The sequence below is a fragment of the Trachemys scripta genome, chromosome 4, assembly GCF_013100865.1.
Source record: "Trachemys scripta elegans isolate TJP31775 chromosome 4, CAS_Tse_1.0, whole genome shotgun sequence".
NCBI lineage: Eukaryota > Metazoa > Chordata > Testudines > Emydidae > Trachemys > Trachemys scripta.
In genome coordinates, this window is record NC_048301.1 from 79,831,376 (window position 1) to 79,975,554 (window position 144,179).

The 144,179-nt window shown below is 42.4% G+C and overlaps 2 protein-coding genes across 6 annotated transcripts in view; both read left to right on the top strand.

Moving 5' to 3' along the window:
* Nucleotides 1-6,034: 6,034 nt before the first annotated feature.
* Nucleotides 6,035-70,527, top strand: PAMR1 (peptidase domain containing associated with muscle regeneration 1). Of its 4 annotated transcripts, none has more exons than XM_034769685.1 (12): nt 6,035-6,276; nt 20,282-20,458; nt 21,272-21,400; nt 27,988-28,102; nt 33,116-33,333; nt 38,515-38,622; nt 58,261-58,431; nt 62,485-62,697; nt 64,632-64,698; nt 66,455-66,687; nt 67,799-68,091; nt 69,483-70,527. In XM_034769685.1, exons 2-12 carry the CDS (start codon nt 20,287-20,289, stop codon nt 70,017-70,019), a joined length of 2,256 nt encoding a protein of 751 aa, XP_034625576.1. In that variant the 5' UTR covers nt 6,035-6,276; nt 20,282-20,286; the 3' UTR covers nt 70,020-70,527. The 4 variants fall into 4 exon arrangements, with proteins under 4 accessions (XP_034625576.1, XP_034625575.1, XP_034625578.1 ...); XM_034769684.1 differs by having other exon boundaries at nt 6,035-6,271; XM_034769686.1 differs by having other exon boundaries at nt 6,041-6,122.
* A 7,653-nt stretch (nt 70,528-78,180) lies between these two features.
* Nucleotides 78,181-144,179, top strand: part of SLC1A2 (solute carrier family 1 member 2) — a 123,137-nt gene continuing 57,138 nt past the window's right edge. Inside the window, exon 1 of one of the 2 annotated variants that reach the window (XM_034769688.1) lies at nt 78,181-78,655. In XM_034769688.1, the coding sequence (XP_034625579.1) occupies nt 78,639-78,655 (17 nt within the window). In that variant the 5' untranslated portion in view covers nt 78,181-78,638. Of the gene's footprint in view, nt 78,656-129,222; nt 130,783-144,179 lie in introns of those variants that run through there. The other variant, XM_034769690.1, reaches the window with a different exon arrangement.

The following is a 144,179-nucleotide window of genomic DNA, read 5'->3' on the forward strand; positions in this document are numbered from 1 at the left end:
GTGAACAAAACTGAAATAGAAACATGTATCAGCAACTAACAAATTTTGGAGCTGTGATAAAGAAGACATACAGGCACTGTGAAGTTGTGTACAGCTACAAAAACCACTTGAGAAAATGACAACAAATAGTGAATGAACTGCTAGGAGAGACTGAAAACGCTCCATTGGATCCAAGGATGGTTTCTTGGGGATTCTTCCTGAGAATGATTTTGCTAGTCACAGACAGACTTTTTTCTTGGGCAATGTTATATGTCACAATGTAGTGGAAATCAGTGGTATGAATAGATTTCAGAAGTTTCGCACTGTGCCACCACTGAGGAACTGGTTTAAAGATGGAGAAATAACTAGAAGACATTGAAAAAAAAAAAAGTGGGAACCTTGGCAAGATGGAATGATGGGAAATAGACTATTTATTTTATGTACTTCCTCCACTTGTAAAATTGAAGTCCAGCTGGACAAAACAGGGATCTCGGATACTCTTTGTATGCTTATTTCTGCACAGATATGTTGAAAATAATACAAATCAATAACCTCTCTGTCAAGTTGCACACCACTGAATAGCTCGGGGAGCTGCACCTCAGTGACAAAGTTTTTCACTTTGTTTCACATGGGTTTTCAAACCTTTAAAAGGAAGTTGCAGTGATGACTTCTGATCCTTCAGACAGCTACATAAATATTTACTAAAAAAGAAGATATACATATATCTAATAACAGTGAATGTTCACAGCTGTCTTGTTTAGAAATTCCTGTCACTCTCCACAACAGCAAGGGATGCTGGTGTCATTTTACTGCTTTTTCCCAGCTGGAAGTCCAGTCTGCTGGAATATCTTTTTTTTTTCCTGTGTGTGTATAGTGCCCCCAAATATGGGGGCCTGATCCCTGATTGTTGTCACTGGGTGCTACTGCAATAAATAACAATAATGATCATCAATGTCATTTGAGACTGAAGGAATGTAGTTCAGCCCATGAAAGTATGTAACAAGCAGGATGAGTTCTGTTATTTGTCTGAATTTTAGTTCGGTGCTAAGGCCCTAAATTTTCAAAGACTTACTAACATGCATATCTGTAAGAACTCAGTGGGACTATTCACATGCCGAAAGATAAGCACACGCTTAAGTCTTTGCTGGATCAGAGCCTAAAATATCAGTGATAAGTATAGTATAACTACGTAGATGGATAATTTAATTTATGAACTTGAACTTGAGCCCACAGAAGCCAATAGAAAGACTTCCATTGACTTGGGTGAAATTTGAGTCATGACAGAGGGGTGGCTGGGCCAAATTTGATTGAGTGGTGTTGCAACCTGCTGTACTGGGTCACAACACTACTCATGACAGTGGGGTGGCTGGGCCAAATCTGTTGCCCTGGGCAGTTGCCCAGAAATCTATTGCCATATGCAGCTGCCTAGTTTGCCTTTGCCTGCTCGACTGTTGGTACTGTCAGTGGTTGGTTGATTGATAGTTGGGGCTTGGATATTAGTTAGTCTTGTAATTGCCTATCACTTCTCCCACCTTCTTCTCTCACTGCAGGTTGCCATGGTGAAGATCATCATATACTGTATACAAAGGAAGAACACAGAAGGAATCACTAAAAGTAAAATCAAATAAAGCCATGAAATAACATTGAAAGAAACATATGGCTTGTTAGATTCCATTAAGCATTTACATTTGTCTGACCCTGTTTTGCTGGTCATCTGCCCAGAAATATAATTGCAGTCATAAACTTTAAACTGACTCCATTTTCCGAATAAATATGTTAACAAATAAAAACACTATTATTATTGGTATAAGTCCCATCAGGTTGAAGTCAATAATTAATGCCAATTTTATGGTCTCCAGTTCTTTTGGTTACTTCTATTCTGGCTCACGGGCTCTCCTGGATTGCAAGAGGAATATTTCTGTTGCTGAGGATAAGGGTCCTGCTCAGAGATGGGAATAGACTATACAACTGAGTCCAGACAAAGCTCTGCAAACAGCTCTCCCCTTTAGCTGCCTCTGGAGGAATGCTGATAAAATTCTATTGCAGTTCATAAATGCTGGATATTGCATTATGGGCACATATAGTAGAACTTGAAGCTCAAAGGGAAAAGCATGGCCTTAGTTTAATACACTGAGTAACTTATAAAACAGTCATCTGATGTTACAGTAAGGTCTGGGATTTCTTTTAAAGGCTGTCTTTTAAAGGTACACACTTTGTAACCTCTCCATTGAAAGGGTTCCCTCATCCAGCAATAAAATTTTGAGGGGAGGAATAAAACATTAGTGTTAATCTTTCATTGAACTGTTGCTTCTGCTACTCCTAAAGCCTCAGGTTTGATTTTCATTTGAATGTAATTTCCACTCTGAGATATAAACCCACTCCAGCATCTCGACTAATTCATTTTCTTTTACATTCTACCTTGAATGGTTTCTTCAGTGTTGACCGGCGCAAGGTGGGCATGATCATGCTGTCACTGACGCCCATAACAAAACTTTACAGGCTTCAAGTTTTGGCTGCAAGTATTCAAATTCTTTCTTTAGCAGAAAACACTCCCAGTGATTTTAATGGGCATCTTGCCTGAGAGAAAACTGCAGAATCAGGACCAAACTCTGCTGAAAGAGATAGGACAATGGGTCAGTGGTATTGGGGATGAGCAAATCTCAGACTGACATGCTTGGTTTAGGCAAGCGTTCAAATCTTGATCATCTAAATTGCCTTGGACTGCAAGACTGGGGTGGAAGTCACAAAAGAACGGACCCTCTTATGGTATGTCAGCACTCCAGGGCTGACACAGAACAAGTGATTGCAGAGGTACCTGGAAATGGGAACAAAGAAAAAGTTCACTAAGCATTAAAAAAAAAGAAAAAGCTTTGTTCTTCTGGCTCAGCCTGTGAAATGGGCTTAGTTTCAGGTTTGATCTGACTTTATTCAAATCAGTTCACCCATACCCAACAGTCAGTGTTTAGTAGTTAGATTATAGGACGAAGAATCTGGACTCCTGGGTTCTCTTCCTGGCTCTGTCACTCACTCACTGTCGTATTTGGAAGATGTTACTTCATTGCTCTGTTTCCCCAGCTGTAAAATAGTGATAATCCTTATCCACTTCACAGATTGGGATGCACAATGTTTGTAAAGCACTTTTACAATTTTGGATGGAGAGCACTATGGAAATGCAAATTATTTTTAAATTATCCCTTAATCATTAATTAGTCACTTATTAATTATTATTATTTGTAGTACCGAAGCACCTAGATGTCCTCATCATGGACCACTGTGCTAGGTACTGTACAAACACAGAACAAAATGATGGATTATTGATGGGTAGCTACTCTCTAATTTCTGTCATAACACGTTGCCTGCAGTTTTCACACCACCATGCCTGCACGCTCTGTTTTACAATTCAGTTGCAGACTGGCATGCAGTTTTCAAACCCGTACAGTGTATGTGCAGCACCAGGACAGATATAAAGTTTGTAGCCAAGTGCTACAGTGAGATTCCTGAGCAGCACAGCACACAGCGCTCAGAGTTTTCAGCTATTTGCTTTCTGTCAGCAAGAGTTACATACAGCCTGAAATATTTGGCTGCCGTGATCAGCTAGTTCATCCCCTGCCTCTCAATGGAGACATAAGAAGTATATTCAAGAACACTATGTAAGCAGTTTAGAGCCATTGGGTCAAGGGTTCATCTTACATATGGCCCATGTCAATGGGCCATGCACTGGGAGGTCTCTGGGGTCCATGACTGCAGTCAACTCTTTGGATGCTGCGCCAACCACTCTCTGGGGACAGAGGAGGGCTGTTATGGTGGTGGATCCACATGGAGGGTCCCTCCTGCGAGGTGCTAAGCACTCTTGAGTAGTCCTGAGCATCCTCACCTCCCACTAAAGTCAATGGGAGCAAATGGTTCTCAGCCCATCAGAGGAGTGCTAGCACTTTGCAGGATGGAGCCTAGAGTCAGATCCACTGGCCCTGCTCTGCTCTGGCCCACCTCACCCAGAAAATAGTCTTCCATGCTAGGACACAAGGAGCCCCTGCAAAGTTGCTCTCCACATTCTATGCCCCTTAAAATGGAACCACCCCTCGTCTGCTGTGTTCAAGGACTGCCACGGCTCTTACTTGGGCCACAGGAATTGGCTCAAATACAGGAACACTAGTGGGCCCCTCTCAATTCCTTCCATTTGTTATTGGCCCGTGTCCAGTATCTAACTCTACACTTCCCTGTATCCAGCATCCTTTAATGTCCTGGAGTGTTCCCTTGCCCGGTAGCCTGAGCAGGTTTCTATTCAGACCTTTGTGGAACACCCCCTCAGGGAGCTGTAAGCTAACCTGCAGTTTCTCTCTTACCGAGACTGCCTGTGTTACATTCTTTCATCAAGTAACTTATAAAATAGGGGCATAAAAGAAGCTATTCATGTTTCCACAGACACTAGAGCTGTTTTGTTTTGCAAGCCGATAAAAACCTCCAGGTTCTATTCTTTCCAAGATCCTTCAGCTATTTTGAGTGACCTTTGTCTTTTTCTTACACAAAGAGGAGAATGACTAGTTTACTGACTGGAGTGGCAGAGCTGGCAGTCAGGAATCAGGTCTGGTCAGCGACATGGTCCCTATAAGGCTCATGAACCTGGGCTTTTTTAGAGTTTTGCATCTAAAGTATGTCAGATTTCTGATTTCCTACTTCTCTATTGTGAGAGCAGGTGAAGCTTAGTGTTTTCAATCAGGCTGCTCTTGGAGATTTTGGGTTCAAAGTGGGACAAGAAGCCACCGGTGTTGGGAGTTCAAACCGATGAGGATCGAAATTGAGAAAACAATATTTGCATGCGCTTTTGCAAAGTGAAATCAAAAACTGTGTTGCCAACTCCTTAGATTTTATCACAAGTCTACAGCTGCTCTTCCTCCTGCCAGGGGCTGGGGGCAGATGAGGAGCCACCAGCAGGGGAGGATTCTGTGACAGTAAGGAAAATAGTTGGGAGGGATGGATCATGGAGGCATGTTGTTCATGCCACTGGCTACTGCTCTGAGATTCTTGAAGTTGCCCAACCTACCTAGAGACCTTATAGGGAGATGTAGGTGCATGGTAGAGCTGGTCAGAAAAGAGAATTTCCATGCAGCAGGAAATTCCAACATTGAAATTAGCTTTTGTTCTAAATGGGAACAAAAAGTAGAAATTTTCAGTTTGGAACCATCAAAACACTTCATTTTGATAATGTTGAAACATTATACTATAATACAAAGCATTATAAATATAAAATATAATCTAATATTAAAACATAATATAAAAGTTGAACCAAATTAAAATGCAACAAAAAAATTGATGTGTTCCCTTGAAATATTTAGATTTCAACAAAACTACATTTTCCAATGGAAAACTAAGTTTGTCAACCATCCCTAGGGTAGGTGTTCCGAGCCATTCCTTTTGCACTTTGCATTTTATAGCCATAATGGAACAAATCTTTAAATAACCTTATTCATTATTTGATCCCTGCATAAAAATGTGTGTTACAGTAGTGGTGTTGTAGCCATCTTGGTCTCAGGATGTTGGAGAGACAAAGTACATGGGTCCAATATCTTTTACTGGACCAGCTTCTGTTGGTGAAAGAGACAAACTTTCAAGCCTACACAGAGCTCTGCTTCAGGTTATGTTATGACAGAAGCATCCTTGAGCAGCACATTTCACATGGCGAGGATTCCTGGCCACTGATGGGGGTGGTAGGAATGCTCTCCCCATGCACAGAGCATGCCCAGCCTTTCACTAACGTGCATCATTCCACCAGCACACAAACTCCTGCACAATTAAAGGGACCTTGCACTGAGCACCTCCTACTGGGGATACAGGCACCTTCTGCTCATTTACACTAGCTGGTAAGACATACAAAGGATTTTTTTTCCTTTATAATTTCTTCCCTTTGAAGATGAAAAATGCTGTCTAAATGTGGGCATTATTCCCCTTAATGGAGCATATATGGGGTGGAGATCAATAAAGTGGGTTGCTGCTGGAGCCCAGAAAGGGTTAATGCAGCAGTGGAGAGGTTTGGGGTGACGTCGCGCTTCTGGACGCCTGAGAAGTCTCTTGAAGGTAGTTCCCCTCTGGTGATGATGGGAGTGAGCAGAGGTCTGAAATCCGAGATGCCTCGCAGCCTGGACTTGGTGAGGTCCCAGTAAAAGCAGCTCGCCTGCTATCCCTCTCCCTAAGCAGTCACTCCGTTGCATTGGCCTGGGCAGCATGGAGCTAGCCCCCTGGACTCACATAGGACTCGCACTCCTCCAGCTCCTTTTCATCTCCTGCTTGCCAAGAGGTACTGTAAGTAAGCGAGTGCATTCTATACAAGGCTGAATGCTTCCCTTCCCTTTACTGTGGTCAGGGGGCTTTGATCTCTTGCTGCTGTCCTGAGAAGTGGAGAGATCCGAAGGGATGTTAATAATAGAAGGGGCTTATTTATTATTTATTTATTTATTGATTGATTGCTGGCACCAGGGAGAAACATCCAGGATAATTTCCCGAGACATTTAACAGACTTAAAAGGGAAACAACTGGCTGAATTTATTGGCCAGTGGCCATCAAGAGAAGGGGCTGCAATCACTTCATCTACTTAGTGCTTTATTTTCTTAACACTCCGTGCTAAGGAAATAATGATAAAAGGGGCATTTAAGTCTATGATTTGTAAAGTGTAATTTGTTTGTCTTGGCAACAGAGAGACTTTCCTCTCCAGCTCCAACACCAAGAAAAAAAAAAAAAAAAAAAAAAACAAGAGGGAAAGAAGGAAAACAAAAGCCACACATTGTTTCCGACCTGAGCTTAAGTTCTGCCAGTATTAGTGTTGTAAAAGGGAAACCTTGTTAAAGCTGGATGATCTTTTTATAGCAAATTCTGATTCCACTTTCTGCTGAACCAGCATACTCAGTTCCCTCTTGATAAGGTTAACAATGAGCATTTCGATAGAAGCACACATTTACTATGATTATTCCTAAGAATGTGCATTGTTTACACGTGAATGTGGTTCTAGCTACTTATAAACACTGGCTCCTAATGTCAGCTCTTTGTGCTGCTCTGTGAGGAGTGTTACTCGTTAGAAACAAGCAGAGGACTCAGAGATAAGGTGCCTCTAAATCAGTGTTTCTCAACGACCGGTCCGTGGACCAGTGCTGGTCCCTGAGAGATCCCTGACATAGTTTAGGAAGGCAGCATGCTGGTCCCTGGTATCAAAAAGATAGAGAAACACTGCTCACATTTCAGTTGTGAGAGACCCATGATATCGGAATTCCCAGTAAGGTAAGTATCTCTTTAAAAAACTAATGACGGTAAATGTCAAGTAAACACTCCAGTGACCCAGACAATGCAGCTTTCAATAGCTATAAATAAAACAGTATTTATGATAATGGCTCAGGATCCTCCCCAGTCTCGGTGGGGAGAGGGGACATAAACAGAGTGGTTTCCCTCTGTCGCAGGTTTATTCTTGTCTCCCAGGTAGGCCCTGGGTGGAGGATGGGCACTTTCTATGCAGGTCACGTGCTTCCAAAATGTTAACAACCTCCCTCCAAAAGGTTCTGACTCAGTGATATAAGTGAACATTCCCTGGGAAAAATACTCTGCCTCCCACTCCACTAAACCCATTAATTCTTTCCATTGCTCTCCCTCCCAAATGCATCAACCTTTTGTCTCCAACCCTCAGTCCACAACTTATCATGCTTCACTCTCTCCTCTACCTGATGTGTCTCTGCTACCAGCAGCTGTTCCTTACCCTAGCAGCAGTGATGGCAGGTGGGTCCGTCCATCCCACAACCTCTGCTGGTGGCAAAAGAATAACCCCACAGCCTCTAGCTTTGGGGTGGTGGTTCTAGTGGGGAGTAAATCCCCCTTAGGTGTTGGGCTGGGTGGTCAGTGGTGGATGAGTGCCTTTTTGGAACTGGAGGTGGGCAGGTCTCTCCTGACTGCTGAAGGCCTCAGAGGTGGGAGGAGGAGCAGGTCTTTACCAGGCTGATGATGGTGGTGGAATGGGTTTTCCTTGGCTGGTGATTGGAGGAATGGGCCTCCAGGTTCCCTGCTGGTACTAGTTCTTCAGATGCTGGGAAGGTAGACACAAGCATGGCAAGAGGTGAGCTACGGTGGTTATAGGACTCCCTCTCAATGCAGCAGCACCTTGGCCCTATCTCCTCTCCTGCTCCTCCTCTTGCACTGCTATAGCTGGTGGCAGGGAGGAGTGCAGGGACTATGTGGTGATTTCCCCACATACACCTAGAGGATTTGGTGGGGGATGCAAGAAGGGAGTTCCCCATACAGCAGGGTCACTCAGCAAAGATGGACCATTTTAAAGAGCAGAGCAGCCTTCACATTTGGGGGCAGGTTCAGAAACAATGTTTGCCACCTCCCCAGGGAAGTAACCAATTTCTGTCCATGATTATCACACCCTACTGAACAGAGTTTGTGGGGATTTGGGGATAGGGTGGGTTAAAATTAGGGAGTTGGGTTTTGGAATAAACCTGAAGCATAGCTGATTCGTATTTCCTAAAAAGGGTGTGTGTATGCTGAGGTCCTCTAGTCTCTTGCTGCAGAAGGGGACCCCAAATGCATTCAAGATACATCCAGATGCATTCAATCTTAGTGACTGGGTTACCTCAGTTTACGTATTTTTAGACTCTTCACAAGGACAAAGGGCTAGAGACTTTCATTCTAAATGAAAGCTGGGATTATCTTTTATAGGACCCCAAGGGCCAGACCTGGTAACAAGAGGCTTGCAGGATTCCCAGCTCATCAGTGCCCTGTACATTGTCCATCCACCAAACCCACAAGACCCCCACCTTAATACTGCCAGTGTCAGTATTACTTTGGGTGCTGTCTCCTATGTGAGATGGAACCCCAACATTCCGAGTTTCCAGGAGCAGCAGCCATATGGATATATTAGAGGGGGATGGGGGTCAGGGGCCATAGAAGCAATATAGATGCTCTAGTTTAGGGAGCGAACCCCATGTCCATTGTGGAGAGTGGGGTAAATCCCACATCCCCATGGGAACAATTCAGAAGAAATTCTGGGATGGGAACCTCATGGATTTTCCCGATATTTCTGCATGTAATTGCAAGGAACGTTATTTGTAAGTAAACCTGCTGAGGTGCTCAGGATGATGGACAAGAATTCATAATAAAGACTAGAGACTAGTTCAGTCCAAAATCCTTTCTCCAAACACCCACAGATTCTGGGGCTGTTCAGAGATGGATTTGAACTTTGGGGCTTGCCCTTCTCTGTAGAATGGAAAGGATCAACACACTCCACACTTTGGGAAAGTTCAGCTCGATATCCTAATAAAGATCTGAGCTCTGTGGGCTTGGGCTCCATGTGCTGGTGGGCTCTCCCTCCAGCTCAGGAAAGAAACAGTGTCCTGCCCAAGTCCATTTCAGGCCCTTGCCTCTCAGCACAGTTCACTGATCAAACACAAAAACTCAGGAGTAACACCAGACAAAGCAATTCCCCTGCCCAGCGTGGCCTGTAGTCCTCAGAGACCTTTCATCTTTCCTCTCAGTGGTGGAAGGAAGCCACACCTTTCCCTTAAATCATGCTAGCTCATGTAACAGGCAGGTAGCCCTTAACTCTTTCCTGACTGTTTTACCCAGTCACAGGCCCGTCTCAAACAAACTCATGATAGCAAACTAACTACAGCAAGATAATAATGCCAAAACTACACAGGGGAAGCTGAGAGGGGGGCAGGGTTGGGCCAGACTGGCCCAGAGTGCTTTAGAGGCTGAAAGCATCCCGCTCATTCTGGTTTATGGCCTGTATTTTGGCCTGACTGGTCAAAAACCTGCATTGAGGAGGTGGGGTTTGAGGTTTCCAGGGCATGGGGAGGTGTGGGTTGAAGAGGAGGGTGCTCGAGATGGTTGGGATCTGAACAAGGTTTGCTGTGGTCTGTACTTGTAGCATAGCATTCTGGCCAGTGACCCAACCAGCTGCCCTGAAGGGGAAGAGGGAATTTGAGTGGGCTCAGTATAAGGCAATGAAGAAGGGAGAAAGTTCTCAATATGGGGCAATGGTGGGTGTGATAAAAATTGCCTTTGGGGAAAAAAAGGTGCTGTTGAAATATGGGGAGCAAGGAACTGAGAGCTGCCGCTGGGGCAAATATCAACCCCCTAGTGCCTTTCATGGCTGCCTATAAATTAGAGTCCCCAAAATGGCAGTAGAAATACCTGCTGGGATGAGGTGGCCTGTAGAACACTGCAGTATTTATTGTACAATGGGGATTTGTAGGGCTGGTGTTGCCATGTTGGAATTAGAACGTGTACAACATTGACTTTCTTGTGCTCGGAGTTCTGCTGACCACTCATATGGTGTCACGTCAGCAATGAAGATCAAGCACCAGAAAACCCTAGAAATATTCTTGTTATGTGCTGTTTGTGCCATCATACTACCTAGATGGCCAACTTCCAGCCCCAGCACATACCAAGTTACTCTCAGACTTTTTCAAACAACCTCACTTTTGTCAGACTTTTACTTGGCCTTGTTTTTAGTTACATGGAGGTATTTTCAGAGTTGCTTTTTAGGATGGGTCAGGCAAGGCCATTCATATAGTGAAACAAACTTCAAAACCATTTTGAAATTCCTGTTTATGACAGGACAAAGACCTGAAAAGTCATTTGTTCCCCCACTAACAATCTTTCTTTTCCTTTCTACAGAGGAAAAGCTTATGGGAGGTTTTCGTTGTTGTATTCTTGCTAAGAAGCAAAGTTCCTGTGTTTATAAAGGGTACGACTGGCTGGTGCTTATTCTGCAGCCATCCAGGAACTTCACAGTTCTGGGCCACTCAGTACTTCATTGCAGTATTCAGAGCCTCTTGCATCAAAACAGGCCCCACTTCTTGAACTACAGTAGATTCTCCACTACCTGTTATCAGTGTAGAGCAGTGGTTCTCAACCCACCGCCTGTGGGCTGTTTGCAGCCCAATCAGCACACAGCTGCGGCCCATGTGACATCCTGAGGGACATATAGGTAGTATACATATTGTGTGGATGAGGCCCACATAACACAGAGAGTTGCATATGTGGCCCACGATGGTTAAACAGGTTAAGAACCACTGGTGTAGGGCTTATAAAACACAGTTGATCAGACCTGATCCAGCAGCAGGCAGTTGTATTTATTATATAAATACTATATATATATAGTATATATACTAAATAATTTATTCAATACTTTAAAAAATACAGTACTTAAATGGAAAGTATTTTTGTGGGTAGTTTAGTCCACTTCAAATATACTTCTGCATCTGGAACTAAAAATAGCTTCAGCACTTAAAAAAATGACAAAAATATCATTTAATAACACTTACAGCACTTTTTGTCTTTATAAATATTCACTATCTAAGGGGACAATGTTAGCCAGGAATCTAAGCAATGCCTAAAAAAGAATTAAAAGCAGTATCAGCACTTGTCCCTGAATTCCCCTGCCAATTTTTGTGGTTTATGTACAAGCACTTTCTCTTTGTTTTCCTTCCCTCCATTATTTCTGTGTAAATGCCACACAAATAGCAGGGAAAACATGCTAACAGGGGAAACAATGACTCTGAGTCCTCATAAAGTTGCTGTCCAATGCACAAAGTAATCCAACTGAATAGAACAGGAAAATATTTTTCCCGCTCAGCTATCTTAGTTGTTTCCAAGAATTACAAGAAGTACAAACATTTCAGAGAGGAGTATGATCTTTAAAGTTGACATTATTGTCTTCATCCTTACAACATCTGTAGGAAGCTGGGTATTATGAGCATCATTTGTACAATGTGGAAACTGAGGCAAAAAGAGGGTAAAACAAAGACCTTCATTTTCAGCAGCGATTCGTGATTTTGGTTGCCTCACTTTCTGAGTGCCCAACTTGAGATATTTTGAAGGGGCTTGATTTTCAGAGGTGCCGAGCACCAACTACTACGGCTGCAATCCACTGGGGCTGCAGATGTGTAGCACCTTTAAAATCAGGTCCCTAGATCTCTCAAATGGGGCACCCAAAATACAAGGCATCCAAAATTAGTGCTCTGTGGCTATGTTGACATTGCATTCAGCAGTGTGACTGGAACACACACAAACGTACCCAAGCTAGCTTTGATCTAGCTAGTGCAGCAGCAGGGACTAGGCACTTGAGTACATACCTAGGGTCCCAAGAGGGCTTCAGTGATGTACCCAAAATCAATAAGAATTAGTTTTAGGGTCGGTGTTAGAATGCTATTGTTCCTGACTCCCAGGCTTGTGCTCAGACCACTAGACAATGACTGAAATCCTGGGCCTGTTACGGTCAGTGGGAAAGTTTTGCTATTCACTTCAGTGAAGCCAGGATTCTCTCTTGTTTACAGCTGATAAATTATATAGCTGCTGCGTGTGCTCAGAGCTCTCATAGACTTAAATGTCAGTTCAGCCCACAACACCTACAGGATGGGGACCAGAGACTGATTGCAATATTATCAAGAATGAAAGTACAATGGAATTAAAAAATAAAGCACATTTAAAACCAATGAGCACAGACCTGAAAGGGAAAGAAAATGTATCACCACTTGTTGGGTTTCACCTCTGTCAGTGCTATTTTTTTTTTTTTTGTAACGAGAAAAACTCATTTCAAAGGTATTACACTAGGGAACATAGTTTAATGTGAAAAGCTTTTAAAAATTGCTCCTTGAAATTCAGACACAAGCTTTCGCCATACAAGAGAACAGTTGTTAATGAGTTTCATAGAGTAAGAAGAAAATAAAATAAAAAGGGTCATATTTTTCCTGTCTAACATGAATTGGTTATATAAACATCCAAAGGGATGTAAAGGGAGTATATCTGTTCAAGCTTACTCTTAATTATAAAACACTTTCAATTTGCACAGCACAATTGTCAGAATTCTGGACATAATTACTTAACGGGAAAACTCATGTAATTTAGGCCTCCAGATTAGGTGCAGCCCATTATTAAAATAGAAATAACTTGTGATTTGTTTAACATTAATAAAAACAGTTTTTAAAATGGATTTCCATAGTCCCCTGGAGTGTTTGCAACATAAATTTTGCAACAATGTACTAAGGAAACTGAATGTAAGCAAAAGTGAACTTGACCAGTCTTTTATCATTGGCAAAAATAAAGGAAGGTCAAAAAATTACAGCATACAAAAAAAGTCCAAAATAATTTATTTCTGTTGAAGTATTTCATTTGTAATTAATGCTTAATTATTAAGACTGGTAGTGCCCAAACTGTGATTAGTAACATGGATTTTAGTTTTTTTTAAATGTGGGATTAGGTTTTTATAAATTAACTATTTTATCTTGACAACTTCGCCTTATGTCCAGTATATTTGAGGATGTTGCTACCAGAAAAGTGACATCAAGATATTTGCAGGAATGTTTCTTATTAATATTTTAACAATTTAGATCTGGATCCACAAATATATTTTGTCTCATAACCTCCATAGATTTCAATAGGATCTAGGCATTAGCTGTTATCTAGCAATTTCATCCCTAGATCTCAAAGCGTAGACTAGGAATGAGGGCAAGTATCACTATTTAGATTTTACAGCTGGAGAAAGTGAGCCATGAGAAAGCAGAAGTAGCTTGTAGGATTTGAAATTGTAGTAATTCAAACAATAATAAGAATGTGTTTATACTCTCTTCCTTTCTCTTGGGGACCATCTGACTGTTGGATCCAGCAGTGCCATAGGAGTCTCTCTCTTTTTGTGAGTTTTGGACAGCATTAATGTATCATTTTTGTATAAAGAGTATGGGAAGTGGGGCACTGCCCTCTTTTTTCTTTAGTTACTGGGGGGGAAAGTGTGGATGTGTATTTTGAAAATCAGGATTAAATGAACTAACTAGTTTGAGATGAAAAACTGTATATCTCATTCCGAATCCCCCGGAGTCATCCAGTCCCTGACAAACCATGGCTAGTATGGAGCCATTGACCTATGAGGGAAAGTCTCTGTACCCCAGTTTTCCATTCTCTTCTGATATCCAGTCCATGCTAACCTGGATCTGGTTGCAGCTAATAACTTAAAGGTGCAGGCAGGGCCAGTGCTACCATTTAGGCCAACTAGGCGGTTGCCTAGGGCGCCAAGATTTGGGGGTGCCAAAAAGTGGTGCCCCAATTTTTTTTTTTACAGCGGCTGCTGCGCTGGGAGGGGGAGGGAGTCTGAGCCGCCGGCAGGCAGCCCAAGGATTCCCCTGGGTCAGTGCGCCGCCAGCAGCCCAGGAGTTCCCCAGGTCAGCGCGCCGCCGGCAGTGCAGGGGAACCCCTGGATCAGCATGCCACTGGCAGTCTAGGGGAACCCCTGGGTCAGAGCTGCCGCACGGATCCCCGGGCCGGGGGGTGGGGAGCTGCCCCGGGGGGGGTGCCTCAGGGCGGGTTGGGAGCTGCCGTATGGCTCCCCGGGCCTGGGGGGGAGTTGCTGCGGGGGGGGGGGAGAGGCTCAGGGCAGGGGGGGTGCTGTGGGGGGGGGGGCGCGGGAGGGAGGGGGGGGGGGCGGGGAGCTGCCGCAGGGCTGGGGGGGGGCACAAGGTGGAAGTTTTGCCTAGGGCGCGAAACTTCCTTGCACCAGCCCTGGGTGCAGGGTAACATTTTCAAACATGCCTTAGGCTAGGTCTACACTATAATCTTCCACTGGCATGGCTATATTGAGATGAGATTTGATCCCTTACCAACACAGTTGTGCTGGCAAAAGCCCCCAACATAGATGCAATTATACCTCCAGAAGTATAGTTTGTTTTGTTTGATGGGGGGGTGGGGGGAATGTCAAATAAGCTATGCCAGCAAAATCCACAGCTCTGCTGGTATAAATTGCAGACGCCCTCGTATATCTTGCTGGTATAGTATACTGGTACTACCGAAAAAACACACTCTTATATGGGAATGAGAGTGTCCATGGGGAATTTAGTGCTATAACTAACCTTAGCTTATACCCGTATAACTTTCCATGTAGACAAGCCCTTGGTCACTTAGGAGCCTAAATCCCATTGATTTTAAATGGGATTTAGGTGCTTAACACTTGTTGAATGTTTATGTGGAAGGTTTTGTATCTCACTCCCAATGCCCTAGAACCATCCATTTGCCTCCCCCTACAACCTGGAACTAGTCTGGTTGCCCCTGATCTATGACCGGGTTGCCAGTGATCTAGCGGTGAAATGCTGGTGCTTTTTTGGCTCACTCTAACGGTCACTGAAGTCAGTGTCAAGACTTGACGAGAGTGAAATCAGGCCCATATCCCATTGTCAGCCCCCAAGAGCTACATGCTCTCCCAGCCCTCAGACTGAGTAAAGCTGGTGATTTAGATTTGCTCTCTCTCCCATCCACCTCTCCCTTATTTCAGTAAGACCTTATTGTCTGTGCAAACCCTTTTAAACTTTTAAGCTTATTTTTTTTTAAATTTAAAGCAATACCATGAAACTATTTTGTGGTGGGGGGGTGCAGAGTGTGCAAAGAGAGACTGCACCCCTCTCTGGAGAGGTTTCCAGCTCTTCGGAAGGGTGCAGTGAAAGCTAAACTTTGGATGCTTGTGTTTTCATTGAATTGCAAACAATAGTTCTGTCAGCCCCTCAGATGTGAACCTTCCCGAGTAGTAATAAAATAATTTCTTGTGGGACTTTATCACCTCGTTCTCTGAGGTCCTGCAGTTTGGGATAGAATTGCATTTGAGGTTTGGCAAGGAGGCGGATGGGTGAGTCATACGTATGCCCCGACCATCCCAGTGATGGGAAAAACAGACACTCTTCTGTCAAGGCGATGTGATTAATAAACTGTTTCAGTTCCTCTGCCACACTCCATGCTGGGCAGCACAAGCAGGTCGCTCAGTGGGAGGGGGCAGCTGCCTTTTTGGAAAGGTGAAGATGAAATAAGTCTATTTGAAACAAGGAAGAAAAGTATCCTAGGCAGGAAGGAAAGAGAAATGATGTCGGAGGCTGACAGCCAGGGAGCATTCCTCAGGACTTGTCTTGCTGTGGATTCATTTGCAGAGTGCATTGGGTACTAATGAAAGGTTGACAGCCCTGAAGATTAGCCATGGAGCTGCTACAGTGCAAAGGCCCAGATTCATCCCTGGGCCAGTCCTGTGTGATATATGGTATATAAGTGGGAATATGAGTATCATTTTTACAGAGGCGAAAAGAGGTTAAGAACAAAGGCCTGCATTTTCCACAGGACCAGACTCTCCTATTCAGCAATTCAGCTCCCAGAACAAACTAAACTGAACCTCATTCTGCAATAGCCTTGATAGGCACGTCTACAGTGCAGGTGGAGTGAGCCCTCCAGCTCTGGTGCACAGACTTGTATTAGTGGGGCTCATGTTAGTGTGCTGAAAATAGCTGTGTGGATCCTGCGGAGGCTTGGGTTAACCACCCAAGGGGTGAGAGCCTCGAGTGAGTCTTTGGGCTCTCTGATGAGACAGTTCACAAAGGGGTCATTAGTACATAGTGAGCTGGGGATGCCAGGCTGGATCCCTTCATTTCTGCTGGGTACTGAACAACCATCAGATGGTAATGGCCTTATGAACCATAATGCCCCCCAACATTACAGGTGCATTTATGTGCTTACTAATAACCGCGAGTGCAAATAAAAAGGATGCACACATCTAAGTACCTTACTGAACCTGCAGACCAGGTAGATAGACCTGGAAACGTACCCACAATAGCAAAGGCTAGGTTGAAGATCTCTTAAAAATCAGATCCCAGCTCACTACCGCCAAACAGGACTGGACTCGAACCAGTGACTGAGAGGTGAAAAGTTCCACACTACACTGACATGCTCCTAAGTCAACCAGTTACTCCCACCCACTCTCTGACACCTTTCCCCCTGCCATTTGCACTCTTTAATAACATTGCTCTTTCTTGCTCACAGTTTCCATGACCTGGAGCTGGTTTCTTATGTGCAGTTTGTGCCTGGATCTAATGGCCTTTTCTTCCATCATGAAGACCTTATAAATTAGCCCATTGTTTGTTTGCTTGTTCTTGTTTTCATGTTTCAGATAAATATTTTGCATGGGGAGTTTTGCAACTCAGCCTCTTTTTGAGTCACTTCAAGTCTCTGCCTGGACATGTTTCACACTCTCCGGAAATACAGCTGCTGGCTACAAGTCAGACTTGCTCCTTTGAAGGGTGCTTCTATTAAGCAAAGTCAAGCCACTAACTGCCCCACAAATATTTTAGCCATGATTCATAATGGTCAGCTTCTAATTTATTGCATTTAGCTCCACCAATCAATCCCACCTCCCCTCTTCCTTCCTCTCCCCTCAATTATGAAAGTAATGGTGAAGGGTGAGTGGGGGAGTAAACTGAGTCCCAAAAAGGGATGAAGTGACATACTGCCCCCAAAAGCAAGAGGATAGCAGCAGGGGAGCAATTATGCCTCTCTGAGTCACAGTTCCTTCCTGGAGCTCCTGCTGGGGCAGAGTATCTATGTGCTCTTCTAAAGGCTCCATCTAGCCTTCATCAAGACAAAAATGGTCTTTAATATATGTTAGCTGCTCTTTTTATGTCCACTTTAAAGTGTCCAAGCAAAATATCCCTTTCGCCTTTTATTACACAGGGTGAGGAGACATCTGTGTAAAGCAAGCTGGAGTCCAGAGTTACTAAAGACACACTGTCAAATCTTTATGTAGATTAAAAAAAAAAAAGTGTACAAAACCTAAGAACAAGAGATTCCATTATTTTTTTTAAATCCGGAGGAAATGGTTGAAAATGCCAGACACACGAATTCCCCTGCCATGTGTACTCCCCAAACTTTGCAGCCCGGTGTTAGTGCATGAGAACCTGAACGTGAATTAAATTGGTTATAAATCAACGGAAAGCCCATTTCGGTGTCTGCAAGAAGTGAGCAAGCAGCAGACACAGGGAAAAGGAAATCTGATGTTTACAATTCTTTAAGGGCCAGAGTCTGCTAACCCTTACGTATGCTGCTTTACTCTGCAAATAGACCTGTTGATTTCAACATGAGTAAAAAGAGAAGAATCTGGCCTGTGGGTCTGGTCTAGTTGTACCAATGTAATTAAAGCTGTGATTTGATATCAGTTTAGTTAAAAACACTAACAATGTTGTATGTGGATACTCAGATTGATTTAAACCTGGCTTATATCAGTTGCATTGGTAAATTTATCAGCACAATCTAAACTGATATAGATCCCATTTATCGCTATGTACTAGAAATCTTTAAGAAAATGAGATTTCCAGCTTGATTTTGGAAACCGAAGAGATTTACATAAAATTTGTTAAACCTTCCAAATTTCAGGGTATTTGTTCAGGGGTTCAGCTTTCACTAGGAATGAGATGCTTTCTAGGACAGCTAATTGCATTGTTGTTTTTTAATGGTGGATGGTGAGATGTGTTGAATTGGAATGTCAAAAGTTGAGCAGTTTTAATTAGGAGGAAGGTCTTGGCTGAGGGTGAATAGTGGTGAACAGGGACAGGCAAAATCAGATAATTATACCTTTGTAATCAATTTGCTTAGGAATCTGCATAAAATACAGTTCACAGACAATCTATACATCATATATCTGTATCTCTGTACAAGAAAGAGGTATAGTTATGTGTTTAGTGGACCCAATGTGGTCCAGTTGTTTGTCTGCTCATCTGGGAGTTAGGAGACTTGAGTTTAATTCTTGGCTACTGTTTTTGCTCTGGGACCACGGGAAAAGACCCGCCACCTCCTCAGTTGCCCATTTGTAAAATGGGGGTAATGATACGTATCTTTGTAAAGCCCTTTGAGACCTATGGATGAAAAGTGTTATATAAGAATTAAGTATTATTATGATTTTAATACAAGCATATATTATTGGACTGGAAAATTACCAAACAAACCACCACCTCACCAAATGTCAGGAGTTGCTTTTTTGTTGTAGATGGAAAGAAGGTAGGCACCAATCAGGCTTAGAATGCAAACTGACTTTCAACTAACTATGGAGTCCAAACTGTGATGCAGTTTCCAGGAGTTTGTGAGTCCAGAGCAGGGAATAGGCTATGGAATTACACCAGGGATGAATTTTGCCTACAGCGATTTAGCTCTCCAGCTAAATACAAAAATCAAGAAGCTGTAGGTGGTCCCTTTTTGCTGGGCTAACTAACTATTATTAAGAAGAAAGGCAAGCTTCTGAGACTCAGGCTTTATCAGGCCATGGAGAATTGAGTGAGGCAGAACTACCACTGAATCCTACAGAGAGTTAATTCAGACCTCATAATTAAATTATGAGACACACTGAATCAAAAAGGAACTGTGTGAAAAGGAAGCCAGGTAGCATGGATGGGAGTTCCGCTCCTTAATAGCAATGTCTGGTTTGTTGCAATAACAAAGCAATTCTGTCACTCAGAACAAAAGGGAAAGAATATTCTGTGGCCAAAAAGGAAAAAAGAGGGTCTCATTATGTTTCTTTCACATCTCATCTCTCCAGTCTGCTCTCTCACTTCTTATTATCAGGCTCCACGAAAACAGCCATCAGGTCTGTCAACTGGTTAAGAGACATGCTGACAGCATCATGAGCTCATTAGATTCCAATTTGTAGAGTTTAGACAGTATGGTGGAGGAAGGGAGATGGGATCTGTAGAGTTACTGTATTAGTCTGCAGTCACTATCCAAGGTATTTCAAGCTGTGGTTTCTTAGAAGGGCACTGTCAGGATAGATTAAATCTCAAAATGTAGCAGGGAGAGGTAATTAAAAATGATTTAAAAACCCTTATCTAATTAGAAATGTTATCATGAAATGAAATTTCAAACAAACAAAAATCAATGGAAAAAACGGTTTTCTCTTGCAATGAAAGCAGTGCTGTGCTAGTGAAGTGAAACTAGGAAATAAACTGGACTAGAAGCCAGAAGTGAAATTGACCTCTCCATTTGGACTCCCCATTCTCCAAGCTGCATGAATAGCAAAATAAGACACAAAATGGCAGGAAAATTAAAGAGTCCAGCAGATATTTTAAATTGTTTTGGAATAAATAATCTAAATTGGAGATGAGATAGTGAATAAGGCCTGGGATTTTTAAAAAGAGCTTTAAAGTGAAAATGTCCCTTCAAATTGAAGTTTTTCCCCTCTGAATGCAGAAGCAGGGAAGTCTACCAGAGAAAGGAAGGAACATATTTCCTTAATTCTGGGCTCAGTGCCTCTTTGGCTGGCAATGCAGATCTGCCTCTTTGTGTTTTAGCCACCCAAACTCAATTTATATTTTGGCAGGATCAGATATGTTATAACGTGGTTTGTCATTTGTCATGTTGCAGGCCTGGGACAACCTCATGCCATATATGATCTGACTATTAACGGAATAACAATCAGTGAACTGGGTAATTCTCTGCATTTTATGCATTATTTCTTCCCCACCTTACTTTCTGTTTTCAGAATACATGGTGATCAATGAAAACTGCCCTGGAGCTGAATGGAATATCATGTGCCGGGAATGCTGTGAATATGACCAGATCCAGTGTGTCTGCCCGGGCGGGAAAGAAAAAGTGGGCTACACCATTCCCTGCTGCAGGAATGAGGAAAATGAGTGTGACTCCTGTTTAATCCACCCAGGTGTGTTGGTTTGTAACATTGTCCCTTGTACCTCTTGTGCTCTCACGCAGGGTTTGTGGTGAAGTGCCAGCATGTGTAGCCGGTCGTTGTGCACAGAGCCAGATGGGGCACACAGCCCATTTTGGCTGTCTGACTTCATGGATTGCTTTTAGTCTCCTCAGGGATCCATCTGTGCCAGTGCAAGCAGCTCCTGCACCATTGTGAGCTAATGCGTTCAGCATATGGCCTCATGTAGCACCATTGCTGGTCCCACTATGGGCTGAGAGTTTCCAGGGTTCTCTGTGCAAGCCTGGAAGCTCTCCACAAGGTAAAGTCATAACTAGTTTCACACAGGTCATTTCTGGCTGGGGATTTGATTTCCTCAGCCTCCGGATCTGGTTTGTACATTGCATTATTAAATGAGAGGGGAAAGAGGCTGGGGAGTTCGGACTCTTCAGAAAGCAATGGGAAAGCAAAGTTAAAAGTAGAAAGAGGGAGAACCAGCTGAGAACAAATTAGATTTACTTACAACCAGGGATGGAGCCACGGCTGCATTGACATCCAAACTCACACTTCCCTGAACGGTGTTCAGAGCAGGGGGGATGGGATGTAGACATACAGGGCAGCTACCAAGATCAGATCCAGATTTGAGAGCTTGAACTTGGCAAAGTGGGGGACAGATGAGATCCACAGTACTCAGCACCATGAAGATCACAAGGTCATTTGGATTGTGAAACACAAACTAACAGATTCCTCCCCCGCTTTCCTCCCCCCATCCTCTCCCTCCCACACCAGCTGTCTAGATGTCATTCAACAAACTGACTCTGCTTTCAGGCTGCACCATTTTTGAGAACTGCAAGTCCTGCCGCAACGGCTCCTGGGGTGGAACGCTAGACGACTTCTACATCAAAGGGATCTACTGTGCGGAGTGCAGAGCAGGCTGGTACGGAGGGGACTGCATGAGTAAGTGCCCTCAGTGAGATACCCTACAACTGGGCAGGGTGGCACTGGGGATATAGTAGAGGGGATAGAGGAGGGGGTGACTTAATCAGGTCATAGGAATTGCCATGCTATACCAAACCGGTGGTCCAGTTAGTTCAGCATCCTGCCTCTGAGAATGGCCAGTACCAGAGGGTTCAGAGGAGGGTGTAAGAAATCCTGCCGGGAGCGGTTATGTAATAATATGCAGTGCTCAGAGGGATAACTACCTGCTTGCCCTCATCAGTGAGAGGTGGGCTTAGGCTCTGAAGCATGAGTGTTTATAAGCCTTCCAAACTCCTGATGTAGTTTTTTAATCATTAACTATTGTAACTTTGGATGTTCTAATTATCCATGTTATTTCTTTGGATTTAGACAGAAATAAAAGGGGTGCCTAACCAAACACTACAGAGGCACTTGAGGAAGCATAAAGATTTACAAGAACAATTATATTAAATAGCAGCTTCTCCCCACAGCCAGCAAAACTCAGGCCCCAACAAAGCACAAATCTCTCCTCACACAGATCTAACCACCTCCCACAGCAGAAATGCAGTGCCTTGTAACTTACTCTAACGGTCTAAAGACTGGGGCTATTTCAGACCAGGGTGGGGCTATTTCAGGTCTTGTTCCAGAGTATATAAAATAATGGAAAAAAATTTTGTTTGCGTCCTGCTGAGCTCTTGGCCTCAATGTTCTCTTCTGCTAGGGAGTTCCAAAGGCTAATGGTATAAAAAGGTATTTCTTTTTCTCAGTTTTAAATCTGCTGCCTTTCATTTTCATTGCCTATCTCCTTGCCCTTGTATTATGAAAAAGGATGAATAGTAGCCCCTCATGTACCTTCTCTGTTCTAGTCATTATTTTGTACACATTTATCATGTGTCCTCTTATTCATAGCTTCCTAGGCCAGAAGGGACCATTGTGATAATCTAGTCTGACGCCTGCATAGCACAGGCCATAGACTTTCAGTAGATAAAAATAAAAATTCATGGTGTAAGTATCAGTCTTTAAATACCTAAACTGTCTAGATCAGCAAGTTCTAACTTGAGCAGAGTCCATTCAGGCCTCCATTCCTCTGAGGCCGATAAGCTGAGTTTCTCACAGTTTGCAACGTGGGTTTTTTCTGACGACATTTTAAAAACCAGCGACTGTTCTGATCTGTGTTGATACTAAAGATCCCATCACACTTTCCATAAGAGTAGAGATAGGAAAGAACCATTGGGTCCATCGAGTCCTTCCTCCTTCTGCCAGCACAGGTTCTGGCTACACTTTGAGTTGGGGGCATAATTCCCAGCTTAAGGAGACATACCCGTGCTAGCTCTGATCAAGCCATTGTGCTAAAAATAAACTGTAGCCATTTTGGCTCAAGTGGCAGGAGGAACTAGGATGGGTTTCTTGGACTAAAATTTGGCTGGTCAAGGCATGCATGCAATCCATCAGCCAGCCCATACCATATGACAAGGCATCGCATCAAGATGCATTACGGCCCTTGTGTTCACATCTGGAATATTGCATTCATTCTGGGCACTTCGCTAGCAGAAGGGTGTCAATCGACTGAGGGGATACAAAGGAGAGCAACAAATGTGACCTGTCTGCCCGGTGCTGTATCTAAACACTGGAGTGCGCTTTGCTAGTGAACACATTCCTTTTTCCAGCACCGTGAATGGCTGCTTATCCATGTTCTGCACATTTACATGGCTTAGCCTTGAACGAAGATCATCAGTGTGGGGAATAGTTTTGCTAAATGAGCCAAAAAAGTGGGGCCTTTGTGGCTGAACTGGCAGAAACTGCCATTCTAAGGTTTTCTCAGCTGAAATTCACTGCTCACATCTGAATGTTTCTTTTCAGCGATGAGAGCTGACCCTCTGTATGTGGGACACATAATTTTTTCCAATATGGCCTAAATTTTATTCTATGATTGAACATTTAAAATGCACAGGCAGCTGGGGTGCTATACACACTGCAAGCATGATGCTTTAGAGTTTGCATTCTGGAGTGAAAAGACCCTATAGTTACTTAAAATCAGAACAATTTCCATTGGTCAGAGGACTAAAAGCATTGTTTTCAAAAGCAATTGCAGCCTACACTAGGAGAGTGTGGTCCTTTGTCTCCCTCTAGAGGTGGTCCAAATATGAAGTTTATGAGTCTGCTTCTGCTTCTCGCTAGAGGAGTTAGTCTTTTAGTTTAAGGGACAGAATCTCTTGCTTTTAGATCAAAAGGTTCCAGGGTCAAATCTTACTGATGGCCTGAGCAGAATCAGTTCCATAATCACTGTCTGAAAAATATTGAGAGTGGATTGCTATATGAAAAGAAAGACTTTTTTGTAGTTGGCAAAAAAATAAAATAAAAAAAAAATCTTAAAGCTTCATTTTTTGGTCCATCACTTCAGTTTGCAGTCTGTGATTTCCCATTAGAGTTGAGCAAATAATCACTTATAGAATCATTTACTTGTTTAATAGACTTTCCCTTCTTTTTCTGGTGGCGGAATGGCTGGGAGCTGATCTCAGATTACTCATTATTTGACATTTTTTGCAAATTGCCTTGCTGTTTGACACTTAAATGGGGGAAACACGAGCTTTGTTATGTAGTTGTGATTGGTCATGTAAGTCACATGGAGATTTCCCGGCTGTAATCAGGTTTCAGGTGCAAACACTCCAGGTAATCAGGTTTCAGTGTGCAAACTTTACACATGGTGTGAACAAACATATGTGTGAGTTATCGCTATTTCTTGCTTTTAAATACTTGGGAGGTGCTCAGAGACTGTAAGATAACAGAGGCTGTATAAGTGACCGCTAGAGACCTCTGAGTGTATTATTCCTTTTCATATTTAATGCAGTAAAAACTCTTCATGTTTAAATGGAAACGAAGCATTTCCCATCTGCAACAGCAGAACGTCAGAGTCAGAAGGGTTCTTCACTACGGAGTAGGGTGACCAGACAGCAAGTGTGAAAAATCGGGACGGGGTGGGGGGTAATAGGAGCCTATATAAGAAAAAGAGCCAAAAATCGGGACTGTCCCTATAAAATCGGGACATCTGGTCACCCTACTACGGAGTGGAGGCCCATTTTGCTGCAGAGTACTTGGGACCTGTGCATATGTGAATACATGTGGACCAGAGAGATTAAAGGGAGAGAGACGCACCCTTTTCTGTGGTGTAAAATACACTGCAGTACTGCAATCCACTCACCAGATGGTGCCCAGAAGCTCTTAAATGGCTTCTTTTAATGTGTAAAGACAACAGACATTGCAATGGGTTATAAGCTGAATGAGGCAAACTGATTTTTCTTTTCCTTGTGTCATGGTTTGCTGGGTGGAAAGTCACAATATTAAGTAAGAATAAGACAAATGAGGACAAAATTCACTTCAAATGGTGCATAAAGGTACACAGCTGCACTTGAGCCTCTGGGGCCTTCATTTTAACACTGGGCTGTTTTGATGAGGATTTAGACAGGTGTTATCAAACTTTTGTATTGGTGACCCCTTTCACATAGCAAGCCTCTGTGTGCGACCCCCCTTATAAATTAAAAACACTTTTTTACATATTTAACACCATTATAAATGCTGGAGACAAAGCGGGGTTTGGGGTGGAGGCTGACAGATCGTGACTCCCCATGTAATAACCTTGTGACCCCGTGAGGGGTCCCAACCCCCAGCTTGAGAACCCCTGATTTAGAAAGTCTTTATTTGGAGAAAATAAAGGAGAAGGATATGAATTTTTCTCTGGACCCTGACCCTTAAATATTCTTGAGAAGGCGAGTGCACATGTACACACACACACTCCCATTACAGTAAACATATTACTGATGAGATGACTGATTGCTTAAATATGTAGGGCTAAATTAAGCCCATCACTGTGAAGTGTGCCCAAGTGGGGAGAGAACAATTTTGGGTCATTATTCACTTAGAGTCAGAGGCCTTCACTTCTTGATCACCACCATTAAGTCTACCATTACCAGTCCTCCTGAGCCACCCAGGTTCTGTCTGTCTCTCTCGCTCCCTCCACCCCCCAGCAAATTTCTGAATGCCAGTGGATGTAACACTTCTATCATTGTTGCTTTGTCTCCCGTCTTGGCTCCTGATGGAACCCCACACTGATGCTGGGAAACCCAAACAACAGGTGTTGAACTGTGACCAGATGTCTCCTCCCCCAATATGAACTCTCATAATGGAATAGAACTCAAAAGACTCTTGAGTTGTTTTTTCTCTCAGTTCCAGGCCTCAGAGAAGAATCTTTATGTGCCGCTGAAAGCAGCTTTTTTTTTCCAGACAGGAAAGGAACCCTGATGCTGACACTTTTCCAAAGTGGATTATTTTTTTCTGAAAGAAGCCGGATTTGCCAGCATTAGTGGCTGGGGTACAAATTATTCTTGAGAATTTTCCAGGTTTCCCACAGATTTAGAAGGCAAAGAAATAAGATCCCATTTGATCAGAAGGTGATGGAGCTGTTGTTTGCCTGCTGTTTGTCTGGGGGAGGCAGCACAATGTCTGCTAGAGGAGCAGGAGAAAGGGTGAAGATCTGATCTGATCTCGGATGTGCTTCACGCAGAGAAGCAAATCTGAGAATATTCTTTTGGAGGAAGTCTCTGAATGGCTCCTCTTTAGCCTTCAGACCACCTGCTTTGTTGGCCAAACCTACTTCCTTGGCATGGACGTTCAGAAGTTCAGACTGTACTGTTCCAAATAGAAAAGTGCATTTAGTATGCCCTGCACATAAGCATTCTTTTGCTTCCCTTTGTGAAAGGCAGGAGTGCAAAGGAAGCTCAAAAGGCCCTGGTTACAAAAGGGAAGCTTTCTTTGAGGTGATCCAAGAACCTTGTCACGCAATCTGAAGATTTCCCGCCGCTTTGTCTCAGGTTGTTTTTGAGGCAGGAGCCAGTAACAATGCAAGGTCCCTTTCCTTGCTGTGGGAAGGCACATTATCATGTGCACTGTAGCAGATTCTGGCATCCTAGCTGCATCCTAATGGGCCTACAAGAGTGTAGTAATTATTTTAATCTTTTACATGAGGAACCAACTAAACCCCAGTGTAGGATGAAACACTTGTGATGAACTCCTCTGAGCGGGAGTGCTGTTTCATCAGGTTCCACTTAATTGCGGGTAGCTGAGGGTAAACCGACAAAGCATGTTTTATTAGATAGACAATTCTTAACAGGAAACAGGAGCAATTGACCTTCAATTTTCCCATGTCTCTCACCATAGTTCAGACACATAAGGCCTAATTTTCAGAGGCTGACTTCAATGGAAGCTCTGGATGCTCTGCACTTGTGAAAATCAGGTCACTTCCACACTCGCTTGTCCTCCAAAGGGAAGTGTGGCTTATGGCAAATGCCACTTACAGTTACAGTCCCGTCAGTCAAGAGGGAGTGCACTGAGCAGCTCAGGATCCCTGTTTGGGAATGGATCAAACTTATTGATTCTCAGTCAAGGAGCAATGAATGGACTAAGGAGGCTGAAAAGCTTCTGGGAAGTCTCTTGGCCCCTCCTCCACAGCTTAACTACAGTCTGTTAGCCTCTTCCAACAGTTCTCTCTCCTATGCTTGGTCTGCAGCCTACCCATAATCCCCAAGTGCAGGCATGTTATTACCCACAATGCAATTCCTAGCACAGAAGATGCGGTCAGAATCATCCAGCAGTGTATTAACAGAATGCTTAATGAAAATCCTGATAAGCTGTAAGACTCCAGGGAAAGGTGTAGCCAAAAAATTAGGCATCAAAAGATGTGATGTGCATGGTATGTGATAACATAACTCTGTACCTTCACATAAGTAATGTTTATAAAGTTCTTTAGGATCCTTGACAAGGATTCTCTCATTGAAATAGGCATTATTATTCCCATTCTACAAGCGGGGAAATTGAGGTATAATGCAGTTAAGTGACATACTCCAGATGTTTGGTGGCAGAGCTGAAAATAGAACCCAGGATTCCTTACTCCCAGTCCTCTGCGTTAAAAGTGTTCCTTTAACTCCAGGCTGTGGGGAAGAGGAGCAGATCAAGTATGGATTACTGAAATTTAGGTCCAGGATTGGAAAGGGATCCAGTGGTGCTCCAGATGCAGCCGTCCCTCTCAAAACTTTACCGTATCCCACCTACTTTGCCACAGCTCTGCAGGCCTCACTTTGACTAGTTGCTGAGTGGGAGACTGCAAAGGTTAAACGTCTCCCTCTTAACCACATCCACATGTCGGCATGTGAAAAAAGAGGATGAAGGGGACAAGGACTGAGGGAAGGAATCCTTCTGAGGAGGGGTAGGAAGGAACTAGGATTAGGGGAGCCCCACATTTTAGGGTAGGACTTGGGGAGGCCAAATATTGGTGAGTCCAGACCTTAGCTATGATTAATCTGGTGCTGATGTGGAGAGATGATACTATATAAGCTTAAAGGAAGGGTGTTGAATTTCTAGATAATGCTGAAATAATATAGTAGCATAATAATACTAATAATATAGTGGGGCATTTTAGTCATTCAGGAAGTTGCCTCAGATGTTAGTATGTCAAACAAGTCTATTCTGGCCCCTTCTCCCTGAGATGCTGACTGAAGGTTTCTAATGGACTCGCTGTTTTTACTTTTCCTCTTCAGGATGTGGGCAGGTTCTTCGGGCTTCCAAGGGTCAGATTTTGCTGGAGAGCTACCCACTGAATGCACACTGTGAATGGACCATTCATGTTAAACCTGGGTTTATCATCGAATTAAGGTAAGTGGGAGGTGAATTTCAGCAAATTCTGTCTTCTGTATGAAGCAAGGTGGCATGTGTAACAGATGGGAATCACATTTTGATCTACAGTTGGGTCAGACTCTGGTGGCTCTATGGCAAAGAAAGTGCTGCCTCCATCTTAGGAAGGTACTCCATATTTGGCACCTGACCCAGCAGGAGACCTGGGAATCTGCACTACTGGCCATGTTCTGTCTTCAGTTCTTTCTTGGAACACCAGCTGATACCAATGGACGTTTCTAGAGACATCCAGGGCAACATATATCCCTAGGTGCCATTATGGTCAGAGCATCCAATGGTCCAACAGGGAAGCACCAGGCTAGTGTAGAATGGATTCACTGAAGACAAAACTCAGGAGTGTTTTGGGGCAGGGAGAAACAGGCTCAGGTTACTCTGAATTTGTGTGAAAACAATTCACAGTTAGTTAACTGGTGCGGTTCTGAAACCCATTCTCATTAATGTACCTTTCCCCCCCATAGAATCACAGACATTAGAGAGGGAAACTCCCTCAGACAGAGATGGAAAATGCCTCACATGAGGGGATGCCCACCACTTGTTGTAGACTTCAATAGATCACATGGTCAGGAAGTATTTCCTGATATTCAGCCTAAATTTTTCCTTTCTAAATTTCATATAATTACATCAAGTGATGTCCTCTTGAACTACCCTAAATAATTCCTTTCCATCCCTGATGCCTATAAGCTTCCTATATTTGTATCATTAGTTGTTCAGTCAATCTACGTATCTAGCCCTTTTAATCTTCCCCAATGGCTCAGTCTCCTCAGCCCTTCATCAGGGTTTCTTTTCCGGTGCCTGAGAGTCTTCATTTGGTGCAATTAATTTTGTTTTTGAATGTGTGTGGCAAAGAGCTCACACATACAGCAGAAAGCTCGGCAGGGGATCAGATTCAGTCCCCACCAGCAACTACAATAAGAACATGAGTTAAAGGCTTCACATCAATCTTTCACCAGCTTTGGAGACCAGGCAAAGAAACAATGTTAGGTGCACAAACACATTTCTAACCACAGATTTAAAGATAGCTTTAATATTAAATCAGAGGAAGGAAAATCACCCAAGGAGAAAATAAATGTGGGGGTTCTTTTGACATTAACACCAGCCCCTTTATCATGCTCACTACTGTGTAGTTATTAGCAACAATAATTACAAACACTAACAGTGGTGAAACCTCCTCAGAGCAAGTGCAAGTTTCTGTAGGTACCTTCAGGAGTGGCCAGATATAGCAGTGCCTATAACATGGTACTGGGAGTTTGGTATTCAGATGACTGATGCTGCTCTGTACTACTCTTAATGGGACTGAGACACATTTCCTTTGCTTTTACAAGTGCATTGTTGGATTGGGCTGTAGCTCACTCTGTGCAAAAAGCAACAAGATTATAAATGATATTGCTTTACATTTATGTACGAGATTCTTTCATTCCTAAGGATGCCAAAGTGCTTCACAAACGGTGGGCTTGACCCTGCTTTCAATCCTAACAGTGGGGGCAGGATTGGGTCCTATGTTTTACAGCATCAGTGAATGCAGCTATCTCTGGGGTGGAGGATGCCAGCTGACTGGCACAGATCAGCAATGTACAAGAAAGAAAGGAGAAGGCAAACCTCTACACTTGCCAATAGTGCAATGGGATCTTTAATTGCCAGGCAGAGTAGACAGGGTATTTGTTTTTAAGGTGTCATCTGCAAGAGCATTGTAGGGTATGCTGCATGGGAAGCCTGCTAGGAATTAAACCTGCAGCTCTATACTACTCTGTCCCCCCCCTTTCAAGGGGGAGGAGTGATGGTTCTGTGCCTGTGAATGTGTGTTACTACTCAAGCCCTTTGAAATTGTTATCACTACTGCTGCCACAGGGCGCAAGGTATCTGATTTGAATGGACATGTGGCATTACCCTTGTGAGAGCTTCCTTCTAGCTGATTTGATCATCTTTCCATTGTGGCCATTTCCCACACAGTTCAGCAAACTCAATACTAACCCTCTACCTCCCTTGCCACAGAGTCCCACTGTTAGGGTGAAAGTGTCCAGAAGCAGAGTCTGATGAGGGAGCTTCCACTGTTGGGTTTAGGAGACTCAGTACTTTAAACTCCACCAAATCCTTCCATCCTGGTCCTTCTGCCTGTGCCTGGCTCTTTAGACTTACTCCACTTCCACATAAACAAGCAGATTCCCTCTGCCATTGTTACTCTCAGCTCAGAATAGTAATTGTTAGCAAACGGTTTGCGGAGTCAGCATGATTCCTGACAACAGCACTCCATGTTTCCTGGTCTCTACATAGCCCCAGCAAACCCTGTGTGATTGCCACCGGGCAATGCTGGTGATCCTATCTGTGTGAAGCAGAAAGGAAACAAGTGACCCCTAGACACCAGCCAGGCCAGGTTTCTATCCCTTTCATCAGGCCTCTGTTTGTTATCTTCCCAAACATAGCAAGAAAGGTATACAAAAAACCAACACTGACAACAATCTGCTTAAAGGTCTGGACTAGGATCTACCAGCTGGTCCTATTTACCAGCAAATATCCTTCCCCTGCTCCCCTCCCCTGCATTGCTAAGCTCTCCTTTATATTCCAGTTGAGAGTGTGGGCTAGTCAGGAGTGCTGATCAGCTGTGTCAGCTGATTCCCAGCACCTGTCTGGGGGGCTGCTCTCTGGCCTAGGGTCAGCTGCTCCCTATCTCTCTCTTCTCCCCTCCCCCCAGCCAGAGCTTTAAAAGGGCAGATTGCCCTGTTGCAGTGGAGTGTGTGTATATCTTTTTTTTTTTTTTATAAATAAAAAATATAAACTCTCTTAATCTTACAGGACTGAAAATAAATCATCTTCTGACTTGAGATGTGCTATGCTGTCCTAGGAGATTTGGCTGACCAGGCCTGCTTTGATAAATGGTTGCTGTAGTAGTTTGTTTTGTGTGTGCATTTTCTAGCCTCATTTTTCTTTAATTTGTGATTTATCATGCTCCCTCAGCCCATGTCACATCAGGAGATGAGAAACAGCTCTCTAGGTAACGCACAACTCACAATCATTTTCTTTTATGCTGTGACAGAGCTGTATCTTGGAATTGTTCTTTTCCTTTGGAGAGAAGCTCAGCCCCTCCCAAGAGGTGTATTCTGAATGCACCCACTAATAACATCACCTCACTCCTTTTCAGTCTGAGGATCTCCAAGCATTTCATTAACATCAGGGAATTTGGCATTATAATATCCAGGACAGTTAGGAAAATAGCCCCAATTTTACAGGTGAGGAAATTAAGGTTAAATAACTTGCCCATAACTGTGCTTTAGTCAACAATAGACTCCAAGATTTCAAAAGAGTTCAGTTGACTCCAGTGGGAGCAGAGTTAGGACAATGAGAACTTCTGAAAATCCTGTGCCAGGTCTGTCAGCTCCCATCCCTGCACCTTAGCCATGAGGCCTTGCCAGGGCTGGCGCAACCCATTAGGTGACCTAGGTGGTTGCCTAGGATTCTACAATTTGGGAGGCGGTGACTGTGGTGGTATTTTGGCGGTGGGACCTTCCGCCGCCTCTGTGGGGGGCGGCTTTTTGGGGCGGGACCTTCCGCCGCCTAGGGCAGCAGAAAAGCTGGTGGTGCTCCTGGGCCTTGTGCATTTGTATGAATCTATTGCTTCTGTAAGAGCAGATCCCAGGGCTTGATCAGCCAAAGAGAGTTTGTTCTGAGGATGTCATGCTGGTAACTTGATATCTCATGGGTAAGTAACAGAGTGTCAGACAGAACTGGAATTTGGACTCACCAATTGCTCTTGAAGTTTAAGTGAAACTGAGATGAATTAATGTCTGATGTTTATTGAAAGCAGTTGCCATTTTTTTCTCATCCACCTTCCAACAGACCCTTATGAAAACTCTGGGCCATATCTTCCTCTGGTGTAACTTGGTACAGTGCCATTCAACTGCTCATTCAATGGAGCTATGCCGATTTACACCAGCTGAGGTTCAGCTGTTTCTCCAAACACAAAAATAAGTATTGAGTGAAGACAAGTGAGTGTGTATTAATGTTAGTCTGATGGGAGGGGATAGAAGGGCATCAGCCATTTCACATAACATAGGCTTCCTTACTCTCTGAAGCCACTGAGTTCCCAGAAGAGGACAGTCAGGGGAAATCAACTGTAGACTGTAGGAGTATGCTGAGCATCCAAAATGATTGTGCATTTTTCCCTTCTCTTCAGTTAGAAAATGTCAAACTGCCAGAGCATTCAGTCCACCTTTGAAGAGGTAGCATGATAGACTCGGTCTGATCCATTATATCCCTTAAATAAACATGGTCTACAGAGTTGAGAGTTTTCAGGGAGAATGGGAAGATTAAAAGTTACATTTTAAAAATATTCTACTGAGCGGTTAGTGGTATAGTGTTCTCTCAGGCACAGAGCTTGGAATCCTTACCCTGGACAGTGATGTAGAGCACAGCACCTCAGGCAATTGCTTATTCTCTAAAGGCTTTTTTTTATTAGCTCTCTTTGTCTGTTTTTCATTCATATTCAGTTTGAATATTTTGGCTTTGTGCTCTGCTAGCAGCAGCATGTTATACTGTTAACTAGTGAGAGCCTTGCTCCATGGCTGATACAAGAGGATAGATAGCGTTTACTGTAAAAGCCTCCAGATATTACCCTCTCCTTTCTGCATTAACCCTGTCCCTTCCCCCTTACACAAAGGGTGTAAGTACTGGCTATTGACAATCAGTTCCTGTTTTATCTTCTGATCTGAAATAAATTGTGTTTTCTTTTTGTTCCCATTCTCTCTCTTTCTATCTTATTTCTAAGGGACCTATCATCATAGTTTCTAAATGCAGAACACAACAATTTAAGTAACAGTAATAAAGTCCAAAATAGAGTTTAGTTCTCTGCCCCTCCAGGGTATCCAGCTGTTATCCTCTCCTTTAGATGGATGCTGTAGGGGGGCAGTAGCCTCTGAACTGAATTAGAAATACAGTCCAGCCAGGTGAGAGTGACAGTCTGATTTTGATGTCCTTCTGCCTCAGGTTTGCCATGCTGAGCCTGGAGTTTGACTACATGTGCCAGTATGATTATGTGGAGATCCGGGATGGGGACAATATAGATAGCAGGATAATTAAGCGTTTCTGTGGCAATGACAGGCCGCCTCCAATCCGAAGCACTGGGACCTCACTCCATGTTCTCTTCCAGTCTGATGGATCCAAGAACTTTGATGGGTTTCATGCTATCTTTGAAGAAATTACAGGTAAAGGAATCAAAAAAAGCACACGGCACTTTATTCTCATTAATTCAGTCTCACTAATCTTTCTTGCTGTTCTGCTTCATTAAAAACTTTCATGCTGTGTTGCCAACAGCAGTTTATACAGATAGGTATAGTGAAGGTACAAAGTCAACATATGGCTTGCTAAAATGAAGCTCTTCTAAAGTAGACCCCAGCCCCATTATTTGTGCAAAGACTCAACTGATTGAAACAGTTTAGGGCTGAAGTTTCATGGGTTTGTGATGTTTCTTTTTGCACCAAAGAACTGGAAATGAGTGATGAGATGGAAATTTTGTGCACAACTCCTTGCAGTCAGGGAGTTGCTTGAAGTAGTATGTGGAAGCAGAGTAAGCAGTTTAAAATGGTAGAAACCTGTTGCATTTCTGGTGTATTGACCATGTGAAAATGCTTTAATTATTTCTGCTGCTTCACATTTCAGATCAGTAGGGCTTTTTTTTTTTTTTTAAATTGTTTGTACAGGGAAGATGCAGAAAGCTCTTCCCATATAAAAAGCAAACAAAAACATTTCTCTCTCTCCTTCAGTGAATAATGTGATGTGCTAAATGTTTTTAATGAAAGAAGTTGAGTTCCAAAATCCCAATCTATTTATTAAACGCATTAAGCCTGAGTCTGATCTCATTTACATAGGGGTAGCACCTTCCCCTCTGCATTACTCCCTGTCCTTTCTGCCTGCCTGCAAAGGAACACTGGGAATGCGAATAGCTCTGTTTTGCCTTCTGATCTGAAGGCAGCTACATGCCTTGTGTCTTCCTTGTATGGGGCAAGTCTATAAAACCTGTCCATAGAGTTCTTATCAGAGGAGGCCAACCAGTGTGTGCTGGTTTGCCATAGGAAAATCCTACAGGATCTATAACAGCTAACATTAGGATTTCCCAATCCCTCCCTGAAGTAAGACATATGAGACCCCAGACACACATCAGTGTCCCAGATTTAATGGGATCACATGAGCTGTAAATCTAGTTCAAGAAGTTCAATTAGTTCATGTAATCTTTGCAGCTAAAGCACATCTGAGCTCCAAACCTATTGGGGTTCAGCTGTTACTAATAACCCAGGGTGCAGTTAACAATCTGAAATGTGCACACACACAGGACAAATGGCTGCCCCACTTCTGCATTTACTGAACCCACTTGTCTACTTGCTGGTCCCTATAATACAATCATAATCACAGCAGGAACAGTTAGACAATGAGAGCTAGCACTGTGCTAATGAAAGGGCTGATGGAAAGCAAAAGTTGCCTCCACCAAATGAAACCTGGTGTGGGGTATGTTGCATAAGGCTGCCTACACTCCTAGGCCTAACATTTTTGATATGGAGTAGGATGAATTGATTCCATTTTCTCTGCTCAGCATGTACCTCTTAGTATTCTAGCACTGTTCTGCACTTTATTTCCACCCCATTATTAATGGTATTTATTTGAGACTGGGTGGCTGCAAGCATGGTAATCCATGCAGAGCATGATGCAAAGGGGTGAGAGTTTGTCAGGAGGCCTCATTGTGCACTTTATTATGACTCTGTCCTGGCCTGATGAGTAACTGAAGTGAAAAGCTTTTGAAGCTCTCACTATGTCTCTTTATGTGAAGTGTTAACCTGGCCAGCAATACTGTTCAGGGGAAGAATACAATGTACGGGGGAGGGGAAGGGGGAGGGAAGGAGGGAGGGAGCTGAGGGACTGAAAACTCTGGCAGCATGCAGCAAGCTTCAGCATTCAGTCTTCTGAAATCCTTCTCAATGCAAAGCCCCAGGGGGTAGCTGACATCCATGTAATAGGCTGAACAGGGCTCACTAGGTCAATCACCTGCATGATTGTTGAGAACAGGATCAGGTAAACACACTCCAAGGCTGAGCAATGGCCCAAAGGGATACTATGGTATCCGTTGTAGCTTACTGGACTGAAGAAGATAGGAAATGTGGCTCATGCAGTGAGAGCGGAGTTTTTTTATTTACATGTGTCCACCTTTGTAGGGCACTTTGTACTTGGGTCCCCTTTATTCTGGGGACCCTATGTGGGATAGATTTTGCAGAAGTCGGCTCAGAAGTCATGTTCTTCGTGAAACGATGATACTGATTGAACATGGGGAAGTATCGAGTCCAAATGGTCAGAGGAATTTAAATGCAAAATAATCTGCAAAAAGTATGTCCCTAGAGGAAAGACCAGTGGACAGCTAGTTAATAAAAGACACAGCTTAATCAGCTGAACGGCCTGTACTGGAAGCAGGTGTTAACCACCCGAGTGCAGCAACAAACACTGTGTCAGGGATAAAGGGTAATCCAGTCTTTGGTGAGTGGCCAGAAGTGACTAAACTGACCTTAGATGTGAAAGACAGGAGGAGGGAGGAAGATTGAAATAAAGTGAGCGGGATAATTCCCTCTGCTCCTGTGTGTGGTTGTCCTTCTTTAATAATCCCCTTGTGGAAGGTGAGGGATTCCCAGCTGATTTGCTGGCAACTATTACTCGTGAAACATTATAAATGTCAATACGAAATCCCATAAGTAGGGAGAGGAGCTAACTTCTCTTCATATTTATAATAGAGACAAGCTGGGTGGGCTTGATAGAATGTATGTCCACGGAAATAGAAAGGTTCTGGGAATATCCTAGTTATGTGAGTTTATTGGATAAGTTCTATTGAAACAAAATGTAGCTGGAAAGTGGAAGACTTTTTTTTTCCTTGCAAAAACTATTGTGAAAAAAATGTTTTCCAACCATCTCTCCTAACTAGTTATAGATAGTTACATGATACCCATCACATTGGAGAGATAGGGCCAAATCTTAGTCCACCAGAGAAAAACTCCCATTGAGTCCAATGAGATTCAAATTTGGTCCACAGGTCTGTTTGTATGACAGGCCTAGTAGATGCTGTCTTAATGGTTTTCATATGCAGCCAGGAAGGAGTTACAATTCCTCAGGTGAAACCAGAACACAAAAGTGGAGCAAAAATTGGATGTGTGGGTGTTCTGGTGCATTCTGTGTTTTAGATTTTTAAAGGGCACAGTGAACTATGACAGATTAGAAATAATGCTGGATCTGGCTTAATGAGAATCACGACAGTCACCCGTAGCCACTGGGGTCAGTGGATACTGATCCCTGCCATGTGACATGGGACAGGAACTTTTGTAACCTTGTTCCATGTCATATGACTGAAGCCAGGCCATAAAGACTCATTTTTATCAGCTCTTCTGTGTGTCACACCTCCATCATCATAACCTGTATCCATGCTCATTCATTTGACACAAGTGGCTCCACAGAATAAACTGGCAGACAAATAATGGCTTGTGCTATCAAGACAGAAGTGATAAATAAATGTACCATTGGTCCCACTGCATTGACTTCAACTGACAGGAAGATATGCCTTGTCGGTTGCAAAATATCAGTGCTTCCCCGGCTCTTCAGCCTCTTCTCTCTCTTTTTTTTTTCCAAATGCATTTTAGAACAGCAGGAAAGAACAAAACGATCATTTGTAAGCTTTTCAGGAATTTGTTCTCCTCCTCAATCACACTTTGAATACTCCCCCCCCATCTTCATATCCAAGTCTTTAAAGAGACTGTGCAAGGTTTTAGCAGTGGCTTTCACAGGCCAACCTAAATACAAATAGCTTTACATCTGCACATGAAATCTTGTCGGAAATCTGGTTTTGATGTTATGAGTGGAGTTCTGTTTCTCTTTCACCAGCTGGGCCAGAGAGACTTGAAAAGCCTGTTTCAATAAAAAACTTTGCAAAAGAATCAGCTGATTTGACATGTGCCATTCTGGGTTTCATCACATTGAGAGTTTGAATATATTAGTGCCATCTCTGAAACTGATTGTTCTGGTTGAGATTGTGGTCTAAGGGGGCAGCTAGAGCGCTACCGACCCTGCTTTGCTCCATCAGTGATGTTTAGTGGTAGAGTTCATTCCTCCCTTGTGTTAAAGTGGTAATTGGTGTATTGTTGATAGACAGCTGTGATCTAAGTGAATTAGAATTTACTCTTTTTATACTTTTGTAGCAATGATGGACTAGAAGTTCAACAAATAAAGTTATGAGGAACCTTTAGAAAGTCCCCTAAAAGAGCATTTTTATGGCAAATTGGGGTGAACTCTTCAATTTGGATCTAGATGTGAACTTTACAGCTCTGGCCTAACTTGGTATGATGGATCTGAACCAGAACATCAGATTCAAAACTTCGCAGACTTTGGAGATGTTCCTATTTGAATCTGGATCTAAATTTTATGATTTGGGCACTAGTTTCTACCTGATAAGACCTGAGTTCAGGTTGATTTTCTTCTGAAACAGTTGAGAACTACACTACTGCTTGAAGTAGTGCTTGTGTTACATTCCATTAGGATTTTCCTCTGCTATAATAGAGGAAATACAGAACCCTGAGGGCCTAAACTCAGTTCTCTGCAGATAAGTGGAAGAGGAACTGACTTTAAGCAGTTTGTTTTAAAATGTATTTATTTGTAGCTTTAAAGGTGCATTTTTAAAAAGGGAGAGCAGGCATGGTGCCCATACGTGTGTGCAGCACAGTGGCTTTTGCTTTTGTTAGTAAGCCTGGTGCATATGCAAATAATTAGCTATGCATGTGGATACCCATTTATGCTTAAAATTTCTGATCTCTTTATGCCACTTCACTAATTGCTCCTGGGTAATTGTGCCAGGAGGCATCCCAATCGGCTGGTTCCCAACCTGCTTCCTTTGCCAGTTCAAGGTCATCAGAATCCTGATTTAAAAGCTCATAATAGGGGTCAAGAGGACACAGGAACATCAATCATTGCATTTGCATCCAGGACCCAAGATGACAGCTAGATTCCTTTAGGGCAATACTGCTCACAAAGCCCAGGATGAAGTATGTAAGAGATAGAGATAATGTGACCCCTCAGGTGAACCCACTGTAACCCGAAAGCAGTGATAGAAAGATGGGGGACCCAATGGAAGAAGAAAAAGGAAAAACAACCACCAATAAAAGGTTTCACATCCTGAGATCTTCCTTCTAGCAGGGAAGGAAGAAGATTGGAGGGCTCCTTGAATCTACTGAGTACTTCACCCTACATATCTAATTTACCTGGGAGGCCTTTAGAAACTACTGTGATGAGTTCTATAGAAAACCGTAGCTAGCTGGGTAGATAAGAACCTTATGAAAGACTGAATATTCTTGCCTCTTCTTTTGCAGCTTGTTCTTCATCTCCATGTTATCATGATGGAACATGTATTCTTGATAAAGTTGGTGCCTACAGATGTGCTTGTCTGGCAGGCTATACCGGGAATCACTGTGAAAGCTGTGAGTACAGCCATTGTGTGTGTGTGTTTGTGTGTGATCAAATGCTGTCGTGAACTTAGCCAATTGGTAACTGTTTATATATTTATTTATGTGTAGGTTGATTATAGTAATGGAGGATATAGTGAGCTCCCCATAGCTCCATTAAAGGCATAGCACCTGCTTTCTATTAGGATTGCCATTGAAGACTGCAAGGATTTTATATGCATCATATAAAGAGAGTATTTGGAAAGTTTGTGTTGGAAAAAACCGTACATGGGGAGACTTATAAAGGAGCATACTTACTATGAGAGATGTGTATCCAAGCAGCCATTTTCCATCCTATGGGCAGGGTTCCTCTCTTCTACCACCAGCCATTTCAGTAGTGCCCCAGATGCTATTGCTTTAGCAAATGGCAACCTTTTGGGCAGAGATATTCTGCCTGTCCTTACAGGCAACAATAAGGTGGAGCAATAGCAGTCATCACTGACACAGGGATTAGTTGCAGGGCAGATCAAACAAATGGTAGCTTCTGATCCTGTACAGGTGGATGGTCCCAGTTCTGGCTCTTTATTCAAATGGGGGAGCTTTTGTTTCTACCATGCCAAGCGCGTGGTAAAATATCTGGATTCAGGTGAGATCAAGCCATTTTTATCCTGGATGCCTGAGTAAATTATTTTGCCTAATGAAGAATTTAAGGCTGAGGAGGAATAAGAACTGTGCAAGATAACGGCTGTGTCAACTGCATCAGCAATATCTCAGGTCATTAGGCCAGGTGGAATTCCAAGTACACCTCTACCCCGATATAACGCTTCCACGGGAGCCAAAAAAAATCGTACTGCATTATAGGTGAAACCACGTTATATTGAACTTGCTTGATCCGCCGGATTGCGCAGCCACCCCTCCCTGGAGCGCTGCTTTACCGCTTTATATCTGAATTCATGTTATATCGGGTCATGTTATATTGGGGTAGAGGTGTATTTGACTCATGATTGAACTCTGGGGGTATCTGGCTTATGATTGAAACAGTTTACAATGGTAGTGCTGAAAACTACTCCAAATGAAAGCCCACTATGCCATATTTGCCCATCAAGATTTTCATTTTATGGCTGTGTAAGCCATTATAAACCTGTCCTTATGTGATTTCACATCTTTGCTCATGATGAAGATTTCATAAAATTCCTCAGGGCCAAGTTCATCCCCTGGTGTAGCAACCTGAGTGGAGTTGCATCGCTGCAATGGCTTTAGCCCCTTATGTCCCTGGCTGTAAGTGGAGGTGAAGGACAGTAAGATTTTTACAGTTCCATAACTATTTCATTCATATGACTAGCTTCATCTCATCAAACACCAGAGTCAGAGGCAAGAAAGTGAAACTGACTATACGTAAACATGGTATTAACTTGTCTAGTTTCACAGGGCAATACACAGAGCAAACAGAATAAATGGTGGCAAAAACAGAGATACAAACATCCATTTTGGTTTTAGAAATCCAAGTGGTGCTTAGTAATAGGGTTCAGGGAAGAAGCAATTTAAAATACTTTTATAAAATGATTTTTAACTTGACATGACTCCTTTAATTTGATTTAAGAAGGAACAGTACCATTGGATGAAATACTGGGGATTTTATGATGTCTGATGCAGCATGTGGTCCTTTGGCTTCTGTGGAAGAACATTTTTACAGCACACACCTCACACCCTTTCTGTCAAATACAGAAGGCTTGATATTTTTTCCCATGCATGAATTCCAAACATCTGAGTGGGAAAGCATCATGATAAAGTCTCTGTTCAAACTGGCTTCTGAGGAACATTTTTAAAGATCTTTCCTTTATTGTTGCCAAATTGTATCCTAAACTTTGCCAAGAAAGTACATGGGGGAAAAAAGCAGAAAATCAAGTTTGATTATATTTTTCAGAGCAAAGGGACAAACTGAAAAAATATCCATGGCAGTAATACTTTAAAAATGGAGTCAAGTAGTTTCCTAACAGAGTTGTAGTTCCAAGAATTACATGGAGATCGAATCATGCAATGTAGCTTTTCACCAACCAGATCCTGCAAATATGGAGCTGAGGGGGAAGTGTAGGCCAGCTTTAGTTTTACATAGGACATTTAAAGTGAGGTCACCTTTTGAGGTCACCAGAATTGAATAAGCAGTTCTGGAAACCTTGGGTCTGAGTCCCCTTCCAATTTTATTGGAGTAAATGGGCAGTAATCCTGCTGAAGTCAATGGATTTATCTCAGTGTAAAATGGGTATAAGTGAGAGGAAGATTAGTGCCTTTGAATATTAAATTGATGTAACAAAATTAAATTGATGTAACAAAATTTGCAATAGAAGGCAGCCTTGCAAAGATTTTCATGGGGAACAGTTAGAGAAACTAGACCTGCATTCTCTCGAGGAATAGAGACGGAGGGAGCATCTCCGTGAGGCACAGTGAAAGCCATGTAAATGGGACTGAGACAGATTCAGCAGAAGTTAGAATTGTAAAAGGTATATAGTACTGGATCATCTAGACTCTGACCATGCCAATGCAGAATTATTCCGTGTCAAGTCTAGTTTTAAATGCGCTAATATAGAGGGTCATTCCAGACAATAAGGAGAGCTGCTTTAATGGTACAAACTTCATTGAACCATTTTTTTCCTCTAAACTAAATTCTGTCACTGTGATGACATGGCCACCATGTTCAAGCTGCTTCACTGGGACAATATTCAGCCTAATTATTCTGTCAGTTACAATTTGAGATATTAATAAAGTGATTAAAGGCCACAGCTCAGGCTCTCTTCTATCTCATACAGTGGCAGCCAGGAAATTGTCTTATCATTTACAATTAGAGGTATTAATATGGTGGTTTAAAGGCTTCAGCTGAGGGAACTGAGTTGAGGACACATGTTAAAACATCTGATAATGATTCAGTCAAGCATGTTTAAATGGACAAAAAGTGGGTGAGATATTATCTTTTATTGGACCAGCTTCTGTTAGTGAGAGAGACAAGCTTTCGAGCTGACACAGAGCTCTTCTTCAGGTCTATCTAATATCCTGGGATTAACATGACTACAACAAAACTGCATACAAAATGCATGAGAAACTACTAATTGAGACAATTCTGATTCCTCTGTGATGACCCTATTAAAAAGTATCTATCACATGACCTTAAATAACAAAATGCCAATCAGTGGAGCAGTTTAAGTAAGAGTTTCATTACTTTCCCCCCATAAATACAAAAAACACCACTCCCAGAGTCTGCCTACCTTTAAGAATGTTGTTATGATAATCAAGTAAATAGAGAAACCTAACATTACATTAACAATACTTTTTGCCTCATTCTGTCCTCACACTGAGTTCATTGCAACTCCATTGACCTCAACAGAGTTAGCTGTGATTTACACTGGTATAGGTGAAATCAGAATCAAGCTTTTTGTTTGTGCATGTGCATGTGTGTGTGTCTCTCTCTCTTTCAGTAATCATGCGGTCACAGACATTAGAGACAGCAAAGATCTGATCATCTTGTTCATTTCTCTCTTCTCTGGGTTGTTTCCTGCGATAGCCAGGGACAGAATAGTAATAAATCCTTGAGAGAGATAAATTGAAGCAACGGTAAACTGTGTAGAGGTCTGATCCTGTTGCTTCATGCACGGAACTGCCACTCAGAGTCATCATGTTGCTGATGTTTTACAAAGTGATGGATTGTTCTGCAATTGCAGACAGAATTGGTGGAGTCTTTTGAGGACAAACTGTAGAAAGATGGCAGCGCTACTTGAGAGCAACGAGTGAGGTGCTCCCTCCCCCACTCTTTCCGTCCCAGGACTGAGCGTTCTGACTCAGTAGCCCTCCCAGGGTTCACTGGCCCCACAAGCAAGGGACTCTGACCTCTTTCTGCTCTGAAATTTCCTGTTACCTTTGTTTAAAACAAAACCAAGCAAACTTGAGTTCTTGAGCAAATGCAGGGATCTGAGACTGAATGGGGAATTCATTGCTCAGATCCGATTTCCATTTTTCTTCTGTTTCTCAGTCCTGTTTGCCAGGAGCAAGAGATTTGTTCTACATCCTAATGAAGGGCACAGCCAACAGACTCAGCTGTAGCATGCTGTTTCCTCACTACTACTAGAGTTTTCCTTAGCAGTTTTGAGTGGGCCTATGAAAAATTGTTTCAGGCCCCTCCCCACTGCAACTATAATTGATCCCCATCCACTATCATCAGACAAATTAATACGCACAGGCCTGGCTTGAGGATTTGGAGAGGGACAGTAAAGAAAATCATTGAGATTCCCTCATACTTAACTGACTTGTTGTATATAAAAAGGGGAGGAAACTTTATCCTCCGTCCCCCAGCCTCCTGTTGTCAGAGAAGTGGAGCCCAGCTGTCTGTGCTGGGTTTGTGTGGAGGTTATACAAGTCAGCATTTCAATCCTGTGTTTCAAGGGACAAATCTCTAGATAAGGCCAGGATTGAGGGCTTTTTACTGATAGACGATAGGTGTCCACATTTTCAAACTGGACTCCTTATGTGATCAATGCAAATCATCATTGTAACTCAGTACCTCCAAAGGGAGCCACTGCTGTTTTTTCAATTAGCAGGTGCATTATCCTACTGCATGTGCATCATAAGGCCAAGTACATGCCTCATGGTTGTACTTTGGTAGTTCAATGGTAATAAAATGCCTCTGATTCATGGGAAGCCACTATCAACCCTTAGGCTCAGCTCTGAGACAGCCAGGGGCAGTACGCAGCTGTGCCACGCCAGGAGGAGGAGCCCTGAAAAAGAAGGTGACTCTTCAGTCACAATTACTTCCCTGCTCCCTGCACCCATTTCTCCAAGTAGGAAATAATTTACTACAGGTTTTTAATGTGGGTGCAGCTTGCTTCTTCCCTTGCATCAGCTCAGCTCTGCTAGTTGATGCATTGGGGAGGTGAAACCAAGACTCCACCCACTGCCCATCCTCTGTCCTTGCTCACCTGTTTGGGATGAGGACTAGCAAGAATACAAGCCCTGCTCCCTCCCACACAGATAGACTTGGAGGTGTAATAAAGTAAGTGCTAATGGGCTTGTCTTCATTGCACAGTTAACTTGAGTCCCATCCACACACAAAAACACTTCACTTGAATGTGACCGTGCTTTTAAATTAGTTTGGCTGGCCTGTCTGGAGGTATAGGCTAAAACTTGAATTAGCAAAACTCATGTGCTTTTAATATGACCTCTCTGTATGTGGGCACAGGCGTGGGCACAGGCACTGACTTTCCATTGTAATGGGGGGGCTCGACCCCCGGCTTTGCCCCAGGTCCCACTCCACCCCTACCCCACCTCTTCCCACCCCCCCCTCACCTCTTCCCGCCCCGTTCCGCTCCCTCCTCTGAGCACGCCGCATCCTTGCTCCCCCCCCCACCCCCCAGCCTCCTACATGCCATGGAAGGGCGGGCAGGGGGAAGCGCTGATTGGCGGGGCCTGCTGGCAGGCAGGAGGCACTGGAGGAAGGGAGAGGTGCTGATAATGGGACTGCCAGTGGGTGCTCAGCACCCACCATTTTCACAGAGTTGGCACCTATGGACACAGGCTAGGTCCACTGGAGTGCCTGTAGTCCTCCAGTTCCTTCCTATGTGCCCAGAAAGGACAAACAAGTTCACCCACAATTCACTGGGGTGGTGGAGGGGAACAATTCATAGAGCATCTTAGTTTACTGCATCACAAGAACCATGGGATGTGCTCCAAAAAGTCTTAGTGCTACACACAAGTGAGTGCAGTGACAGTGTGGACACAGCAGCTCAATGTTATTGCACACTGTGGGGTCTCCCATTTGAGCTAGGGTAACTTGAGAAGAGTAACTCAACTTGGGTTATTTACTCTTAATTGCAGTGAAGACATACCCAATGTGACTACACAGGCAGGTCTTACTGCTCTGTACATCTCTTCATAGCTACTTAGGATGGGGTCTCAATGCAATTCTATGGTAATACCATAGGCCTTAGTGATGTGGCTAGTATTTCTCAACATTTTGGGAGAAGACCAGTTATGATGGAATAAGGCCCCTTTCCATCATCTTTCTTCTATTGTACTTATCGAACCTCTTATTGGCTTTTATGCCCCTTGCTAGGTATAACTCATTTTGTGTGCCTTAGCCTTTCTGATTTTGTCCCCCCATGCTTGTGTATCTACCATAAAGGACACTGCTTACCTCACTATGCTACTGTTGAGGAGATAGATATGTTTAAGAGGTAGGCATAGAGTTGCTTAGACTACAGAAAACATGCATCCAGAATACTATCATGAAAACCCCATTTTCCTTGATAGTAATGGCTGTAAGGAGAGAGATTTGGTTTTGGGGTTGGAGAAACAGCATGGTGCAGAGGACAGAAATACAGTCTGAGTCTCAGCTCTGACACGGACTCACTGTATGGCCTGGGACAAGTCATGCAATAGTTTTTCCATCAGTGAGAAGATGTTGATAACCTTTGGCTGCCTGGTGGCAGTGGTGGGAGGAGTCATCAACTTATGTAGTTGCAGTGCTTTGAAATTGTAATGGGCTAAGTATTGTTACTGGGAAACAGGTGATGTTTCGAGCAAGCCTGAAGGAAGCAGCACCATTTTTAAATTGTTTCTCCTGGTCCTGTCACCGATTGTTTTTCAATGCCCATTTGACATCCAGCAGGATTAGACCAGATGGAGGTAAAAATGCCTGAGCCCTGTCTATAGCATAGACTCCAGCACTGCTACCACTGGGGACAGTTAGAGCTCTCAGTTCTCCTAGTTTTCGCTTCATTAGGAAAAGATGTACAGTATATTTTAAACTGATTTTAAGGTACCTTGTGGTACAACAGTAGGGGGAGCCTGGGGTTTACTTCAACCTGCTAACCCATGTTAAAACTACAACTTTCTTGTCTTCACTAGAATTTTACCTTGTGCTGGTTACCATGTGTTACCTTTTTCCTAGTGAAGACAAGACCTTTCTGTGAGAGCAGTTCAATCTCTGGCCCAGATTCTATCCTGCATTTTATAGAAGGCACAGCTCAAGGGCATGGGTAAAGGTAGTTTTCACCATCTTTGCACTTTCTGAAGTCTGGGCTAACACAGTCCCCCTTATAAAGCTAATTTATGTCAACTTTTCACAGAGACCTTCAGCCAGAATAGTTGAAGCACAGAACACTCTAGCCACACCCACTCCCATCTCCAACACACCTGGGCCTACCACTATCATGCCCTATGCTAGTGGCTGTAAGGAGGGTTGGCATAAAGTCATTACACTAGATCTATGATCAGGAGAATACCTAGTTGGGGTGTCCTGGTTGCTTTCGGCTCCTTTATGCCACAGGACAAGTGCAAAGGAGCCAAAATGTAGCCAAGAATTTGGGACTCTACTGTCATTTACTCCTTGCTCTCTCTGGAGACTGCCAGTGTGGCTGCTAATTAATACAATTCATAGCTCTTCGGGTACAAATGCACAAACTGAAGTTTGTGGTAGTCTGAGAATCACATTGAACACTTTCCTGGTATGCTGAAGTACTAAGTGTTTCCCTCTGCCTTTCTTCAACGGTTCTTCTCAGAGATTTTGCTACTCTGGGATTCAACCATCTGTGAAGCTGACTGCCCTATGTGCTCCTGTCTGCTACACAGTGGCAGTTCTTCACTGCCTTGCACCTTATGGAACCACTGACCTCTGTGCTAAGTGGATATAAAACACTACCAAATCGGAATGGTAGCATTGTACACCCACTTTGCAGAGGTGTGAATGATGACATAAGCTACAAGGCAGTGGGTAATCACACTCACTTCTTGTTCTCTTTCGGGCTGCCCCCATGCTCCTCCTTGTTTTGTTCACATGCTCAGCAACTGTTTTTTTCAGCCAATCAAAGTACCTTGCTTAGCTGCTTAGCATTCTCCAGCAGGGTGTTGTCTCTGCATTTTATTTCATTCAGCTCTCTTCCTCCCAATACCCTCATACCATCACTTGGTAGTTTTGATCTCATTTTCTTAAACAGGCAAACAGCACAGACCATCATAAGTCTCTTGTTTCTCTTATGCATTCAAGGGCTGAACAGGCCTTTCTGTAGCCCAAACTAACACAGGTCTAGATCATTAAGATGGTATTTTTCTATTTGATCATTATTTTTGTTACATTTAAGACACGTATACAAATATTTTCTTGAAGCATCTGGTTTTTCCTTGCAGGTCACCCATCCAAGTGCTGACCAGGCTTGTCCCTTCTTAATTTGGGCTCTGACAAGTGGAATGGCTTTGGGCCAATTTCATAATTGGATGTAGTGATGAGAATATCATCTTTTATACTACTGTGGTTTTCTTTTTCAGCTGCATGACGGTTGCATTCTCTGCGGTGTGAGAATGTAACATTTACAAAGGGACATATTTTGTAATTTGTTCTATGTATTAATTCTCAATGTGCATAGAGAAGGTGAATGGTGGGGATCATTAGGATTTCAGTTAGCTCAGCATCCTATGAACAAATAGGTCCAATTGTATAATTAAATAGGCCATCTGAATACCGGAAAGGTTGTAACCAGAGACACAGTTTTCTAAGGACTAAGAACAATGCTGATAAAGATCAAGTGGCTAATTGTAAGCAGCAGTCTCCAAATTGCCTCCCGATGAATAAATCACAGTGGGTGACCAAAGCATATTTTCACATGGATACTCTCTCATTCACAGAAGCAGGGAGATGGAAAACATCAGGGGTGTGCTCCAATTGGCTGGAAGAGAATGAAAAGATTTTGGTTTCAGTAGGGATTACATCATAGATTTGTCTAATTATTCCTAGCTGGTGGAACTGTTGCAGAAAAGAAAATTACTTGTGAAGAGGCACAGAGAGCAGGACTGGAAATCCACTGGGTAGAATACCTGTGGATTGATGATCAACTGTTATGATTTCCTTTGGGCTTCATATGAGGAATGATAATTCTTAATGTTTATACAGAGCTTTTTAGCTTCAAAGAAATGTTATAGATGGGTAAACTGAGACTGAAAGGGTTAAGGAACCAATCTAGTTCCCTTCGCCTCTCCCCCCACTTCTGCAGATAATGGGAGTACTGATCACACAGGGTGGAGTTGGACACTGGGAGGTTGCTAGAGTGTGTGCACCCAATGGATTCTGAACAGTCTCTCTCTGTTGGACCTTTGTCTGCACTGAGGTGCTGGGCCTGAGATAGAAGGGAAATGAGGGTAGAGACAGTTGATCCATAACCGTTATTGGTTCGCATTTCTCCAACACAGTCAAAAGTGGAAGCTACAGAAACCTGTTGACCACATGATCATCTGCAGAGGTTCTTTGCAGTCTTGTAGGAAAGGAGTCTTCTGGGGAGTTCCCCAGTGCTTGGCCTTGAAGTGGAGGACAGGATTTGCCACTTAGGGTATGTCTACTCTGCACCTGGGAGCATGCTTCCCAGTGTGGGTGGACAGACACATGCTAGCTAAAGAACCCCCTGGATATGTACTAAGGTGGTTAGCCCAAGCCATCATCTCTTTAGCCCTCCGCTACACTGTTATTTTTCATATGCTAGCTCAAGCAGAGCTAGCACATGTCTGTCTACTCATTTTGGGAAGCACATTTCCAGCTTCAGTGTAGACATACCCTGAATTAATTGGCCGAGGCCTCTGAAAGTGACTGTGCTGGAGCTGAGGTTAGGATTCAGGAATCACCAACCTCTCTCACCATGAATGTAGATACAGTGGATTCTGCTTGATAGCAACCTGGATATTGACAACTTCTGGCTAATAGCAGCATTTAGCTGGGAATCAATACTGTCCCATTGACTTTAATGTTAGTGGGATTTCAATATTGGCAACAGCATGCCACTTATTAACAAAATTTTTTGGAAGAAACGCCCCAGCTGCAGACAGGTTTGCGGGGCTGCAACCCGGGAAGGAAGCAGTGAGACAGAGAGGTTCAGTGCAGCCCCACAGGCACCCAGTGCCCCCTTTCCCCATAGAAAGCCCTAGCGTCTGGGCTGCAGCACCTCTCCCCACTGCTGCGTTGCCCAGAGGCTGGTTTGCAAGACTGCAGCCAGGGAAGGCACGTCCCAGCACTTCCTTCCCTGTCTGGAGCCTCGCAAACCTGCCTTCCAGATAACAGCAACATTTTGCTGGCAACTGAGGGGTTACTAGTAACTGGAACATACTGTACTATGGTGACAGGCACTATATAGCTAGAGGATTTTGGCTGGTATTCATGTGGCAATAATAGTTCAGTAGCAGAGTTCCCTAGTTCTTGGAGATTCGGTCATACAGCTTATTATAAAAAGTGCCACAGTTAACATGAATATTTTTCTAAGAATAGATCCGCCCTGCCTCGCAGCTTCTGTACAGAATGACAGGAGGTCTGCTGCAGTATTTATATCTAGGGTTGGCAGAATTCAATTTCTTTTTTTTTATAATTTCGCTGAATAATATCAATGTCTATTTTTAAACTTTTTTTAAAAATCAAATTAAACTTTCACGTTTGGGGAATCTTATGGTGGGGGGGCTACAATAATGATTTATTGACAGTAGAACTAGAGATTCAAAAAGTTAAAGCTTTATAACTAATGAAACACAAATTATCAACAGCCTATGTCAAAATATGCAAAGTAAATAGCCTTAAGTCAATTGCTAACCATTTCTCAAGGTCATTTTTCTTATTTTGCCTATCTGTAAATTTAGATAACTATTGATGGAAACATTTTTTGCATAGGTTTGTGTGCATACGGTGAAATCTTTCATTGTTGTATGCAGTGATGTATCCATGTAGTGTCCCAGGATATTAGAGAGACAATGTGGGTGAGTGTAAAGGTGCGGGATCACCCCTGCGGCGCCTCCTGCTGGTTGTCTCAGTGAATTAGCCCTCCAGCCATCAGAGCGCCCTCTGCAGGGCCGATGTCCCACTTGTAGCTGGCCCCGTGTCCCTCCCAGACCCCGGTGCCCCTTTACCCTGGGGCTGCCCCCTGGCAATACCCCCACCAGTCTCTATGGGTGTCTCCTCTCTAGGAAACCCCCAACCCTCTAATCCTCACCTTGTCTCAGTCTGGGCTACTGCCAGTCATCACCAAGCCCCCGCTCCCTGGGGCAGACTGCAGTGTAAAAGCCACTCATCATAGGCAAGGGGGTTCAGACCTGCTGCCTTCCTCTGCCTCCCAGTATCTCTATGGGCCTTGGACCAGGCCCTGCAGCCTGGGGGGTTGCCAGTCTGGAGCTCCCCTGCTCCTCTGGGTCTCCCCAGCCCTGCTTCACTCCCAGTACCCTTTCTATAGGCCAGGGGTCGGCAATCTTTCAGAAGCGGTGTGCCGAGTTTTCATTTATTCACTCTAATATAAGGTTTTGCATGCCGGTAATACATTTTAACATTGTTAGAAGGTCTCTCTCTATAAATCTATAATATATAACTAAACTATTGTTGTATGTAAAGTGAAGAAGGTTTATAAAATGTTTAAGAAGCTTCATTTAAAATTAAATTAAAACGCAGAGTCCCCTGGACTGGTGGCCAGGACTCAGGCAGCGTGAGTGCCACTCAAAATCAGACGGCACGTGTGCCATAGGTTGTCTACCCCTGCTATAGGCAGCCAGGCCCTGCTCTCCCCCAGCCTGGAGAGAGACCCTCTGGCTCTCAGCCTTTTTATACAGGCCAGCTGTGGCCTGATTGGGGCGTGGCCCAGCTGCAGCGCTTCCCCAATCAGCCCAGCTTAGCAGCTGTCAGCCACAACCTTCTCCCAGGGCTGACTTTAACCCTTTTTCCGCTGGAGTGGGGGGAGCTGCCCCACTACACACCCTCCCCCTTAAGATCCCGGGGGTGTGTGAGTTCCTATCTCCCCAGCATTCCTCTCAGCTGGCCACGCAGGGAGTCCCTCTCCTTGCACATGCTCTCCAGTGCAAGGCACAGCTTTCCCATGGTAGCCCTTCCAGCTCCCCCATGGGATCCCAGGTTTGTCTGGGGCCTCCCTGCCCCTGACAATCCCCTCTTTTGGGCCCTGATCATCACCACCCCCTCCTTTGGGGTAGTCTTGGACCCAGCCTGGTCCTCTGGCCTCCCCCTCCTTCTCTATACAGCACCAAACACACAAACATATAGCATATGCACACACACAACCACCCGTTTGAGAGGAGGGATAATATCCTCCAAAGCAATTCAGCTTTCAGCAGGCCCTTGCTTCAAGACACAATGCATTGATCAAACACAAAAACTCATGAGTAGCACCAAACAAAGCAATTCTCTTGATCAGTGTGTACTACAGCCCACAGAAACCCTTTCCCCTTCCCTGTCTCAGCTGCAGAAAGATGACACACCCTTTTTTAAATCCCTACCAGATCATGTGGCAGGCAGGTAGCCCTCAATCCTTTCCTGACTGTTTTACAGAGTCACACAATGATTATCACTCAGGAAGGCCACTTAAGTCCTCCCCACCAACAAGAGCCAGGAATTTACAGCCCCCTCCCCCACCTGCGAGTGTAGATTAGGAATAAATGTAGTTGGAATAAATGTTATCAGAACTTTGTTGTTCACATGGAGTTTCAGAACCCAATGAGCAAGAGTAGACAACAAACTTTATGAAAAATATAGATGACAATAAATATCATAAGGATCAGGTCTGAAAATGTAGTTAATTATGGGACTTTGTGAAGTACATCCCAGTGCTCTAGGATAGCTGCTGAGCAGTTCAGTGGAGGCACTGTCGAATCATGTGCTAATCACTCTGGGGCACTGGATCATCTGCGCCTGCAGGGAGCTATCACCTGGAAGAGCTAGTCTGCAACAGTAGCAGTTGTGAGTAGCACATAGATTGATATGAAGATACATTTATTTTACATTGAATCAAGTTTCTCATTTTTCTGAGAGGGTGTGTCCCAAGCTACTCCAGTGTCAGAGGAAGCAGCAGGGTCTGGTGGATAAAGATATGAGGAAACTTGGTTTCTGTTCCTAGCCCTGTCACCAACTCACTGGCTGACTTTGGGCAAGTCACTTAATCACTCTGTGCCTCGGTTTCCCCATCAACATGGGGATGATGATAGCTATACATTTTTGTAAAGGTCTTTGAGATATATGGATGATTAGAGCTAAATATTATTATTCTAACTAACTCTCTTCAGGCAATCATTTTAATAATCTTGCCCTCAAAAGAAAAATTGGAACAGAAAAAATAAAAGGTGATCAAATGAGACCCCCCCCCCAGGCAAAATTCAAACCTATTTTGATTTAACACTCGTTATTTCAGCGGGGTTGGAGGCATCCTGTATCTATAAAGGGCATTGAGCTGCATGAAGTTCATGCAGGTAGAGCTGGGTGGGAATTTTCCATTGGAATGATTTTCTGACAGGAAATTCACTTTCAGCAAATTTGAAAATTTCCCAGTTTTGCAGGAATTTTTTTATTTTATTATTTTATTTTCAGTTGGAAAATGGTTCCCAGATCCATGGCTCCCTCACTCCTCAGTAGCCTGCCTGGAAGGCCACTAGTTAGCCTGGCCTCCCAGGCTCCTGGCTCTCAGAGCAGTCTGCCAAGTGGATTGCCCCAGAGCCAGCCCTTTCTAGTTCCCAGGCTCCCTGAGCTGCCTGACTCTCCACCCAGTGGTCTGTCAGAGCTCTGTGCAGTTCAGGAAGCTTCAGAAACATTTAAAAAACACCAACCAGTGTTTCATTGCGTTTCAGAATGATTTTTTTTAAATTTTGGAATTTCTTGTGGAATGGGAATTCTGGTTTCCTGCCAGATCCATGTGCACATCTCTGAACTCCTGTATATGAATTTCATTCAATATGACAATAGCAAACAATGTTCCAGATGGAGTCTGTAGGCCTCTCTTCAGCTACAGAACAAGTACATCAGAAGCAGCAGCAGCTTCCCCTCCATACTGCCCACTGCCAAGGCACCTCAGTCTTGACCTAAGGGAGTGCACTTAGCAGGGGTGAGAGAGCTTAGTCTCTGCGGCTCATTCAGTTCAATCCTTGGCTTCTCAGCTGAGATTGCCAACACACTCCTTACGCAAAAGCAATCCTGCAAGTTAATAGAAAAACCTTCCCCGAAAGCAGTTAAATAGGCACAACGTGTTGTACACATTCGAACAAAGGTCAGACTGGAAGCAAATCTCTGACTTGGGACTCTGTGACCAGATCAACTTCTTTAGTAGCAGCATCATTAAAAAGCCTACACAAGCAATTTAAAAACAAATAAACAAAAAACATTTATAGGCCCTATTGTGTCAGATTTTAGGAGGATGGACTGGAAATGCAAGCCTTGCATTAGGACCAGTGATGATAAATCAGGTATAATCTGGGCATGCAATTTATTATTGAATAGGAGATGCATTATTTAGATATAATTTATTGTGTTATATATATATATAAATATATGGGGAACTGGGTGGGAGAGCAGAAAAGTGGCATTTGTTTGAACAACAATGAGGCCATGGGACAAGAACAAATGGCACCTCCAGCAGGGAATTGAAGGACACTGAAGGGAGAAAAAGTGCAGTTGATCCAGTTTCTCCCATTGAAGATTATGAGCATGAAAACCATTTCTAAATGACAGATGATTCAGAACTGAGGAATGTCTCCCAAAAGCAACTGAAAAAGGAAGAGGAATCTGCACTGAATTATTTATAATGGAACATCTGACTTTAAAAACATTTGTTCGTTTATTCTAGTTTTTTCTGAATGCAAAAAAAAAAAAAAAAAAAAAAAAATCTGTCCAACAGGGAACAGTTTTAATATATTTCACGAGACAGATATGTTTTTCTTTTTCCAGGATGTATCAGTAGGAGACAAGGGAAGATGCTATTAAATTTTATTACACAGTCCATGAATGTGTTATACAAGCAATTGAGACATCTGTTTTTTTTTTTTTTTGTTAGAGCATCTCTTTAACAACAGTGCAGTCCCAACTGTGTCAGCATTTCTGCTAGAAAGGCCTGCAGCCATCCCACCTTGTGCTTTACTCTTTCAGCTCTCACAAGCTATATAAGTCAGGCAGTGGCTGAGTGCATGCTTACCTTAGGTACTGCAGTGATGAGGATCTGCCTAGGATAGATTTGCTGTGAAATGTCCAAGGAAGACTGCAGGTTGAAAAACAAAGAGAAATTAAAGATAGGAAAGATCTGTTAGATAGTCCAGTCCATTTGCCCACCAGTGCAGGATTGTTCTCTCCAGGGCATTTTTTAGTGTATTGTCTGGTTGAATTTTCAGTTCTCAAATGGCAAATTCTACTGCTTCCATTGGGAGTCTAGTCTACAGTCTAAAAGGAAGGTTTTCTTGATATTCAGTAAGAATTTTCTGATTCCTAATTTCATCCTATCACTCCTAGACACACCCCTTTGTGCTGCCCTTAATAATTTCTAGCCATCCTTGATCTTTTCAGACTTCAGATTATTGTAGGCTATTAGGCATTGCTAAGGTATACGTGCTCAGCCCTGAACCTTTCTTCATGGGCAAATTCCACATAATTTATGTCACTTTTCTTTGAACTCCCTCCAGTTTTTCTATATCTTTCTAGCAGTGAGGTGCCCAGAACAAATGCAGTATCCAAGGCACGGTCATACCAGTGCCATGTGGAGAGGGATTATTTTCAGCTCCAAGACATGATGCATCTGTGTTTAGATAGCCCTAGAGTGCACTGACTTTTGTGTTATGGTTGCATTGAAAACTCATGTTTAATTTGCTGCCCGTTATCATCTTGTGTTCATATTTGCCTCCCAGAACCTCTCTCAGTTACTCCATCTGCTGGGTTGCAGGTGGGTGTTCTCCTCTGTTCTCAGAGAGGAAGGCATCTAGCCTATGCAGCAGAGTCTGAAAGTCCTAGGCAGCCTAAAGCTATTGCTTCAGATGCTTGCAGAGTTGTCTCAATCTGTCATTCCTTCAATGTAAATAAATTGCAGTTGTTTATGGTTATTCTTCTGTTTGAGTCCTTAAAAATCAAGGTTCTGTTGGCTCTGGGTGGGCATAAAAGGTCTGATGGTACTTTTCAGAGAGACTCTGCTTGTGTCTGATCAAAGTTTCCCTACCCCCAACTAGTATGGCCATCACACTGGTGCTGCATCTACATAGCTTGAAAAAGCGCTGCGGGAGGAAATGTTGTAATCTGAAAAGCTTGGCAGTGACTTCCAGGGTATATGAAAGAACAGGAGACATTGCATTGACACCAAGTTGCTCCCTTAGTCTTAGAAGTAGGATAAGAGCCATTGATGCCTGCGCTTGACTCACCGAGAAAGTCCTCCTCCTACAGTTTATCAGACAGGTTTTTCCTTCTTCTGGCCCACTATAGCCATCTAATAGATTCATAGATTCTAGGACTGGAAGGGACCCCGAGAGGTCATCAAGTCCAGTCCCCTGCCCTCATGTAATGCTACATCTGATCAACATGTGAAAGCCGTAATTACTTAAGAATCCCCAAAGGTGTGAAGGTAGAATCACAGGACAATAGAAATCACTTTTTTTCAGAGAGAGGACCTGATCCTCAGCAGCTGGCAGGTTCAGGCTCATCTTGCTTCAGAGTGAGAGTTTGACTTAAAACCAGATCTCCAACAGAGGTCAGCTGCTACAGAGAATTATAAATAGAACCAGGTGCAGATGGCTGGACATGTTGCTGGATTGTATGGCACAGGGTTAGGTATAAATGACATCGACTTTCACAAAGTAGTCCACTATTTTTTTTTAAACTTTTGAGAAATAGCTGCACAGACCACTGTGGGGGTTGGGTGTATCCTGAAAGGAGCTGAGAATGTTGAAAGGCTTTAACAAAATATCTCAGACAAAGAAGACCATCCTAAAATTCAATTGCATGCACTGTACAATCTGAGGGAGCTGAGAATCAATCAGGTTCATGCACCTGACAGGCAGCCATCCAAACAATGAAAGGAAAGAATTAAATGAAGCACACAAGGTGCTAGGATTTCTTTCAGGATCATCAGTGGAGATTTCATTGCAAAAAGTGGCCATGAGGTGAAAAGGATAAGGGCCCAATGGAGCTGTTTAAAATACAGTAGGGGAAAAGGATGAAAAGGAAGAGAAGCTGAAAGGAACAAAACAACAGAGAAACTCAAAAGGGTAAAGGATGCTATAAGGGTAACTTTATTACAACTGCCAGCCCAGTTATTATAGAAGACAATGCAGGACTCAGCTACAATAGTGCAATCTGATGAATGCACCGTGATATAAAATCTTATTAGTTTGATGAGAACAAAAACTAACATACAAAATGATCCAAGGAGAAAACAAAATGATTGACTAATTCTGCGCTTACCAGTGGCAAAGGTGAAAGAACAGGACAGAAGTGAGATAAATGTTTGAAAGACTGTTGTATCAGAAAGGAACAGACACACAGCAGGTAAAAATATAGGTAACAAAAGGAATGTCTTTATTAATAATACTTAGCCATTATATGATGAAAGCACTGTAGAGATATTAGCTAATCCTCACACCATTTCTGTGAGGTAGGTAGTTTTATTATCCTCATCTGGGGGATATAGAAAGCAAAGTAACTTACCAAGACCCCACCATGAGTCTGTTGTCAAGCTAGGATTAGAACGCAGGACTTACAACCCTGTGCTCATTCCTCTTGGTCAGTGTCTTTATTAAAATAGCCTATGCACAAGTGATTTAGCTCATAATTTTGATGTTGGGTGTTGTACCAAGATAATGGAACTGAACTGTTAAAGAGAACCATGAGATGGACAAAGCTAAGAAGGTCACCAGACTGGAAACCAATATAATGAACAGGACTGGAAACTGAAGATCATCATGTAGGTTATCAAGCAAGAAAGATACCCTGAGTCTGTGATATTCTCCCAGAAAAAGTTATAGTACCTGGACGAAGATTCTATCAGAATGGATCCCAAAGATTGGGAAGCACAATTTAAACTGGTTGAAATATACTGTAGAGCTGATATGGGATATTGGTTAGGACTACCAGAGATGCAGCAAGCCCTGTATGGGAGAGGAAGACTAATTCTGAGTGTGTTTCACAGATATTTATAGCGCTTCCCCCTTTTTTTTTTAAAATGTATGGCAGTTGACAAGTCTGTTGTGACTTTATATTTAGAGAGGAAAATTAGGAGCATGATGGAATAAATTAGCATTCCGAGAAAGGTATGAAGAGTGACTGAGAATAGAGATACCACACCTGGGCAGGCAAAATATGTTTAGAGATTTTAAAATACCTAGAAAAAATGCTTGAACAGTATGATGAATACATTCCCCCCCTGCTCTCTTTCCTTTACATATGTAAAGCTATCAACTAGGAACCATAACTGTATAAAAGATTCTTTGCTGAATTTTTAGGGTTATCATTTGGAGTATTCTGGATAAGGATGTATCCAAGTCTAAACTCTGAACCCCCCAAGTTTGGGAGTGTTTGGATTTGGGGTCTTTTCTAGTTACTAAATGTCCAACGGTTTTCTCTCCCAAGGCTCACGGATAGTGGCTCTGAGCCACGTTGCCAAATGATTGCTTGAAGTGTGTAATATTTCTCAAAATGGTCAGAATTCTATGGACCCTTGATGCTTGTGAATGGTGCGACATTCAGACCTGATCTTGCAAACCTTACTCACATAAATAGTCCTTATTTATGTGAGTTTTTGCATAACTTTAGTGAGTTTACTCGCATGTGTCATGAGTAAGGATTACAGGATTGGACCCTGAGAGAGGCTTTGCCATTGACATTGATAGGAACAGGATTTGGCCATCAGTTAATAAGTAACAATATTCCTTACACTTCTAGTTAATGAAATAGTAACACAGTAAAAGAAAAATTCATAACCCTATGAAAGAAGTGTGAAACAGGAAAGATCTATCTGGCACCCATCTGCATTGAGACTACCATCTTCTATGGGCCACAACTGCTCTTATATAACAAGATAACAGGCACCACTGAAACAGGTAAAGCCTTAATCCTGCAGGGCTACACCTGCATGGAGCCCAATTGACTTCAATGGTGCATCTGTTCTCAGCGAATTGTAGAATAGGGCGCAAGATACACAGAAAGAGAGAGACACTGAATCTTGTGTTCTCTATTATGTCCTTAGAGACATTATTCCTCGGTGTGATTAAGCTACCCAGTGTACAAAGGGTGCTGTGACCTGAACGTTTACTATCTGCAATAGTTAAATTTATTGGGATTTTTCAGTATATCCCAATATAGAAAATACTGTAGCAATGGTAAATATAATGTTATGGTAAATGACAAGGTCCATTTTTAAAGGTCGTTGTTGGGCCCCACAAAACACAGCTGTACATGCTTTTAGATGTGAGTGAGAAATATTAAAGAGTACATGAATGCTGAAACAAGAATTTTAAAGAATTTCAATACTGGGGTTTCCAGGTTCTAAATTATATCTAGTATTTCTCTGTTGACTGACAGGGTAATTCATTCAAAACTCCTATTGAGATGGAGGGAGCTTCGAACAGGGACAGTTTCAGCAAATTAAGGCCCCAGTTCTGCAAACACTCAGGCATGTGCTTCCCTTAGCACACATGAGTAATCCCATTGAACTGAATGGTACCACTCCTGCTGAAAGTTAAGTATGTGCATAAGTGTTTGTAGGATCAGGACCTCACTGAATTTTTGAAAGAACTTGCATGTACCTGGTCTTGTAATTTTGACTCCTGTGCCCATTTTTAAGCTATTTTTTTAATGTTCTACATAAAGAATCTTCCTAACACAGTCCTGTTTTTGTAATAAAGTGGATTTTTTTGAAATATCTGAACTGTCAGTGGTGATGTGTAGGACTCCAGGTGCTCCCGCTCATGGTATTGTGGAAGGAGATGACTTTAAATACGGGGCCCAGGTTTACTTCAAGTGCAACGCAGGTTACAACTTAAAAGGCAGCCGTGTTGCCTACTGTCAGCTTGATGGGAGTTGGTCAACACATCATCCTGAATGTGGTAAGGTTGCTTTAAGTTTTGATTCTTATCATGCCTAATCCATTGTATTGTCATTAAAACAAGCTATTGGGATTTAAATATTGGAATGTCCAAATCTCACTTGGAATTGGGCACATCCATGTCTTAACACAATGTTCTTTCATTTCTGTATTTTTAAGACACCGTAGTGGATATTAATTTACTATCTTGGTGCCCAGGCCTGCAATCCTTACTCAAGCAAAGCTCCCATCGTTTCATCTATGTCTAAGCAAAGACTGCTGGGCTTTGACTATGATTGTACAATTTCTAGAACCTGAAATACAAAAGAGGACCATGTGTGTCTTGTGCATTAATGAATAGCTATTTCCAGCACTACTGTGCATCTGATGTTTCTTCTGAAGAGGTTTGTTGCACTCTGTGGCAGTGATTAAGTGGCGTATTGTGGGGAGAACAGGGTAACATAGCAACAGGATAGTCATGCTAGAAAAAGAAAAATACTTTTGGTTAATGTTGCCTTGCTAGTATGAAGGCAAACCTTAGATTTGCCACTGAAGATCCAAATCTTTCTTTTCCACCCCCCTACCCAAACAGTGTCATGTATATATTTCTTCTTCCAGAAAGATGCTTCTGTTTCAGTTGTTTCCCACTGGACAGCTTTTGTTCCCAGATTCCAAAATGCCTTGCACTGGTTCGAGTAGGACTTTCAAAAAGATGCCGAGGAAAACAATGCAAAATATTCTGGGGAATGTTTGGGAACTCCTTTATAAGAGCTCTTGGAGGTCAGCAAGCACAATTAAGGACATCCTTTGGGATGGATAGAAATTCTCCAACTGAAATAAATGTTTTGGAGTTGGGTCTATGACAGTGTGCCTAACATTATGATGACATTGGCTGCACCTCTTTAGTCTATAACTTGGTCTGCCTCTAGCCTTGTCTATTATTGAAGCTATCTATGTTGCAAGAAGCGTGTTCTTCCCAACTGGCTTCTCCTTCTGTTTAATCTGTCAGATAAGTCATAGCCCTATTCTTAACTTCTGTCACAGTCTGACATAGAAATGATAGTGCTCTCACAAAGTCAGCGATATGCAGGGTCAGATAGGAGAAGGCCCTTTTCAAGTGGAGGCAGTTAGCTTACTTGGTTCAGAGAAGTTCAGGTACTTCTGAAATACAAGGGCTATACTAACCACTCGGTGCAACCATGCTGGATGCTACTATGGAAAATAGTGTACAAAAAAAGGCTCTTTGGTGTGATTTCTTTGCATTACTCAACAAGGATAGACTGATGTGGTGTGGTTTCTTCCTGTCCAGAATGACAGGCCAGATGGTAGCCCAGGTCAGTGCCTGTAGGCAGGTCAAGTATTGGTAGGGTAACTATAGACAGGCACATCAGGTATCTTAATTCCCCATCTCCATTTCTGTGACTTTCTGTGAGATCACATGGTAATGGGAATGGCATTGTGAGTCATGACTGTGACGGGTTGGATCACAGAAACCCCCTTGGGAGCTGCCACCTGATGTGCAAAGACTACCTCTGCTCCTGTTTTCCCTGCCAGCTTAGGACTCCAGCACTCTTTCTTGCTGGGCCAGACACTCCCGTCTGCTCCAGCACAGACCCAGGGTCTGAATAACTTGCCCACAAAGCTGCAAGTTTACCCGAAAACAGCTCTCAGAAGTGTGCTTGTCTTTAGCACTCAGATGCCCAACTCCCAATGGGGTCTAAACCCAAATCAATCTGTTTTACACTGCATAAAGCTTATGCAGGGCAAACTCATAAATTGTTTGCCCTCTATAACACTGATAGAGAGATATGCACAGTTGTTTGCTCCCCCAGGTATTAATACATACTCTGAGTAAATTACTAAGTAAAAAGTGATTTTATTAAGTACAGAAAATAGGATTTAAGTGGTCCCAAGTAGTAACAGACAGAACAAAGTAAGTCACCAAGCAAAATAAAATAAAATAAAATGCACAAATCTATGTCTAATCAAACTGAATACAGATAATCTCACCCTCAGAGATGCTTCAGTAAGCTTTTTCTCAGACTGGACACCTTCCAGGCCTGGGCACAATTCTTTCCCCTGGTACAGCTCTTGTTGCAGCTCAGGTGATAGCTAGAGGATTCTTCATGATGGCTCCTCTCCCCTCTGTTCTCTTCCACCCCTTTACATATCTTTTGCATAAGGCGGGAACCCTTTTTCCCTCTGGGTTCTCCCCCACACACACTGGAAAAGCACCAGGTTAAAGATGGATTCCAGTTCAGGTGACATGATCACATGTCACTGCAAGACTTCATTACTCACTTGCCAGCACACACATATACAGGAAGACTAACAGGTAAACACAGCCATCTGCAGACAATGGTCCTGGTTAATGGGAGTCCTCAAGATTCCAAACCACCATTAATGGCCCACACTTTGCATAATTACAATAGGCCCTCAGAGTTATAGTTCATATTTTTAGTTTTAGATACAAGAGTGGTACATTTCTACAAATAGGATGATCACACTCAGTACATTATAAGCTTTGTAATAATACCTTACAAGAGACCTTTTGCACGAAGCATATTCCAGTTACATTATATTCAATTCTTATTATGTTTTTATAAAACCATATAGACTGCACAATGTCACAATGACCACTAGCAATGTACCAGCCACAAGGTGTGTGAAGGCAATGAAATTAATCTGTGATACGTGAACAGGAGTAAAGCAAGGGGGAGAATGATGGAACTAAACTAAAAGCAGGCACAGAGCTTCCTTCCTCTTCCTCTCCCTCTCTGAGTGTCAGGGAGCTCAGCTTCACCTCTTCCTGCCTCTTCAATATGGTTCTGATTTGGCAAAGCACTTACGCATGTGCTTAACTTTAAGCAGGTGATCAAGTCCATCTCTAATCAGCACGGCACTCAGGCATATGCTTAACTTCAATCACGTGCTTAAGTCCCATTTATGTTAATGTAAAAAGAACATGCTTAAGCACTGTGCAGAATAGGGATGGATTTAAGCATGTGATTAAGGCTAGTCATATGGTTAAGTGCTTTGTTGAGTCAGAAAGTATCTGGCAAAATGAAGACTTATGCCCAGTTCAGGAAAACAGATGGGAGTTGCATTGACCCCCATCTATGATGCAAAAAAATACACATTAATTTCAGCCTCATAAGAAAAGCAGTGGGGGAAAAGTCAATGATTGCCAATGGACAATATTAATAGGAAATATTCTTTTTATTACAGAGCTTTTAAATGGGTAACACAAACAGCAGAAAGCTGAAAAAAATAAAGAGTAGGGGAAAATATCACTTTAAGGAACATTTTCAACTAGCTGTAAGCCACAAAAAAGCAATAAAGGGTAGGAGAAAAACAAAATAAATAAAGTGAAAAGAAAAATGGGGAGGGGCTTGAGGAAGAAAAGAAAAAAAGTTTTTTTATAGACAGAACCTAATGTGAATAAGAACGTTTTCATGTTTGTTCTTTATTTCAGAGAAAATCAGTGTTCTTTATATTTCAGTATTTCCCTGCATTGTTAAGATCTCTATGTTAAGGCTAAAAAAAGAGAAGGAGAAAAGAAAAGAAACTGAATATAAACAAAAGTGAACCGAAGTAATCTAGTTTCATTATTCAAACCTAGTGAAATGTGGAAAGTAAATAAAATAGGAAAAATGGTGCAAAAGACCCTGATCCTGCAAAGTTTTATGTATATGCTTAATTTTATGCACTGTAAGTAGTCCTGTAGAAGCCAATGGAACAACTCACTGTGTGTAAAGTTAAGCTTATGCCTAACGTTTTATAGGACTGAGGCCTAAATTAGATTTTTAAAATTGTTTTCGGTTTAAAGCCTTTCAGCTTTTAAAAAAACCTACGGTGCTGTTAGCAGTATGGCTATTAGTTCTAGGCTAAGACTTCTACATTGACATTGTCCCTTTAGTATTTGTTGCTGACTAGTCCTGGCATCACATTTAGTTTAAAAAAATAATTGTAAATTAAGTATAATTTGTGTAGCATTGTCTGCGTGAAATGTCAAATGATCAGGGGCTCACAATTAATTCTCTGTGAAAAATGTTTACTTTTTTTTTCTTGTTAGTTCTACAAGAAAAAAACTGCTCAGACCCTGGTGGCCCATTCAATGGCTACAGAAGAGTGGTGGAAGACACTGGGCTAATGACCGGACGCTATGCAAAAATCGGCACAGTCATTGCTTTCTTTTGTAACAACTCATATGTTCTTAGTGGTAATGAGCAGAGAACCTGCCAAGACAATGGAGAGTGGTCAGGGAAACAACCAATCTGCATAAAAGGTAGTTTTCAGTCTCTTTGCTACAGCTCATAAAAACTGATATGTTTTACCTGGAGTTTGTTTTGTATATTATTTTCTGGTTAAACTATCTGTTTTCTAAATACCTTCAATAAAAGTGTGTGAAATGGCTCAATCAGATTGGCACGTGATACTGAAGCTGATAGTCTGCCAACTCTCTCTGGATGCTGAACTCAGCCAGGGAAAATGCTAGTGATTCCAGCAGAAGTTTCTTCCTTTAAGAAAGTATAGGAATTTATCTCATTTCCCCCAATACCTTTATTTTCCCTACCCCCATATTGGGATCAGATATGGGTAGGGTCAGTGAATCAAAGAAGACCACCGGGGAACTGGAAAATGAAGAAAGGTCTATTGTGTATAAGGAATTATTAGCCTTGCTTTCACAAGGTCCAGTTTGCAATCAGGCTTAGTCAACAGAACTCCTTACAATAGTAAGGGTTTGCAAGATCAGGCTTTCAGTCTGCAGCCTTTCAAGACTTGGTTCAGCAATCCATCTGCATTCAGCAAAGCACTTAAGCATGTGTTTAAGTGCTCTGCTGATTCAGGGTCTAATAGATGTGTGATGGGAACCACGACAAGAGGAAGGAATTTGTATTGGGAACTGTCTAAACTTTTCCCCAAAGAGAGAGAATTTTGTAATACATATTTACAGATTTTTGTTAAACAAAATGAAATATTATAAGGACAAGTATTTATCCTTTTGGGGTTTTTTTTCTGTATTTTAAGGTTTAAACAGCCTCGCCGCACATTGTGTTAAGTGCTCCATTGATAGAAAGTACCTTTTCCCTCTAACCCTTTTGATCAATGTTAACAATTACCCAAGATTTAACATATGTTATTAATCAAAAATGCAACTAAGTACTGTAGAATGCCACAATGTTTGACTTCTCAAACATACAGATGAACCTCATCCAACAGGAATCCCTCAGTCCATCCACTTTACTTGGCACAATCAGCTGAATTATTAAGGACCCATCAAATATCTATTTTCCCCCCAAAATAATTATAATATACATAATTTAAAGTCCTGGGATTCCCCCTTCTGTTATCTTAGGCAAATTTGAGCCAACTTGTTATGCTCGTTCGAATTAGGCTCCTCTCAGAAGGGTGTACAAGCTGACAGGTTGGCAGCTATCTGTAACATCCTACTATTTTCTTGCCAGGTGCCCAATCATCTGGATTATCCATGTATGCCTAGGCAGATGGCGATTATATAGTTTAATTCAGTTTTGACAAAAGTTCACTCAGATTGCAAATAATCAGCTGTGGTCTTTTAATTATTGCTCAAAAACACTGGTGGTCATTTCTCTCTCTATGGCTAAAACTATTATACCTGCCTAAGGCAGAAGAAACGCAGATATTACAAGGATGGGTGCCTGGAAAATGAGATAGATAGATAGAGCAACAGAAAAAGTATTTTTAGGGGCAGAGAAAAAGTTGGGATCCTCAACTAGTCTTTTGTGGTATATCACATTCCCGGTAGACATTGAAAAGAGTTTGAGAGAGAGAGAGAGAGATCAACTCTTTTTAATGTCTACCGGGAATGTAATATACCACAAGAGACTAGCTGAGGATCCTAGCTTTTTCTTTCTATCTGTCTATCACTATTTATTTAGGCAGGTTTAACAGGTTTACAAATCCTTGCCATGTATATATCCGAGACAAAACAATGATCATTCCAACAGTGAGCATTTGTTTAGAGAAACGTACAGTAACATAATCATCAGATCTCTCTATAACAGAGCCAACAGGGGTGTTACCGCATATATTTGAATGCATATAACTATATCTACTTATTGCCTCTTCTCTTAATCCAGTCCATTGTTGCTAGTGACAGGAAAGGTGGGCAGGTATCTGAACCATAACATTTGAGCTCTGAACATGGAAAAGGATTGTGCAACATTGTATTTTTTCTAGCCTGCAGAGAGCCAAAGATCTCTGACCTGGTGAGACAGAAAGTGCTTCCAATGCAGGTTCAGTCAAGGTGAGATTGTAATGCCTCAATTTTAAGAACGTTTGTCGTTTATTCCCCCTACGGGATGCAGCCAGAATTAGGGTTGTGAGCTTTGCAACAGCCAGCAGGGGTTCCCCAGAGACTCCTTGGGGCTAGTGATGGTGTTTTGCAATTGGGACTGTGGGGTCTTACTGAAGAAACTGGGGGCAAAGGGGGAAGGCATCCTAGGGTGGTCTATTGCAGTAGGCACCATCACTCAAAGAGATGCTATATGATGTGGTAGGAAGTTGGGCTGGATAGGGATGGGAAAGCTTAGTCAGAAAAAAATCAGAGCCTGCCCTGTACTTCTGCTCATTTCTCAAAAAGAACCCAGCCCAAATCTGTCTGGGGATTCTGCCATGTTCAGAGTAACTTTTTTATAATCATTATTATTTTTTGGTTTTGTGCCACTCTGCACTGCTGATCTTGTATGTTTTTAGAGGCAGTGCAAACATCACCAATATCTTCAGTCTCCCTCCCACACACACACACCTCTAAAAGATTCACACTGCTTAAGACACATGCCACCAAGAAACATATCTGGCCCCTATCACCATAGTATCTGGGCATCTCACACTCATTAATTGAATTTGTCTCCCCATGCAGGAGGAAAGTATTATCCTCATTTGTACAGTTGGGGAACTGAAGCAGAGAAAGTGATTTATCTGCTGTTACACAGAAAGTTGGCAGCTGAATAGGGATCTGAACATAGGCGTCAGAAGTCCTAACCTAGTGCCCTATCAACTGGACCATCCTTCCTATTCAGACTTCTTCTTGTTTAAAAAAAATAAATTGACTTTACTGCCACTGCTCTCAGCCTTAGTATCTTGGCTTTGAGGAGTGTCACATGTAATCCACATACATAAGACAAGCATATATCCCTTATGGTCCCAGAGAGACAGCTTAAGTACGATGAGAAAAATCTATTCCCCAGGCATTTCTGGCTGGACTGGCTGCAACAGGAATCTCACAGGAAACTCATTTCCTGTCCATTTTTGCAGATTTCAATAGGTTTCCCCACAAGCAATCAGACCTTCATGTACTTCCAAGTGCTTTCTCACAAAGATCATGTAATTCTCATGAATGAAGGATTTAAAATATTAGCTTTGTAAAGTTCATAGTACACATTCAGAATGGTTAATTTCATTTTGAGAGCACATTTAAACTTTAAAAATAGGTCCCATATTTCGTCAAATCAGTGCAATTCCTAAACTAAAATTTAGTGATTGGTGCAATTATATATTCTCTCTGGTATGGTAATTATCTCTCTTATTTGCTAAATCAAGCTACTTTATCAACATGGTTTAGTCTGAATCTTTTCCCAATACTGCCTATTATAATGCACTAGAGAAAAAGAATGAGTCTAAACTCCTCTCTAGTGAAAATTAATTATAGTGACACCCAGTTCTAGTATAATTTTTCCATTTAAAAAATGCAGCATCACGTCTTTCGCAAATGGTGATAACATGAACTATTATCCACAAAATATTCCTATGTGACTGGAGACACTCCAGAAAAAGTAAACTAAAAAAACAAAAACAACCCCTCCCCCCCATCTATATAAAGGCTGAGCTGCAAAAGGGGAATTCTGCTAAACTGTGTTGGAGAGTTTTTTGCCTTGTGCTTCCAGCAAATAAGCAAAGCCCGTATGTTTTAAATGGTACTTAGCGCAGCTGGTGATAAAGCAATGATCATGATCTTTTTTGTCATATTATTATTTCCCCGTGTTTCTTGTGTGGTGAAAAAGGGAGACGCCTTTGCATCAACTCTACTCTTCTGCATTCAGCAAACAGAAGCTCGAAATATATCCAACCAAGAAGCCAACGCTGCCCTTTGGAGATCTGCCTCCAGGGTACCAGCATTTGCACACTCAGCTTCAGTATGACTGCATTTCTCCCTTCTACCGCCGCCTGGGAAGCAGCAGGAGGACCTGTCTGAAGACAGGAAAATGGAGCGGGCGGGCTCCCTCATGCATTCCAAGTGAGTTGTTAAGAAGAAAAGAAGTGCACATCTCCTTGGGGGGACATGTATTCATCTTAGATAATTGGAGATTCCTAACAATGTAGGCTGCCTGTGCTCCCAGCTGGGCGAGAAGGCGCAATGACGCTGGGAAGATAGATGACTCTTTCTACTCCTCAGTGGAACTTCTGTTGATGACACCAAGCAAGGAGTCAAGCTTTCAGTTTTGTAATTTGCCAGCAGGCTTTCTAATCATCTAGCAAAGCAACAGACATAACCAAGTTTGCCTATGATTTGGAAACATTTTCCTATTATTCACATTTTCCTGTCCCACTTAGAGCAAATTCCATTTTTCACTTGTCTCTGTGCTTTGTCAGATAATTTACAGATATATCAGACCAAAAGCAATAAAGTGGAACCAGTGAACTTTTAAGAGGCTACTCCCTTTACTCGGTCCTGCTGAGGATGGGCCTATTTTGCAAAGTTCAGAACTGCGTACAAATTAGTTCAGAGTTAGGGGCTAAGCAAATCTGGGGATTTGGGAGAGCCCATTATTGGCATAGGGCCAACTGTGAAGTTCAGATCCAAACAAACGTTCAGAGGGCTTTGGAACTGGGGCTTTGGTTTGGGCTCATCTCAAGTATCTAGAAATATTTTTTTCAGTCTTCAGTTGCATAAAGCCCATTTCTATGAGATGACCCATTTCTGGTCGATTCTTGTGTGGTTGCTTAAGATGGGTTTTAGGGTGGAATTTTCACATAACTGTGGTGTCGTTCTGATTCTTTCATATCTTTATGTCGTTATGTTGTTATAGGGCAGTCTTACAAAATTGTAATGGAAAGTTACTAGTTCAGATGCAAAATCTACCTTCCCACCTTTTACCAGAAATTCCAATGAGAATGAATAAAACTAATAATATTTTATTCACCCTTTAAACATAAAAATTCTCAAGGTGTTTGTGAGTGAGTAGAATGTTGCAAGGCTGATCCAGGGGTGAATTGGTAAACATTTTCCTCGTGCTAATAATGAAGTTTAGTACCCTAAGGTGCACCATAGTTGGGAATCAGGAAGTGGAGACATTCAGATTCTTGAGGGAAAAGAATCAGCTCATCCTGGGTTCATATTTTTACAGTCTGTGGAAAAACGGAAAACATCACTCTTCAAAAGACTTCGTCTATCAGATGGCCCTGGCAAGCAGCCATCTATCGGAAAGCCAATGGGGTAAAGGAGATCAGCCTCCGGAAGGGGGCGTGGATCCTGATCTGCAGTGGGGCCCTGGTGAACGAGCGCACCGTGGTGGTGGCAGCTCACTGTGTCACTGACTTGGGGAAGATCACTGTCCTCAAGACAGCGGAACTCAAAGTGGTCTTGGGGAAATTCTACAGGGACGACGACCGAAATGAGAAGACCATCCAGAACTTACGGGTGAGTAAGGCATTCAGATGGGAGTGGAGAAATGCTGACAGAGATACAGACCCGGACCACCCTTGTGGTCCATCTTGAATGAAGAGAAAAAAGCCCATTCTTAGGAATATGTATTATATATATTTACATACTTTTGTTTTGACATTCCTGGAGCCTGAAGTCCCATGTTCATTGACAGAACTGTTGGGGGGGGGGGGGGGGAGAGAGAGGCTCAGCAGCACTGCAAGCTTCCCTGAACATCATCCCACTAACATCCCTCACTCCTGACAAACAGAGATGAATAGACTAGTTCAGCTTGTTGAGCCCATTAAACCATTGGCCTCTTGGCTGAGATTGCCAAAAAAAGAGATGCCAACCGGTGATTATGTTTTTGGGGAGGGAGACACATGTCCACTGATCCTGATCTGTGACCATCAACTCATTATACATTTCAGCCCCAGATCTGAATAACTCCAAACTTTGGGAAAGTTTGGATCTGACTCCAGATCCATAGATAACAGTTCAGGCCTACTTCTCATCAAAGTAATTTGATGAGTTAATTGATTTTCCAAACTAATCTGGGCAGACTAATGGTTTCATATCAAAATCAGGAGAAACTCAGCAGTTTTAAATGTGTTTTTCTTTTTGAGTTTTGAGTTCATTAATATGTTCTCTCCAATAAAATACAGTTGTTTTGTTTTTTATTTTATATTCAACTTTCTGCTTCATTTTGGTACCTAACCACACCTTCCTCTGCCCCTCCAGAGTATTTTACTATTCTTGATAGGAATGTCTTTCTCTATTCTGCTCCTGTTACCTGGAGTTTTCTTCTGACAGCATCTTATCAGCCCAGTAAGGGATAAAGGATTAGGCTCTAAAGTTATATATTGCATAATGCATTAACTATTTCTTTTGTGGTGAGTTATTGGAAGAAACTCAGTAAGATATATTTTAGTTCAGCTGTAGGACACTGTTTCATTTCGGCAGACTGAAATGGACATGCAGTCAGTCATTGTCCACTAAAGGACTAGGCAAAGTTTTCTCAATAAAAGGTGAAGCTACTTGAAATATATTTTCCTCTTCCCTCTTCCAATTTCATTGCAACTGTAAAATGGGCCCATTGTTGTTGAAAAATTGATTGCCTTTCATGATTTCTTTCTTTTTACTGTCAGTAAAAATTGATTTGATCCCAAGCAAAAGTTGTCTCTGAAACACCACATTTGAGTATTTTGCATGTTTTTGATTTGAAAGAGGATTTGACCGAGTTGCACGGACAAGGCACCTTTGAGTGGTGCGAAATCATCTGAAACGAAATGTGAAAATATCATGGAAAAGTTGTCACTGATTTCCCATTCTTCTATTGTCCATCATTATTAATCCTGTAATTTTTCCCCTCTCTGGTTCCTTCCTAGATTTCTGCCATCCTAGTGAATCCAAACTATGACCCCATATTGCTTGATTCCGACATGGCCATTGTAAAACTCCTGGACAAAGCCAAAATCAGCAGCCATGTTCAACCCATTTGCCTGGCATCTGCTCATGATTTGGACCCATCCACAGAGGATTTAAAAATAGTGATTACTGGCTGGAAGATACTCGCTGACATTAAGGATCCCAGCTACAAGAATGATACAATCCGCATGGGAGCTGTTCAGATGGTGGACTCGCTGTTGTGCGAGCAGCAATATGAGGATAATGGAATCCAGGTCATCATCACTGACAGCATGTTCTGTGCCAGGCAGCACCCCACTGCCTTTTCTAACATCTGCCCTGCTGAGACTGGAGGCATTGCAGCCATAACTTTGCCAGGAAAAGCGTCTCCTGAGCAAAAATGGCACCTGATGGGATTAGTGAGCTGGGGTTACGATAAAACTTGCAGCCTAGAACTCTACACTGGCTATACCAAAGCAATTCCATTCAAGGACTGGATTGAGAAGAACATGAAATAAAACGCTGGGTCTGGACATGGCGTTTTATAAGTTTCGTAGTTTCTCTCACAATCTCTACTGCTTTAGGCTTCTCTTCCCACCGATGAGCCACATTTGGGTTACAGTTAAGGCAGATGCCCTGACAATTTGTCATAGGCTCCGCTGTTCAGTGAGGCCACTTTACTTACAGGCTCTCTCTGTGTGAGGGGTTTCAACATATCTCAGCCTGACGGTTTCCCTGCGTGTGAAGATGGTGCTTGGCTCCTGAGTCTGACACCCATAAGCAGGACAATTGGTAACGGCTGAATTCAGTCTGTGGTATATAGTCAGCCGGATAAATGGATCTGTGTGCATTTCACAAAGGAGCATAGGTTTGAGAGAATTTGGAGGTTGGAAAGAGTAGCCTGAAGTAATTACTATGGATGAGCCTGTTATGGTGTATTCTCTGTATTGCCATAGTACGATGTATTCTTTCCCCCTCCTAAGTACTGTGCACATTAAACGAAGGTTTGTTTTTTAACCTATTTAACCATGTCTGATATCACCTTTATTCAGAGTCCCTGTCTCCTTTTTTATGTCCTACTGTCAGTGGTTGGGCCTCTCCGCTTAGCGGTTATGCAGAAGGGGAACCCAGTCCCTCCCTCTCCACTCTGTTCCAACTCAAGATCCCTCTTGAGCATAAGGCAGGAGTCCACTACTGGCAGTCTGGCTAATGCCTCCCCTGGGCCTCCTCAGCAGGGTAGGGATTCTTGGCTCTGTGCAGCAGACCTCCCCTGGGAAAGCCCTCCTGGCATTGTTCCTTTGCAGCAGCAAGGGCAGGTTTGTCTTGCTCCACCTACCATCCTGCTGTGCTGAAGACGGGCTGGCTCCAGGGTTTTGGCCGTCCCAAGCAGCCAAACAAACAAACAAACAAAAAAAGCCATGATCGCGATCTGCAGCAGCAATTTGGCAGGACGTCCTTCGCTCCGAGCAGGAGTGAGGGACCGTCCGCCGAATTGCCGCCGAACAGCTGGACGTGCTGCCCCTCTCCAAAGTGGCTGCCCCAAGCATCTGCTTGGTAAGCTGGTGCCTGGAGCCGGCCCTGGCTGAAGAGACTCCCTTCCACGTCCCTCCTCCATGGGGCAGTGGGGTTTCCCAAGCCCAGAATTGTTCCTGCACCCTTAACTCTCCAGTGTGGGGTTTGTCTACCGCATCACTACTGCCAAGAGGTATTTTCTGCCTGTGGATGCATGTGCATTGCTCTCACTGGGTGCTGTTTGTGCACATTGAAAGGCAAAATTGGCACAAAACCTCAGGTTTAAGGTGTAAACAATTGACAGCTTTTTGGAATACATCCAGCTCTGTTATTGGTCTACACAGAAACACTATGATTAAACACAGTTGTAAAGTCCTCGTCATGTATTAAAAACCTGAAAGATATTTTCAGAAGCTTTCTCGGGGGGCATATCCAAGATCTCGTAAGGCCTAAGGGAGTGGATCTCTTTAACACATTCTGATTTGATTTACGATCAGTGAAGCCCTTCACTGAATCCTGCAAAGTTAGAGTGACGGTCATGATAAACTAACTAGTCTATTTCCAGCTCTGACTTCTAGGATTCCATGAAAACCTTGGTTAGACAGGATTAGCACTCAATGGTTTCTCTGCATTTACAGATTTGAAAATTATTAAAATGATGGCAATTACTGCTGCAGATAGGACTATGTAGTTTATTTTGCTTTCAGTGGCAGAGAGACTCAATGTGTTATCTTTTGGGTAGTGTTATTTTTATTGGCAATATGAGTAGACAAATGCATTGCCAAAGTTCAAAAGTTTAAGGAATATGGCCACAGCAATTGACTTCTCATGTTGCATTTTTCCGTTCCAGTTCAATTCCTAGGCCGCCATCTGCCAGCGGACTATGCTTGGCTGACATGCTGCATGGCAAGAAAAAAAAGTCTTAATTAAATTTGAAAAATCAGGTCTATTTCATCCCTCCTGTGGAAGGAACTATTTGCCAGTGAATGTATGGGATTTCCTACTCTTACTGTAGAGGTTAAATGTAATTAGGTGACAGTTTTGTGGAGAGGACTGTCCTGCAGTAGGTCAATGGTAGCATTGTGTGTTTCTTCCTAAGGCTATTGACAAAGAGTGAACTAAGAACATGACAAAGGAAGATACTTGTATCTTGGAACATGTCCTATCCAGTGAGGGCTCTTTCATGGCTGAAAGAAAGGGGAAGATGAATCTCTCTATCCTTAATAGTAAGAGTCGCTCACTCCCAAAGCAGAAATAAAGAAGGACCAGGCCTGATTTTCCTCTCACTGACACCAGCGTAACACCAATGTAACTGCACTGCCTTCAGCAGTTATTGAGGACTTAAACCAATGTGAGTGAGAGGAGAATAAGACCCCAAATTCCTTCTTTTTCTGGATATAAACAATGCCCAAATAAAACCTTCTCAGCGTTCTGGAGTCCAAGCAGCACTGCAAAATCTCACTGTGAGTTAAGTCCAGCCTCAACTTCTCCTCTTCTCCCTTTTATACCTATCAGCTGGGCCTAGTAGCATTATGATCCCAAGCCATATCCACTCCTCAGCCACTTATCTTCTCCCTGACTAGTTCCAATCTCTCACAGACCAGACAGGGAAAATTGAAAGGTTGGGCTTTGGCTATATCTGAGTGACCATAACCCAGCTTTCCACTGGCTACCCAAGAGTCAGATGGGTAAGAGCGTACGTACGCCATCATACAAGTAGAGGGATTCAGCTGAAGGAATTACAGAAATGAACTTCAGAATAAGTAAAAATAATTACACCTGTTACATACATCAGAACTCAATTTCCCTTCATTTTGCAAAGTCCCTGAATCTGTTCTGAGAGGACACGGACATGAAAACTCCAACCCAGGCTGAGAGTTTGGCAGATTCCAGGTCAAGAATTGTAATCCATTTTGGTCCACACACATACAGAGTCATCTTCATACACCCGCACGGTTGTGTGTTCAGATGTGTGCTTGTATAATTCCTCATACATACGTGCACATATATACACACATCCTGATTTATATTCATAGAAATTACAGATGGAAAAGCCCTGATAGGTCAGCTAGTCCATCCTGGCTCAAAGGCCAATGAAGGGCTGTTCCCGTCAGCATTTACCAGTACTTTCTGAGTCTAGTTTTAAATATCTTGAGGGAGGAGGTTACTGCGAGTTCCCGTGAGAGACTTTTTCAACAAGACTTCAACTTCTGCTTGACCCTGTGGTTGTGATGTCACAGGAAGTTAGTAGTTGAAATGATCAAGCTGTCACAGCTCTGGTATTCTGACCTCATGTAGTCAAACCCAATGGTGTGGCCTGAGCAAAATGTTAATTAAACACAGAGTTCAGATAATTAACAACAACAACAACAAAATTCTGAAAAACAAGCTGGTATCACACACAACTCTTTTTTTTCACCAGGACCTATTTTTAAAACATTAAACTGGCTCAAACGTCCCTCTTTAAGCAGGTGAGAAGCTATGCCATCTGCTAAAGGAAGGCTGTGAAATAGCACAACAGGGATAGCAATGCATGTGCACCAGAGAGAACGTCTATGAATTTTTAAAAGTACATAAAGAAATCCCTATTAAAAGCTAATCTCTACCCTCTCTCTCACTCCACTGGAGTGACTGGTTCATCTCTCTGGCTTCTATTCATAAGTCTTTTGGGCAAAATCTGATCTAAAGGTTGGCATATGCCTACCATTTTAGAATGGTAAAAGGAGTGGGTGTTCATGGTAGAAGATGGTAATGCGCAGAGTGAACATCTGAAGTTAACTATAGGAGCCAAGAAAAGGGAGCCAAATTCATTCCTGGTGTAATTTTGTTTATTTCAATAGAATTACCTAGTGATTAATTTGATCCTTGGGCCCTTAAATCTGCATTTAATGGCTATAGCCATCTTAGGCACCTGAATGTTCACTTGAGACACCTACAAGCAGATTTAGTCAGACATAAGTGCTTATATTTGAATACTATGTGAGGCAGTGATGTCCAAACTTCTTGCATTTGTGGCACACAAGGCGCTAAATCAGGACCTTCCAGGGTGATTGTGTTAAGAAGGAAATTTGCATATGAATCTGCAAGGATAGTGTGTCCTCTGAGCTGCACCCTGCAATTTTTAAACAGAAGGATTGGAACCAGTTCCATCCAGGGAGGAAGGGAAATCAAGATAGGCATCTGTTTGCTCTGCCTGAGCCCATGGGAGCACCTAGCAAGTGATGGCTCCTGTCCTTGACACAGAAAAGGTGGAAAAAGATGAAACCCTGAGAACCAACCGCCATATAACTCCCTGATTCCCTGCCATGCTTGAGGTCTGCTCTAACTTGTGCCAGCTGGCTATGGTCCCCATGGCAACATACACCAGCTGGGGATAGATGAAGCACAGCACACTCCCTCCCCCTTGCCTTTGCCTCTGCACCATGAACTGTGGAGTGGGAGGCATAAGAGCCAATTATGCTGACTCTATGGCTGCTGGGGACAATTAGACTCTGGGGTAATCTCCAGTACTTGTGGGTGATGTCTGCCCCTTTGTACTGCCTAATCCGTGCAAAGGGGGAATGAACCAGGGCAGAAAATCTACCCATAGTATTACATTGTGACTCCTTAATCTTAGTGAAAGACTATGTTGGTCCTTCAGGCTAAAAAAGTTGGACACCCCTGAATTAACAGGGCAATGCCAAGATCAGCAGCCAGATCCTTAGCTGCTGTTTGTCACTCCATAATGAAGCAACTCTGATTGACATCAGTTTAGCATCTGTCACAATATATTATATGTGGAGCTGGTAGCACTGCCTATAGTTAAGGTTGCCCAGTGCTTTCCATTATAAGATGCTGTTTTCAGTTGCTTATAACTTTGCCAAAATGTAACTGTTCAGCTTGAAATTTTCCACCCCTGGTTTCTGCTTCAGGCTGAATGTTTTGGGAAAGTTTCAGCAAAACTGGTCAGCAATTTCCAAGAATGAGAGTAGGGGAAAATACATTGTTTTGCTTATTTTAAAAATATTCTTACACCTGTTTGCTTGAGAAGTTCTAGCATCAACATGCTTGAGATCAGAGGCTTAAAATTTGGCAGAGAGAGAGGGGGTCACCCTGATGTCAGGGATGTGCCTTTTGTTGTCCCCATGTTAATTTCCCCTAATTTGGCCAAGTTATAAGCCTCTGGGAAAAAAATCTCAGTTTGCATAAGCTCAGTAGAGACTTCCTACAGCGTCACTGCTAAGAACTCCAAAGATTCCATTTGCATTGAGCATGTGCCAGCCCAGGACTGAGCTGGACTTTCCTTGCAGTTGCTGTCTGCAGCTGTTGCTGCGATGCCAGGCACAGGAACCAAGAATAGGTGGACTGTCTCTCCTGTATTTCCAGTGGTCCTCCTGGTGATGCCCAGGCAACATGGAGGAGAAGGAATAGTATGTCTGACTGACATGGAGAATGGTGAGGCAGGCAGGAGCAAGAGGTTGGAGGAGTTGGATGGGAGCAGAGGACGAAGGAGACAGGAACTAGGGTGGAATGGTGGATAGAAGCAGAAGGGAAGGGGCGCAAGAGTTTGGGGGGGGTGGATAAGATCAGATGGGGGTAGAAGCCATGGGGTGAGGATGGATAGAAGAGGAGGAGAAGGACAGGAGTTGGGGCATGATGGGGTAGATGGAAGCAGAGGGGGAGGGATGCAGGAACTAGGGGTGATGTGGTGGATAGGAGCAGGGAGGAAGGAACTAGTGAGTGGATAGAAGGACAGGGGACTGGAGCCAGGAGGCCGGGGTAGAATATGAGCAGAGGAGGTGGATAGAAAGAGAAGGGAAGGGGACAGGAGCTGGATCAGGGACAGACAGGAGAAAAGGGGGTGGGAACAGAAGTTTGAGGAGGACTAGACAGAAGTGTCTATAACAACTATAGCACACTCCCCTCCAGAATCTGGAATTGAATGTAGGAGTCTTGAATCTTTACAATCCTTTGCTGACAGCAAATATTGGCAAAACACACTAGCACAGTGTATGCCTCAACCCCCTCAAGTGCCTAGTCCACACATCGGATAACAACCTACCATTGCTACCATTTAAAATGACCAGTTATATTGTATTGTGGTAACAAAAAACACCAGCTTTCTGATTCAATGGCACTGGTGCATGTATGTATGCAGCTTTCTTTCTTCGTCATAGATAACTATTTAAATATGATTTGCCCTATTCTGTTCACTTCTTCTGAAGTATCTGGCACCTGCCACTGTTGGAAGACAGGCTACTGGGCTAGATAGACCAGACCATTGGTCTAACCCAGTATGGCCATTCTTATGGTTTTATGAACACCTATCATGATTAGAGGTTTGTTTATTTTTATAATTCCAGCAGGAGGGCAAAGTCAGAGGCTCTAGAGTCACTGGCAGAATTAGTCGCTGTGGTGTTGCAATCTGTGTTCTTGCTGCTTCTCCCCATTTCATTGTTTCTAGGAGCTCGAACCCAGGGATTAGGCTCCTGCATATTTAGCTATTTCTTTTTAATTTAACTAAACGAAACCACTTAAAATTGACTAACCGCGGGACAATTCACCTTTCTGCTAGCTTCATTGTCTCCTTCCAGAAGTACTAATTTACCCTCATCTCCAACAGAGGTCAGCAGAGCCCCATTGGAGAGATTTATTCACTGTATTCATACTTTATTATTGCAAAGATTCCCTTCATATGCATCTGAAAGCACACCACATACAAACGGCCATCACCAAAGCACACATTTGCCTCTCATTACTGGTTTCTAAAAAGCTAAGCAGTTTCTTGTGAGTCTTCTCGCTAGTGAGTCTTCATATGCCGAAGGCAGATCTGATCCCTGTTTATCTAATCTATCCGTTGACCTGACCTGTTCCGTTATTGACATGATTTTGCGCCACTTTCCCCTTGTTCTGGCAACTTGAGAGGCAAATCAGGAATGAAAGAAACGTAGATTCTGCTATCGTTACTCAAGTGAATATTTCCCTTAACTTCCACAGGTCTATTCCTGCGCGTAAGGAGTCCTCCTGGGGGGGAGGGGGAAGGGTTGCAGAATAAGGCCCTGACTAAGTAAAAAGTCAAGGACCCCATTCCAGTTGAAGATATGTAGAAGAAACTGACACGTTATTACCGGGGGCGCAGGGAGATACACATGTAGATCACCCGTATGAGGAATTTTCCCCCGGCCTTTTGATTAACACTCTGTAAGGCTCTTCATTAATAGTAATGCAAATTAATATTTAAAGTCAGGTAATTTATTCCGGCATCAAAAGAAGAAATGCAGGAAAAGGCTTCTCCGGCATTAACCCTAACTGCTGACTTGCTTCTAATTTCTCTGCTGTGTGTTTTTCTTTTCTCTCTCTCCCACCCCCCTCTACTTATACAGTAGTGTGACCCTTCCCCGCCCCTCCCTTGGAGTCCCAATCCGATTGTTAATCAGGTTTAAAGGACATGAACGTGACAGTAGTCTATCTACCGGGGGAAATTAACTCTTTGCCTTCATGCCTTTCCGTGCCCTTTCCCCAGTGCGATCTTTCTCCCCCCTCCCCCTTGTTTTCTCCTTATAATTCGGTGTGATTTACCTGCTGCAGAAATGTGTCTCACACTCACCCCGTTTGCCAAAAGGCTAACATTTGCTCTAATTTGCTCGAATAGACTTCCAGTTATGCTTCGAGAGCTGCCACAGCAGGACCCAGTAACACCCCCCCCCCCTTCCCCCGGTTCCTAACCGGAAAATCCAATCACCACCCCCCCAAAGGCAAAGCCACGGAAACAAAGAGAAGAAGCTAACGACGAGACTGGGAAGGGTCCTCGTTAGGGACCGACTGAGATTTATAGCTGCTGAGCTCGCAAAGCGGCACGAACAATGCAAAGGGAAACGAGAGTGTGTGTTTGCGCCTGTTCAGACGCGTCCTTTGTGGTTCTAATCTAATCTCCTGCGTTTAACCTCACCGCTGTAGATTTAAAATCCACTGGCAAAGAGGGGGGCAGGTAATGAAAACCAAGCAAGGCTGAATCGCTGCACTAACTCAGCCGCTGAAATCACTGTCATTCCTCTGGATCCATGCATTCCCTCGGTGGGATTTTTCTTCTTCTTTAAATAAGTGGCTGGGGGGATTTATAGGGGTAACAGCAGCTTGTGATGTCAGCCCTTGCCTAAAATAGAGAAGGATAGACTGCAAATCCACAGCTAGAAGGCTAAAACCTTCCAATCCAGCCTCAGCCAACACCATGTCAATGTGAAGTCACCCACCACCTCTTCCCCACACATATACTCACTCACATGCACCCCCCCGCACACACACTCCAGGAGGAGAAAGCAAGGGATCAAAGCCCAGGTGTCCTCCACAGCCTAACCCTGCCGTCCGCTGCTCATTTTCCACTAGGGGTGGCAGTGCTTTTTCCTCCAAGACATGAAAGCCTAAAAGACGTGGAGAATATCAATCCAACAGGAGGTGGTGGTAGTGGAGGGGGGTGGAGGAATCTGAAGAGCAGAGCTTCTGGAGTCTTGCCTTTTGGAGCCTTGAGGATTATACAAGGAATTTTTGTGCTACTACTTAGACGCTAAAGGGGGTTATCCAAAAGACAGAGCTTCCTTTGCATCCCACCTCCCTTGGATTCTTGAGAAGACAAGGGGGCTTTCAGGACCATGGCATCGCCAGAAGGGTGAGGGGGACTGTCAGTTTTGGAGGGTGGGATGGGAGGAAGAGCGTGTGTGTGTGCTGTGGTGTGGTGTGGGTGACAGTTTCATTGCATCTGTTTCGTTGTATCCTTCACGCCTCTCCCCCTAAATGAAACCACCAGGGCGCGAGACGGAAAACAGGCAAAGGCAGGGCGGAGAGAGAACGGAATTTCAAAAATGAGCTGCTGGCAAGGAGTCATTTGTCCACCGTCCGCAGATGTAAAGGCAAATGTGATCAAACCACCTGCCTCAAAGCGAGGTGCCCAGATCAATGGTTAAAATGAACAATCAATGGACCTCTGGGTATATGTAGTCTATATTATGCAGCTCTAACTAACAAAGGGAGGGAACAGAGGAACTAACCAAAACCATTTTTATATTGCAAAACTCTTTCAGGTCTGTGCCAGTTATAGTGAAATGCGGTAAGAGGGGATAAGAAATGCTGGAGCGTGCTGAATGTTACACAAGAGGCATTATTTATGGCACAGTAAAAACAATGTGTTCATGATAGGACAGTCCCTCTCCAGCTCTTGTGAAATGTCTGCGAGCACCAGCCACTGATTGGCTTCTCTGGGTTTTTTTGTTTGTTTGTTTGTGTGTGTGTGTTTTTAAAAAGCAAGGTCTGCTGGCAAAAGGTTTCTTTGATCGCTGGTTGCCCTCCTGTGATATTGTCTAGCAATAGCATTATAATGCATCTGGCGTGAGCCTCCCTCTTTATCCCTGTACGTTGTCAGGTTGGATCAGCATGATCTGCTCTAGACAGGACCTTCCGAGGACAGAGTGCAAAAGGAGGCTCTGTTTATATATTGGGTTTGTGTCTCCTGGGATGAAAGACTTGATGAGCTGATTTCAGTAACCTGGAGCAAAGGGGCACATTGCTGTAAAGCGTAGGCACCTCAGTGTCACACTACCTGAGCAAAGAACTGTGTCTCCTTCCAGGCAGATGGGCGTTAGGCCAGCTGACTTGTGGAAGTTGTGTAGAAATTACAGGCGCTGTTTTTTCCCTAGACATTCTAATACCTGCAGAAAAAAATTAATTCCACGTGTATTCACAGCAGGACTCTGGCACAGTGGAGCAACAGAAACTTTCTTCTTTGGCAACATTAGCTTAGCCTGGGGTACCATGCTGCCTCCGGAGGGAACTTATAGATCATATATATACACATAACTGTTCCTGTAAACTGCACAGCACTTTAGCATTTCCCCTTGACAACGAAATGACTAATTAGAGGTTATCAACAGATAAACGGAGCGGCAAGGGAACAGATTTAAGCTGGGAAAACAGGGTATGTCCAAGTGACTGTAGTTGGCCACATCTTACCATTGCCTTATCATGCCCCAGCTTTGACTCTCCTCTGTGCACCATGCAGCCAGATGCCTGTTTTTATTTTAAACTATGAAGTATTTACTAGGTATATGTTTATTTCAGAGACTCATAGACTAATGTATTAGCTACTGTGACATTGTTTATACAGCAAAGATCACACAACAGAGAGATCAATTATAAGCAAAGACACAGGCTGGTAGGTAGATTTTTCAATTTGAGATGAAGTAAACATTTTTAAAATATAAGCAAACATAGTAGTGCTTTTTAAATACATTGATTGTACAGCCAGATAAAAGAGAGTGAAGAGGGTTTCAATAAATACACTTTTTCTCTCTTTCCCTGTTGGAGCACATAATGGGGGCAGGATAGGAAAAGAAGGAAGAAGTTTAAGCATTGTCTTCAAACTCCTACAGGAATGAACATAGATTAAGAAAATCTGGAGCATGGAGCATCAGTGATTTCATGAGTCATCTCTATTTATTTGGTGTATTTGATATAAAAATGCACCAACATGTCTTAGGATCCTTCAGATATAAGCATAACTTCAGTCTCTGCTGCTTTTATCAAAGAGGTTTTTTCCCAAACCACCTCTTTGCAACATGACAACAAAACCCCAATCAAACCAAAAAACTACCAGCCTCTGCCCCCATCAGGTGTATATCTGAGGATAGAGCTTAGCCTTCTACTATGTTCTAAAGGTCAATAAACTCTGGCTTTTTTGGACCAGCAGGGAAAGTGAATTCTGGAGGCATGGGACTTTCTCTATGAATGGCTGTCCAACAATCCTTAACATTTAACACTAGGGTCTGCTAGCTGGAAGGCCACAGATGACCTCCACTGTATAGCAGTATACAGGGTTAGACCCAGTCTCTCAGGTATGTGTTTCTAAATGGGGAAAAGATATTGAGAAATAGAGGCTAGTGTGAGAAAGCAAAATGGTACTGAGGCAGGTTAATCTGGCATTCTGCTCCTGAGTTAGGTATCTAGGGCGGCATTGATGTTCAGATAAACACACTTTCAGAGGTGTGTGTGCCATACCTGTATTTAAAATTAAAGTATTTGTGAGTTATTTAACAATTTATCCCTAAATGGGGGAATTTGCACAAAAGTCTCAAAGAAGAGGATGAGTCAAAAAACCTCACCATTTATTTAGCAAATAATAACACAAAGCACCAAAAATATACATAGAGGAGGGCAAATATGCATTCCATTCCCCAGAGGATATTGACTATGTCCAGCCAGGGTTCACAAGGGAGGGAGATTTCCTTGCCTCCCCCCTTTCAATAGTGATTGCTTTCTTTCTTCAGTTTCTTCATCAGTCGCTTTTTCAGACTTTTGTCTTTGTGGTAATCTACTGTCCGGAAAAATCTGTTATGATAAGTTTCTTTGCTAGCAACAAACCTAATTAAAATGAAAATGTAGAATGAAATGTCCCTTGAAATAATAAAATCAAACCCTGTGTAGGCTGATCATTGTTCCTTTAATCGCAGCCACTGCTGGTTTTCTTGATGCTGAATACATTGGCTGGTATCTTGATTGCTGAGTCTTCCTTTCACAGAGTCCCCTGACATGGATAGCATTACCAAGCTTTCAGGCTGCTGTCTCAAATTGGAAACAGCTAACAAGTAATGCAGGGAGGAAAGTTTAGAACCTGGTACTGACATTCACAGTTGTACTGTCCTAGTTCAAAGAGTCATTCACATTATCACATATTCCTAAAATACCCATCACTATAGTCACTAGTGTAGCACTTAATTTCTATGGGTTTGGTCCTGCAAGGTGCTGAGCACTCTAACCGTGGCCCTGATGGACATGTGCTTCACTTTCAGCATAGGAGTAGCCCCATTAAGTTACAAGGGACTGGTCCTCTCTCTAAAGTTAAGCATATGCCTATGTAATTCTTGGGTCAGAGGCAAAGTGCTCGGCACCTTGTGGGATCCAGTCCCATAGTATCTACTTATCAGTCTAATCTGGTTCCCACTGAAGTCAATGGCTGTTTTCCCATTGACTTCAATGAGAGTGGGATCAGGCTCTATATCTCTTAGTACGTTTATTCTTTTTGAAGGGAGCTGGCCTAGTCCTTACTTTTATAATCTAGAGATGGTCTGAAGCTGTTACATTTGAATCTATATTTTGAAGAAGCCCTCCCCTCCCCCCCCAAGATCAAGTGTTTTGGTTTTAGGCTATTCTTGCAATGGGGGTATTTGCAAAATTAGCATACAGGTCTGGGTTTGAATTTAACTTCCAGAGTTTGTGGGTTTCAGATCTGGATTTTTGTTTTGGACTTACCCATAATAAGAATGTAACCGTAGTGAGACTTCTGGTGTCACATACAATAAGTGCTAAACAATCAATGTCCAAACCAATCAAAGCCAGAATAGCCCTTCCCATATCATTTCCATTACTCATTAAAGCTCCCCATTAAAACTCTCTTTATGGCATTACAAAACATTCTCATGAATGACCCAGAGACAAGAAATTGGGATGATGTAGGCAGCAAAAGAAAGTACTTTATCATATAAGAAAGACACAGGCAGAGAAGCACTAGTATAGATATGTTAAAAAGAAACAGTAGTATTATATATTATATATGAATATATATTTCAACTGAAAAATAAAAAGCTCACTAGAATTCTCATTACATTCAGCAATACAGATGTATCAAGGTGTTTATCCAGTCCTGTGAGCTTATTAGTAAAATCATCCCAGGTACTTTATAATTTTATATATACAGACTGTTTCTTTAATAGACTGTATGCCAGCAGAGTTCTCATCCTCGTGTAAATGTAGTATATAGTTCAAGTTAGCCCTTCCTGGGGTTTGGCTTTATTGACTCAATTAACAATAGTATAACAAACTGCAGCCTAAGCTTTCTCCCTAAGCTTGAATATCCCTAGGGTTTCCTTCAGGACCTCTATCTCAGCCCTTAGTTTCACCATCTCTGAGACATGCCATCTTTTTTATACTCTTAGATTGAAGTTAATTGGACATGTCTGATTTTAACCCCAGAGTGGGTCAAACTACTAAACTACCTCTGCATCTGTCTGCAGGGTTCAAGCAGCTAACATCAGGGTGATTCCATAGAAAAGCTTTTCATCCCCATGCAGGATCCTAGAATCGGCCACATTGTTACACACATATATTTTGCTTCACTTGATTTTCATTTAATAATTTATTCATACAACTCTATTCATGTATACCTAAACATTAGTTGAAATGTGTTGACATATATGATTAAATATATTGGATTATAAAATCCACCAAAATGTGTTTCATTATTATCTTTATTTATTATTGACACAGCAACAAACAGTGTTGAAGACCACTTAATTTATGTTCAGTCTCCACATTTGGGGGGCAGATGGAACAGTTGAAGCACATAAATGAAAGACATGAACTGTGGCCCTGACCCTGCTCTCACTGATGTCAATAGCAAAACTCCCACTGAATTCAATGGGACAGAATTAGGCCCTATGAAATATAAAGCATGTTCCTTAAAACTAACTGTTGATGACACAACAGCTCATGAGACACCAGGTTTCAGTTCAACCTTGAGTAACAATTTCAAAGAGAAGATACCTAGGGCCCTTTGTTTTCATTTTTTATTGTATTTAATTTTTCCTTGTAGTTTATCAGTGTTTATTACTCCAACAACAAAAACAGGTAAAAATCGTTGCAAAAAACTATTAATAATTTTTCTAGGTAAATACTGGGGTTTATTTTGGTGGACAGAAGGACAAAGGAAAAAAGTATTCAGTAGATTAATGCTTTGAATTCTGTTCATCAATGTGGTTTGCTGCAGAACTAAAACAGAACTCAAAACACAATGCCACCTCTGAGTTTAAGAAAACAATATATCTCTAATCCCCAAATAAAACTTTTCATTTGAATAAACAGTTTACTGTTGTAGACTTAGAACTATTAGCCTATAAATATTTACATTTAATAATTGGATCACACCATTTGCAGCGCATACACTCACTTCATCCTTTTCTCCTGTTTTTGTTTATTTTAAATCTTAGAATTCTTCCTTGTGTTCTGAAATGTAGTCTAATACAGGTTTTCATTTTCTTCCCATTTTAGTGTGTCAGATCTTTAAACCATTCTCTGCTAACAGCTTGAAATGTGTACACGGTGGGTGTGAGATTCACCAGTACGTTTAGATGCGTATGCGCTTCAGAGCTTGCATACATACAATAAAGAAACATGTATCTTCTAGACTAATACGTAGCTGTACTTCAACGGCAGCTTTGCATATACACACAGGCTAATGTATTATCATACATTATATATAATGCAATGTATTGTATTTTCCTAATAAAACAAGTTATTTTTCATATATTTGAATGATACAAAAGTAGGGTGAAAATCGGAAAAAAACCTAATACTTTTTGTAAAAGCTGGGATTTTTTTCAGTAGAAATTGGTTTAAACTGAAAACGAAGGGGCTAAAAGATACCATATAATCTTAGACCAAAAATTTCAAGCACGGCTGCCTTAGGTACCTAAAATCCATATCTCGGCACTTAAATATGACTTTCAACTACACTGAGCATCCAGCAGCAGCTCCTAAAGAAGTCAATGGAAACTTCTGGGCTCTTGGCAGTTTTGAAAATTGAATTACTTATTTAGGCACCTAAATATCAATTTCAAAGCCCAAAATTAGGCAGCCATTTCTTACAAAGGTTGTGTGAGATTTTATAAAGCACTTGGTGCTGGCATAACTCTGCTCCCACCAAAGTATATATAACATACTATACAGGTTCAGTCACAGAGACCCCCTTGGGTCTGTCACCTGGTGTTCTGAGACTACCTCTGAGCCTGTTTTTTCAGCCAGTTTGGGCCTCCAGAACCCTGCCTTGTTGAGCCAGACACGCTAGCCTGTTTCAACACAGACCCAGGGTCTGAACCACACCCCCAAAACTGCAGACTTAACTGAAAACAGCTTAAGACGTGCTCCTGTCTCCAGCACCCAGACACCCAGCTTCCAATGGGATCCAAACCCCAAATAAATCTGTTTTACTCTGTATGAATTGTCCACCCTCTATAACACTGATAGAGAGATATGCACAGCTGTTTACTCCCCCAGGTATTAATCACTTACTCTGGGTTAATTAATAAACAAAAGTGATTTTATTAAGTATAAAAGTAGGATTTAAGTGGTTTCAAGTAATAACAGACAGAACAAGGTAAGTTACTAAGTAAAATAAATCAAAATACGCAAGGCTAACTTAATACACTAAGGATCTAGTTACAAATACTAACTTCTCACCCTAGATGTTATCTCAGGTACAATCCTTTTCAGACCTACGTTGTAGTTTATGGCCTGGGTCCAGCAATCACTCATACCCCCACAGTTACTGTCCTTTGTTCCAGTTTCTTTTAGGTATCTCTTTGGGGTAGAGAGACCATCTCTTGAGCCAGCTAAAATTAAAATGGAGAGGCTGCCAGGGCCTTTTATATTCTGTCTTGTGAGCGGAAACCCTTTTGTTCTTCTGTGCAAAATTACAGCAACAAGATGGAGTTTGTAGCCTGGGCAAGTCAAATGTCCATGAATGATTCAGCTTTGTGCAGGTTGACGCCATTGTTTACATGTTATTTTGAACGTTCCCAGGAAAGCTCAGATGTGGATTGGCATCTCCCAAAATCCACTGTAGTTAAATACTCCCAATTACTTGAATAGACCCTTCACAATATGTTGGCTAAACCTCCCTTATGTGTTTCCTACAGCAAACACTTTAAATACAAGCATAGAGCCAAAGCTCATAACTTCAGATATAAAAATGATACATGCATACAAATAGACTGAATATATTCAGTGGATCATAACCTTTGCAAAGATATGTCACATGGCATATCTAGCATAAAGCATGTTCCAGTTATGTTATATTTACACTTATAAGCATCTTTCAATAAACATATAGAGTGCAACGTCACACAAACACACACAGACATGTGCACAAGCACACGAAGAAACACTGCATATGTTCTGGTAGCCATGGGGCAAAGGACTTTATTCTTCTAGCCATGGCAGAACCATGGAATTATCTGTATCTACTATACCCCTAGGACCTCCTCATCTCTGCTGGAGCTTTCAAACAGCCACCATTTTCAACAAGAAAACTGCTACAAAAAGTTTTTATTAAAATAGAACCCCTATTTAATGAACTAATTGGGGATCGAGTTCATAAAAATAAAAATAATAATAACATTTAACATCCCCAAATTATAGTAGGGATGAATAGTAACAGATGTATGCAGTGTGCTTGATTTTATTTTGTTTGAGAGAAACGTCTTTCTCAGTCTGTTCAAGCCTGTACAGCTGCTTGGACTTTGGGTGAAGGATTGAAGTTACATTCAGTGGACAAAAAAATTACTATATGGCATAAAAATGGTTCATATACTCACTGTTCATAAGCTAGATGTTTGTAAAATTGAGGTTCTGTTGTATATGTCCCAAATGTTGTAGAAGATTACTGGGCTTGAAGTCTGGGATATACTGTATCCATTTCTCGACCTGCATCACTTCTAATGTCTGATGACATGTCATGGCTAGAAATACCGGATTTATTTTGCCTGGAAAACAGATTTCAGGTTCGCAGTAATAATCCCAGTACTGCAATCCATATTTTGACAAAACTCTCATTTACAGGATTGATCCTGGTATGCAGCATCCATTGCTAGCCCTGGTTAGTTGTAAAATATCGGACTTTACAACTTTCACCCTGATTTATAGAATATAAAATGTATAGTGTTTTTAGAGGCTTTAAAATTGGTTGCCTATTTTTTTCTCTCCCTTCACATATGCACTTGGACTCTTGATACTAAATGGGGCCTGTCTAGTTTTATAAGCAGAAGGAAATGAGAATTTAAATTCTCAAACATTTCAAAAGGAGCTTGTCTGTAAAATGTGTGGCATAGATTCATGACATTGGCACTCATGGGTAATGCGGCCATCCCAAACAAGTGCAAATAAAACTTCAACCACCATCCCTCAGGGTATAATTATACATATACCATAATCTCTCTCTGCGTCTATATCTATGTGTATTTGGTCCCCAATCCTCAAGTTCAGCCAGGCTGCATTGGTGCAGGTTATTGGTGTGGGTGATGGTGGTGTGGCATTAAACCACCTCTGTGCTTCCCTCATTCCCAGCTGGAGTACAGTTTGATCCCTAGTGTAACATAAAGCCTCAAGGATGCTTTAGTTAAACTGGTTTGTTTTAGGCTGCTTGATGCTGTTAATTTGTAGCGGGACTGCCAGAGTGCCAGCCCATCCCCCTTGACATGACAGTGGGGTCAGGAGAAAGTGGTGTAGGGCTGACTCAGACTGGATGGGAATCCTCATCTGTCAGATTAGGATGGCTCAATGGTTTTTGCATAGCCAGAACAGTACAAATGAGACATTTCATGGCTGAGGATTTGGTCCATAATTTAAGCTTTATTTTAAGTTCCTTTATTTTTTTTTCTAGTTATGTTCTCCAAGAATTTGAAATAGTCTGTGAAACTGGCAAGCAAAAACTAGATTTCAGGGTCAAGTTTAGGGTTTTCTAGTTTAGTTCCAGGTCATCTGGAGAGCAGCTAACTGAATGGAGCATAGTGCAGACCTAGAGATGGGCCCAAACTAGAAGTTTAGATGTGAACCCACACAGACTTTGGGGATGTCAGGATACAAATCCAGACCTGTACTTCACAGCTTGGTCCCTTTGCTGTGTATTTGACCAAACAAGAACACTGAATCTAAACACCCTCAAATGTGAGGAAATGTTAAATTCATATTGCAATCCAAACTTCAGGCCTTGGGCTCGTGTCTGCACAGAACCCTCTTCACACAATGTGGCACCCTGTTAGAAAACTGATGGAGAGAAGGCCCTATGCTAAGAAGAATGCTTCAATTCTTCATCCTTCCTTGTTGAATCTCTCTTCATTTTCCCCCTGGTGTCCTTCAGTGTTGATTGGTTGGGATAAATTACTGTATATGCTTGTTCATAAGCCGAATATTTTTGGTAAAAAAGTGAAGCATCAAAGAGCGGGGATTGGCTTATAAACGGGTCTACACCAAAATTTGATGATTTTAAACTCTATGGGATTATTGAATTGAATATCTAATACATTGTAGTTTTGTTTACCTGGAGCACCAGGCTGCCAATTCCCGCAGCTCCCATTGGCTGAGAACAGTGAACCGCAGCCACAGGGAGCTGAGGGGCTCCATGTCTGCGGACGTTCCAGGTAAACCAAACGTCCTGATCCGCCAGCTGCTTACCCTGACAGGCCGGGAGTCAAAGTTTGCTGACCCATTTATTGATGTCAATACTGCAGCCTTTTAAAGTTGCAAAGGCTTTGTTTAGTGGACTAAATTGGCTTGAAAGGAATACTAAAAGAACAGTGCTGCAGATCTGTATGACATTTGACCCATGCATTTCACAAAATGCTACACCTTACAAGACAATCAGAAAAATACAATGAATGATAGTACTATAGCACTGGTGTCAGTCCGCTACTGTGTAATTTGATCTCTTTATGGATTTCTACCAATGGACCTCATAAGTCTTGAGCCCATATGAAAATATAACGCGCAGAATTGACGGAATTGCTAATAAAATTGAAATAGCCTGTTATTGCCACAGACATGCCAGTCTAGAGGGTTGTTTTGAAATAAACGAAGAACAATAATAATTTGACAGTGATAAAGCAGGTGACATTCCTATATAAAGTCCTACAAAATCTATAACTATAATAATAATAATCTATTTTCATACTAGTATTTAAAATGAAGAGTGAAATCAAAAGAAAATGGTCTGCTTATCATGCAGCATTCAAACTTAAAATTATTGAATATGCAGAAGCAAACAATAATTGCGCTGCTGCTCGTGAATTCTGTATCAATGAGAAGCAAGTAAGAGAATGGTAAAAAAATAAAACAATGCTAAAAGACATGCCAAGAAGCAAGAAAAAGGTGTGCTTCATTTCCTGAGCTGGAGAAAGATCTCAATAATTGGGTTGTTGAACATTGACAAAATGGGTACATTGTCACTAGAACTGGAATTCATCTGCGTGCTCTGCAAATGTCAAAAGACGACAAATACAAGTCAGTAAAGCCATCAATGTTTGTCGCATCAGTGGGTTGGTGTACTCGCTTCATGAACCGTCATGGTCTCTGTCTTCGTCAGCGAACAAAGATAGAGCAAAAGCTGCCGAGAGATCTGGAAGAGAAAAATCAAATCTTTCCAAAGGTTTATTATAAAATATCAAATGAACTGTCACAAATAGGAAATATGGATGAAACACCGATGACATTCGATCTCCCGAGCAACAGTACGGTAACCGATCTTGGTGAAAAAACAGTTTTAATTAAAATCACTGGCCACGAAAAAAATCCATTTTATGGTGGTTTTATTGTGTTTGGCAAATGGACCAAAGCTCCCTCCTGTTGTTATTTTTAAAAGAAAAACCTTGCCTAAAAACATGAGATTTCCTGCTGATGTCATCGTACATGCACACGAAAAGGGATGGATGGATGAAAGTGGGACTATTGAATGGCTGGAAAAAGTGTGGAATAAGAGACCAGGAGCACTTTTCAAGAAACCTTTATGCTCGTTTGGGACATGTTCAGGGCACACAAGATGGATAAGGTAAAAAATGTGGCCAAAAATATGAAAAATACTTTGGCTGTAATACCTGGAGGCTTAACTTCAGTTCTAGAACTGCTTGATGTCTGCTTGAACAAACCCTTTAAAAACAAGCTACACAAAATGTGGTCTGAATGGATGAGCTCAGGCATGGCGAAGTTGACAAAAGGCGGGAATTTTAGGAAGCCCGAAATCAATCTGGTTGCCCAGTGGGTCAAGGACGCGTGGGAGTCCATTCCCTCGGAAATGATAGAAAAATCATTTTGGAAATGCTGTATCAGCAATGCACTCGATGGGTCAGAAGATGATGTCATATTTGATGATGACACAACAGAGGATGATAACGAGAAGGAATCTGAGTCTGAAGATGACACTGCCGACATCTATGATGACAATGCACGTGCAGCTGTGACTGAAGTCGAGTTTAATTAACTGTTTTGTGACTCAGAGACTGATTCAGACTTCAAAGGTTTTTAAGACTTTTTAAAGTCTCATATTGTTCTAAGGTACTTGTTTTAAATATCCATTTACTGAGTTTAAATATTGACTGTAATTTTGAAGGTGAATACATATTTGTTCAGTTATTATTATAACAACAGGTTTTTCATTAGATTACATTAAAATAATTCTAGCAAAACTTTTGAGTGTTTCCTGTGACACCAACTTTTAAAATACAGCAGGGGTCAGAAAATGTTGGCTTCCAGCCTGTCAGGGTAAGCCGCTGGCGGGTCGGGATGTTTTGTTTACTTGGAGCATCTGCAGGCACAGACAGGGCTGCCCAGAGGATTCAGGGGGCCTGGGGTCTTCGGGGCACTTCAGTGGCAGGTCCCGGAGCGAGTGAAGGACCCACCGCTGAACTGCCGCCGAAGACCCGGAGCGGAAGGAGCCCTTGCTGCTGAATTGCTGCCAAAGACCCAGAGTGGAAGAAGCTCCAGGTCTTTGGCAGCGGGTCCTTCACTCGATCTGGGTGTGTTCGGCGGTACTGAAGGATCTGCCGCTGAAGACCCGCCAAAAACTCTCATGGGGGCCCCTGAAAACTCTTGTGGGGGCCCTTGCGGGGCCCGGGGCAAATTGCCCCACTTGCCCCCCCCTCTGGGCAGCCCTGGGCACAGAGTCCCAGTGGTCGCGGTTTGCCATTCCCAGAAACACAGCATACAATCATTAAAATCTGGACATTAAGTTTAAAAAGCTGCTTATATGAATTTATATTTTTATTTATGCATTTATATTCATTCCAAAAACAATGAGGAGCCCTTGTGGCACCTTAGAGACTAACAAATTTGTTAGTCTCTAAGGTGCCACAAGGACTCGTCGTTTTTGCTGATACAGACTAACACGGCTACCTCTCTGAAACCTATTCATTCCAAAGGATCTCAAAGTACTTTAAAGCTAATGTCTGACTGTACATGCACTGGCATACAGGGAAGACAAGAGGCCAAATTCAGATGATCATGTTCCCTAATTGTATATAAAATCCCTTAAACCAACTTAGCCATGTGTAAGGGATGCTAGATTGGGGTAGCCTTCACTATGAGGATCTGAAGGAACATGTAGGTTAGAGTAAATCTCACACAATTTAACTTGCAGCTTCTTACACTTTCCTGTCCTGCTACTTTGTTTTCTTCTGGGCCTTCAGCATGTGAGTTACGCCATCATTGACTCCCTTGGGTTAAGTGGGCCCAATTTAGATGGAGAGAGAGTGTGAATGCCATGTTTGAAAGGAGATATTTCTAAGTGAGTTTAAATAGGACTGATTCACCTCTTGGTTATGCTGGTGCAAATCAAGAGTACATCAGTGAGTTCCACTAGTATAAAACCAGGGGTGGCTCTATGTATTTTGCTGCCCCAAGCATGGCAGTCAGGCAGCCTTCGGCGGCATGCCTGCGGGAGGTCTGCCGGTCCCGCACCTTTGGCGTACCTGCCGCTGAATTGCCGCTGACCTCCCGCAGGCATGCTGCCAAAGGCAGCCTGACTGCTGCCCCCACAGCAACCGGCAGGCCGCCCCCCCCGCGGCTTGCTGCCCCAGGCATGTGCTTGATGCGCTGGTGCCTGGAGCCGCCCCTGTATAAAACCAGGGTAAGTGAGAGGAGAGTCAGCTGGAAGAAGGTGCAAAATACATTAAATTATACCTGTCTTACACATTGGTAGAGCAGGTGTAAGAAGGTCTAAGGGAATCTAACTTTCACGTTAGCATGTGGCCCAGTTAGTCTCAATTAAGGCCCAGCTGTGGAACCCTTGTTCATGTTGCCAAGCGCTTATAAGAGTAGCTCCACTCAAGCCCATGGGACTATGCTGGTAAGTGCTCACCTATACTAGGGTTCCACAACTGAGCCCTTGGATTCATTTAGACTCATTTGATCCAAGTACGCATGCAAGCTGCATTGCAACAGGCGTGGGAGTGAAGATGAGACTCTGCCATGGTGCATTAATAGGCCCATGCTGCTAATGAATGAGACCCAGACTACTCATAGCAGAGGGCATGGACCAGTGTAAAAGAGGCATGGCAGGAGGGAAAATCTGGCTACCAAATATACAGTTTCCCCTAGCAAATAGCTAGCCCTGCCCTGATTCTGATATCCCTCTTCCGTGATGGCAAAATGTCTCATTCACTAAATTTATCTGCAGCTTTGAGAGTATAAGAACTGCTGCCCACGCCATGCTTGCTTAGGAAAGATTTGGCCCTATGTGCATAGGAATCAATTAACACACTGCTGCGATATGGAATGTGGCAGCTGTTTATAACATACAGCTACAAAACAACTTAAGACCGGAAGAGAAGAACACAGCACCCAATTGATATTAGGGAATTTAAAGTGGGCAAATTGTAATTACTCATATAGCAATTTGTCCTGGGGTAATGCCCCTATCCTTATAAAAAGTGCCATGGAATCATTAATAGCCACACCACTTAGAAACATTATAATTTCATGTTCATTACATTATTAAAGCAGATCTATGGTGTGTCTAGTATTAATATTTGCTACCTATAGTTTTTCTCTTTTGAAAATCATAGTAATAAATTATTTGATGATCTATTGAATTGGGGTGATAATAGTAGCTTTCCAAAGAGAAATCTCAAATATACTTTATACTATACTTAAAGTCATATACTTTAATGTCAAAAAGGTCCCTGCAAACAGATACATTTCATGTGTACATTATTACATGCAAAGATTCATGGTTTTGAAGTATTTCAAAAAACTAATTCTGCTCCGGACTTAGCTATTGATTTGTAAGCTAAGTCGTGGGGTTTCATTTTGTTCATTTGCCCTCAAATGGAAGTAAGAAGACTGTTTGTATAGAAAAACTGGATGTTTCAATCCTCCTACACACTAATAAGTGATAACACAGAGAGATATATTGGATGCATGCTGGGATCAGTATGTATGGATATCACTGCTGCATACTTATGGGAGAGAGAAGTTTTATACATTTTCCAACAGGTGGCAGTAAATGTCAGTACTTTCTCCACTATTAAAAGCTATCAGGCTTTGTATTTAGAAATAAAAAAAATCTCTTTTGAATTAGCTCTTTAAATCCATGATGCTTTATGACATTTCTAACTGCAGCTTATTCAAAACCACATATAGTCATACATTGTTTTCAGAGTTCCTGAATGTCAGTTGGAATTCTGCTAAAATATGGGAATTTCTTATGGCTATTGATTTAATCAGGGTTGGCAACCTTTCAGAAGTGGTGTGCTGAGTCTTCATTTATTCACTCTAATTTAATACATTTTAACGTTTTTAGAAGGTCTCTTTCTATAAGTCTATAATATATAACTAAACTATTGTTGTATGTAAAGTAAATAAGGTTTTTAGAATGTTTAAGAAGCTTCGTTTAAAATTAAATTAAAATGCAGAGCCCCCTGGACTGGTGGCCAGGACCCAGGCAGAGTGAGTGCCAGTGAAAATCAGCTTGCGTGCCGCCTTCGGCACGTGTGCCATAGATTGCCTATCCCTGGATTTGATAATCCGTACAACAGCAGTTTCGGAGAATCCCTCAAATTCTAATGGAATACACGTCAGTATGTTCATGAGAGTACCTATTGTCTTTACTGTATGTTTCTAAAATTCTGCACAGTGTTCTTATTTATTTAAGCTAAGACTCATGGTTAATTTGTATTCATTTCCTTGCAAGTTCATTGATTTACCTTGCTTGTAAATACCAAATTATGATTAAAGGTAAAGCAACAATACAGTAGGGGTTGTAAACTTTTACTAGATTGGTTCATACTCACATATGACAATTACCTTTAAAAAAAAAGGAAAGAAAAAGCTCTACATGAATAAGATGATGGTGATATGTTGATCAATGCTATTTTTGTTGAGGCACTATACTTTTGAAAATGCTATTGTTCAAAGAGACAGTACCAACGTCCTGTGGCAGTTAAGGAGTTCATGACACTCTTTGTTAGAACAAAAATGTTAACTCCAATGCTTTGGTCAAATTCAGACATGGATAATTACAGTCTGCATATCCAAATAGTACCCACAGTTTAAATTATATCCTCCACTTCCTGTCCTAATCTGTGGTATTGTTATGCCCTATGAAGCAGTTGCTGAATGTCACCCCAACAGTAGGTTAATTAAACTGGTGAGTTACATATCAGTTTAATCTCGTAAAACATTATGGGATCATCTGAATAGAAGGAGGTCTATACATTTAAGATATTATTATTATTGTTCATTAGTATTATGGAAGTGCCTAGAGGTTCAGGTTGGGGACCACTGTGCGCTAGGCTCCATGCACACATATATTAAAGAAATAGAGATTGTAAATTGTTTGGGGGCAGGGTCTCTGTATGTCAAGATTCCCTCAAAGCCATATAGAGAGAACATGCCAACATGTATTAACAGAAGTTGTCCCTATTCTGAAAATCTTTTTCTAGATTAAAATATCACCAGCAATTGATACCATGATGCTTTGACATTGCAGTATAAAAGGGCTCAGGTGGGCTATGACAAATTGAATTTGTAGCATTTATTTATTCACTACAAAATAGGCAGCAAGTCACCTTCAAATCAGCTACATTGTTTGTCATATTTAGTAAGCCAGGCACATTGACTGTATTGGAGAATTTCTATATCATGGGGGAACAAGTTAAGATGTAATAATAAAAAAGATCAAATGCTAGCATTGCTATTATTTGCCTTTTTGACTTGCAAGCTCCACTGAAGCATCTTAATAGGCCAGTGTACGCAGCACTTCCATGATACTATAGAACTGAACAATTATATTTTATTAGTTAGGTGTTTTCCCCCATCATTTGCTATGGATTTTTTTTCCGCTCTAATAAATGCAATTAATTTTTGAAAGTGTTGTACACCATTCACCATGACCTGTTATGTATGAAATGGATTCATTATGCAGAGATATTGGCCAACTGACACAAAGACAATATTTAATTAATGTAATTGACTTTAAAAAGTGTTTATTGACATTTTTAATCCTACTTGGTAGGAACAATTCATAATACGTCTGTTCTATTCAAGTTTCACATAGCAGGTAGAAAAACCCTGTGCTTTGTGAATCAATACAGCAGCCATTTCAAATCTGAAGGGATTACACCAACCATCATAGGTCAAAGATTGCTAAAACATTCCTAACAAAGAGCCTGGGATGCTGGATGGCTCCAACTGACTGGTAATGAGATATAGAGCATTTCGCCTTAGGGTCAGCCATTCTAATTCATCCTATGTCAGTAGTGACTAAAAGCCACAGTTATTTGAAGGCTGGTATCCGAATAAGCCTGGTAACCTTCAACACTCGGTGCTCTATTGAATATACATCTCCATAACAGCAAACCAAATATAGGCATCAACTGATGCCCATGTGGGTTGTCTCAACCAAGAGGCCAAGGGCTGAAGTGTAAATTGCATATATCACCCCATGACTAACTTATTTCCATAACTGTCGTTATTTTACACAAAAGCTTGTATCCCTCATACATTGTTTTCTTGTCTTTTACATGGGGTTGGAAGGAAGGAGAAATATATATGGCATCCTGTTACTCCATCCACCTTTCCTTCTGCTTCCACTTCCCTCTCTCAAGGACCTGTGTTTTTTGTAACCTTTTTTCTAGATTGGCCATACTGGTCACTGTGGAGCAATGCAAGCTGTTCCTTTCGTATTATCCATTCTTTGGATAAATCACTTAATCTACCTTATTCTTCAATTTCCAATCTGTAAAATGAGCATGATAGCCTTTCATTTGTCCCACCTTTTGTATGATTTGTCTGTGTGGGGCAAAGACCGTCTTTTAGTATGTGCAAAAGTAACTAGGCTACAATCCCATTTAGGCTTCTAGGCACTATGTTAATAGAAATAATTACAAAGTCACACAGGAAGTCTGCGGCGGGGCTGGGAATTGGACCCAATTACCTTCATTCCCAGTCCAGGACCTTAAAAACAAGACCATCAGTTCCTTTCAGACGACCCTTTCATACATCTCAACCTTGAGGAGGTAGATCCTCTCCTCTGGGCAGACAGCAAAGAAGAGAGACCTAACTGAGGGAATTATGCCATTTTTCTTGTGTAGAACAGCTGTGGCTTCCTTTCCTTTCCTTGCTTTCCCAAGAAGAAAAAAATCAGATTTAAATTACTATGGGATAATGAGGTTCTTCTCTTTTTTCTGGATCATTTTTGCTGCAGTTTAAAATGATGTCTGAAAAACCTGACAACATTTTATTTTCAGTGACAGATTCCATTTCTCAGAACTGCAGTCTAACTGTGCTGCAATTGATGTGCTTATTAAAGGTAGTGGAAGAAACGAAACCAACTTTAAGGCATCAAGCAATATGTGCTTGAAGACTGGATCAGAAACTTCCCTGTGACTAGAAATGTATCACTGTGAAACATACAAAGAAGCACAGAATGGAAATGTCTACATTGGCACATAGCCAGCTCATTGCATTCCACAAAAACTTGGTTTGGCATTTGCTTTGTGGGTTAACAGAAAAATATTCAAGAAATGCAGTCAAAACCCACCCTAAAACCATGGCTTATTTAACAATTTAAGGTTCAACGTGTCATGTTGCAACAAGTAGATTCTCTCTCATTACTTATGCTCTATGATGTTATAGCAGATCCTGTGCAGCAGAATAGAGCAGCAGGAGGCAAAGAAAAGTTACCAAATCTGTTAAATAATCATTTATGAAAGACAACCAGCCGTTCAGGAGATGTCCTATGTCTCATGGAAAAATGTGAGTAAGAAAGAATGTAATGGTGTGTGTCTGTGAAACAGGCAACAATTAATTGTTGGCTCTATGCATTGAACAGTTCTCTCTGTTTGGAGAAGGGACCCATATTTCTACTGAACCCTAGAGGAAATATTTGTAGTTATGGCCAGCTCTACATCATTGCAAGAAAGGATTTGTGCTACTCTCACTGACTTTAAAGGGATCATGACTTAAGGGGGGAGGGATAGCTCAGTGGTTTGAGCATTGACCTGCTAAACCCAGGATTATGAGCTCAATCCTTGAGGGGGCCACTTAGGTATTGGGGGCAAAATCAGTACTTGGTCCTGCTAGTGAAGGCAGGGGTCTGGAGTGGATTAGATGACCTTTTAAGGTCCCTTCCAGTCCTAGAAGATAGGATGATGTGACTCAACATTGCTTACTGTATATAATGAAGAAATATCCCTTTGAAGAATAATGCTGGCACAGGTAGAGAGGGGGAATTAGAGTCCAGGGTCTATGACATCTCTCTGCCCACTGGGAGTTCCCTTAGCAGGAGAATCTGGCCCTTAATCTAGGTACCTTTTAATGCCATGTGGCCATAAATTATTCCATGACAAGTTATTCCATTGTCTATGATTATAGATGTTTCCAAGCTGCCAGTATTTATACTTTGCTAGATCGATGTGTGTTTGTTTTCATTAAGTGCCAAAAGGTACAGCAGAGCTTCGTAGGATTATTTGAAAACAAGTCAGAAAGCAGTAATAAGGCAGGCAAGAAGGATCTTTGTGTTGTATTAGGGATTTAAGCATATAATTAGGGAAGTTAGTATAATTCTCCATTGTAAAAGCAAATACAAATAGCTAGTCTAGTTATTTTGATGCATAAATATTTGATCTGAAATAATGTATTGAGTATTCCCACCATCCTCAAAAACAAACAAATAAACAAACAAAAACAAGCAAAGAACTGTTGATTAAACAGTCTCCAAGGTGCACTCTGACTTACTTTTGGGATTTAACAACAACAACATCTTGCCCTTCTAGGGTAGGGTTACCAGATAGCAACTGTGAAAAAATGGGAGAGGGGTGGGGGGAAATAGGCACCTATATAAAAAAAGTCCCCCAAAACAGGACATTTTTTTTTAATGGAGATATCCTATCTTGTAGAGCTGGAAGGGACCTTGAAAGATCATTGAGTCTAGACCTGTGCACTTTCACTACATTAGCAGGACCAAGTACGGATTTTGCCCCAGATCCCTAAATAGCTCCCTCAAGGATTGAGCTCACAACCCTGGGTTTAGCTGGCCAATGCTCAAACCACTGAGCTATCCCTCCCCCCATCTGGTCAACTTATTCTAAGGCCTTATCCAAAGTCCATTGAAGTCAATGGTTCCTGTTCATTTCAATGGGTTTTGGATGGGGACTCAATTGTGCATTTCATGTGAGGATCTTAGAGCATTTGATAAATCTTGTCTAAACCTCCCAACATCCCTGTGTAATAGATAAGTGTTATGAAGAAAACTAAAATACAGAATCTGAAGGACACATTTTCAAAGACACTTGCACTTACACACATGCAAATGTGCAAGGTGTGAGCATACAAATGTAGCTCATTGTTTAAGTGTTTTACTCTAATGGCTGGTGCACATAGAGGATTGGAGTCTACTACTGCTTCAACCTACTGTAGTTACTTTTATAGCTTGAGTGGAAGTGGCTTGTATTTTCAGTGCTGAAGGTCCTAGTTTTAATTCTCACTGATGATCCATGGTGGGGTCATTAAACAAAAGCTGGTGTTTGTGTGTATGTACAAACTGTGGCTTGTGGGTAAAAATATCGATATGCATGTCCAAATCAAGGCTACATGCATGCACGTGAAATTTGTTAAAAGTCAATGTGCAGTTTAGCACACTTACTTTTGAAACTGTGCCCCTCACTGACTTGACTAAGGTTACACAGCGAGTCATTTACAAAGCTGGGAATAGAACTCAGGAATCCTGGGTACCAGTCCTATATGCTATTTATACCAAAAGCCTGTACTAATGTACAGTATATCAGTATCTCAGAGTTGCTAATCATATTTGTGCTTTACTCAGTGATTCTTTCTCTTATNCATATGCATATGCATCCAAAGAAGTGGGCTGTAGTCCACGAAAGCTTATGCTCTAATAAATTTGTTAGTCTCTAAGGTGCCACAAATACTCCTGTTCTTCTTTTTGCGGATACAGACTAACACGGCTGCTACTCTGAAAACTAGGTTTAATTCTCACTGATGATCCATGGTGGGGTCATTAAACAAAAGCTGGTGTTTGTGTGTATGTACAAACTGTGGCTTGTGGGTAAAAATATCGATATGCATGTCCAAATCAAGGCTACATGCATGCACGTGAAATTTGTTAAAAGTCAATGTGCAGTTTAGCACACTTACTTTTGAAACTGTGCCCCTCACTGACTTGACTAAGGTTACACAGCGAGTCATTTACAAAGCTGGGAATAGAACTCAGGAATCCTGGGTACCAGTCCTATATGCTATTTATACCAAAAGCCTGTACTAATGTACAGTATATCAGTATCTCAGAGTTGCTAATCATATTTGTGCTTTACTCAGTGATTCTTTCTCTTATCTTTTCTGATCATACACTGAAGTAACAATGGTTAAAATATAAATATATCTGAATCAGGCATGACTGTGGATTAGTGCTAAAAATATATCGGGGTTATATCTGACAATGCAGGGGGTTGTTTAAAATAAACTCAATTAAGGCATTACAGGATTTTCTACAGTGCTTCCCATATACCTATTTTCATCACTGCAATTTATGTTTTTCACCATTTGTGTTATATTTACTCATCACAAGAATGATTTAGAAAGGAATGTGAGGGATGTGGTACACGTCTAACCACTATTTCAATGGCCAGCTACATACTGCTTAATTGTGTTTGTCATTATAGACTCTCTCAGAATGCACAGCTGAACTTTCCCCCACATTTGAGCCACAAAGCTCTGTTAAGTCCGCAGAGGGCACTTTTACTTGCCCCTCTGTTCTTTCTGGCTCAGAGAGGCTTCTATTGCATTCACATGGAAAAGTTGCTTTCAGTGGACCAGGCTGGTCCCTGCTCGAGTGTTGGCTGTTATAATGCACAAGACATGAACACACCACAAATCCAGAGGTAATGTGTAAGTCAGGCCCTCCTTTTATTAACTTCCACACACTCAGTGAGACTCTTTTAGAAGTACTCACCCACATTCTGCCACTGTCCAAGGGAATCCAAGGTGGTATAACTTACAAGATAAGGAGTTGGCAGGACTTACTTTGACTTACACCTTCTTACAGCTTGCTGGAAGTTTCACCAACCTGCACTGGCTTTGAATTGGATCTCTAGAATCCAGCCAGGAGATGGGGGTTACACTAATGGTCAAATCCACTCTAGCATCTGGCTATCAGCTGGCATACACAACGCTCTGCAAGTCTGAACCTGGTGGATGAAACTTCCAGTACCCAAAATGAATTTGACTCATGCCTACTTATCATACAAAGATCATTTAGTTCTGTGTCAGAACAACAGGCCTTTGCTTGTTCAGTCTATGGTGTGATTACTGCACACCCTACTGTTGGTGTATAAGGAACAGGATAGAGATCTCAGAGCTGAATCTCCCCAGTCATGGGAAGACCCTACCAATAGATCAAAATTTGAGAAAGCAGAAGCACACAGTTGCTTATGGCTGTGTGGAAAGGTAACATGCATCCCTGTGTACTGTTCAGCAACCTTTATGCGGTGTATAGGAATTGATGATAAAAATGACAATATTCCCAGTTCTGCCATCACATAGCCTTCGGATAGTGATGAATACTGCCATATGAATAGAATATAATTTCAGTGACATATGGGGGCTATATGAAAGTGTGAAACTAATACTAAAAATGATGGATTGAGAAAGCCAAAGCAAGCCAAGCAGAAACTTCCTTTATGAGGTTATGAGTCGAGAGTTCACAGATGGCAAGTGGATATTTTGTTTACAAAATGCCATAAAGTAAGATAATAAAGCCCAATTAAGGGAATAACAGAGACACTACCATTTCCAAGTAATGATTGTAGAGTATTGCTTTCCCTGTATTTAAAGGGACACTGTCAAGATAAAAATCCAAAACCCACTCTGTTGCTTTTTACAGATCTAGACTAACACAGCTACCCCTCTGATATCTGCAGGCAAAGAGTCCTGTGGCACCTTATAGACTAACAGACGTATTGGAGCATAAGCTTTCGTGGGTGAATACCCACTTTGCATGCACATGCGTCTGACAAAGTGGGTATTCACCCACGAAATCTTATGTTCCAATACGTCTGTTAGTCTATAAGGTGCCACAGGACTCTTTGTTGCTTTCTGCCTGCAGATGTATCAAAGGGCAGAATGTATTTAAAATGTAGCTGTCAAGGCTGTATCCCCACTTTGAACTTTAGGGTACAATGTGGGGGCCTGCATGAAGACTTCTAAGCTTAACTACCAGCTTAGCTCTGGTCCGCTGCCACCATCTCAAGCTAATTCCCTTCCCTGGGAAGCCTTGAGAGACCTTCACCAATTCCCTGGTGAATACAGATCCAAACCCTTGGATCTTAAAACAAGGAGAAATTAACCATCCCCCCTCCTTCCACCAACTCCTGGTGAATACAGATCCAACCCCCTTGGATCTTAAAACAAGGAGAAATTAACCATTCCCCCTCCTTCCTTTCACCAACTCCTGGTGAATCAAGGTCCAAACCCCTTGGATCTTAAAACAAGGAAAAATCAATCAGGTTCTTAAAAAGAAGGCTTTTAATTAAAGAAAAAGGTAAAAATCATCTTTGTAAAATCAGTATGGAAAATAACTTTACAGGGTAATCAAACTTAAAGAGCTCAGAGAACTCCCCTCTAGTCTTAGGTTCAAAGTACAGCAAACAAAGATAAACACTCTAGTAAAAGGTACATTTACAAGTTGAGAAAACAAAGTAAAACTAAGACGCCTTGCCTGGCTATTTACCTACAAGTTTGAAATAGGAGAGACTTGTTTAGAAAGATGTGGAGAACCTGGATTGATGTCTGGTCCCTCTCCGTCCCAAGAGTGAACGAACACCCAAACAAAGAGCACAAACAAAAGCCTTCCCACCCCCCAAGATTTGAAAGTATCTTGTCCCCTTATTGGTCCTTTGGGTCAGATGCCAACCAGGTTACCTGAGCTTCTGAACCCTTTACAGGGAAAAGGATTTTGGAGTCTCTGGCCAGGAGGGATTTTATAGTACTGTACACAGGACAGCTGTTACCCTTCCCTTTATAGTTATGACAGTAGCTTTCTCTGTATTAATAATAATACATTGTATTATTGAAACTCATCATTTTTTAAAATTATTTTTTTTGTCACCACTTATGCTGGTTCTTCACTTTTTGCCCTTCGGCCAGTTTGGACAATATAACCTGAGAGGTCAGTTATTCTTTTGTTCCTAGTCAGTTGTACTTCCTGCTCTGCACTGGGCATTAGCCCAGTACTGTTATGTCTTTGATGAAATCAGAGCACTGCAGGGTAAGATTTAAATACATCTGCTTCCAACAAAATTCCAAATGAAAATAGAAAGCATTAAATATACTTCTATTCTATATTTGGTTCTATCTATATAGCATCACCAAAACAGCTGAATGTCTCAGTCTTTTCTATATTTATGTACACGACATCCCTGTGAGATAAGGAAGTACAGACGGGGCACAAAGAGACTAAAGCCATGTCTACACCATAGGCGTACAGCAGCACAGCTGTGGTGCTGCAGTTCCATAGTGTAGATGTTTCCTATAGTGATGGAAAGTTTTTTTTTCCATTGCTGTAGGTAATCCACCTCTCTGAGCAGTGGTATCTAGGTCAATGGAAGAATTCTTCTGTCAACCTAGCCGTGTCTACACTGGGGGTTAGTTTGACATAGCTATCACTCTAATGGGTGTGAATTTTTCACATCCCTGAGCACTGAAGCTGGCAAGCTAACTTTTTAAGCATAGACTAGGCCTAAGTGACTTGCCAGGTTCGTGCGGAAAGTCTGTGTCAAAGCAGGGAACTGAACCCATGTCTGACAATTTGCCCAGGCTAGCGCCCTAACCACTGGAACATCCTTCATCTCATGGTTAATGCTGCTCCCCCCACTCCCTTCTTTAACAACTAGACCTGAAGCTGATAACTACTTCCCTTTAAGGTAAGCAGCCACAAGCAGGCACGGTAGAAGAGGCTATTCCATTAGCATCACCTTGTTTCCACCATTGCTTCTGAATTTGGCCCCAAATCTTTTCAACTATAGTGTTTATTTAGGATGCCCATAGCTAGATCCTATTACCTTCTTTTGTTCCTGCATGTTTGCCTCTTCTTTTCCATACATCTCTCCCTTAAACTCCTCCCCCCCAATTTTCTTCCATCAGCCACAGCAGTAGCTGTGATTTAGCTCAGGTTAAAATGGTTGTTGATCATTGAAGTGAATTTGGTGCTCATGAATGGTACTGAATGGATAGCCCTGGAGAATAGATTTCACTCTGTATTTATCCACAGAAAGGGAGCAGCTATGCCAATGTCTGAAGCTGATTCAGCCGTGTGCCTGTTTCAAGGGAGATTTTTAAAAGCACACTTGGGCACACCTAAGCACACCTAATTCTAAGCATGCCTTTGAAACCCCCCACCTCCCTGTTTTGTAGGAGTATGAGGGAATTCAGTCTCTATAGCCTATTCAGCCCAGTGTCTCTCTGCTGAGACTGCCAAGGTGATTAGAGTAGTGTTTTGTGATTACTTGGGTATCTGTTCATTATCTTCAGCTCACACAAAAATATGACATGGACCTTTTTACAGCAGCACATGTTAGCATATATTAAATTCATGGCCCAATGACATACACTTTAGCATTTCTGATTCTACACAGTAGAGGGCAGTGAAATACAAACACACTCTCTCTCTCACTGGTCTATTATAATATGAACATGAAACTCACAGGTATCCACAAATGAGTGCAACTAGAAGATACATGTAAAATACAATTCTTCACTTCACTCCATTCAAACTGGTGACGTTTGAGTGCCTTATAGTTTAAGGGCTAAATTTTCTACCAGGATAAATTGTTCCAGCTCCATTAACTTCAGTGGACCTCTGCTGATTTGTTAAAAAAGGTACAATACAGTATTTAATGAGTTGCAGATTGTATACTTTGAGTCAACCCCAACTGAAACTGTCTGTACGTACACAGACAGACACAGACAGACACACACACACACACTTTGACAAGTAGGCCGCGTTCATGCTCAAATGGCCCAAATACATTTTTATGAATAGGGCTCTTACCATGGCAACCTAACATTGTCATGTTGATTATTCAGGAGTGAATTATTAATGGTTTTCAGCAACAGAAACTTCAATATTACATTCATTGTAGCTGTGGACTGTGATGTTGAGTGCCTTGTTGTGAAAACGCCAGGAGACTTTTGTAGCAGAAAAGGTCACACTGTGCTATGTAGGCCATAAGCCTCTTTTTTTTATTTATTTATTTTATCCACAAACTATATGATCTATTTTTCAGAGCCTTTAAGCAGCCGCAGCAGTTTAATCCCGTACAGCATCTAATGAACACAAAGAGTGGGCTATGTTTTAAAGATAATTTCTTTCATATTTTTCCCTTAAGTTTCAAAAATCAAATAACCAATTTCATTAAAAAATCAGAGTATTTTTATGTCTAAAGTACTTTTTGCCCTTTAATAAACTAATACTTTAAATTATAATCTAAGCAGTAATTTTAGAAATCATGATTCAAGAAATAATGTTGCTGGCATTTCCTGGCTTTTTACACAGCTTTTCTTGGCAGAGATGGGATGGTTGTAGAGATGGGCCTGAAAGCCTCTGAGTTTGCATCTGGGTGGACTAAAACTTTCCAGATGTTCACTGATGCACAGATCCAGGGGTTTGTTCCAGGCCAGTATACAGGTAGGGATAAACTTTGATGTTTGGATTATCTAAGTGAGGATAAATAGAGTGTTCAGGTCCAAAGTTTTAGCTTGAACTATTTATTAGTTAAATAATACATCTCATCTTTATTCTCCTCAGAAAGAGTCTCCTAACATTTTGTTTTGCAAAATTTCCCAAAACTCTTTTAAGAGGCTTAAACCCAAATTTTTTTCTATGGATTGATGCACATCTCAAAATGGAATCAAAGGGAACCACAGGGATAGTTATGAGGGCAGGCCTGATCCTTACCTCTAAAATCATGTACGTTTGTTCTGTTATCGCAGACACATTATCCTATTGTTGTGGAAGATCCAGAACTATTCCTACAAGACCTACAAAACTGGATATCAGAATGTTCAGCTTTTCAAAAGATGTGAGTGACTGAACACTATAGGCGTCCATATAACAGCTTTAAAACATTATGAAGCCTGATCTTTCTTCACTGAGTTCTCAGAGGTGTGGACAATAGGTTTCTCTGATTAGTCAATTTGTCTTTGCACTGAGTCTTTTCTTATCTGCACTGAAGCGTTTTGTTGATGGCTCCTGTCACAGTAACATTTTCGAATTATTGGAGAAAATGTTGAACATTTGTTCTTAAAGAGAAACATAGAGTTCATTTAAGTTTCACTTAAGGAATTTATAGATAATAACATATGCTGCTTGCCTCAGTCTGTGAGGGTATCATACTTGTGCCTTAGGTAACTGAAGGCCTTTAATTAATACATTAGGACCAAATTCAACCTTGGCATAAGTGGATGCAAATCCCAATGAAGTCAATTGTAGTTATGCTCAAGTATAAAAGGGCAAAATTTGGCTCTAAGGCTGACGATTGCTGTGAAGAAGTGGATGATTTAATGAATGTCAATAGTTTTACTGATTATCTGACTGGAACTAATGCAGCTCCCAAAATGTTCTCATGTTAAATTTGGGATGGATTCTTCGGGTCTTTCATTATTTGCGTTCTTCAAGGTCCTGTTAGGATTATGAAGGGGACCTTTCTAGGACAGAACATTATTTCCCTTCAAGAACTGGTAATTCAGCATGGTACAGGGTGCAACTAGCTCTGTCTTCATTCTTTGTGGATTTAGGTTTAGAGCTACTTATGTTTTGGGGCCAAATTCAGACTTGGTGTGGGCAGGTGTAACTTGACTGAAGTCTAGGGAAGCTGAGCATGACTACACTAGACCAATTCCGTTTGCTGATGATATCTTGATTCTACTTCTGTTACATGGTGCCCATAGAGTCCTTCCACTCCTACCTTTCCATACGGTGATGGTGCATATGCTCAAGCTTCATTTTATGTTGACAAGAAGTTTTATAACCTTGAGGATGCAGATTTTCCCCACAGCTCTCCTCTAGCTCACTTTACACTCCAGATGGGCATTACTATGCAGGAACAAGAACAAAGACAGGTTTGATGTACTTGGATGGAAAAAGAGTGCTAAGGGTCTAGGGCAGGTGCTGCTTCCTCATCAGCCAAACAGACATGAACCATATCTGCTCAGTTGCCCATCACAGGACTTTAATGAGCACACTGAAAAAATGAAACAGGGGAAGTAGAGAGGTAACAGTCATTGCTTTGCAGAGGCACGCACCTGGTGCATTGCTCATCGAAAAGACAATAAACTGAAGAGCAGGTGGCCTTGCTGACAGTCATTCAAGTCAGCTCATGCTTCACTGCACCTTGACAGAAAGGAATGTGCGTTCCCATTACTGAGAAAACTATAGGAATTCAATAATTGATAAAAACAGGGGGCAGACTAACCCCAGCAACTGATCTAGAATATACAGCACAACAGCTGGCTACTTGGAGAGACTGAAAGGTAGAGTGAAAGTTTTGCACACACAAGTATGGGGAAGTTTTCTATATTAGTCCACCAAAATAAGAGAGCAAAGCAGGGTTGTTACTTATCTTTATAAGGGGAGAAAACTCAGTAAGTTTGTGTGAAGTTTTAAGTATCTGAGAATCATGTGGTGTGTGTGCTTAGCACAGGATTTTCCTCTAATATTTGAGCAGCATGCTGAGATGTAGAACTCCAGAGTTAAACATGCATTTGCACTTCCAAGGAGGAGAAGGAATTCATTAGCTTTATCCAAGGAGATATAATTAGGAATAGTGAGATAGAATGAAACAAAGTAGAAATTAGATTGAATATCCAGAAAAAATTCCAAATGAATGGATGTATTTATTTATTAATTATGAGATTCATTAGGCAGTGACAGTTTCCCAAGAGAAATAGTAGGGAACTTCATCCCTACTATTATTTCATCCTTTAACTGTGGATTGGTCAAATCACTCAACTATACTACAGGGAACAATCCTAGATTGTCATGTGTGATGGCCTAAATGACCTAATATATGCGTCTGTTTTATCTCTTATTTTGTTGGTGGGGGGGAGATTTTCAAGGGCACAATGGAAATTAGGAGCCCACCTCCTCTCATCAATTCTCGGTGAGAGGTGAGTAGTCTAACTGGCTTTAAAATCTCCCCCTGGAATGTTTTGGGGATACAGTCAGTGGGCACAGCACAACTGATGGAGAAGGATCACCTATCCACCTGCATAGTCTATGCTCATCACTGTGATGTCTGATCACTTTCAAAAGGCCAGCTTTGTTCTAGGAGGGAAAGTATGTCTCTTAGCACTATGTGCATGAAAAAGGCTCAGATTGCCAGTCTGAGGTAAGCACGTCCAAATGGCTAGGACCATGGGAGATCCTGAACCATAGTCAATGGATACTAAACAACAGGGATAAAAAAAGACTCAACATGTGAGCAGTGTGTGTAATTTATCACACCCCCACTCAGTCTGCCATTAGGGGATGTTTTAACTGCTCAGTAAAGGCAGAAGTAATCATGATTCAGAAATAACAGACAACTCCCTCTTCCTCATCACTGTAAAAGGAAACATTACCAATCAAATAGCAAGAAATGCAATAAAATGCTCAGGAAATGCCTTTGGGGTTTTGGAGCATGGAATTTTTTCTCAGCTCTTCTATCATTATTACCATGCAAAGCCCCAGGGGCCTGATGTAATGGGTCTAAAGGATGGCTGGCTGGCTAATGCTCCAGAAATCCTTCTAACGCAACAATATGTAGGTGAATGGGAACGGGCCAGGTCTCTCAGCTGATGTGATTAGGACAATTTTTTTGCACACATTCATTCTTTGCTTCACATGAATGAGATAAATAGTGAATTACTGCAGGCTCAAGGGGCTTTCTTTATAGCAAAAACAATTCCTCTTCTTGCTGGTATTTTCCACCCATCCTAGTACTAACTTTCATATCTTTTCCTCTTTTCCAGCTAGGAGGCAGCCAAGTCATTTGTTATTCCAACAACTGTATCCATGGTGCTCTTTGCACAGACTGACAGGAGTTAAATGCTACCATAATCAGCCAGCTGACTTCCCCTTCAGAGGTGGTATGAATTGCTGCCAGGAATCTAAGACCTGAAATTCATGCCCAAAATAGGACAAAACACTACCACTACAGTCTTATTTATGAGATCTAGTGGAGTATCACTGAGATATTTGCATGTATTTACAAGGCACTCAACTGCCCAGTAATTCAACAAATATCCCATGCTTAAAAGCAGATTGGTGTATCATTTTAGGAAAAATTGCAAAGTCTGCAGTCTTTTCTTGTAGGTATTTGTATCTCTGTCTCCAAAATGGAGAGGAAAATGCTGGGATTATGTAGCATAGAAGAGAAGAGTTATAGCCCAATTTTGCAAAACTTGCTCTGTTAGCTGACTGGGATGAGAGCAGTGTAGCCTAGTGGTCAGAGTGGGTAGCCGGAGCCAAAATCAAGGGTAAAATCTGAAGGTAGAAAGTGAGAACTGGAGCCCAGGGTCAAGCTGGATCTGTAGTCAGGAGCCAGAGGTGGAGGTCAAACTGGAGGTCAGTGACTGGAGTGGGCAGGGTAGCAGGCAAGGAGGAGTTTAAGGCAAGGGCAGGACAGATGCAAGGCAGGAGCAGAAGGAACAAGGTAATGCAGGAACATGCACAGTGGTGGGTAAGAGCATTGAGAAACCAGCAAGCTGCTTCTCCTGCTGCAGCCAATCAGGTGGTGGGGCCAGTCTGCCAGCCTGCTGCAGGACAGCTGTACTGATGAGGCTTCCTGGAGACTAGCTCTGCTGCAGGCCCCAATTCCTGACACTCTCACAAGCAGTCCCATTGAAGCGAATAGGGCTACGTGCATAAATAAGAGTTGCAGAATTGAGCCCTTTATAGATATTTAACATTGTAGGGCCAGGTTCTCTGCTTCACTGAGCCGATGCCTGGTGAAGCAGGGAGGAGCCTGTGAGGGACCCTGTTATAGCTCCTTGGCTGAGCCTCTGCCATCCCTGGCTCCAGTGCAGGTTAGGGCAGCCTCTCTCATACATTATAACACAATATAATATCACGGGCTGCGCATAAATCTGCCACCCATAAGTCCATCTCCTCTTCAATAACTGAGAAAAGAGACCTTTGGTAGTCATATAGGCTAAAATAAAGGTAACAAAATCTCAGGCCTAATGCAAGAAAACTAGAGACCGGTGTGAGTCCTGCCTCTTTAAAATACAGTGAGTAATTACAGGAAGAACTGTGTGAATTTGTTTCTCCCTAGTGATTCTAAAAATACCCCAAGAAAGAAAGAGAAACAAAGTAAGAAAAACACAGGTGTGTGGAGCCCTCCCTCCCCCAGACACTATTAAGATTACACTAGAATCTTAAACAGGGAAGTGTCACAACCATTCTAGCTGCCTTTTTGTAGTTCATTTACAATAGGTCTTCTCTTCAATGGGGTAGATATAAAGGAGGATTAATTGAAAAGCCATTTGGTATCTTCTTGCAGCTCATCACAAATCTGAGCTAAGATTTATCAAGAGATCAGCCTTGTCCACGGAGCAGCAAAGATTAGCCAGGCTTTAAAATAAAACTCCTTGAAAAAGTTCACTAAAAATAAACTGTCATGCTTTTATCCAGAAAGAGCTACAAGGACTACAAAAGAAGGGTAGTGCTTAAGACAACATGGGCTCACATTCAAAGAAAGAACACACTTGATTCGTTTTGAAATGAGTGAAATCTTAATGTGGATACATGTGGTTTTCTTTAATAGCTTTGTATGTGGGCAAATCTTGGTATCCATCAGAACTGGCACTTCACATAAGCAGACTAAACAATTGCTTAAGGCCCTGAGCAGCTCAAGGCCCCCCTCACTTTTTATTATGCGTGGTGTTTGTGTGTGTGGGCAGGGGGAATATTCCTGTTTAGGGCCTCCAATGTGCTAGCTCCCCCTCTGGTACTCATGATATTCAAGTGACATATTTTACAAACTCTAAAAGCTACTTCCAAAAGTTAAATGGTGCTCTGTCATTAAACAATCCAACCAACAAGTTAGTATACATTAGAACTATTCAATTAAAAAGGCAACAAGACATTGAAATCTATTGGGTGCCACAATAGCTTTCTTTGAATCAGGTTTCAAACAGGAATTATTTTGGAGTCATTCTATGGCCTGTGTTATACAGGAGATCAGACTAGATGACCTCCTGACCCTCTGGCCTCCAAATCTAGGAATCTGTAAATTTGACAAATCCTTACGTTTATTTGTGATTTAGGGAACCCCTTAATAAATGAAAGGGATGGATAGGAGATGGAATGATTCTGCTGGTTGAGTCTGAAAAGTAAACAATCGGATGACTCCTCAAGTCAGCACAAATGGGGAAAACATACACACTGCCTTAAAACAAGCCTCAAATGGCTGTTGTGAAGGATGATAATTAGCAAGACTGAAGGCAATCAAGTAATCAAGGCCCTTACTGTTTGTTTTTAGTAAAGTTTATTACAGATTTAACGTGACATTAGATAGTTTTAGTGGAGACAATTAAAAAAAGCAAGCAACCCATTAAGTCTATATTATTTGCATTATAACACCTAGAAGCCCTAATCATGAACCAATACCCATTGTGATAGGCATTGTACAAACACACATTTTCTAGTCCTTAAAACATACACATTAGTTATTTGGAGCACCAATATTTCTACAGTAATACTTGGATAGTGAATATTCCATTTGCACCTGCTATAGGAAAACATTAGCTGTTTTGTTTCTGGTGATATTCTAAATGTAGTTTTTAATGGTGGATTTTACTGTTAAGCATGAGTGAATTCCATAGCCTACATGTACCAAAGGTTGCTGTTATTGCCATCTAGGGTGAAATGAAGACAGGGTGTGCCTCCTAAAAAATAGGATCAGATACATCAGAGCATGTAGTTCTGTGGAAAAATCGTTGACTTTTTCTTCATTAATTCAGAAAGTTCTGCTAATCTCCCAAATTGAAAACGTAGGGTTTGTTTGTTTGTTTGTTTAAATTTAAGAATATCAGCAAGGCATCTTTTCACACATGCCTACTGCAGTCTGTTGAGCTGTTTGTGGATCTAGCACCTTGGCCAAGTTAATTGTTGATGTAAACAAAGATGCAAGTGAAGTATCAGTGGCAGCAAGGGGGTACAGTTGGGCCCTGTCTGGTATGAGATGATCAGAAAATGACTTGCACCAATTTGGCTTTCAGTGAGTGTGCAAAACGAGTGTAATATACACACCAAGCAGATGGAGAGGATGTGGCAAGAAAAGTAACTAAGGTAAAGCAAAGCACTCTTTGAAGTTAACACATGCCTTGAACCTGACTTTAATAATGGGGACCTGCTCATGGGGATGGTTCCCTTTGCAAGATCAAGGCCCCATTCCATAACAAATGAGTTCAGATTCTACAGTTGTATCACACACTCCAGTCCATTTTCAGAATAACTTGCACCTGATGTGCTACTTACATTACTGTCTTCCATGTAAGTTTGAGCCATCTTCCAAATACTGAAGTTCCACTGTTTACTCCAGTCTGACTATGATCCCTTGATTCTCCCAGAAGAGTCTTTGGGAAAGTTTATTAATAGGATCAGGAATGGAGGGGAATGTGTTGGACATGCACTTGAGACTTATATTCCACTTACGTCTTTGATAGATTTATGAATGGGCTGGCCCACAGTCCAGAAGACATGAATCAAATCATGAGCTTCAATCAGATGGGGGAGGGGGAAAATTCTCAAAAGTACCTGAGAAATTAGGCTCCTAAGTCACGTAGGCATTTTTGAACATTTTACCTGAGATTCTATCATCAGATCTATCAAGGACTATCATCAGATGATCCATTTCTCTTCCCACTAGATCTAAGAAAATCAGAAATGCTATTATCACGTTCAACAAGGTTCCTGGAAAATGATAACTGTCATTAATACGTTACCATTTGTTTTCCCTAGACTGTGACCTTTTAGGGATGTGGTGGACAGATGGGTTACTTTACTAAAATGTCATCTTAGTGCTTGATGAAGTGGGGACTTGAATTGATTAAACTCTGCCATTATTCTGGGTGGCAGACTTTGCCTTACTACTGCTCCTCCCGCAGCATTCTAGCAGCTTCAGCTTTACCTCTGGAGAAGAAGCAACTGTAGGATATATTTTTAGAATAGTTAATACTCAAGCTGCAGTTTGGAATAAGCAGAAACAAGGGTTATAGATGAAAAGCTGGCTTAGTGCGCTTTCTGCACAATGTTCTATGCTTTCAAAAATGCACTTGGCTTTCCTTTCATGGGTCAGAAAACAAAGTTATTTGCTTTACAAGATGGAAGCAACTGCACTGTTCAGTGAGTTACAAAATACAGTTACACATACAGCACATGATACATATATTTAGAATGAAAACAGTGATTCAAACTATTTTAAGCATAATGGGGTTTGTACTTTGCTTCTCAGTATTGTATTTATTGAGTTGGCACCATATTTTATAGAGTTTCTGTGAACCACATTTGCTGCGTTTTGAGAAGAACCTGCCACATGGTATGTAACTGTTTAAATATAAAACGCCAGATCCTGATACACTTAGATTAGAGTAACACCTGGTGCTACTCAGTGTGAGTAAAGGTATCAGAATCTAGCACCAGAATAAGCTCTTTGCAAAATGCGGTGGAATATTTATGTTTCTCTAACAAAATATGTTGTAGTAATTCTGTGAATTGCAAAAGTGATTTAATAAGAGAGGTGAAAACATTTTCTAGGAGATATTAGCTTCCTCTCTGTTTTCTCTTTCTAAAGAGGTCACTTGGGAGGTGTAATTAGAACAAAGAAGAGTTTAGTGCATGATCTGTGTTAAAACTCCCTGCTTTTAAAACACATTTGTCATGGAATTTGGTATTAATAATCCAAAGGTTTGAGTCATCCAGAACATTGGAAAGAGAAATATTTAGAAAATTATCCATCCATGGGAAACTAAATTAAGTGAGCAGACACCAAAATGTTTGTCTGTCAGTCAAAATCTAGTTTTTTACTATTGTAACTATTGAATTTAATACAGTAACAGTGTAAAACAGAAATGGGGCCAGTGGTGAATCAGGTCCAAAAAGTGCTGCAGAACCATGCCCTGATTCTAATTTAAGCCTCTATATACCTGGAGTAACTGCACTGAAATCAATAAGCCAAATTCTCTTCTCGGTTACAGCCATGCAACTTTCATTGACTTCAATGGGAACAGTACTATGTACATGTAAGAAGAATTTGACTTAGAGTTACACAATTGTAAAACTGGTATAAGAGAGATCAGTGTGTGTGTGTGTGTGTGTGTGTGTGTGTAATACATAAATTTCCTCTTGTAGCCCACTCTTCTAAATGTATGTAAAATTATGGCCTGGATTCTGATCTCAGTTATGTGGGTGGAAAATCAAATGTAACTCCCATGTCTCCCATTTATTAACTGTGTAACTGAGTTCACTGGAGTTACTTTTGCTTTCCATTGGGGTAACTGAGATCAGAATCTGGCCCTCTGCCTTTTCTACCCTAGATAGAGCACAGCTTTAAATAAGGTAGGGACATGTGGATAACGAGGGTCTAAGTGCATTTATTTTTGATTCACAAACATGATACAGAGATATCAAAAACAATGAAATAAAAATCAGATGCAGAATGACATATGATGGAGTACAACTGTGCTTACAATACATCAGAAAGACTGCAGTGTGTCAGAGTCTTACTATTTTTTAATCCTGTTTTCACTCTCAAGACAAAAGACACATGGACTAAAGTGACTTGGCTGTTATTTGCCAGTCTATAACTGTGCTTGTAATGAGGAGCATGAAACATAGATTATTTCATTGGCTCCCGTAGAGACATCTGCAGGGCGGGGGATGTAAAATGCATTGGGAGCTGAGACTATAAAATTGGAATCATAAGAGGATACTCTGCAACTGTCCTAAATATGGTTATGTATTTTTTATCAATAGCACACTACTGCTGTTGTCTTGAATAATAACCAAGGTAGAAAGGAAGAGAAATGTAAAGTTTGCATAAGGACGTATTTGCTCTCATTTTAAATTAGTCCAGGGAAAGTTCTGGGGTTGTCTGAGGATTACCTGAAGAAGCACCCCAGCCTGCCAAGACCAGTCCCTCTTACAAGATAAGAGAGGTTGCTGTGGACTCCCTGAGGCCTTCTTCTAGATTTCTATTTTGCCACAGTTATTTGTGTGATTCCCAGACTCGAGAGACTTTCTAAGAATAGAAAATGACAGACAGCGTGTAAGCTTACCAATGAGAGGTGCATGGCGGGTATGTGGCTAGTAAGACAGTTTGAGTAATTGTGTTTATGATTCTCCTCTGGAGTTCTTTATCAGAGTACGCGCCAGTGGTTTCTCATGCCAGTAGATGAATTTCCTTTTTCTTTTTTTAAAATGTAAAAACTTTTTTTGCAGTGCTAATGATAAAATGTTGATAGTAATGCAGTACTTTGTACTTCTGTTATGACATTCAAACTAGTTTCTAAAGATGCTTTAGTTAAACATCATAGCACACCTCTGTAGAAGGCAATATTAATATTATTTTACAGCAGGGTAAATTGAGGCATACAGCAGTTCAGCAACCTGACCACTATGCTACTTTAGTCCAGCGGCAAAACTAAGAACAGAACTAAGGAGTCCTGACTCCAAGTCCTTGTTATAAGTGCTAAGGGGCAAATTCATGACTAGCAGAAGCAAACTTTACCCCATTGAAGTCAGTGGAACTGAGCCAGCTTACTCCAGTGTAAATTTGGCCTTAGAAATACATATGAAATCATCTTATTAATTATCCTTCTAGTCTCCACCCTGGCCCAACTTCATGATTAAGTAAAAGTAAACACACACACGCAAGAGAACCTCTATATATCTTCATTATTCAATTATTTCCATTGCTCAAACTGAATATCTGGTCATTCCTCTCAGTCTCTGAGCTGTGGATTCTTTTCTATCAGACCTTTAAATGGTTGTCAGATGTCATACCAGTCTTTTATTGGTTTCAGGTCCAAACATCTTTTCTATTAAGTCTGCTACCCAGCTCCTCTCTGATGTCCTCTCTGCCTTAGCATTATCAGTTTTCCCAGCTAGACCTAAAGGGCCAAAATCTGGACCTACTGGTAAAACTCCCATTGTCTTCAGCAGGACCAGGATGTGACCCTCAATGACCTATTTATGTTTTCAATAATTCAGAACCAAGATCACAAATGGAAAGACATTAGTAAAATAATCAGTGTGTACATAAGTTTAAGAACATAAGGAATTGCCACCCTATAACAGATCAGTTATTCCCTAAATTTATTAATAGAGCTGGTTAGAAAATGTGTTTGTTTTTTGTGAAAAAAGATTTTAAATGAAAAATTTTAAATTTCCCCTAAAAATTTTTCACAGAAACTTTCTGGCCTTCCAGTGAAAAACAAAAACAAATTGATTTATGGTTTTTAATCCCCAAAATGGAAAATTTATAAAGGAACAAAAATCCCCAGCAAAAATGTATGGTTTGAAAAAGGCCATTTTAGTGAATAAAATTTCAAATGAAATTTTGGACTAGTTCTGTCTAATAATGTGCTTTTTATTGCACTCAATGCTTGATGATCCAACTTAAACCTCAGTAATGCACCTTGCCCTGAAATTTACCATAGGGGTTTTCTTTTTGGGCCTTGTTGATAATAAGTATATGCCCTGAAGTATGAGCACTGATTGCTCTTGTAATTTACCTCAGCTCATATAATATTAGGTGCTGCTCTTTTATTTTTAATCAATGTCTAGTCTTTTGTTTGAAGCTCACTCAGCTATATACTCTGTCTGATGGCAGTCAGTTGAGAAGGATAATTATGCATGTGTTTGATAGGGGAGAAACAGTATCATATGGTGCGTTTTTTATTCACCAGATTGTACATCCATTTCCAGTGTCCCCAAAGGAATTTTCATAGCTAATTATTTCCATGCTGCAGTAACATGAGTTTGGGGATGGGAGGACTCTTTGATGCTTTTGCAAAAACTAATATCTGAAAAAGTTTAAACCCCCCCCCCCACTGGACAGAGTCTCCTTCCAGAGTGAATGTATTGTCACTTGAGTCCTTTAAAACTGCACTAGAGAAAACTGGGGAGAGTGTACAGTAGGAAAAGCCTTGAGAAAGGCTGAAGTGGAGTGGGAAGGAATAGAGTAGGTAGAGATCCTTGTGTAGAACTCAACCATTCCTTGTAGACACTGGCTTGTATTGGGGGTAGTGTGGAACAACCCCATACCAGGGGAGTTCTGGGATAAACTCTGCCTTGGAATCCCTCCCGGAGCTCCTCAGTACCCAGAGGAAGTATTCCTTTCAGGGAAGGCATTGTGGTTCCCCCTGAGTGTACAATCACAGTATGGAAGGGATGGAGAAACCATGGCTCCCCAACTTGCCTGCCCCTGTTTGGGTGTCTTGTACCTGAAGATGCACCAAGAGAGAGATGCATATGGACAGCAATGGTTCCCTAGCCTTTGTGAAGGGTAAAAATGATGATGAGGAAATTCTTTGTTCCCTCTCTCCCTTGTTTCCCTCCCCAATCCCCAGGAGCAGCTGGGCACAATCTGACCTATAAGCAGTCTTTTCTGCCTTTAGTTTCTGTGGTTCGTTTCTCTCCTGGAGGGAGGTGGGGCATGCATTAGCCATGTGTTTACATCTGTTTTCTGTGTACATGTCCAGAATGAGTTATAAAAATAAATATATTTCACCAGCTGTGCTGTTCTGCTTGAGCAGCTGGCCGTAGTTTGTGCGTAAGCCAGCAAAACAGTGACAAAAAGGGAGTGTGGCATAATGGTATATTTACATCCTATAGCACATGAAGGGGAAGCTCCTCTCCTCCCCTCCCTTCAGACTAATTCCTTCCTTGACTTTCAGCTTGTGTTTTGCCCATCGTCCTCTTAAGCAGGACTGGTCCAAAACCCACTGAAATCATGGACTTTAATGGAATTGGATCAGACCCCCAAGGGAGGAAGAAGAGTGCAGCTATGGAAGTGAGGAGATTTGGGTGCCGTTCCTGACTTGCTTCACCATGCACAAGTCACGTAGCACAGACCTGAGGTATAAGTTCTGTGGGAAGGTGCTTCAGGGAGACACAGCCCTTGTGCTATTATTTAGCAGGTGCAGTGTGCACTACCATCTAGGGCTGGGCAGCTCTGCGCGCCAGTACAGAAGGGTGAAAAGTCATATAGCTGTCTCTCCGCATCTCTTTGAAGAGCTTACAGCCCATGAAGCACTAGCCTTATGTAGCCTCTTGTCCCTAAGGGTTGGCAGGGTCCTTTATAGAAGTCTCAGAAAAGATGTCAACCACTGAGTAGGCCATGGACTCAAGGGGTAGTCCTATAAGGCACAGATGAAGCACTGCACAGGGCTGGTCCCTGGTATAACTTGGATCTGTCTGAAGTTCTAAATTATGCTGACTCTCAATGAGCCCCAAGGGAAACTCAGCTACCCCTACTTCCCCTGGCCCTGGTCCCTGGGCTGACTTCAGAAAGGGTCACCCAAGGATCCAGCTATGCAGGGGAGATTCTCTGAGAGCTGGTTAAGTCAGCTTTAGGGCAACTTTGTGCAGGTGAAGTGGCAGAAAGCTGCCCCAATGTCTTCATAGTTCTAATTTCAGATGAGCCTGTGAGTTAGTGTCACAGTAACATGAGTCCTCACATTATCGCTAGAGAAACTGTACAACAAAGACTGCCCAGCTCCTCCAACTCAGGACCCTCAGCCTGTTGTGCTCAGTCTGTGAAAGGTGTAGCATAAGGAGGATCCAGACTGTCAGATAACAGGTTAGTTTTCAATGATACCTCTCAAATTCCCTGAGTGGGATACAAAAATTAAAAACTCAGGGTTTGGTTCACCCATGAACCTGGGCTTCAAACCCCACACCCTCAGTAGCAGAAAGTCTGACAGAGTGGGTGGAGAGTGGCATATACAGCTGACAATATACATATACATCCCTGTGGCACTGGGGAGCCCAGAGCCCAGGACATAACCTATGAACTGAGAAGGGGCAGGACCAGGCCAGCTGGGATATGAATGAGTTTCCCATGGAGCACCAGTGAAATGTAAATCTGCTGTCCCCTGGTGCAACCCAAATTCTGTCTCTCCAGCTTGTCAGTATGCATGCTCCATTGTATTTGTAGGGTGAATTTCATCCACAGGGCCAGATTCTCAGCTAGCATACATGACCATAGCTCCACTGAAGTCAACTGAGAATCTAACCCAAGCAAAGTATGTAAAAATAGACCATAGAGAAAAAGACCTCTCCATCTCTTCCCATCCTCTCCATTCTCCAAACAATCTTCTCCAGCCTCCTGCCCCCCACATAAGCCAGGAAAAACAAGGTGAGTCTTACAGTCCAAAAAAATCAACAAATCTGTACTTGGACAGACCCAGATCTGTCCTAACTTGCAGCAGCTCAGAGGTCACATGGCTGCCAGCAATTCTATTGAAACTGGGATTGATTTTTGTTTGTTTGTTTTCAACTGGAACATAGGTCGGTTTTGTACACAAATGTACAACTAATACAGAATGTGACAGAACACCGGGCCACACACCACCTATTTCTCATTCTGATTGGCCAGAGTTTCCCTGTAAGTAACCAATCAAAGGTGAAATCTGCTGTGGGAAGCAGAGCAAATTTGCAAAGAGATGATAGTAGTTATTGCTGGCTGTTTGCTGTCTGCCAAGATTCATTCCCATTCAGGTCACAGAAAAGCTTCTTGAATCTTTAATAGGATATTATCTAAACCCACACCACTCCATATGACTAATAAATTGCATTTTGTTAGCTTCTACCTTCATATGAATGCGAGTTTCATACCTTTTAAGTGCTCATCTTTGTGACAGTCTTTCCTAACCTTTAGATCTAAATGTATCCCATCACAACCTGCTGTTCTCTCCTTTCTGTTGTATAAGGGTATGTCTACACTATGAAATTAGGTCAAATTTATAGAAGCCGGTTTTATAGAAATCGGTTGTATACAGCTGATTGTGTGTATCCCCACATAAAATGCTCTAAGTGCATGAAGTCGGCGGACCGTGTCCACAGTACCGAGGCTAGCGTCGACTTCCGGAGCATTGCACTATGGGTAGCTATCCCACAGTTCCCGCAGTCTCCACCGCCCATTGGAATTCTGGGTTGAGATCTCAATGCCTGAATGATGCAAAACAGTGTCACGGGGGGGTTCTGGGTACATGTCATCAGGCCCCTCCCCCTCCGTCAGAGCAACGGCAGACAATCGATTCGCGCCTTTTTACCTGGGTTACCTGTGCAGACAGCATACCACGCCAAGCATGGAGCCTGCTCAGCTCAGCTCACCGTCACCATATGTCATCTGGGTGCTGGCAGACGTGGTACTGCATTGCTACACAGCAGCAGCTAATTGCCTTTTGGCAGTAGACAGTGCAGTATGACTGGTAGCCGTCATCGGCTATCTGGGTGCTGGCAGACGTGGGGCTGGCAGACGTGGGGCTGCATTGCTACACAGCAGCAGCCCCTTGCCTTTTGGCAGAAGATGGTGTATTACGACTGGTATCCGTCATCATCGTACTGCAGTGGCTGAAACTCCGTATGTCCCCCAGTCGCTGCCTTCCCAATGACGATGATGGCTTTCAGTCGTAGTATGCTATTTTCTGCCAAGCGCCCAGTATTTTCTGCCAAGCACCCAGAAGATGCCGAGGGCTATCAGTCATGCTGCACCGTCGTCTGCTAGCTTAAGATGTAAAAAATAGATTTGTTCTGTATTCATTTGCTTCCCCCTCCCTCCGTGAAATCAACGGCCTGCTAAACCCAGGGTTTTGAGTTCAATCTTTGGGGGGGGCCATTCTGCGTGACAGTTATTTGTTTCTCCCTGATGCACAGCCACCTTTGATGATTTTAATTCCCTGAACCTGTACGCCATGCCGTCACTTGCCCCTCCCTCCCTCCTTCTGTCCGTCAGATACTAGTTTCATGCCTTTTTTCAGACCAGACGCCATAGCACTGGGATCATGGAGCCCGCTCAGATCACCGCGGCAATTATGAGCACTATGAACACCACGCGTATTCTCCTGGAGTATATGCAGAGCCAGGACATGCCAAAGCAAAACCAGGACCGGCTGAGGAGGCAATTGCAGCGCGACGACGAGAGTGATGAGGAAATTGACATGGACATAGACCTCTCACAAAGCACAGGCCCCAGCAATGTGCAAATCATGGTGTTACTTGAGCAGGTTCATGCCGTGGAACGCCGATTCTGGGCTCGGGAAACAAGTACAGACTGGTGGGACCGCATCGTGTTGCAGGTGTGGGACAATTCCCAGTGGCTGCAAAACTTTCGCATGCATAAGGGCACTTTCATGGAACTTTGTGACTTGCTTTCCCCTGCCCTGAAGCGCCAGAATACCAGGATGAGAGCAGCCCTCACAGTTGAGAAGTGAGTGGCGATCGCCCCGTGGAAGCTTGCAGCGCCAGACAGCTACCGGTCAGTCGGGAATCAATTTGGAGTGGGCAAATCTACTGTGGGGGCTGCTGTGATCCAAGTTGCCAGAGCAATCAAAGACCTGCTGATATCAAGGGTAGTGACTCTGGGAAACGTGCAGGCCATAGTAGATGGCTTTGCTGCAATGAGATTCCCAAACTGTGGTGGGGCGATAGATGGAACCCATATCCCTATCTTGTCACCGGAGCACCAAGCCACCGAGTACATAAACCACAAGGGGTACTTTTCAATGCTGCTGCAAGCCCTGGTGGATCACAAGGGACGTTTCACCAACATCAACGTGGGATGGCCGGGAAAGGTACATGATGCTTGCATCTTCAGGTACTCTGGTCTGTTTCGAAAGCTGGAGGAAGGGACTTTCTTCCCGGACCAGAAACTAACCGTTGGGGATGTTGAAATGCCTATCGTGATCCTTGGGGACCCAGCCTACCCCTTAATGCCATGGCTCATGAAGCCGTACACAGGCAGCCTGGACAGTAGTCAGGACCTGTTCAACTACAGGCTGAGCAAGTGCCGAATGGTGGTGGAATGTGCATTTGGACATTTAAAAGCGCGCTGGCGCAGCTTACTGACTCGCTCAGACCTCAGCGAAAAGAATATCCCCATTGTTATTGCTGCTTGCCGTGCGCTCCACAATATCTGTGAGAGTAAGGGGGGAGACATTTATGGCAGGGTGGGAGGTTGAGGCAAATCGCCTGGCCGCTGATTACGTGCAGCCAGACATCAGGGCGGTTAGAAGAGCACAGCAGGGTGCGGTGTGCATCAGAGAAGCTTTGAAAATGAGTTTTGTGACTGGCCAGGCTACGGTGTGAAACTTCTGTTTGTTTCTCCTTGATGAACCCGCCGCCCCCCCCCGACCCGGTTCACTCTACTTCCCTGTAAACCAACCACCCCCCTTGCCCTCTCCCCCTCGAACACTGCTTGCAGAGGCAATAAAGTCATTGTTACTTCACATTCATGCATTCTTTATTAATTCATCACACAACTAGGGGGATAATTGCCAAGGTAGCCCGGGATGGGTGGGGGAGGAGGGAAGGAAAAGGACACTGCAGTTTAAAACTTTAACTCTTATTGAAGGACAGCCTTCTGATGCTCGGGCAATCATCTGGGGTGGAGTCACTGGGTGGCCGGAGGCTCCTCCACCGTGTTCTTGGGCGTCTGGGTGAGAAGACTATGGAACTTGGGGAGGAGGGCTGTTGGTTACACAGGGGCTGTAGCGGCGGTCTCTGCTCCTGCTGCCTTTCCCTGCAGCTCAACCGTATGCTGGAGCATATCAGTTTGATGCTCCAGCAGCTGGAGCATCGACTCTTGCCTTCTGTCTGCAAGCTGACGCCACCTGTCATCTTCAGCCCGCCACTTGCTCTGTTCATCCCACAATTCAGCCCGCCACCTCTCTTCTTGTTCATACTGTGCTTTTCTGTAGTCTGACATTGACTGCTTCAACGCATTCTGCTGTGCTCTGTCAGCGTGGGAGGACATCTGGAGCTCCGAGAACATATCATCCCTAGTCCGCTGTTTTCTCCTTCTAATCTTCGCTAGCCTCTGCGAAGGAGAAACATTTGCAGCTGGTGGAGGAGAAGGGAGAGGTGGTTAAAAAAGACACATTTTAGAGAACAATGGGTACACTCTTTCACGTTAAATTTTGCTGTTCACATTACACAGCACATGTGCTTTCGTTACAAGGTCACATTTTTCCTCTTATATTGAGGGCCTGCCAGTTTGGTGTGAGAGATCAGTCACACAGTGCCAGGCAACAGATTTCGGCTTGCAGGCAGCCATGGTAAGCCACAGTCTTTTGGCTTTTTTAACCTTCTTAACATGTGGGAATGGACCATTCTGAATGGTTTCAAACAGTAGCGCCCTCATTTCCCGGGTTTCCGGGTTAACATGCAGCACAAACCCAACTAACCCCCCTCCCCCCCACACCCAATTCTCAGGGATGATCACTTCACCCCTCCCCCCCATCATGTGGCTAACAGCGGGGAACATTTCTGTTCAGCCGAGCAGGAACGGGCACCTCTGAATGTCCCCTTAATAAAATCGCCCCATTTCAACCAGGTGACCGTGAATGATATCACTCTCCTGAGGATAACAAAGAGTGATAAGGAATGGATGTTGTCTGCATGCCAGCAAACACCGAGACCATATGCTGCCATGCTTTGTTATGCAATGATTCCAGACTGCGTGCTACTGGCTGGCATGGTAAAGTGTCCTACCATGGCGGACGGGATAAGGCAGCCCTCCCCAGAAACCTTTTGCAAAGGCTTTGGGAGTACATGAAGGAGAGCTTTCTGGAGATGTCCCTGGAGGATTTCTGCTCCATCCCCATACACGTTAACAGACTTTTCCAGTAGCAGTACTGGCCGCGATTACCAGGGCAAATTAATCATTAATCATTAAACACGCTTGCTTTTAAACCATGTGTAATATTTACAAAGGTACACTCACCAGAGGTCCCCTGTGTGCCCTCAGGGTCTGGGAGCACGCCTTGGGTGAGTTCGGGGGTTACTGGTTCCAGGTCCAGCATGATAAACATATCCTGGTTGTTGGGGAAACCGGTTTCTCTGCTTCCTTGCTGCTGTGAGCTATCTACATTATCTTCATCCTCATCTTCCTCGTACCCCAAACCTGCTTCCCTGTGTGTTTCTCCATTGAAGGAGTCAAAGCACACGGTTGGGGTAGTGGTGGCTGCACCCCCTAGCATCGCATGCAGCTCCGCGTACAAGCGGCATGTTTGCGGCTCTGCCCCGGACCTTCCGTTTGCCTCTCTGGCTTTGTGGTAGGCTTGCCTTAGCTCCTTAATTTTCACGCGGCACTGCTGTGCGTCCCTGTTATGGCCTCTGTCCTTCATGGCCTTGGAGACCTTTTCTAATATTCTGCCATTTCATTTACTGCTACGGAGTTCAGCTAGCACTGATTCATCTCCCCATATGGCAAGCAGATCCCGTACCTCCCGTTCGTTCCATGATGGAGCTCTTTTGCGATCCTGGGACTCCATCACGGTTACCTGTGCTGATGAGCTCTGCATGGTCACCTGTGCTCTCCACGCTGGGCAAACAGGAAATGAAATTCAAACGTTTGCGGGGCTTTTCCTGTCTACCTGGTCAGTGTATCTGAGTTGAGAGTGCTGTCCAGAGCGGTCACAATGAAGCACTGTGGGATAGCTCCCGGAGGCTAATAACGTTGAATTCCATTCACACTACCCCAATTCCGACCCGCTAAGGCCGATTTTATCGCTAATCCCCTCGTCGGAGGTGGAGTAAATAAACCGGTTTAAAGGGCCCTTTAAGTCGAAAAAAGGGACTTAGCTGTGTGAACGTGTCCAGGCTTAATTCGATTTAACGCTGCTAAATTTGACCTAAACTCGTAGTGTAGACCAGGCCTAAGTCATTTATGTCAGAAAGCTGAGTTGTGAAACTGAAGTTAGATATGTGTGTGTTTGCATGTACTAAAGAAATGAAGGTGGCATTGATTTAAGTTGCCAGCACCATTTACTTTATTATGCTCTGATTTCCTCCCCCCCCAACATTTTGAGTCTTTACTCCATTTGGTATTCCTTTCCATTTGGCACAGGGCAGCTTGAGAGCCAGGGCATGTTTACCAGACATGAAATAGTTTAAAAAAAATGACCACACACAGTTTTTCTGATGCGTTACACTAGCTAATATTAAATGTTAAGGGCCAACATTTCCCATGCTTAGCTTTGGTACCAAATTAAATGGGATCCCGGGTCTGGTGCATTCTATTGATTCCTTAGGACATTTACCAATGCTGCAACATTTACTAAATGTAGGGTGACCAGATGTCTTGATTTTAGGGTCTTTTTCTTATATAGGGTCCTATTGCCCCCCAACCCCCTGTCCCGATTTTTCACACTTGCTGTCTGGTCACCCTAACTAAATGGGAGAAGCACTAATCCAATTGAAGTCAATAGGACTACTCATGTAGAGTAAGTGCTGCTCAACATCAGTAACGGCTGCAGAATCAGGGCCATAGTAAGTTAATTTCAAGAGGGGCTTTCTTTCTCTATGATGTTCAGTCTTTGTGGAGGTATGGAAGGGAAGAGAGGCACAAGAAGCCTCATCCTTACTGAGTTCTCCTGTGAAGGCATGGAGCACAATACTTGTGGGCCTCTACTGCCTCTATTCAAGGTGACAGTGTCCATGGTCTTCCTTGCCCTTCACATCTTGCCCATCACTAACTATCTACTCTTGAATGTTATGATGTCACCCTCAGTCCCCTTCCAGTGACAGCCTCGGGATAAGATCTCATCCACTCCCCATCAAAACCTCACACAGTGGAAGTCAGGCCAATTGAAAGACTCTGAACTGCAGCCAAGTAAAAGGGCAACAGATAGGAAACACATGCCTGAGTATTCTTTTTCTATTTTACACCTAATGAAATGTTGCAAGATCTTTTCCTGTGGCCTTAGAAACAACCCCATGAATATGAGTTATTTAATGGGGATACAAATAATAGTGGAAGTGGTGAAGTGCTGTAATTTGCACAGATTTGATATTGAGTGTGGGCAGATCCTTTGTCTCTGCTCTGTCCATTTTCTGCTGCGCCCGTGGCACAAAGAGGATGGAATGCTGCTTTTGTATCAGGGAAGCCCTGGATGGCGCAGAGCTTGCTGTATGGCACCTCCTTCCTACCCCTTCTACCCCCACACACTTGCAACAAGGCAAAAGGGGATGAGGTTAGAATTGTTGGCACTCCAGGCTGACAAAATGATCCACAGGAGGCAGTTACTGACATAAATTAGAGCAGACCTGGAGTTGAACAGACTCTGGCCCACAGACTTTAAGCAAAATATAATGTGTGTTTGGGGGAGAATCAGCCCTGACTGCTCATAATATCAGAGGAGCACGAAGGTGGCTTTAAGATACAGTTGCATTCTCCTCAGGTTCTACTGCTGAATGTAGCTCTGTCGGACCTGAGGGCTTGGTATTCCTTTTTGTATTGATCCTTTGGGACAGATATTCACTTCAGAATTTTGGGTCAATGCTGGCTGACATATCGATACAGCATTGTTCTCATAATGGAAGGCCCAACAGACATTTGGGACTCGTCATTTGTCAAGGATTAAGTTCACCAGTGTCAGGACTAATCTCTGATACAGAGTCAGACTGAAACTTTGGCCAAATTCTGCTCTCAGTTTCACATTAAGGTCAATTTAATCAGTATAACGGAGAACAGAATTTGGACTTACATCTGGATAACAACAATCAGTAGGAAGAAAAAATGCTTGAAATGCTAAATGTTCACATGGGCTAAGCCTGTATTGTCAACAGAGTGTGGAATCCCTCTTTGAGAGTTCTTTTCCTTTACATTAATTTTAAATAAAGTGAGAGAAAGACATTTCGTATTTGGAAATAATGAAGTATGTACTGAATTAGAGAGAGAGTAAGTATAGAAGTTGAACTGTGGCCTTTAAATGACTAAATGTAAACAGTCAAACAGATTTGTGTCATTGAAATCATATGTGAAATTCATATTAAATAGAAATAGTCTAATTGTTCCATGAACTTAAGCTGGAGGAAAGCTTAGTAAAGTCATTCATATATATATTCATATATGTATTTAATTTCATCTTTGGTATTTAAACCTTCTACTAATTGCATGGGATGGTTTTTGAAGTTCATATGAGGATTAAATTCATATTCTATAAAATAGCATAGAACAGCTTCAGAATTTTATACAAATTGAGATAACATTTCAGTGTAGTGACAATGAAAGATAGCAGAAGAGTGAACCATCTTCTTTATTTTGCTGCTTTTCCTGTGGGGCAGTGAGATAACTGGAGGGCAATGTTTCATTTTCATTTTATTGCTTTCCCTTCCTTCTTCACAGTTTTTTCTCTGAGACGGATTAAAAGGGCCTACTTCACCACTGTGTTATTCCATTTTCTACAGTGAGTTTTGAGTATCTCTCAATTCAGTAGCATTTGGGTCCATAATTTTGATTCAGACCTCTGTAAAAGATAGTCATCATTTACAAAACCCTAAGCTTCAGCTTTCAAACACTCCATGGAAGCTCAGGGACATTTGGAGCTATGGTTTTTATTTGGGCTTCTCTCTAATTTTTAATACTTTATTTTCAAAGGAATTTGTAATTCTCCTGCCCCCATTCAAATTGGATTTGAATACATTCAAGGAAAACAAAGCCTGTTTGTGTCAGGGATTGTTTCCCCCTTCTAACTGGTTTGAGAATAATTTCTGTGGTACTTTACTTACCACTTCAGTGCACCATAGCTTAAGTCTGTTATGAAAAGGGCACATTCCACACAGGACAATAAAATAACATTTATTTCAAGTTCTGTTGTCTTGTGGTTTAAGCACAGAACTTAGAGACAAGAGATCTGAGTTCTATTCCATCTATACCACAGATGTGCTGTCTGACATGGGGAAAATTAATTGAATTGCCCAATCTGTGAAATGGGAATAATGAGGTTTACTGTGTCTCACATGGGGTGAACTGAGCCTTAATTAATTCATGCCTGCGAATGGTGCTTTGAGGATTTTCAGAGAGAAGACACTAGGAAAATGCATAACAGCATCAGGAGAGCACTATGGTTTCTCAAAAATTTCTCAATAACTCCAGCTTTATCTACAGGGATATAGTTTGCATTCTGTGGGCATGGCGAAAGCTATTGGGTGGATGGAAATCCTCGTTCTGCTTCCATTCTCCCATAATTAGTTTTCTTTTCATCTTCTCAAAGTTATTGTGACCACAGCCTGCCAAACGTGAAGGGAGCAGTACATGATAGGAGCAATTCAAGGCAAAGAAATGTGACGAAGCATAAGGAAATAGGTCTTAACTCTGGAACACAGGCAACAACATCTCTTGTCTAGGCTCTGCTGCTGGATACAAACTGCAAGGAGGCATGGGTTTATATCATAGGCGTGCACACGGGGTGTGCCTGGGCACACCCTAATGCCCTCTCAGAAGCGGCCGGCAGGGCACCATGTCCCTGGGGCCGGGGGGTGTGGGGGTTGCTCCAGGCACGTCCCCCGCAGCTCCCATTGGCCGGGAACAGGGAACTGCTTGGAGGTGTGGCAAGGGTAGCGTGCAGAGCCCTATGCTGCCCCCCCTCCCTTGGGGCTGCGCAAGGACGTGGTAAGCGGAGCGGCGTGGGGCCAGAGCAGGCAGGCAGGCAGGCAGGGAGCATGTCGCTGTGGGTAAGCGGCGCCGGGGGAGCCCAAACCCCTCCTACACCCCGCCCCCCCCTCGCCTGCACCCTCTTGAACCAGGCTCCCCTTCCCCAGGGCTGGGCCTGGCTGCTTTAACAGTCCCATGTGCTCGCTGGCAGCCTCCCACTCGGCAGCACCAACACAGCCGCTTAAGATGGCCCATAGGGTTCCCGGGGGCGCTGCCGCAGCCCCCAAGGCAGCTGCCCCCCTCCAGCGCCCAGGGCCCCAAACCCGCCTGTGCTCCCAGCGCTGGCCAGTGGCGGGGGGGCAGGCTGCCCCCGAGCCCAGCCCAGCCCAGTCCAGCCCACCTTAAGCGGGGCCTGGGAGCCAGCGGGCCCGGAGCAGGGGGCAAGCCTGGCCCCACTGGAGCCCGGCTGCGAGCTCAGCTCCCCGGCGCTGTTCAGGGACTCCAGCCCCACTCCCTTGGCCTTAAGTCCAGCTCCGGAAGCAGCCCGGCCCTGCTGTGATCTGCCCTGGCCCTGCTGCAATCCACCTCGGCTGCCTCTGCCCGGCCTGGCCCCAAGCGCCCATCCCAGCCCCCTCGGCCCTGCCCAGCCCCCGAGCCTGCCCGCCGGGACGGGGGAACCCAGGGCCGCCTGCAAACAGCCTACCCTCCTGCACCCCTATTCCTTGCCCCCGCCCCCCCAACTCCCTGCCCTGAGCCCCCTCCTGTCCCCTGCCCCCTCAACCTCCTGCCCTGAGCACCCCTCCTGCTCCCAACCCTCTGCCCCGAGCCCCCTATCTGCCCCCCAGCCCCCTGCCCCGAGCCCCTCCCAACCCCCTGCCCTGAGCCCTCTGCCTGCACCTTGCTCCCCAACCCCCTGCCCTGAGCCCCCTCCTGCACTCCACACCCCTCCTGCACCCTGTACCCCAACCCCCTTCCCTGAGCCCCCCATACACCCCTCACTCCTTCTTTGCCCCAATCCCTTGCCCTGAGCCCCTTCCTGCACACCACACCCCCTCCCACACACACCCCCACACTCCAACCTTTATGATGTTCGCCTTTATAAAAAAAAAAAAATCCCTGGGTGCACACAGGAGCGGCGCCAGGGTTTTTGGCGCCCTAGGTGGGGGTCCTTCTGCGCTCTCAGTCTTTGGGGCACTTCGGCGGCGAGTCCTGGAATGAGTGAAGGACCCGCCACAGAATTGCCGCCGAAGACCCGGAGCGCGGAAGGACCCCCCGCCGCCAAATGGCTGCCGAGGGCGGCAAAATGCCGCCCCCCCCCCCGCAAAATCCTGGTGCCCTAGGCAACCGCCTAGTTCGCCTAAATGGAAGCGCCGGCCCTGGGTGCACACCCTAATGAAATGTGCTACGCACACGTATGGTTTATATAGCTTTATTGCTGGAAAGGAAGCAGCACTCCTAGCTACCGTGTAAACCCCAGTAATAAGTGGAGGTTTCAGAAGGAAGGCTTTTAGTGACTGGTCCTGAAGATAAGACCTTGTTCATTCCAAACTATACACCTCACAGTGGAATTCAGGCCAGCTAGATGATATGGCATTCATCACTCTAAACTTTAGTAAAGTAAATGAGGTGATAACAGCAGATGAGAAGCTTTTGATTGCTAAATACTTCCTTTTGGTTTACATGTAAATTAGGTATTGGAAAATCTTTTCCCAGGGCTTTTGACCGGACATTGTGAATAGCATGGTTTCTCTTCTTTATTTTACAGGTAGCCATGTGGATCCAAATTCATTGGTAATCTGAATTATGGTGCAACTTGTGCACATTTGATATTCAATAGGTGCGCAAATGGGTGTGACTTGCACAATGAGAAGGCAGATGTGTAGCAGGGAGAGTAATGAATAGGAAGGTTGCTTTCCATAGGTGTCAAGAAAAGATCCATGTATACTTCCATTCTTTCCTTCACCATCTTCTTTTGATCTTTCAGAAATTTTAGGCAACATTTTTTAGTGAGGTTGTTCCCCTAAATGATTGCTCTAATTAATTTCACTCCAGCACCATTAAGATGGTGTATATTCAGAGGAGTTCAGTTCTTGAGAGAGGACTGCTGATACAGCTAATTCAGCTCCGGGATACATGTAGGTTGGGGTGAAGTGCACCAGCAATCCTCACTGAATGAGCCAGGACCTCTACTGAGGAGCTCCAAAAAACAGCCTCATCCAGCCTGAAGGAGAGATCCCTCCAACGAGGGTGTTTTTTATGGGACAAAGGAGGATTAAGAGAAAAATTGAGGTGAGATCCCATGGGCCTATTCTGCCTTCCACTTGGTTTAATTAAATCACTGACTAATTTGATCCTCTGTTTAATTTGATTGAACCCTTCAGGCTCCAGACTGCTTGTATTAAAAATAATACAACTTCTACTCTTTATTTTGATAAGTTGTGATCATTTTAAGGAGGTATTATGGGGCACTGCAGTAACTGGGTAGTCACCCAATGAGTCAGGAACAGGCAACATTCTGAATGCCTCAGAAGAGAAGCTAAGGATCTAGGGGAAATAATTTCACAGGTAGCTTGCTGAATGGCCATTATTACCCACCCCATGTGCTTTGCAGGCTGCGATATACACACAGAGGACAGTTGTGCATTTCAATCAAAGTGATAGGAATGGTCTTGCTCAAAGGGAATGAAGGTTGTGTGGTCCAAATTTTCAAATTTGAGCCTCTATAGGTAGATGTTCAGGGTACCTAACGTCAGATGCCCACATTGAAAAATTTAGCTCTTATATCGTTAAAACAATGACAAAGAAGGAATAAGATTATTTTGACATGCCTGTATTACAACTGTCCAAATAATCATTTAGCAACCTTGAGCTCCAGAGCCAGGAAAGTAATCAGTAGGAATCCCTCACCATTAGTCTTTGACATGACATCAGCCAGTGGAGTGAATAAACACTAGAGGGTTGATAAGAGAGTCTAGTTAAAAACCTCTTACAAGTCAGAATATTGAAGATGAATCAGACCTTCACTGCTGGCACCAAGGTTTCTGTATAGGTAAGTGGAAATGTCAGTGGTCAGACCAGATTTCTCTGGAACTATCTTGCTCTATTTTTAGTTGAGATTGGTATATTTTCCCTCCCTATGCTAGGTGGAAAAAAACCTGCAAAATTCAGGGAGAGGTTACAAAATAAACAAAGGCAAATAATAGAATGATACAAAATCTGCACTGTGTTGTCACTGATACTGGGGTCTGTGGCAGAGAGGCTGAAACCTGTGTGATTGTTGTATAGGACCTCAGGGAGCAAATCAAAGGGGGCTGTATGTTATCATCATGCTGTTCAGAACCCTGGGCTATTGGGGCCACTTTGGCTGCGGGCATAAATTGGAGCAGATTTAAGGCTAGTGGTTTCCTAGAGTGCAGCAGCATTCTGGCCATACCCATGACACACCCATTATGTGAAGGAGGAGCTCAGAGCCAGCAAGCACAGCTTTATGCCACCTAGGAATTTCCTCGTACTGGGAAAATCCTCAAGAGCCCACCTGGGGCAGCTTTATGTCTGTGTAATGGTTGTAAAGAAATGTAGTGTGGGTCAGGATCTGGTCCATGGAATTTATTGTGCAAACCACTGTGATTGTTCTGGTGTGCTGCGGACTTGCAGCAAGCCGCATTGTCAATGTGAACCTTAAATCCTGAAAAATCAGGCACGTGGGGAAGGCTTAAATAGATCTCTAAGCCAATCACTGTAATTTAAAAAAAAAATACAGTCAGGCATATCATATTGAAGATCATTTTGCAAAGAAGAGATAGAGAGGGGTAGTGAGTATTTTCATAGGTCTGCATTAACAAATACACCACATCAGTGGAGTCTGAATAACTGCTCTTGTTATCAGGTTATCGTTAAAACCCCAGTTCATAGATTCCTTTCAGGAATTAAGGAGATTTAAAGAAACATTAATTTGTTCTTGGTTTAGATAGCTGAGCCTTAGAAAATTTCAAGTAATACTTTGCTGGAAGCAGTGGAAACAGAAGAAAAGTTTTCTGATGTTCTATTAATTACTTGGATAACTTGACCTCCATATAACATAACTGAATCATTTGCTATAGCAAATGTCTAGTCTTTTGAATATTGCAATGGAAGTCATGATATGCAGGTTTTATCCCTGGTTCTGAAACTAACTCTCTGTATGACCTTGTGCAAATGATTTACCTTCTCCATGACTCATTTTCACCAACAGAAAAATGAATAGATTTTCAATAGTTACTTTATGTTCCTTAATGTTTGTAAAGCATTTTGAGATCCTGTAGAATTCCAAAGGATTGTTTTTATTACAGAACCTGCATTAGCTAATTAGTAAATATGTATTTTGCATTCTTCCTAAATATATTTTTCACGGTATAATTTGATGTCATTGTGTGACATCCTTATTAACACATTGTTTAAATTACAAAATAGAAGTTTTAATTTTTAAATTTGTTCTACAAGTCCTACATTTATCATAACTTATCACATTATATCATAATAATTAAGAGTTTCTATGGCTGGTTCTCTCAGTGTTATACTTGGAGAATTAGTGACAATAATTATTATGGGTGGATAACTAAATCTATTCCATTATAATCTTGTTTTCAGTTGCTCATAAATTTCACCCTTTGGGGCTGAAATTTTTGAGCCTTGGTTTCCACCCAAAGGTGAACTTTTCTAGAAAGTTTGAGCAAAAGCATTTTTTAGTACAAGTATGAGTGTGAAAAAGCCCCACACTTTTGCCACTACCATAATCTGGCAACTTCCAGCTATGAAGCCTAGAAGTAGAAAATTTAAAATGTACTATTCATTCAGCCATTCAGACAGGAGGTGGGACAGATGGTTTGAATTTGGGTGAGTTGTGATGGAGTAAATAGTCCCTTTTGCATATTGGTTCGGATTTCTTTTAACATATTTTTACCAAGATTTTAAGCAAAGGAAAGATGCAGTGCACATGGTGTGTCACTCTGTGCATCCAGGAGGTACTGGCATAATCTGCATGGCTAGGCTTCAAGGAGAAAAAGGCAACATTAAATGGGTAATGGAGGTATCTCCGGTTATGACTGAGCTGAACCAGAATGGTTCTGGCTAATTGAACCTGGACTATAATCCAAACTTTCCTAAAATTCAAGGACATCTGGCTACCGTCTTATGGTTCAACCTATCCTAGAGATAAGGTAGAATTGTGAAGATTGGTTAAGATACTTGGATCTGAAATTTTGGTTCAGGAGCACCTCTCCAAATGGGATCTGAATTCTTAACATGGTCATTCCAGGTCATATGGCACAAGATTGAAGTAGCTGGCAAAATATTGCGTGAAGAAGGCATTTACTTCCAAGGCATGTGGGCAGGGATATTGAGGGTTCTGATTAGAGCTGGCTGGGAAAAAGTTCCCCTCCCAATGGAAAATATCGGCTTCTGCAAGAAAAATCAAAACCTGAAATATTTGGGCTGAAAACCAAAGAATTTTGATTTGGAACATAGCTGTGGTACCTCATGCCCTCCTTCTACCCTATAGGCTGGGCTCCCTGGTCAGACTACATCTCTTGGTGAGGGCAGGTGGTGCACCATGGGAGAGGTAGTACCAAGGGAGCCCATACCATAGAGGAGAATGAGGAAATCAGATAACCAAACAATAAATCCAGGGAATTACAGTTGCAACATATATTAATAAAAATATTTCTGTTTCCAGAGGAAATATTTTGGTTTTGGAACAAAAAAAAAATCTATAATTTTTGCAGAAAACAAACTTTTAATGAAAATTTTATCAAAAACCCAAGTTTGCCATCGAAAATTTTTTTCAATGGAAATTTTTACTAGTTCTAGTTCTGACCTTTCTCTACCCAACTTCAGTCATTTATTTGTTGTAGAGCACTAAATCAAGAGAGCATTAATTAGGAGTCACACATTCAGGGGATAGGTGGTCATAGCTCACACAATCAATTCCCTTCCATTTTAGGAAGGTGAGCATTGGTGGACTGGAGTCCTTTTGTTTGTGTATTCCTATATTTTGTCCATCCATTGGCCAGATCTTCCTATCTTAGACACACCTGCATACTTGAGAGGAAGAGAAGGCAAGCTCTTGCTCCAGGGAAGCGACAGGAGAAGGCAGCTGGACTAAACGATATGCTGCAACCCTGAAATAAACTCACACCAGTGGTGTGTCTGTATGTGACATGGAGCAGCTGAGAAAAAAAAATGAAAACATAAGGAGATTAAAGGGGCATGCAAATAAGAGACAGAGAGACATGCACTGACCTCGGTTAACTTGGAAAAGCTTATTAAAGAAGGAGAAAAGCATATTGTATGGTTTGGAGTTCAACGTGAAGATGAACTCTTTTCAGTGAGATTTATTACCAGTGTGTGAAATTACCGGACAGTATGCTATTATGAAAAAATAAGCTTCCTGTTATTTCCAGTAGTGTTTTTTAGGTGGAAGTAAAGGGTCTTGACATGTCAGTTCAGTGGCCATCTAAGAATAGACACGGATGAATCAGTATTCCTGATAATCTGTTAACTAAAAAACTGCTGGTTAGGTGACCGTGTCCTGTACCCATACTAAAGGCTGGAAGAAATTGCCATTGAAATGAATGTCATTCATATGTGTATAAGATAAAAGAATTTCTCACTCTTTACCTGAATTTATCCTGCTCATATAAATCTAGCCATGCTAGCTTTTCTCTTTGTTAAATACAAATTCAGAAAGAAGGATAGATAAGGAGATAGTAGATGTTGCTAGTGGGGAGTTATAATGGAATACAGAGGGCTTATCTACATGGAGAAATTGATCAGAATAGCTATTGTAGAATAAACTATTCCACAATAGCTATTCTGATCAATTTCCTCATGTAGACAAGCCCAGAGTTTTTCATTTCTAGGTCAGCGGTTCAAATCTAGTACAGATCAGGAGTGACCAAACATTTTTGATGTCTGATATCCCACGTAAAAAGAGTTGATAATCATGGTCTAATTCCTGGAGAACAAATATCCACATCCTTGAAAAAATCAGCATTGACAGTAAAAATCTTGTTAGCCATTTCATCAGAGAGGGCAAGAATCAAATCAACATGGGACTCAGCTTAGATCTTACCCCAAAAAGGTGACTGAAGCATTGAGTGAGTTTGCTGGGTAGGGGCAAGGGGAAACCTACAAAGGCCCTTTCTGTCTTGTACTTGTCCTGTGGTTAAAGAACTTCTGGCCATGTCTACACTACAAAATTAAGTCGACCTAACTACATACAGGTGCCACAGTAATGACATCACATGTGGTGTCTACACATGGCTTCTTGTGTTGGTGGGGCATGACCTCATCAGGAGCACTTGTATCGATTGTACAGTCAGCATGGGGCATTGTGAGATGGCTCCTGAACAGGGCCGACTCCAGGCACCAGCCCACCAAGCATGTGTTTGGGGCGGCACCTGGAGGGGGGCGGCGTGGCACTCCGGCCCGAGAGCGGGGCCGCGACTAGGCTCTCCGCCCTCCTCCCGGCACTCCAGCCGCCGGGGAGAAGGCCGGGCTCTCCGCCCTCCCCCTGGCGTTCTGGCCGGTCGGGGAGAAGGGCGGAACCCCAGCCGGGCTCTCCGCCCTCCCCCCGGCGCTCCGGCCGGTCAGGGAGAGCGGGCCCGCGGCTGGGCTCAGCGGCCTCCCCTGCCACGCTCCCCACCGGGGGGGTGCGGCGGGAGGCTTTTTTGCCTGGGGCGGCAAAAAAGCCAGAGCCGGCCCTGCTCCTGAAAGCCAGTAACAGTTAACAAAAGCAACGCAATATCTACACCGACACTGCATCGAACTAACTACATCAACCTTGACTCTACACCGGATGTGGAGGTAGAATTATTAAGTCAGGGTTGCTGGGCAGTTACATCGGCAGGAGCGAAATTTAAGTGTAGACACTTCCATAGTTAGGTTGCCCTAAGCTGCCTTGTGTTGACCTAATTCTCTAGTGTAGACCAGATCACAGCCTCCAATGTCTTGAGTCTTCAACAGTACTAAAAATCCATTTAATGAGATACTTTAAGAAGCCTGGTTTGCAATCTAGGGAAGTCTCCGAGACTGCAGGCTCACAAGCTATATGTTGCCAACAAGCAACAGGTGAAAATATGACTGTTACAGGAAAAAGTACAGTTAACAGAAAATATATCAACTTACTATCTGCTATTAATATGTATTGAACTTCTTAGAGTGCTGTATTGTATACTGTTATTTCTTCTGTGGTTTATTATTGGTTTCAGAGTAGCAGCCGTATTAGTCTGTATCCGCAAAAAGAACAGGAGTACTTGTGGCACCTTAGAGACTAACAAATTTATTAGAGCATAAGCTTTTGTGGACTGCAGCCCACTTTAGTGGTTTTGGTAATAATTCCAGGTTATAATTGTTTTGATATATTAAAGTGTTGCATCTCAAGTAGGAGAATCACAGTCAGCAATCACTTTTGTACAGACACTGCACCATAAAAAACTGAGCTCTGTGTATTTCAGCTTCCTCCCTTGCCCTCCCCTCCCCACTACAGTACACTTTTTTTTTTTTCATTTGTGAAGTCTGCCTGGTTTATTAGAGGTCCAGGATTCTTTGTGACTACAGTAAAGAGTCTTCTAGTCTCTTGTAATGAGCCAGAATAAACCATATCACCCTTCCCTGAGAGTAGAAAGAAAGGATTTAGAAAATGAACAAAGACAACTTCAATGGTACTTAATGCTAAGAAGATTTTCTGAGACTAGAGTACTTTAATTTGCATTCAATATGGGCTGAGTCCATGAATATTGGAATTTAGCTAAACTCTTCCAATGCCAGACAGAACATGCAGTGTATAGACACACAGAACGGTAGAATCCCAGATGGCTCTGGAGCTGTAAACACTATGCTGTCTATCTATACCCATTCCCTTCAAATCAACAGCACTTGATTAAAGCAGACCAACTCCTGCCTTATTGCCTGTTCTCACCACCATCAATTGTAGCAAACAGCAAGATCTGGTCTCCCCACACAACAGTTATAAGGATGTTTTGGGGAGAGCGGAGGAAGGAGAAACAATATTGGAATCCTTTGCTTGCCTGGAAAATCAGATGTTAAAGATCTTGCAAGATATTTTCCTAACTGGGTACCAGAACAACGCAGGTGACAGAGTCACCAGTAAATACATTGTGCTTCACTTTTACAAGTGCAATCTATAATATTACCATGGTGCTTACAGTATTTACTAGACTTACTATAGGCATTACCAAAGCAGCATCCTGAATACCATGGTAACATTAAGTTATTTGATTTAATTTTTACATTTACAATGGTTGTCATTAAAGTTGTTACAAATGTCTTTGCAAATCATTAATAAAACTTCTGCCAGGATATGTAGAATTGGACTCACTACCCACCTCTCCAACCCCTCACCCCCCACAGAAAGCTCTGCTCACAAAGAAGAATATATGAGCAAACGGAATCACAGTGTAATCTTATTTATGTAGCTCTGCATTTCATTTGTTGTCAAACTCCTTGTGCCTTGCCAGAATTCTAGATTGTAAACTAGTTAGGGCAGGTACCATGCTTGTCTGTCTTTCTGTGAGTTACCTAGGACACCAGTGGGCGTGGTAGAAATAAATAAAGACAATGCTACACTCCAGGCCTGATTCCCAGCTGCCTTGCATGTATTAGATCATTTCCACCTGTGCAAAATGGAACCTAAGAACATAGGAATAGCTGTACTGGGTAAAACAGACTATTTAGATTAGTACCTTCTCTCTGACAGTGGCCATTACCAGCTGCTTCAGAGGAAGGAGCAAGAAACCTTGCAGCAGGCAGTTATGCGATAAGCTGCCCCCAGGGAAAATTTCTTCCTAACCCCCAATACTTCAGGGGAAAATGCAAAAAACCCTGTAGTGGACATTCCTGTCATTATCAGGAGTTTTTTCTTTACCACTGTCAGGGTATATCTACGCAGCAAAGAAAAACCTGCAGCTGGCGCATGCCAGCCAAGTCGGGCTCGCAGGGCTGGGGCTGTTTATTGCTGTGTAGACTTCTGGGCTTGGGCTGGATCCTGAGCCCTGGGACCCTCCAACCCCGCTAGGGCCTAGAGCGCAGGCTCCAGCCGGAGCCCAGAAATCTATACAGCAATGAAACTGTTCTATAGCCCGAGCCCCATGAGCTTGAGTCGGCTGGTACAGGCCAGCTGCACGTTTTTCTTTGCTGTGTAGCCATACTCTAAGTGGTTGGCTTATGCCGCAAAATATGAAGGTTTGTCCCTTCTAAAAATTCTTTTATCTAAAGTAACTGTAGATATTCCTATTATTCATAGAAACGTCTCATCTTTTTTTAATCCTGCTACACTTTTGGATGCAACAATATGACTGGTATGAGTGCAAAGTGGGTGTAAAACACTATCACTGATGTAAGTGAGAATTCTGAGCTGGTAGCATTTACGCCCACTTCACGCTTTGTGTAAGTTACTCCACAGCATGTATGGAAATTGGAGAATCAGGCTGGAAGTGTTCATGTAACTATCTGGAGTGCTGGTGTCTGAGCTCTACAGACAAATTAAAATATGTGGGCCTGCTTGTGGCTGCAGCAAGCTACTAAATACCATTTGAGGAAAGATGGCAAGTGCTGTGATACTTTCTATTTCCTGCCCATTCTGCAAGAAATAAAAGTAGGTTAGAAGGGAAACTTTATGAAAGAAGTTTGCTTTGATTTTATGGAGCATAAAAGTTGCCTTATCAGATCAGACCCATGGTCTATCTGGTGTAGTATCCAGTGTCTGTCATCCATTGCTAGATGCTTCAGAGGAAGGTGCAAGGACCCCTACTGTGGGCATGAAATAACCTGCCATAAGAAAGTAATTTCTTCTAAACTGCAGGTAATAAGTATTTGGCTCTTGCCTTTAAGATGAAGATTTATCTCACAGCAATTTTTATCCTATCACATGTAACAAGAATGAATACACCAGAGTTTTTAAGTGCTGAGAGAAATCACGGCACATTAGCTAGCAGACAATGGCGTGAGTATGCTGTGCCAGCTTCTAGGACAAGTTAGCAACATGAATGATCTACCAGCTTGAATAAGGGAAGGCACAAGGCACTCATTCTTTAGGACTTCTCTGCACTTATCCAATGGGAGAGAGGGGATTTCAGTGGTGTCTGATTCTGTTCCAGCCTATCAGGACACACAGCTGTATTTTGTGGGATTTCACCAGTCCTCCTCAAGGCTCAAATCCCAGCTCAATCTGTTATCTGATCATCTCATTGAGTAGCCTTCCACAGGAACCTCAGACATTCAGGAGGGGATTGGCTGATCATAGCTGACTGGTTTTTGTCTTCTTTAAAACACTGTTCAGATAAACACCAGTAGGATATGAAAGCAATTCTGGGTTTAATGTGCTCGGTGGGGGTACATCTATGCTAGGAAATTGACCTGTTGTGGACAGTGTAGACTGTAAACTCCCAGTCCTACACAAATATCCCTCAAATGAGGTTGAAAATAGATTAGCTAATGTAGGCATTCATCCCATCATTTCACAAGATGTGTAGCACACTTCCTTTAATGTGCTGAAAACAGGATCTATCTGTTTTCAACCCCAGTTGATGAATGAGGGAGACGAAGACAACGTATACAGGGCCTAAGTGGGCTGGAGATGGGAAGTATCTTACTAAATATTCAGTCTGCTTTATTACAGAAGACACAAATAACTTGGGACAAGTGAGCTTAAATGGTTCAGGGCTTGGGTAAATGCTCAGAAGTGAGGATGTTTATCTGACACTTATCTGAGTTTGTTGGGTCTGCAAAACCAGGTTTGGACCAGATCTCTCACAAAAACAGGCTTTCCTATGAGATTCCTTGCACTGTCAGTTCTGTTCTTTGCTGGAAGCTGGATGTGCAAAGCCAGGCAAAAATTAAAAAGAAAAATATTGGAATTCTTTAGAAACAAAGTTCAGTTCTAGAAATGGGAAAGATTTTGGGGAGAGTGAGAGTCTTATTTTCCAAGGTAGGTTCAGATCAAAAACATATGAATAACTATAGAATAATTGGGTGGCAAAATGTTGTAACTATTCAGTACAGCTGGGAAAACAAATAAGAATGAATAAGTTATCTGGATGAACTTCATCTTTTTTTCTGCTCTCAAGTACTGTGGTGATGAGTGAGATGTAAATTGTGTGAGAGAGATGGATGGAATGGTCTATGGACAGATTATGTTTTTCCTCAATGTATTAGTTATTCAGAATGATTTATTATAGGGTTTCTGGGAATAGTTTTTAGTTTCTAGCGCTTATTTGCAAGTATTTCATTGTATCTGAATTGACATGGTGGGGCCAGACCCTCGGCTACAGGAGAGCAAAAGGAACTTAAGCTGCCATAAGGCAGGATCTGTGAATTCACCTAGCATAATATATTTCCTCAGCTTGTCCCTTTCTGTCCACATCTTGCTTTGGAATGGACCCCGCTGCCCTAGGGCCACAGATAGGAGGAAGTTCAGAGGTGGGCTGGGGAAATGTCAGGGTTGTGTCAGTGGTGGGGATGAAGAGTGATGTACTCTGGCGGTCTTGGCCAGCAATGTGGCTACTGGGGCTGTTATCTAACCCTCTGAACTTTTCCCAGTTCACTCAAAACCACTTTAACAATTTGGCCGACGACTCGCCAAGTTTTAAGGAAGATGTCCCTTATTTGGTGCCTGATATTACACGCAAGGTATCTAATAAAGAGCAGCTTAGAAGCATTTATCGGATAAGAAGTCTATTTTCAAGCTATAATTTTTGCAGAGAATCATACACTGTAACTCAGAGATGTGATTTTATATATGAATGAAACATTGTGGGGTGGTATCTCTGATAAATAAGCTCTGTCTTGTGGAGGTTTTTTTATACAGTCCATTTGTTTCCCTGAAACATAGCTGGCCATCCTTGCTATTCACACTTCATGTTTGTTTGTCTTTAAGCACAAGTGTAGAATGACTGTAGTTGCTTGTCTAACACCTATGCTTCCCAGTAGGAAATAATCCCTTGCAAACACCTGTCGGTCATTAGTTGCAATACCAATGCAGCTGCACACAGGGCAGAATTAAGATGCATGGAACACAGGAACCACATAAAAAAACCCACTTCATTAGGCTGTGACATGAGTGTGATTAAGTATTGAAAACTGTGAACTACCCTGTGCCAAAGGCAAACATTCAGATGTTATTAATGGTCCTTTCCCTGGCTAAAATCCTTCCTCTCCATCTGGTTCTCGGACCAATAAGGCCCATAAATTAAGTTACACCTGAGCTATACCAAGAAATATCACAGTGAGATGAACAGATCAGAGCATGCAGACATGGTGCTATACAAGCCTCTGCTATGTACTATTTAAAGACATCAGGCCTGATTCTTCTCTCACACCAGTGTAAATCATTGAAGTCAATGAAGTTAGGGCTATTAAAGATCAGAATGAAGCCACACTAGAAGTGGGGATTTTAAGTATTTCCAGAACTACTCTTTTAAACGTACAGCTTCCAACACAAACTTAAAAACCGAGCAGGAAATAGAAAGGGTTCTCACTAAAGCCAAATTTTAGTCACGATGCTCTGAAGTCATGCTATTTTGGATTGGCTTTCTTCCCTTTGAAATTTGGCTACTACATTGTCTGACTTGGAGAGGCCTTTACAACTCACTCTAAAATTCATTTTCATGACAAGTTTCCAAGTACAGGGGGTAGGGAAAGAGGGGTCAGGGTCAGCATGATCCCATTATTAAAACAAAGTGGATGGGGTGATTACAGTTTAATTATATCATGATAGAGATGAGCCCAAACCAAAAGCCCAGAGCTGAACACCTCAAAAATTGAGGAAGCCCTGGCTGGCTCCCATCTCTGATCCAAAATCCCGATTCCCCGTAGGCTTTGAGGGGAAGTTGGATCAGAATTTTGCCAAAGTCTCTGCTGGGATAAATTGGTACAATTACATTTTGCATCAGCCCCGCATACTTAGGTTCATCTGTAATATATGGCAAACAATGGAAGAGATTTTTTCTTTGTTAGAAAATTACCATACAAGTCCTGATTTCAGAACAGCATAACTGCAATTTAAACAGGAAAGCAGACAGTCTTGTAACCCATATATTTCACACTTACATGGCTGGTGAGAAACTTTTATTGACATCAATTGAACTAAGTGATTCTTTTCCTAAATCCCCTTAAAAGGTCAAGTGAATTTGGTAAGAAATATAATTTATTTTAATTTAATCTAATTAAATTAAAGAAAAGAATGATTGATTTAGGCTTGGTTTAGACATTTTCCCTGAATTGTGATCTCATACTAATCCAGAAATTTACCTTTTTATTTTTTTTTTAAATGGCAGGAGTACAGCTAGAGAGTGTGCAGCACAATGCAGATAACTTTTCAGCTCCCAGTATTTCAGGCCACCAAGTAATGGGAAACTGATAACAACTGCATCAGATGAGAAGGAACTGAAACAGATTGGGGGGGGGGGGGAGAGAGGGACACTCTTAGATTTTGCAGTATCCATTCCATTCCTCCAGCTGAAGGAGCTTGCTTGTCACATCTGGTGATGGTCACAGTTCTCTTGTAAATGCACACACACTTGCCTATTTTGTAATGCTTAGCAAGACAGGTTATGTGCATGAAGCAAGATTTAAATGCATACTATCTCAGGAGAGAATAGCTTGGGTAATGATCTGCTACATGCTAGCAGAAGAATGTGACGGAACTTGGACAGTACTGACATCTTAGACACATAATAGAGCAGAAGTGGCAGGATTAAAACATTCCAAGAAGACAGCAAAAACTTGTGAATGTAACCACAGTCCTTATAGAATTAAGAGCTATACATCTGTAGCCTTATAACTGAGTGGGTCTTTGTATTAGAAGCTAATGAAGTGAGTATATGAGACTTATAGGTTGATAGTTATGCATTGCCATTAGAAGGAGATATTTAGTAACTACACATCAGCATATTTATGACAACTGAAGATAGTTCACAATAAGTGAATAAATTGGCTGCAAATTCTTCAAGCTCCAGGGCATGTAAAGCTTGTCTCTGGTATAGGCTGATGTCCTTTGATTGGTATAACTTCCTAGTTAATAAGGCAGACGACAAGTACAGTGATTAAACTGGCTGATTACATCATTACCTGCTGGATTTTTGGGACAGTCACTTTAACATTCAAAGACCAGACTGTTTTCTTCTGTAGTCTCATTAAGATTTGTACAAGACAAAGTAGGATGGGGGCAGGGAGGAGTTAAAGTTGACACTGAAACAGACTTTTAAATACATAAAATAATATCTGCTGCAAAATCAGCAATAAACTATCATTTACTGGATTGTTTTTCTCTACAGTGAGACAGATTTAAGTAAACTAGAATCATCCTATTTTGCTTTAAAGATAAACTTGGAAAGTCATTCTATGGAAAGCCATCCAACTATCAACTAGAAAAAAGGGGAGACACCACAAATTTTACCCTAACTTGGGCATTAATCTTACTCCAAGAAGAGGGTATTACCACAACATTATCTAATGTATCACATTTCTAATGTGTCCATTATCATAGTATCCATGCCCCATGTTTTTTGACAGAATAATCTTTTCCCTAAAACTGTTGACAGGGAATGACCATAAATGTAAATGATCAAGAGGTCTTCTGTTTCTGATTGAATAATGTCTGGAGTGTGGCGCACTGGAACTAGAGCTTTCATCAGATTATTAGAAATCTGCAACAGAACCGGTAAATAGAATTTTAGTTTCTTTGCTGGTCACCAGCACTCCGATATTGCTATTTTTAAGTACTGTTCAAAAATATCCTCTTTCAGACAATAACATTTCCAAATAACCAAAATAATGGCCTTATATATAAAAACAACAAAAACCGAGCCCCTATCTTGCTAAGGTTCATGGTTACCTAGCTAATCAATATATCAGTTGTTCACAGTATTGTGGCTTTCAAGCATGAAGGACTCACAACTCACAAAGCTTTTTCTTATCATTCAATAGAGTGGTGAAGGTGTGTCCAGCCCTTGGCTAAAGGACTGCTTTCCTTGGTAATTTTGTGAATAATTCAACAGCTATTAAATTGTTCCCTTTTTACCACAAGGATGCTAGGTCCTTTCTTTTGCAAAACATTCTGATTTTTACCCTGATGTGTTTCCATTGGTTAAGGCCCCAATTCAGCCAACCACTTAAGCATGTCCTTAAAGTTAAGTACAGACACACGTAAGTGCTTTGCTGTATCAGGGCTGAAATGCTGTCAGAGCAGAAAAGCTAACATGCTACAGCAGCAGCAGCGCTCACAGTACTTGGGATCAGAAGGGAAGAAAATGCATCTGTTGGTGACATCTGCTGTAGTGAGCTCTAAGCTTTATGTATTTACTCCATGGCTGGTTCAGTGCGTGGGTCACATTGCAGCCTCATTATGAAGTGGTGGCAATTAGAATAGTCATTACATAAGGCAAGTTTTCA

Coding starts and splice junctions, on each gene's coding strand:
- PAMR1 (XM_034769684.1), top strand. CDS start 6,199: ATGGAGCTAGCCCCCTGGACTCACATAGGACTCGCACTCCTCCAGCTC. Junction 33,334..38,514: donor TATCTTTGAAGAAATTACAG/GTAAAGGAATCA, acceptor CTTCTTTTGCAG/CTTGTTCTTCATCTCCATGT. Junction 66,688..67,798: donor GGCTCCCTCATGCATTCCAA/GTGAGTTGTTAA, acceptor ATATTTTTACAG/TCTGTGGAAAAACGGAAAAC.